General features: G+C 35.2%; 13 protein-coding genes, 1 long non-coding RNA gene and 2 pseudogenes across 30 annotated transcripts; 7 read left to right on the top strand and 9 right to left on the bottom strand.

Moving 5' to 3' along the window:
* The first annotated feature begins 3,710 nt into the window (after window positions 1-3,710).
* Window positions 3,711-7,437, top strand: LOC142546613 (protein DETOXIFICATION 14-like). The gene is made up of 7 exons (XM_075654430.1): window positions 3,711-4,092; window positions 5,244-5,788; window positions 5,892-5,978; window positions 6,065-6,121; window positions 6,205-6,443; window positions 6,830-7,035; window positions 7,136-7,437. Exons 1-7 carry the CDS (start codon window positions 3,841-3,843, stop codon window positions 7,238-7,240), a joined length of 1,491 nt encoding a protein of 496 aa, XP_075510545.1. The 5' UTR covers window positions 3,711-3,840; the 3' UTR covers window positions 7,241-7,437.
* Window positions 7,438-17,203: 9,766 nt separating this feature from the next.
* LOC142546612 (chloroplastic group IIA intron splicing facilitator CRS1, chloroplastic) lies at window positions 17,204-24,121 on the bottom strand. The gene is given in 10 exon segments (XM_075654429.1): window positions 17,204-17,653; window positions 19,407-19,869; window positions 20,005-20,064; window positions 20,167-20,456; window positions 20,918-21,074; window positions 21,152-21,502; window positions 21,592-21,722; window positions 22,214-22,694; window positions 23,070-23,569; window positions 23,572-24,121. Coding segments are annotated over 9 exon segments (2,439 nt in total). The 5' UTR covers window positions 23,987-24,121; the 3' UTR covers window positions 17,204-17,653; window positions 19,407-19,815.
* A 496-nt stretch (window positions 24,122-24,617) lies between these two features.
* On the bottom strand, window positions 24,618-27,543 carry LOC142546610 (chloroplastic group IIB intron splicing facilitator CRS2-B, chloroplastic-like). 3 transcript variants are annotated; one of them, XR_012820493.1, is made up of 10 exons: window positions 27,412-27,543; window positions 27,087-27,311; window positions 26,852-26,936; window positions 26,636-26,703; window positions 26,017-26,066; window positions 25,850-25,924; window positions 25,462-25,520; window positions 25,287-25,363; window positions 24,977-25,102; window positions 24,618-24,819 (listed from the first exon to the last, which is right to left on the bottom strand). XR_012820493.1 is itself a non-coding variant. In XM_075654425.1 (9 exons), exons 1-9 carry the CDS (start codon window positions 27,496-27,498, stop codon window positions 24,703-24,705), a joined length of 843 nt encoding a protein of 280 aa, XP_075510540.1. In that variant the 5' UTR covers window positions 27,499-27,539; the 3' UTR covers window positions 24,618-24,702. The 3 variants fall into 3 exon arrangements, 1 of the variants encoding a protein (XP_075510540.1); XR_012820494.1 differs by having other exon boundaries at window positions 24,797-24,819; window positions 24,977-25,189; window positions 27,412-27,542; XM_075654425.1 differs by lacking the exon at window positions 24,977-25,102 and having other exon boundaries at window positions 27,412-27,539.
* Window positions 27,544-27,833: 290 nt separating this feature from the next.
* On the top strand, window positions 27,834-31,254 carry LOC142546609 (elongator complex protein 5). 3 transcript variants are annotated; one of them, XM_075654422.1, is made up of 10 exons: window positions 27,834-27,939; window positions 28,294-28,556; window positions 28,638-28,730; window positions 28,823-28,989; window positions 29,090-29,136; window positions 29,461-29,530; window positions 29,785-30,011; window positions 30,136-30,225; window positions 30,426-30,501; window positions 30,612-31,254. In XM_075654422.1, exons 2-10 carry the CDS (start codon window positions 28,390-28,392, stop codon window positions 30,794-30,796), a joined length of 1,122 nt encoding a protein of 373 aa, XP_075510537.1. In that variant the 5' UTR covers window positions 27,834-27,939; window positions 28,294-28,389; the 3' UTR covers window positions 30,797-31,254. The 3 variants fall into 3 exon arrangements, with proteins under 3 accessions (XP_075510537.1, XP_075510539.1, XP_075510538.1); XM_075654424.1 differs by having other exon boundaries at window positions 27,885-27,997; window positions 28,303-28,556; XM_075654423.1 differs by lacking the exon at window positions 27,834-27,939 and adding an exon at window positions 27,974-27,997.
* Window positions 30,554-33,535, bottom strand: LOC142546611 (protein ABA DEFICIENT 4, chloroplastic-like). 2 transcript variants are annotated; one of them, XM_075654426.1, is made up of 6 exons: window positions 33,341-33,535; window positions 32,794-33,028; window positions 32,256-32,359; window positions 31,945-32,073; window positions 31,735-31,823; window positions 30,554-31,392 (listed from the first exon to the last, which is right to left on the bottom strand). In XM_075654426.1, the coding sequence occupies exons 1-6, from the start codon at window positions 33,389-33,391 to the stop codon at window positions 31,239-31,241; spliced, it is 762 nt and encodes a 253-aa protein (XP_075510541.1). In that variant the 5' UTR covers window positions 33,392-33,535; the 3' UTR covers window positions 30,554-31,238. The 2 variants fall into 2 exon arrangements, with proteins under 2 accessions (XP_075510541.1, XP_075510542.1); XM_075654427.1 differs by lacking the exon at window positions 31,735-31,823.
* A 1,641-nt stretch (window positions 33,536-35,176) lies between these two features.
* LOC142544779 (uncharacterized) lies at window positions 35,177-37,218 on the top strand. The gene is made up of 3 exons (XR_012820099.1): window positions 35,177-35,436; window positions 35,531-35,594; window positions 36,961-37,218. It is a non-coding gene; the product is annotated as an uncharacterized LOC142544779 (long non-coding RNA).
* Window positions 37,219-42,484: 5,266 nt separating this feature from the next.
* LOC142546608 (LOB domain-containing protein 41-like) lies at window positions 42,485-43,754 on the top strand. Its single transcript, XM_075654421.1, is given in 3 exon segments — window positions 42,485-42,823; window positions 42,910-43,397; window positions 43,400-43,754. Coding segments are annotated over 3 exon segments (819 nt in total). The 5' UTR covers window positions 42,485-42,633; the 3' UTR covers window positions 43,541-43,754.
* A 15,066-nt stretch (window positions 43,755-58,820) lies between these two features.
* LOC142546606 (small ribosomal subunit protein cS23 pseudogene) lies at window positions 58,821-60,186 on the bottom strand (annotated as a pseudogene).
* Window positions 60,187-60,340: 154 nt separating this feature from the next.
* Window positions 60,341-65,995, bottom strand: LOC142546605 (NADPH-dependent diflavin oxidoreductase 1). 6 transcript variants are annotated; one of them, XM_075654412.1, is made up of 12 exons: window positions 65,615-65,995; window positions 65,448-65,525; window positions 65,263-65,367; window positions 64,756-64,847; window positions 63,902-64,086; window positions 63,629-63,723; window positions 62,773-62,847; window positions 62,557-62,667; window positions 62,142-62,267; window positions 61,832-61,951; window positions 61,094-61,310; window positions 60,341-60,996 (listed from the first exon to the last, which is right to left on the bottom strand). In XM_075654412.1, exons 1-12 carry the CDS (start codon window positions 65,783-65,785, stop codon window positions 60,467-60,469), a joined length of 1,905 nt encoding a protein of 634 aa, XP_075510527.1. In that variant the 5' UTR covers window positions 65,786-65,995; the 3' UTR covers window positions 60,341-60,466. The 6 variants fall into 6 exon arrangements, with proteins under 6 accessions (XP_075510527.1, XP_075510529.1, XP_075510528.1 ...); XM_075654414.1 differs by having other exon boundaries at window positions 65,448-65,551; window positions 65,684-65,822; XM_075654413.1 differs by lacking the exon at window positions 65,263-65,367.
* Window positions 65,996-67,289: 1,294 nt separating this feature from the next.
* On the top strand, window positions 67,290-71,560 carry LOC142546603 (ultraviolet-B receptor UVR8-like). 2 transcript variants are annotated; one of them, XM_075654409.1, is made up of 11 exons: window positions 67,290-67,514; window positions 67,603-67,747; window positions 67,851-67,961; window positions 68,068-68,146; window positions 68,349-68,467; window positions 68,829-68,914; window positions 69,049-69,250; window positions 69,790-69,843; window positions 69,931-70,041; window positions 70,466-70,522; window positions 71,142-71,560. In XM_075654409.1, exons 1-11 carry the CDS (start codon window positions 67,486-67,488, stop codon window positions 71,361-71,363), a joined length of 1,215 nt encoding a protein of 404 aa, XP_075510524.1. In that variant the 5' UTR covers window positions 67,290-67,485; the 3' UTR covers window positions 71,364-71,560. The 2 variants fall into 2 exon arrangements, with proteins under 2 accessions (XP_075510524.1, XP_075510525.1); XM_075654410.1 differs by having other exon boundaries at window positions 67,291-67,514; window positions 68,068-68,128.
* A 114-nt stretch (window positions 71,561-71,674) lies between these two features.
* Window positions 71,675-73,038, bottom strand: LOC142546604 (membrane protein PM19L-like). Of its 2 annotated transcripts, XM_075654411.1 has the most exons (4): window positions 72,640-73,038; window positions 72,399-72,567; window positions 72,173-72,220; window positions 71,675-72,097 (listed from the first exon to the last, which is right to left on the bottom strand). In XM_075654411.1, exons 1-4 carry the CDS (start codon window positions 72,740-72,742, stop codon window positions 72,052-72,054), a joined length of 366 nt encoding a protein of 121 aa, XP_075510526.1. In that variant the 5' UTR covers window positions 72,743-73,038; the 3' UTR covers window positions 71,675-72,051. The 2 variants fall into 2 exon arrangements, 1 of the variants encoding a protein (XP_075510526.1); XR_012820490.1 differs by lacking the exon at window positions 72,173-72,220 and having other exon boundaries at window positions 72,399-73,038.
* A 622-nt stretch (window positions 73,039-73,660) lies between these two features.
* On the bottom strand, window positions 73,661-75,829 carry LOC142544778 (uncharacterized). Its single transcript, XM_075651815.1, has 5 exons — window positions 75,557-75,829; window positions 75,409-75,453; window positions 75,030-75,314; window positions 74,775-74,956; window positions 73,661-73,888 (listed from the first exon to the last, which is right to left on the bottom strand). The coding sequence occupies exons 1-5, from the start codon at window positions 75,777-75,779 to the stop codon at window positions 73,718-73,720; spliced, it is 906 nt and encodes a 301-aa protein (XP_075507930.1). The 5' UTR covers window positions 75,780-75,829; the 3' UTR covers window positions 73,661-73,717.
* Window positions 75,830-78,749: 2,920 nt separating this feature from the next.
* LOC142546602 (putative NAD(P)H dehydrogenase (quinone) FQR1-like 2) lies at window positions 78,750-81,907 on the bottom strand. Of its 2 annotated transcripts, none has more exons than XM_075654406.1 (2): window positions 81,195-81,907; window positions 78,750-79,292 (listed from the first exon to the last, which is right to left on the bottom strand). In XM_075654406.1, exons 1-2 carry the CDS (start codon window positions 81,743-81,745, stop codon window positions 79,055-79,057), a joined length of 789 nt encoding a protein of 262 aa, XP_075510521.1. In that variant the 5' UTR covers window positions 81,746-81,907; the 3' UTR covers window positions 78,750-79,054. The 2 variants fall into 2 exon arrangements, with proteins under 2 accessions (XP_075510521.1, XP_075510522.1); XM_075654407.1 differs by having other exon boundaries at window positions 78,750-79,283; window positions 81,195-81,905.
* A 936-nt stretch (window positions 81,908-82,843) lies between these two features.
* Window positions 82,844-84,858, top strand: LOC142546601 (homeobox-leucine zipper protein ATHB-40-like; annotated as a pseudogene).
* LOC142546599 (putative protein phosphatase 2C 80) lies at window positions 84,596-87,889 on the bottom strand. Of its 4 annotated transcripts, none has more exons than XM_075654402.1 (5): window positions 87,671-87,889; window positions 86,833-87,510; window positions 86,010-86,334; window positions 85,543-85,692; window positions 84,596-84,987 (listed from the first exon to the last, which is right to left on the bottom strand). In XM_075654402.1, the coding sequence occupies exons 2-5, from the start codon at window positions 87,384-87,386 to the stop codon at window positions 84,694-84,696; spliced, it is 1,323 nt and encodes a 440-aa protein (XP_075510517.1). In that variant the 5' UTR covers window positions 87,387-87,510; window positions 87,671-87,889; the 3' UTR covers window positions 84,596-84,693. The 4 variants fall into 4 exon arrangements, with proteins under 4 accessions (XP_075510517.1, XP_075510520.1, XP_075510519.1 ...); XM_075654405.1 differs by having other exon boundaries at window positions 86,010-86,331; XM_075654404.1 differs by having other exon boundaries at window positions 87,603-87,784.
* A 5,342-nt stretch (window positions 87,890-93,231) lies between these two features.
* LOC142544777 (zinc-finger homeodomain protein 6) lies at window positions 93,232-94,737 on the top strand. The gene has a single exon (XM_075651814.1). The coding sequence runs from the start codon at window positions 93,578-93,580 to the stop codon at window positions 94,493-94,495; it is 918 nt and encodes a 305-aa protein (XP_075507929.1). The 5' UTR covers window positions 93,232-93,577; the 3' UTR covers window positions 94,496-94,737.
* The last annotated feature ends 6,787 nt before the right edge of the window (window positions 94,738-101,524 follow it).

Here is a 101,524-nt window from a genome sequence, read left to right as displayed (position 1 = left end):
TTTGTGATGGGAGGTCGGCCACCTCTTTCTGATTGACAAGATTACAGGTGTTTGGGAGGTCGGCTTAGATGACCTATCACCAATTTCGTGTGAATGAGATGATCTTCTGACGAGCTCTGTCATAAAAATGACCTTCCGAAACTTTCTAAAAATATCTTTGTGGGTTTTATCTTTTTGAGCTTTCGAGAATGGACCGAGCCTATTCTCTGAAATATCAAATTCCAATATCATCGTATCAAATTGACAAAATATTAACGTGTAGATGATCATTTGAGTAATATCTAAAACCAACATGACATAACTAAAAGAACGTCAATGTCAAACAAAAAAATGTGGCAGGTGGGGAAAAATTGTGTTAAAAATAAATAAATAAAAAATTTCATTATCTTTGTCTCTTTCATTACGACTTGTGGTCCCCTTATGTTATTGGTTTTATGATTTGGCCGCTTGGAACTATTAATAGTGCCACTCATCGGGGAAAAAAAGTCATGTCATGTTAAATAAATATATAATTATATTATTAGTTAGCTTCGAAATAGTTCAATTACATTAATAATTTATTTATTAATTATTTCATCGTAACTTAGCATAACTACAATCCTAAAATTTTATGTTTTTACGTAAGTTTCAAAATTTTGTAACATGCATCATTATTTTGTTGGAACATTTTATGTTCACAATCTTGATTTTGATTGTAAGAAAATTTGTTATTGTATTTTTAACATATTTACTCACTGTGTGAAGTTGCAAATACAAGAAGCAAACTGAAACTGAATTTAGCCAAACTGAATTTCTGGTGAGTTTCGGTGTTTTGATGATATCTCTCAGCTGGATGATTCAAATGACAATCTGTCAACTTGACTGATCAGAAAACTCAATTTGGAATAAGTCGTACATCACGTCAGTCGGACAAAAATAGATGTTATCAAAGTCTAACTGATCGCTGAATTAACAAACTGATTGTACGAAAACAACAATCAATTGGGTATGAGCAGTTGCGGTATCATTGTCATATCTCTCAGCTCGTTTATTGGAATGAAGCGATTCAGTATGTGTTGAAAAGATAAGACAATGATCTACAAATAATACTCAGAAGTCAAAAACTGAATCGAAGCTTAAGATGATGATAAATTACGATGAAGCTATTGGTTCTGCACAAACTGAAATCAGCCTAGCTGATTTCAGCATACCAGCTGAAAAACTGAACCAGCTGAACTGAACCAAACCAGTTGAACTGAACCAGATCGGCCGAAGCTAAAATGAACTAGCTGAACTAAACAAAACCAGTTGAACTAAACCAGACCAGAACTGAACTGAATTGAACCGAACCAGCTGAAACTGAATCGAACCAGCTGAACTGAACCAGTTGATCAGAGTTGACCGCTCGGAAAAATGTCAAGCAAGACGAATTTGACCGTTGCAATTTCAGAAACAATACATAAACTTTCCAAACGGTCATATTCTTGTATCTAACGTATATATCATTGTTGGAGCCTATAAATACAACATCTTGAAGATCAGACTAAAGCTTTTGAAGATGATTCAAATCATGAGTAGTTAGCATGAAGAAATCAGCTAATTGAGAGCACAACCTCTTGTGCGAGGATACATTTGAGATGTACACTGTAAATGATAAATTCCTCACACACAATCACTCACACATATATAAGAGAGTTGAATTTCATATATTAGTTGAGTGGGTCTTCAAACAAAGAGGTAAAACAATGTGTTTATAGTATTTGTATATGAGATATTAAATAATATACTGATTGTGAGGTGATGTCTACAATCTTGAGTGCTAGGAGATGGTCATGTGTCTACTTGGAGAGGATATAGGAACAAATTTATAATTGGAGAATTCAGTGGATGTCAACAATTTGTGAACGGAACTAGTCCTTTATTTTTTATTTTTGAAGAACAAACAACTCCTTATTTTAATATTGCTGTGATTCGACAGCGGCAATGAGAATCGTATTGGGACGAGTGTGTTATCCTTTCGGTCAAATATCAATGGACATATTTGTATGGTTGCGATTATCAGCATAATATTGACAAAATTCTTCTCTCATTAAGTTGGAGAAAAGTAATAAAGCCCTTGTTGTGATGTGTTTCAGATCGACGAAACCCATTAATTAATCAAAATAATAGTAATAAATAAAAGCTTTGGTAAAATTAATTCAGATAATTAGATTTTTTTATCATGAAATTTTGTATTTTTACCAATTTTGGTCATGTTCACGAGGATTTTTATTTTAATTCATGTAATTTATATATTTTTTATTTTTAATCATGTTAATGATATACTTGTATTTTTCGTCATGTAACTTGCATGTTTTTTTTTTCATTTGTTGTTTTGTTTGCGGTTAAAGTGTATTTTTAGTTCTGTAACTATAATTATTTTTTTTATTGACGTGAACGTTGGTATGAATTTTTTAAAGGAAATTTGGATATATGACATGATTTTTTTAGAATATTATCATAAAGAAATACATACTCTAGTTAAAAAATGACAGAAAATGAGAAAAAAAACATACAAGTTACATGATCAAATATGTAATTTAGAAAATTTAATAAAATACAGTAAATGATTTTTTAATTTCACCCGAATTATATATATGTGTTGTAATCAATTTCTTTCAGATCTGGATCGTGGTCGAACTGATCTATCTTAAAGTAATTATTCAACTAGAAGGTCATATCAGAAGAATGTTATATTATATAAAATGATAGTACAATATAATATATAATATATTCTAGATTCTATAATCTTAAATTTGTAAAAAAAAACAATAATAAAATATATTTATCAAAATTTAAAATATAAACAACAACATACATGTAATCAAAAGATCAAATGTAATTATATATAATTTAAACAAAAAAATTACAAATAAAATAAACTATAACACTACTAAAATAACATTTTTAGCAAAGTTCAAATAGTTTTATATATAAAATAAAAAATAAAATGTAAGATTTTTTATACAAGAAATAATTAAGTTTGTTAAAAAAATTCTTACAAAAAAATTCTAAAAAAAAGTGAACTAGTTCGACCGATTTTGACCATTAAAACGAGATTTAAATATGATTGAGATCGGCTATTGGTTGTCAATCAAATCGATTGGTACAGTTCGATTTTGGAAACATGGATTGTAATGTAATGATGCTTGCAAAAAGTGTATGCAACGGGTGCTTGCCTTTTTTCTGGTCTCTTTCCGAGTGTTCAATTTGTTATTTTCTTTTCCCTATTTTTCCCAGTGTCTTGTATATTTATTTAGGCTGAACTGGTTAAATCTGTTATATGCCCTTCCAATTTTTTTTTTTAAAAATAATAATTAAAGCTTAAAATTTATATTGAGTTATTTTTTAAAAAATTTTATTGAGTTTCTCCAAAATTATTAATTACCGAATCCTTCAACTTTAAATCCCATCAGCTCCGTGAAATGTATTTGAATGCAACCCCCCAACTCCATTGTATTCAAAACGACAGTCCTCAAGTTTTGACTCAACCTCAGTCAACCAATAATGGTGTTCTACAAGCACATTCCTCATTCCCCAAGTAATCGATTTGAATATAATAAATTAAATATTTATCACAAAAAAAGAAATATAATATTATATATTTTTAGTAATCAAAACAAAATTGATTTATATAAAAAAAATGATAAAAATTTGTCAACTCATTTTTGTGTGATTAAAAAGACCAAATATTTTTCATCCTCACGCAAAGAAAAGCTTTACGATGTCTATATAAAAGCACGATTAATTGGCATTTTGTCATCTGGAAATTCCCCGAGGAACTTCCTCTGCACCCAAGAATAACTTGAGAAATCATTGGCAATGGCGGAAGAGGAAGAGCCTCTGCTCGTATCTGAAAACGGGGATCGAAAAGCCTACTTTACGGCAAGGGAGAAGTTCGATAGAGAACTGAAAAGGATGTGTTGGATAGCATTTCCAATGGTGGTAGTGTCTGTATCACAGTACATGTTGCGGGCTGTATCGATGATGATGCTGGGGCATCTCGGCGAGCTTGCTCTTTCCAGCGCCTCCATTGCTACCTCTCTCACTAACGTTACTGGATTCAGTGTCATTGTAAGCTATGTTTCTTTAGTTCTTTTTTATTTTTCAGATTCTTGGTTATTGTATAAAAGGGAGCTTGTGACTTGTGGGTAGTTCTCCATTCAAATCAATATGCTCTGAAGTTTGATACTGTTTGATTAGTTTGAGAAGAACACAAAGAACATGCTTTTTGCTTTTCAAGATTTCGTACATGTGTTATCTAACTCTTCGGGTTGGTTCTTTACGGATGAAGCAACAATATGATGCTTTCCTGTTGTTGTCTGACTTTGATTCCAGATGTCCAAAGAGCGCGGGTTTTAGACAAAAATTCGAGGGCTAACCTCATTTGGCTGTCAAATATTACTTATTCATCAATTGCTTTTGTCTGTTACCTTTATACCGAAATACCGAAATATCGTACCGAAAAAATACCGAAATTACCGAAAAAAATCGATATAACGAAAATTTCGGTATACCGACATTTTTTCGGTATACCGACAAAATTTTCGGTGTCGGTACGGTATCCGGTATGAACTTTTTTCATATCGAAAATTAGGCGGTATACCGAATTTCCGGTATCGGTATGGAAAATTCCATACCGATATTTACGGTACGGTACGGTACCGTACCCACCCCTGGCTTTAGTGAGATGTTCTGAGTTGATGTTCTTGTGACTTATTTAACCACCACGAGTAAATGAGATTGAGTTGCCACGAAAAAATCTGGATACATAGTTTATAATTAACTAAACTATTATGAATTCTAATAGAGATGATATCAAGATTTCGATGCATAATGCGAATAAGAAAAATTGGGGTTGGGGTGAGTTTATTTCTAAATACAGAGTCCATGCAAAGTTTTCATTGTTTGTTTTAAAAACTTATGATGTAAGATTGATTTATAGTTTCGATAAATCAAATACGAACGACGTCCTTTTGTTAGGTTTTCATTGCTGATTGTCCCGCTATGTATAAATCGTGTAAGTGATAAGTCAAGCAATTACACATATATCTTAACAAGTCAAGGATATAGGCACTAATTTCCAAATAGGTTACATAATGCGTTAGTTCGTTCTTTACATGGGATGATGCAAGATCATTTAATCATTAGAGAGTAGTATCATGTGCAATTGGTGAAGAAACCGGTCACAACATCATGACATTTAATCATTTATCTCGTAACAGCATGGAATGGCTTGCGCATTGGAGACACTCTGTGGACAAGCTTATGGTGCAGAGAACTATAAAAAAGTTGGAACTTATTGTTATGGAGCGATAATATGGCTCTGCTTGGCATGTTTACCCATTTGTGTTTTATGGGTTTATACCGACAAGCTTTTGATATTACTTGGCCAAGACCCTGAAATGTCTCTAGAAGCTGGCAACTTTTCGATTTGGCTCATCCCTACACTATTCCCCTATGCTATTCTCCAGTCTTTGGTTCGCTTTCTGCAGATTCAGAGTATAATTTTTCCTATGGTCTTTGGTTCGCTCGCAACACTATGTATTCATTTGCCTCTTTCTTGGGCTCTTATCTTCAAGCTAGAGTATGGAAATGCCGGGGCCGCACTTTGTATTGGTATATCGTATTGGTTGAATGTGATCTTTCTTGGACTTTATATATATTATTCTTCAGCCTGTGAAAAAACTCGACCTTCTTTCTCGAAGGATGTGTTTCAAACAATTGGCGAGTTCTTTCAATTTGCCATCCCGTCTTCTGTTATGATTTGGTAATTTACCGATTTGCTTTCAACTTGCACTTTCATTATTTGCATATATAGTTAACTGGTATTTGTGGTATAAATCTTATCCACAGTAAATTAATGTTTGTAGCTTGGAGTGGTGGACATTTGAGATAGTAATATTGCTAGGTGGACTTTTGTCGAATCCGAAGCTAGAGACATCCGTGTTATCCATATGGTAACTCTTACTATTTATGAGTTTACATGGTGAATTTTTAACTTTTTGTGTAAATCTAACTTAGTGATGACTTGTCTTTGGATCAGCTTGACAATTACTTCTTTGCACTATCTTGTACAATATTCTTTTGGTGCTGCTGCAAGGTCTGGGCTTAATCTTTTTGTACTCAATTACTTAATTTATAGTTTTGAGCTAAATGTAAAGCGTGACAATTATTTTCTTGTAGCACTCGGGTTTCTAACGAACTTGGAGCTGGGGAATCAGAGACAGCTCAACTAGCCGTCTCTGCTGTTCTGGTTCTGTCAATAGTAGAATTCGTTGTTGCGAGCATCACCCTCTTCCTTTGTCGTTATATCTTGGGATATTTGTTTAGTAATGAGAAGGATGTTGTCAATTATGTTAAAGATATGACCCCTTTTCTTTGTGTCTCCATTGTGATGGACAGCATACAAGCAGTCCTTTCAGGTGATTTTCTGAACTTAACATCCGGCCTGTCAATTGTTATCTTCTGCTTCGCTTGGTGCTATATTCCCGATTAGAATATTTGGATGTTTTCTACACGTCTAACTACATCACTCTTTCTGATAAGCATTTATTTGTAGAACATTTGAACACTGTACCACATACCAAGTGTTCCACAAGATTCGAAATGTGATTCAATGGTTCCTTATATGACAGTTTGGCCTATGTCCTCTCCTATATACCGTGTAACTGTCTAGATGTTCATTATGTCTGTCATGGTACTTATATGTTAAATGAGGAACGGACCGGATATTGTTGCAGAGCATTAAACACCAAGTTTAGCGGAAGGTTTGAAATCAATGGCTGTTGTTCGTTTTGTTTTGTTGCAGGAGTAGCTAGAGGCAGCGGATGGCAACACCTAGGAGCCTATGTTAATCTCGGGGCCTATTATCTTGTTGGAATTCCTGTTTCACTATTACTAGGATTCGTTTGCCATTTTAGAGGAAAGGGATTATGGAGCGGATTGATAGCAGGATCAACTGTACAAGCCTCTCTGCTGGTCTTGATTACATTCCGCAGTGATTGGAAGAAACAGGTGTGCCAGTAAAGTTGTTAGAAACACTTGGTTATTGCTCTGTCTCGTAAGGTTTAGTATCCAATAATCTGAAACATTGCGGACTTTGTTGATATTGTAGGCATTGACAGCAAGACAGAGGATATTCGAGGGGAAGATACCGGATCGTGATGGTAGAACAGTCGATGCAGAGGAAAGATTATCGAACACAGAGTCGTCGGCTTGATCTTTGCTTGATTTGAAAGATTATGGATTCTTGGATACGCGCATAAGAGCCAGATGCAAGCTCCGGGATCGTTGATCTAACTCTTGAACTCAGTTCAGTTCATAACTAAGTATGATTTTGATAATTCAAGAGGACGAGGAATATAGTAAGGGAAACGTTTCTATGTATAATAAAAGGCCACAAATTTTTGGTATTGATATTGGGAATTTGGGAGCGGAAGTTATATAGCTCTTAATAAGTTGAAAAGTTATTTGAGTTAATTATGAACGGTTTCAAGTGTAATTTATTTTAAATCTCTCCACCCAAATTTAAATTTGTATTCAATACTTTTCAAAAAATTTATGGGTTTGTTATTTCTTTATCCCACGAAAATATTTTTACACTCTCTTAACTTAAATATTTTTCTAAGATGAAAATCGATAGAAAATATTGGTATATAATATTTGAATATCTACTATTTTAGATCTGATATGTATTACAAATATTAATATTAACGACATATTTATATTTTTAGATAAAAATCGTAACAAACTATTAAAAATATGATAATATGATAATATTGTTCAATTGATCTAATTTTTACGCTTACCAATTAAAATCTTTTGATAAAAAGATGATATGAAAGAATGAATGTTTTCTCAACAAGAGGAAAAAAATAATATGATAACAATATATTTGATTTTTGAGTATTAATTATTTTAAATTGGATACTTGTATATTATTTTTTAATATCGTATCTAAAATAGTTAATACTACATTATATATTAATATTCATATTTTAATATTTTGCATTCAATTTCATATGTGAAAAAAAAAAAATGAGCTAGATGGTACAGAAATATTTTTTGTGGAACATTTTTTGCCGACAAGAACTCGATTGCAAGATTAAATGGATCGAATAGCCCTTTCCAAGAAAAATAATATTCTAAATTAAACCAATAATTTGAATTTGGGAACAGTAAATCAAGTATACACAATAATTTGTTGCAAAAAATTTAAAAGGTTCAGGTTCCATGCATGCACAATGAAGACCCATAATTCCAATGGATGTTTCGATTCGCCAATTCAAACCCCACTTAAAAATGAATATTTATCGTTTCCTGCAGCCACTGACTTAATACAGCTTTTGTTTGTTTGTTTGTATGTTGTTTTTTTTGCTTTTGAAATCATTGTGAATAAATAATCGGCAGTAATTGATGAAATATAGCTAATATATAATTATATTCATATTACATAAAAAATATATTAATCATATTATTGACATAAATTTACAGAGTTTCCAGACAACTTACGACCAACCGTAAAAAGAAAATGGAAATCGAACACATATACACGCCATGTCCGAAGATATACAACCCTGTTATATATATATGGTGTAAAACTGTAAATAAATACCGAGAATTCGACTCTTTAATATAGAGATGCGTTAAGGAGAAGCTTTAGTAAGCTGGTGGGGATCATGGTGGTGGTGATCAGCTGATGCTGGACGATCGGTGTAAACTAGCGGCGGCGGTCCTGGACGCCACACAAGGGTTCTGTAAGGCGGCGGTCCCGGCGGTAACGGGAGTGGAGTCGGAGGAGGAGGAGGTGGTGGTGGTGGTGATGGTGGCGGAGCCGCGTAATAATTAGGTGGTGGTGGATAGAGGGGTGGAGCTGATGGGGCTTGAACCCATGCTGCTAACGAATCTGGAAGTTGCGTCGGGGGAGGCGGTGGATTTCTCCGTAAACCCATATTTGTAAATTTTTAGCGAATTTTAATATGCGAAATGACTCCTAATAAGGCGTGGAGTTTGGTGTACACGATACGTATCAAATTAGCAAACTGCTTGCCGCCAACTCGAGTGAAACGTGTTCGTTTTTTAAGGCGATGGGATTCTTTTCTTTTGATTAAATTAAGAAACAAAACACAAAAGGTAAACTCTAACTACGATGGATATTTTCCATCGAGGTATTTAAGAATATCTTGTACGACTATTAAATCGATCCTATACGACCAGAGGTGATGGTTTAATAAAATCATACTACGAACGATGCAATTTTTGATGTTTCAATTGCTTTCTTGCACGTCACATGCTCCAAACCTGGAGTGGCATTGGACGCTAACTCAATTCAAGACTGACAAGTATAATCCTTCAAACCAATCTTAGCACAACATAAATTAATGTTCCTACGGTGTATATATCTTGCCATATTCCATTTTTACTCTATAACTTCACACATTATATCCTTTTTTTCGGATTTATCCCATAAATATTTAGTTCGACTTAAATTAAATCATGAATCATTTCCCGTGGAACAACCATCAAATAACATACCTAAGAAATCATGAAGTTCAATTGATGGTAATTAATAATGACATAAATCATGCAAAATGTGCGACATACCTCAGGTAGGATAGAAATCATGCATCAATCATATATGCCTATGAAGATGGTTTAAACGTGAAGACATCCCAAGAGCGACACGTGGATACGATAGTAAATCAAGCGTTGGAGTCGCTTGTAAGCAGATTTGGTTATTTTTCGATATATAAAATGTAAACAAATGAACTCGTGGAAGGGGAACTTAAAGGCCGGTGATGACAGAAGAATAGAGAGCACAAAGGAGTACTGAGATGCAAAGTTGATGCACTTTCATTATTTGTGCTCCCTATCTTCTGTCAACAACACTACTATTCCCTCTCCTAAAGTAAAGGTCGCCATTCTCTTCATATGTTTAGGCTACAACAAATAAATTGTTTAATGAGGAAGTGGATGGATTAGGGATGAGTAAATAGAAACAAGAGATTAAATTTCGCGAGCGGTGTTGCAAAAAATAAAAAATTTAGAGGGTGAACTCTTGTTTTTCTCATGTAGATTTAACCCGCGAGGCAGGATCCGATCAAGTGATCCTCTAGCTCCTAGATAGCTAGTGCTCTCAAGTAAATTGAATTACAAATTTGTATTCACTTTTTATAAATATAGGGTTTCTCTTCAAAGTACCCTCTCTCAACTAAATTCTTGAATTCAAACCATATACGGAGATGCTGAAAACTTGAATTCGACAGGGAATGATTGGGTGAAGGAGCTAGAAGAGGGTGGTGACAGAAGTATAGAGAGCACAAAGGATGAGATACAAACTGATCTTTGTATTCTCCTCATCTGTGCTCTCTATCTTCTGTCAACTCATCACCAATTCCACCTCACTCTATCAGCCCTCGAAGGTACAACCTTTGACAATCAAATTTACACACACTTCATGTGACCTGAAATTTTTTATAAAGCGACAGATATATCTATTTTTCACCCAAAATATTTACTATTTCTATGACAGTCGGGGGAACAAGGATGACTACCTTTGTCAGCTACCGTAACTTCGCCGTCCTGGTTGATGAGCAAGGGAGAACATGGATTCATGGGAGAGAAGGGGAAGAAGGTGAGCTAGAAAGATTTGAGGGTATGTTAGTATGGTATGAAGGTGACCCTAGTATGTATTTTTATAGGGCAAAACTGGATGTACTCAGGTCAAAATATTTATTAAGAATGAAACTTGGACCTAACTCAACCCCAAAAAGCTAGCTCAAGAGGGAAGGATTGTCCAAGCCCATATATACAACTCATATGTTATTTATCCAACCGATGTGGGACAAATAAAACACCCCTCTCACGCCCAGGAATGAACATCTGGAGCGTGGAGTTTACAAATGACCCAATTAGCGGCAGAACAGATGTCTTAATTATAGGCAGTCCAATACATAACGGTGGAACCTGGGCTCTGATACCATGTTAAGAATGGAACTTGGACCTAACTCAACCCCAAAAGCTAGCTCAAGGGAGAGGATTGTCCAAGTCCATATATACAACTCACAGGTTATTTATCCAACCGACATGAGACAATTAAAAATATTACTGGAAACAAAAGCTGAATAAGGAATGTTTGTAGCATTTAGAAAATCCAGTATTTATGCTTTAATCTTACTCTAAAGAGCCTATTGCGGGAACCAGAAAAAGATAGGGATAACTGGAAAAATTCGTATTTGCGTACATGAAAAGTTTAAAATTCCAGGCAGCAGTATAATCAAACAGAATCAAGAATATAAGAATACGACAAGTAATTTGTGCCCGAAAGAATCTATATCCTTGTGGTGCTGTAAGCTCGTAATTGAGCACAACTGACGTATGACCACATATTCCAGCGGTCCAAAGAAATGTAATTTGTCATGTAAATACTCATGTTATCAGCTTAATCTAGTGAAGAGAAATGCGAGCTAGGTCAGAAATGACGACGAGCAGCTGCCCTTTTCTTTCTTTTCTTTTTTAAATCGAATTTTATACATAAAAAAAAACCTTAATATAGAAGTTTGACCATATGATGCAGTGCAAGATGCTTTTGGCACATCGGATCGCCCCAAAGCCAATTAGCCAAATATTTCAAATTGGCAGGATTTTGAGTTTTTCTTTTCTTTTCTTTTCTTTTCTTTCCGTTTTTTATATCATTTTGTTTAGGCAACAAATAAGTTAGAAAGTCAGGATTCGATTCTAACTTGATTTTTCTTGGAATAATTATCTACTTTCTATTTTTTAAAATATTTTCTGGTTTTATTTATCGTTAGTCCGTTCTATAAATACATATATCATTAAATAAATTTATTGTGAGTGTTTTACAATGTTTTTTAGATATTTTCGTGGTTATTCTGCGTGAATCAACAAGACTATCTTAATGTTTTCATTATTTTCTAGATTTTCTGACATTTTGTATGAATGAATGCGCTTCTGCTACAACCATCAATCCATTTTCTTCAACGATGACTTACGGTGGCTATCGAACTATATATATAATTTCTCCAATTTGTCTATTCTCATCAATGATCCATTTTCTTCAACGGTATCGAACTAAAGAAATTGTTAAAGTAGGTCAAAAAACTACACACTCTTGTCCGATCAGTTAGCATCTCAAAATCTCAATGCATGAGTTAATATATACGCAGCCAAGTTCTCAAGCGGTACAAATAAATGTTTGGAAACAATAAGTGGTAGTTGTTATTTTTGTGTGTGTATATTGGATTGATATTTTTGGAAAGGTATGCGAAGTCATGACTAATATAAACGGTGGGACATTCAGATTTTGGCAAGAAAATGACTGGTATGACGAAAATATCTTCGTCTTGATCATTTGCACATTGGAGAGATACTACAATGAATAATATCTATTTCAAAGCATGCGTGATAGAATATCTAATAAATAAGAAAGTAGGAGGGAATAATATATCCCTAGCTCTTTTAGTGTAGAGATCGAAATTAAACACGATTTCATATATATCTCTAGATATAATAACGAAAGGCTGAAAATAGTTTTTTTGTTCCATTGGTTTGTCCAATCTTAAGTTTTGGTCAATTAAGTTTTCAAATTTGATTTTAGTATAGTGATTTTAAATTTTATAACTATTTTGGTTCAATTTCTGACGTGACACCAGAAAATATTGATGTAACCATCGAAAATTGATGATTTTTCTGATATCAACGATAAATATCGAATCCTAACAAAATATTTGGAAGAGAAGGAAGAATTGGTTAATTATTTCTTTAATCTACGGGTGGGGACATCAATTATAAAACGTCTATCTTACTGACACCCTTATGCTTAAGCTCATTCCTAGCATGTCTTCTCCCATAATCTCTTTTAGTCTTGCAGGGTGCATGAACCTCGATCGTAGTCCAACCTCTATCATAATCAAGGGCTGCCGATGCCAAGAAATGACGAATATGATGTCCTTACGCTATAAAGTCACTTTACTATTATCTTTGAGTCGATTCCAAGCACCATCTTTTTGTAACCGGACTCCATGTCATTTCCAAGCCTAGCTTTGTATGCAAACCATAGTTCTGATTAGGAGGAATTAGTAATTGATAATCAGTAAGGTGGATGCATGCATAAAGTGGATTAAAATGCAAGTGGTGTGGAAGCATATATGCAGACGAAGAATTCCTTATCATGTTCATGGATATGGATTTCTCTTTTTGGGTATTGTTTTTATCCACAATCGATCAGACCCACACAAATTGGGGCGGTGTGGCATCTGTCCTCCACTTGTCATCACCCTATGGCTTCACATTTTTATCCAACTTTTTTCTTTTTAGCTAAGTTTAGAATCTCTACGAGATTGCAAATTAGAATCTTTACATTGCATCTAGTCTGGTATGAATTGGATATATATATACTTTTTTTTGTTATAATTTCTCAAGAATATGTTACCATCTGATTTTTCATCTACCATTAATCATGAATTTCAATTGGACTCTTCAGAACTTTTACTTTAAAATTTGAAATGTCTTTTAAAATGTAAATTTTAGTATGTAAATTGGTCTGTTTTGGGTTTTAGTCATATAACTTGTTAAAATTTAGTTTTCATACAATAATTTGAATTTATTTTTGGTTTCTGTACTTTTTTTCTTTTTATGAAATCACTAAATCCATCGAATATGGTTTATTTGAAGCTGATTCTCTCTTATGTGACAAATATGACGCGAATAATCCTCGTATCGCTCTCAATATTAAAATTCATCTGACGAAGAGGGGAGAGAAAATTAAAGCAAAACCACCGTCCATACTCCAATATGACATGAAAAAGGTTTTGTTTCTCTTTATTTTTGTTTATGTATATTTTTAGTGTATGTAATATAAGTTTTGTTCATGTCACGCGAGCCACGTAGATGAATGTATATGTCAAATAAGTAATATCCGGTAGATTTAGTGGTTTCAGGCAAAAAAAAAAGACAAAAAAATCCAAGTTACTAAATTAAAATCAAACTTTGACAAGTTACAACTAAATTTAAATTACCTTTATAAACTAAAACAATCAAATATATATGAAATAATATTAATCAATAGTATAATGATTTAAATATAAAAATCATATTTTTTTATCATGTAATTTTCATGATTTCCATTTTTAATCATGTTATCAACCAATCTACAACCTTAGTCCGTTAAGTTACACTTTTTTATTTTAATTTATTTAATCGGAGTGTTAACATGATGTCGGAAAATCATTGACGTGTCATTGGGATACGGCGATGGACATTGCACATCAACACTCCGATGAAAAAAGATGAAAATCGAAAAAATAAAATAAAAAATAGAAGACTAAGACTGTAAATTGACGGTTTGACAATCCATCTACCAAATACATCAATATGACTCAAAAAAATGTATCGAAATAATAAACATATAAAAAATTTCAAACAGGGCATCCGTTGCACCTTCTATCCATGCAAGTCTTGGATACTTCGGTAGCATGAATCGACACAACTTTTTTCAAAAAATGAAATCAATTTGCAACAGACGGAGGAGTATATATATCCCAATTCAAGAGAAGCAGCGGTAGACTTATATATCTCAAAGAACAGCCTGTTCTCGAACTCAGTCCTGGAATTCGCCAATGAAGGACCATTTCGAGCTTCGGGGATCACCTTTTCCGAACCAAACAAGTTGTTCTTTATTCTGCGCCACAGTTTCCGCGGCGAGGGAGCTGGAAGACTCAAGCAAACTTCCGGTGATTGCGTGATTCTCACAGATTACTTGGTGTGGCCGCAAGTTTTGCGGTTCTCAGATTCCTTCTGTTTGTGGATGAAGAAGAGAGGTTGAAGCTAATTGTGATTGTAACCTGATCTGCTCCACTTTTCTTCATGCTCCCGTTAAATGGGACGATTTCCAGTTCTGAATTTATTCAGTTACTGAAATCAAGTACAGGGTTTGTATTGATATTTCTGCTTTTTTTTCCTCGTGTGCGTGACGAGAGCTAGGGATAATGGAGATGGCTGTAGTACGATCCAAAGTCTCCCCGATCTATAGGAAACAATGGTAGCTTTGGCAAGAAATAATAGAGCCATCTTTATATAATAATTTAATTAATTAAACTTGTATGAATGGACAGAATGTTGCAATAATTATTGGGAAAATTATTATTATTTAATCAAATTTATATAATTTCAGGTTTTGGGATCTTAAATTTAAAATTTTGATTTTGATATCCTAATTTTTATTTTTATTTTTGCTATTTTGTTCTTAACCAGGTTGACATGACATGAAATCGATAATCCGACAAAATGAGATTGAAAGTAAAAAATATTCAATTTGGCATAAAAACAATTATTTTCCCTTACTTATAGACTAAGTTAGCAGATAAAACAATTATTTTCCCTTAATTATAAATTATTACGATGATTCCTGATTAAGTTTATTTGCATTTAGTTATTTTTGCAATTTCCAGTCAGCAGGTCAACAAAGCCGGTATATATATTTATTTGAACAATATAATGTTTGAATAAAGGTATGCTGCATATGCTGCATATATGGTAGTGAAATTTCTAGGATACATCATAAAAAACGTCCAACTTAAATTTTTTTAAAATTTTAGGAATAACAAACTTTCAGCAGCAAATTTAAGGGAAAAAATAATCATGCCAATAGTTGAAAATATGGTAATCATGTTTACACAAAAATTCTTGTTAGATGGTCTCATGAGTCAATTTTGTGAGAGGTGCATTCTATTTGCATTACCAAAAAATATTATTTTTTATGTTAAAAAAGTTACTTTTTAATGTAAATATAGATATAGTTGATCCGTCCGTGAGATTGTCTTACAAGATATATACTCTCTTGTTTATTATTATAAAGTTCACAATGTATTAATATGTTGACACATTTCCGCGTGTGTGTATGCAGAGTTTTGATATAATGTACACTCACTATGCATACTTATGTGAGCTCCGATGAGCTATCACCCACTTGTTGAATATACAATTTTGATATGTTTCATTACATCTAATAGTTGAGTATCATCTCATCGATGCTCACATAAATATCATTTAAAAAAATTAAATTTGCTAAAATGGCCCAACTATTTTTTTAGGGGTTGTGAGTGGGAGGGGAAAATGATGGTCTTTATTAAAAATGTTTTATGAATTTTTTGTAATTGATAATATAAATTTTTATTAGTGAAACGAAATCCATTCCCCTCGTACTTTAAAACTTCAAATTTATGACGTAAAACTAAAGCTCGATTTAAAGCTTAAAAAAATCAAAATTTATTTGTTTTGAACGCCTATAAATAAAAAATTTTTAAAAAATTTATATAACTACGCAGGGAATAAAATATTAAAAAGAAAATGATCATATAATAATGTGAAAAAATTACAATTTTATTTATCAAAGTGGCAAGTTTTGAGTTTTAGTCATGTAAGTTATTGTTTAATTTGCACCCACTAACTTAGATTTTTTTTGTTATGATTTTTTTTATCGTCGGAAACTGTTAAATCTATTAAATATTACATATTTGTCATGATATTCTTGTATATGACTTATATCATGAGAATAAAATTTATATCATACACATAAAATTTAACTACGCAAAAATTTTAAAAAAAGAAGTTTTTTTCTCTTATTTTGAAATATTGAGTATTATTTTGATTTAATTTTCTCTTTTTTTGTTTATATTTATTTTAATGTGTAATATAATTTTATTCTCATTATAGAGACCATGTAAGATAACATTAGGATAATAGGATCAAACATATAATATTCAATGATGTTAGTAACTTTTGGAAAAAAAAATACTAAAACAAAAAATAAAATCCAAATTATTAGTTAAAATCAAACATTATCAAGTTACAGTAATAAAACCAGAACAGACTAACTGTAAGGCTAAAATCATAATTTTTCGTAATTATGTTTTGTTTTATGCATGTTTTGAATATTCTTTTTTTAGATGGGAATGATTTTATCTGTACTTACACTACTATATTATAAAGAATATATATTAAATTTTCTTTCCCTCGGTACCCATAATTTCCTATGAAACTCAAACATTAATTATACCCAAAAATTACTCTAACATCATTATATTTGATATTTCACAGAAGATTTCATTACATAAACAGTTATATGTTATAGTAATCCAAATTTAATCTACATTCACCCACGATGTGCCAAAGTTAACTAGTACTATATTGATACTAATTAATTTGAATACCAAATATACATTTATGTTATTTTTTTAAATATTGAAGGAAATATAGAAAACTATCTTAATCTTATTTAAATTTAAATGATCGCATAGTCCATAAATTATAATTACACTCTCACCCCCAATCTCAAGCCCAAATAGAAAAATAAAATATTATTGCAGGCCAAACACTATTTGGGCTTCCGAATATCCACTTCCAAGCCCAAAAAGCTCTCCCATCTCTAATACATAACTACACCTCCATTATCATCTATCCGATCCAGAGCCGTTACTCTACCAACCCAGTGAAATGAAACCAGAACCCAATTTACATCAACAAGACGGATTCAGCAACCCATTCTCTGGAAGTGGAAGGCCATCGATCTCCAGCAGAGAAAGCTCGAAATCAAGCTATCAACGGTGACTGAATTCTTCAGCGAAAGAGGGAGGAATCTCAACGACGTCGTATTGGGTCCCGGAGTCGGCCTCGGCCTGGGAGTAGTTGGTGGAGCAGGGTTGGGTGGTTCGGGTTGGAACCAACTGTAGTTCGGTGTTTGGGATTGGAATGGGATGCGGCGTGGGCGTGGGGCTGGGGTTTGGGCAGGGGTTCGGTGCAGGCTTCAGCTTGGAGTCCCTTAACTCTCATTTATCAAAGAGGAAGAGGAAATCGAAATGAAAGAGACGGATCTTTGTTTAAATCTGAAAGTTGAGTTCTGAGTGAGTGAAGTGGTTATAAATATATAATTGCTTTCGTTTTACGTGTATTGTTTTATTTTCTAAATTACATAATTGAATTTTTTTTGTTGTATATTATTTATTTAATAGATATTATGTATTTATATATATTCACTTCGTTTATCAATGATGATAACAATAAAAAATGGACGATTTATTGGTTTTTTAGGCAAAAATTTGTGTGAGACAGATATCTTATTCGGATCGTCCATGAAAAAATATTATTTTTTATGTTAAGAGTATTATTTTTTATTGTAAATATCGATTGGTTGATCCGTCTCACAGATAAAGATTCGTGAGACCGTCTTACAAGAAACTTACTCGGTTTTTTATTGCTGATAAGACACTAAATACATTAACGATACATAACTAATAATTTAAAACGAAAACAAAAAGTGTAAAAAAAAAAATCAATAATACAAAGAGAAAACTTTACAATAAAAATCATTTATACAAAGAGAAAACTACAATATTTTCAATGAAAACGAGTCCACAAAGCTCAAACCCAATACTATATGTGCAGTAACCAACCAATTCTATAAATTAATATCAAATTCACTACATTTTATTTTACTTAGTTAAACAAACACATCACGTACTACATACGATCCAATGATATCGTATTCGATTTAAATATTAAAAAAATTAACAACATGATTAATAATATTTTTTTTAAAAAAAATAATATCATTATCTACATAACTTGGCATAAATAAATCTTTACTTTTTGTGTAGCATAATTATGAAATTATAAACATTGTTATTATTTCAACATGAGATCGATCAAGAGTCGAGAATATCATGATTTGAAGAATATAATTCTTATTTGCGTGTATAATTCTTATTAGTTTCTTAAATGTATTTTTTAAAACAAATATATATATATATAATAAATTTTTTATATATTCATAATAGTTAAAGATATTATATATATAATATCTTTAAATATTATGAATATATAAAAAATTTATTATTATTATTATATAAACGAGCAAAGCGATCATTATGAACAGAACAAATAAAACATACGACTCACTTGTTCTAAAAAAATAATTTAGATAAACTCCTATCCAAGATGGAAAGTAGAAAATTAGAGAAAATATCTCTATATATCTCGCTTGCCTTAGTTACATGGTCTTGGATTGCTCAAGCTACTGATTAGTCCTTCATCACTCTATCCCTTCCTGGAAGTGAATCGCCCTGTTTTGAGTGTATATCAAGGCTTCAAGCTCGTACATGAGGGCCGCGGTGTCCCATTATCCTAAAAAAGCTCCACCGCCGCCATCTCGGAAGTGTTTCTTTGATAACTTTAGGTTGGAGGGCAAATTTTTGTTTTTAAATTTTAGAGGGGTAAGAGCAAATATTAGGAAGAAAAGTGAAAAAAAATATAATTATTTTTAGGCTACTAGTCAATAAAATTAAAAAATTGATGGGGGCTGCCGCACCCACCTGCACCCTCCATTGGCTCCGTCCCTGAGTAGATACCTGAAGGGCATCTTGTATGATCAGTTCAAAAAGGCCAGACGCTTTCTAGCAAACCATTTGATAAAGAATCTGAACATAGCATGTCTTCGTACCTTTATGCGAACCTGCTTGGTAGTACCAGAGAAGTGGTCATAGATTGAGTTCATGCCATTTCCATATCTTGGTTAAAAGATATGAAGCAAGTAGCTGGTGAGCATGAGATCATATTTTGATGGATGAAGTATATAGCGTTTTGGGAGTTTTAAATTACCTAAATATGCCTCTAAAATAAAATGGAAAGTTTTTTAGAAAAGTGCCGGTTTGAACCCTAAGTGTGTTCACAGATTATGTTTATACATAAATACGGTCAGACCTTGCCATGTTCTGCATGACATCACATTGAACCATCTATTTGCTCATGTAATCGAATTCTCTTCTGCAATTCATCCTGCGATGTTTGAAGGTTCATTTTAATCCCCGATCAAACAATGATAATGGAAACAAGCTTCATCAGAAGGAATTCAAGAAATTTAAGCCACAGTTGCAAAAGTACAAGTTTCATCCAATAGACAATATTATTTACCAGTTGGAGTTCTAGATCACAAATCTTCTGCTCTCTTTGCTTGGCAAATAACTTCAGCGACTGTTGCAGCGAAACAAACGAAGATTAAAAATTTGGACACAAGCACAACAGTAAAAGTACGTATATTTCAACTTGAATAGAAAATTAACCAAGTACACTTACTCCAATCCTTTGCATTTCAAGTGATCTTGAATATGCGTCACGATTAGTCAGCAAATTTTGAGGCATGGATCTTGGACGTTTATAGTTTTTCCCACGATAAACTATTATTGCATGCCCTATTTTAATTTTGACTACGGAGACCAGGATTCCTCCACTTTCTGTTTCGAGGAATTTTGCGGTATCAGTGACCTGTGAAAACTTTTTCTGCATCGTAATCACTTTCACAATTTCTTTATGCTTCCAGTGTTGATGCATGCCTTCTATGACGCCATCAAAAACTCCGCGTCTTCCTGAAACCAAAAAAATTAATACATAAATTCTGGAAAGCATATGTGAGTGTAAGATGAATTGCACCAGTACCATCACTATACTTTTTAGTGTAACATATAAAGCTCAATCTTACAATTATATCAAAGTCAAGATCTCGTGTTTGATTCACATTAATTACAAATTGGTAAAAACTATTGGAAGGAACATTCTTGGCGATAACAACTACCCTTGTGTCCTAAGTGTTTACCTACATGGTATAACAACTTGCACATTATACTTGTATCACCATAAGGTTCAAAATATTTCAATTACTTTGTTACCCTCAGTTATAAAATTGTCTTTCTATCAGCTTTATCTTTTGGTGCGACAAGCTCTTAGTCTGACAAATATACCATAATGACTAATTAAATAAATATGTACTCAACTACAAAAAAATCACAGCAAAGTAGAAATTCAAACAAAAGTACTTTTTTGTGTTTACCGAGGACTAAACTGCTATCCAATTTCAATCCCATCATACGCAGGCATTCTCGCTCCTCTTGGGATATAATTTCTTGGTCTGGATCTTTCTCGGAGCGTCTCCATGCATGGTTTAGTTTATCTAATGTGTAAGCTGATCTCTCTATCTTCTTCTTAAGCTGACATGTAGCAGTTAACATATAAATGCCGGCCTTTTAGTAGACAAACACTGTAGAAAAAAACAATATAACTTTACAATAAAATGCCTCCGCTGCTGATATCTGATTTCCCTTTCCAGGGTCTCTTGTTCTGCTTCCAGTTGAACTTCAATTTCACTCTTCCCCTTTGGCAGGTTCCTGCCTCCTGATTGAATATTATGGAACTCTGATAAAGTGCCAATGATGCCAGAATCAATTGCATGTTCATGGGTGATAGAAAAGGTTTCACTTGCTTTGAGCCTTGCAGTTTCTTCATGAACATGGCAACTCGTGAGCTCCATTTCTCGCTCAGCAACAAGGTTTGCAACTTTTGAGGGAAGAAAATCCTTCCCTCTATAAAAAATTATGAAGAACTTATTTCGCAATAAAAGAGTTCCTCCAGTGAGAATCTGTATCAGCGTCGACATGATTATAAATGCCAATATTATTTTGGATTCTGAAAGATACAAGTCACAAATCATGAACATGACGCACTTGCCTTGAGCTCATGTGCCATTTGCTCGTTGTCGGTGTTTGGAATCCCCCACTTTAGAGCAATCTTTGCTATATGGCATTTTTCCCACAATTTAAGAATGGCTGTAGCTAGTCCTTGCAGCTTCCTATTTCTTCCTAAAAACTCAAAACAGAAATTCAGTCAAAACTATAGGACTGTGCGTATATAATGTGACACACTAAAAGCTGTAAGTGATAATGATGATGAAACTCAAACCTATAAAACTATAGAACAGTTCAATATCATGCTTTCATTGTTGTGCCATATAGACAGCTACACTGAACAACAGGACAACTATTATTACACTCCTTTAAAACCACAGAGCAGTTCAAACATCATGTTTTGATCGTTGTGCCATATTGATAGAGGCAGCTACATTGAACAAGAGAACAGTTAATACTACACTCCAAGAACTATTCGCATAATTGTTTCCAAACACAGTTTTCCTGATGTCCGATTGTCCGTCCCACTGTGAAACAAAAACTCTAAAGACTGAAATGGAGCTTTCAACTGAAAAAACTGAGTTTGTGGTGCAGATTAACGATGAAATCTGACCAAAAAGTGATGGAATTCAAAGTGTACAACAGTACAGAGGAAACATGCGTACCAAGAACAAAATGAGTCGGTAAAGGGCGAGCAATCTTCCGCAAATATGTAAGTTCAGAGTCAGTCAGCTGTGATCTAGTATGAGGAGGACAAAGCCTAAACGGTAGCTTAAATCCAGGACTATGTTCCGGAAGCAAATCTGCATCCACTGGCAAAGGCTTTGGCATCCACCAATCGACAAACCGGGGTCCTAACTCATCCAATAACCTGTCGGATTCTCTTTCATAAAGTGGTGCGATACATTGAATTTCCCATTTACCATCTTTTCCATGGCTCATTTCACCTGGACTACTATCTACAAAATTTAATTGATCAATGGTTGTGCTCTTTTCATAATTCATAGACGAGGAAGAACGTTGCCGATCACAAGTAGGGTTTTGATAAATCTTCGGCTGATGCCTCGACCTTGAGACATAGTTGCAACCTCTATAAACCGCAAGAAAGTCTTTTTTACTCCATACTACAACACCTCCAGTCTTCAGCTGCTCAGCATTATTAAGAATACACATCAGCATTTCAAAGTAGAATGATATCGAAAATATGGCACTTTCGGAAAGGACACTCTCCCAATGATACTTGTAATATACTGATATGAGAAGTTAATACAAAAGTAATGCGTAAATTGCAAACCCATCCTAAAACTAGTAATGGTTGAATACTAAACTGTTATGAATAAATGTACATGAAAAATGTCCCAAACCCCCGGGGAAATTGCAGCGGCATCATATATTTTTGTCAGCACTTGCATATAATGAAGGCAAAACAACCAATTACTCGAAAAACCAGGAACAATTCAACAAACAATAGCATATACATTTCTTATAATAAAGGAACTTTGCACTTAATATGAAGCTGACCTCGACTATTTCTCGAGCTCTATCCAAGTTTCGACACAAAGGAAGATCAAATTTAAGCAAAGCAAGCTCATCACTTCTCCAAATAAGAATAACTCGATTAACAACAGCCTCACTAACCCCTGCCTTTTTAACCTTCACCCATGTTTTCATTATCGCTGCCTCACTTCTCAACCTTCTTAACAACTCTCCATCAAGGCTCGATTCAGCAGCTGTCGCCACTTTCTCCTTCTTTACCCTCGTAGTTACCATTCTTTCCTCTCTCTCCCAAGGTAATTTTTTCGATTTTTCTCCCTTCTCAACATCTTCCAGTGGAATGCCAAATTCAACAGTTTTGAATGGTTCCTGAACCACCACGAAAGTTCTCCCTACTTCAGCATCATTTTCATAACCCCCATCCCCCCAGAATTCATTTGGTGGAAATATGTACTTAACATTTTTTGGTTCCTTTTGAATTTCCTCTACCTCTTGCGATTCTTGGAGCTTCTCAATCCCTTTATAGATTTCTTCATTGCCACCTTGCCTCTCCCACCACCCACTTTTCCGGTCAAAGCTATGTCAGGATGATCCCCAAATCTGTCCAAGGTGTGATCTTTATTACTTTTTGGCCTTCTAAATCGCAAAATCTCCTCGGGTTTAACAAGGAGAGGTCCATTCATCCATGGCGCAGTGTGCGTTTTCATAGGTGAACCTGAATCCGAGATGGGTTCTGAAGATTTTGGATAAAATTTTTGGCTTCCACATTCAGCGCTTCTGCTTTCCAATTTTGTGCTGCTACTGGCATTAATCCGAGGGCCAGAAAAGGTGATTCCCGGAGATTTAGCTGGATTAAACAAGAGAAACGAATGTAAAACAAGCGTGGAATTATGGGGACAATAAGCGACTCTGTTAGAAGCAGAAAAGGGGAGAGGAGGAGACATGGGATGGGATACTCGAATGGTGGAAGAATTGTAGACTTGTCTGTGGAAATATTTTCTTCTTGATGTAGGAGTTGATATTTTTGTGGAAGCTGTGCAGCTAGACAGACAAGAGTCATTCACAATTTGGCAAAATGTGATATGGCTTGAATTCCGTCCACCAATTTTGCCCACTTTCGTGCTTAACTATGACATGACACTCTTGAGTCACATATCATGATTATATATATATGTATATATATATTCTAAAAAATTAAATTTAACTTAAAAACAATAATATATTATCTATAAAAAATAAAAACAAATAAAATTTTACAATATGTCTATTAACCAAAGGGTTTTCGTGATTGGATCTTTTTTTTGGTGATTGGATTTACAAAACTGTTCCGATATCATTTCACATCTTGAAGAAACCGCGCATAATTTTATCCCTTTAAATGAGAATAAAAAAATTCATACAAATGGGTTAGTATCATATATTCGTATCTGCTCACATTTTTTTAAAAAAAGATCGATTATAAAATTTATCTGGATTCTAATTTTACCCCAGATACCTAGTTAAAATTGGTAATCTATTTCATCAACTTACAAACTTTGATTAATCCTACAAATAAAGTGAAATAGAAATTTGAACTAGAGAAAGGAAAATGGTAGAAATTTCGACATTGATGATAGAAAAATTGTACATCTTGTCCTGTTTTACATTATCACAATCCGAGTCAAACTTTGTTGTACTTGAATTTCTGTCCCAAATTGAATCTGGTAATTCGATTGCTGAAGCCTTCCAACACTAGCGTCCTCACAGCCTCCGTCCCTTGTTCAAGAGCAGCATCAACCTATTTTAACAGAAAACGGAGTGTTTCACTAATCTCAAATTCCATTTGATTCAATCAACAATCTAACTAGTTGACTTCGGCATTCGTAAGTGTATAGTTTGCTAAACAAAATCCAAAATTTTGAAACTTCTTAAAAAAATCGAAATAACTCGAAGACCTGTAATTAAATAACATCGAGAAAAAACTAAACATGTGTGGCTCGAACTAGAGTAGCTCAACAAGCACTCGAACTCAAGACTGAAACATCCACGCCCGAGTTCAACTCTTATAGTCCTGTGACGAGCTGCTCCATAACATTTTGAGACCAGCATTGAACCCACATAACAATTCAATGATAATCATTAATCAATCACCGTGTTCACTAGGTACTCTGAGCAAAATAGAGAAAACATGTGTTCATTGCTAAGGCCTACAATAGCAATACCATGATGTACCATGTTGAAGTCACCTTGACCATTTTTACGTACCTGCCTTCTGTCTACGGGGCTGAATTTCTGAAGAAGATAAGCCCTCATGTCCATGGTACCTGGCGGATTACCGACACCTACAGAGTATATAATCACATTTCACTCAAGCTTTGCAAGTGAACTTGAATTTCATTATGGTAGAACTAGAACCAAGAACGGGTGTTAAGAGACAAACCTATGAAAAACCGAGGAAATTCACGGCGACCAGCTAAATGCTGCATGACACTCTTTACACTGTGTAGCAAATGAAGGACACAGGCTTTTTTAGTTTACTAAATGCAGAGAAGATAAGAATTCAAAAATCTGACTCGTGACAGCTAGAAATGATACAAATTCATTTATATTTATGAAAGAACACTTCAGAAGAATCAACGACTCAAATTGGTCACCGGAAAATAGTTGCTAGGCTAAAAACAATCCCATACTCTATATAGGTATGGTTTTTTGTTCGAAATGCTTTCATACACAAAAACATGAGTGATATTCCAAAATAATCAAATCTCATCAATTGTGAGGGCATTTGCTGCAACAATGTTATTCACATGTAAAAAGCTGGAATATACCCGTTATGATGAACATGTCCTCCTTTGGGCTGCAGCCTCAAAACTCCATTTGGTGAGGTCATTTCATCATAAACCTACAGGAATTGTTCAAAACATAGCCACAAGTAAAGAGAAAATATGATATAAAAGAATAATTCTACTATAACAAATTATAAGAATTGTTGTCCAGTAGGATGTGTCGCAAAGGAACTTGATAATAAGCAGCGAGGGGTCCAACCTGATAGCACGAGAAAGACAATGTTACATCATGTAATGGCTTTGTAATCAAAATTTCATGCTAATCCACATAAAGAAAATGGGAGTATGCATGCCATATATTCTGCTATGTACATGATATCCAAATAATAACGGATGGTAACCAAGGCTCTGCCATGGTAATTTGCTAACCACCTCAAATAGACAATTAACATCTGAAACTACCAGAAATATGGTGTACAGAAATCAAACTTGTAACTTGATTGACCCAATGAAATTTTCGAGCCACTGAGAACCCATGCATTGGGATCATAATCAGTATGGCATTCTCAAGCAAACTCATAATGACATTCTCCTTCAAAGTTACCAGGAAGCAAAGAGGCTTTCTACTGGTATTGTTAAAGAAGCTAATGTTAATATTAAAGAATTTTACAAAAATAAAAGACAGAATGCAACTGAGGTTTTGACCATATCAATGCAGAATTTCTTTTCCCTCCTAATATCTCCCTTCTTAAAATTGGATCTGACTAAATAACTAAGAAATACACAATTCATCAAAAGAAAGAAACCAGTAAGAACATAGTCACATACCGACTCGCCACTGAAATTCACATATGTCTGAGGCTTGTCCAATAAAATAGGAACCTCTCCTATGGAACCTGCACCAAATTTGCTATAAGACGAAATTTAATCAATAAAAATTGCAATGACAGAACAAGATCTACATAATATCACTTCAACTTTATTTGCTCTATGTTTTGGAGGAGGTAAAAGTTATAAAAACACATAAAATGGCTAAACAATCACCTATTCCAATCAATGCTTTGAACTGTATGGTGTTCATCAAAATTCCTTCGGCTTGAGAGATGCAATCAATCATTCCAAATCCAATCTATTTACACAGAGTCCGAGAATCAACATCAAATATAAATCAATTAAAACCAAAATGAAACTCAAAAAAAGGAAAAACAAAGAAGAAGAAGGAAACCAACACGATCCAAAAGCCAAGAAAAATGCAAGTTAATGAGCATAAGAAATTTACATTATGCCGGGTTCCATGATACTTGTTTCCAGGGTTCCCCAATCCAGCAATCAGCCATGGAGTATACTCGGTCTTTACTTCTTTGATCTCTGGCAATGAAGCAGAGACCCAAAGTCTAGTTGAAGTTGCATGTTTTCGAAAAAACTGGGGGAATTTCAATCCTCGAATAAGATACGTAACTCGAAGAATTATTTGGGGAAAACACAGCAGAAAGCATTGATCAACCTGAAAATAAAAATTTGATATCATGTCAGATTAGCGGCACATAGTTTCAAACGCCGAACGGGCAGAAAATCAACTAATCTAACGCATAAAGGATACAAACCAATGAAAACGAGCAAAATGGGAGAAAAATACACGAACTTTGACAATAGTTCGAAAGGTCAAAATATAAAATTAGGAAAAATTGCATGCTCGAGAATTCACCCAAACAAAAACAACACACGGGCAGGTGAAGAGGGTGGATTCTCACATAATTTTTCTAAAGAACAAAATTAAGCAGCACACCTCTACCTTGTTTATAATCCAAATTGAGTGGGGAGAAGAAATAAAACTACAGTCTACAGAAGAGCAGTGTACACGGATTTCCACTAGAGGCGCAGGCAGAAGGCGATAGAGAGGATTCGTAACGAAGTCTAATAATAATTTTTTTTTAAAAAAAAAAACCGAAATTCGGCTAAAACTCGAGTCTTTATGAGATCAGATTAGACTTTAGAGTACACTTGGTGGCTGGTGCCAAATCAAGGCCCATGAACCAATTTTTGATTTACCTCGTGGAAAGCCCATTAGACGTACGAAGCTTAATTGCTCTGTTTTGCTTCATTCTCCGGTTCCGGCAATTCAACTGCACGAGGTACTAAACTTTCACCCTCTCTCGCTATTCGATTTTAAGATTTTCTCCCGTCTCTCAGGTCAATCCAGTCCAAATATGAAGAGGGTGTTTTTTTTTTTGGATTAAATTCGTTTGCTATTCATTGCTGGGCTAAATTTTTATTTTAGAACCCTCGAGAACAATTTTTGTATTCATGAAGTTTGGTGTGATTATATTGGAGATTATGATGGTTTTTTGTTTACGGAAAACAGCTTCGGGGGCTCTTTTCATCATATTGAAAAGTGCTTTTTTCTTTTACCGTCGATAATTTTTGTCATGAAATTCTTAGCTTACATTTTTTTATAACAAAATCGGCCTGTAATCCTACTTCTACAGCATATCTAGAGCGGTGACTGTTAACAGTAGCATGACTCTGAACCCCGAGACCTGTGTTTAAGTTTGCGGCTAAAAGTGCGGCATCAGAAAAAGAAAATGGCAGAATCAATTTGCAGAACGCTTCGAGACGGTGGTTTGGAAGGAGAGCATGCACCAGCACTCACTATAAAGGATACGATTCGTTGTCCCCTAGGACTCTTTGTCTTAGATCATATCCTCTGCCAAGTCTGCTCCTTCGTTCTGTCCCATAGATCTCAATCTAAGTCAGGATGGTTGTTCAAATTGTAATCTTTAAGTTCTGAATTAAATTATAGTTTTAATTCAATTGTTTTCTTTGTTTGCAGAGGCATTGTGTTGGTTGCATTGTCCCGTAGTCCAATATACTATGAAGAGTTATTGAAGAGCCAAGGATATGATGTTGCCTCTTCCAGTACATGGTCTGAAGTCTGTGCTTTTTGTTTTCCAACTTTATGAAGATTGTTTGATAAATTAGGTTGAGATTATTGGTTCTATTTTGAAATTTTAACAGGATTAAGGTTGTGGACTGCTACTCAGATCCATTTGGTTGGAAAAGAAAGCTCGTAGAGAATGGGATTGTCAAAAACCTTACTGGTGGATCTTCAATTACGGTTAAATTGTGTGAAAATGTTGAGGACTTGGAGAAATTATCCTCGTACATTGTCGAACTGGGGAAAGGTTAGTACTTGAATACTCTGCTCCATCACTGTCCAGTGTTTGAATAATTGGTTTATTATAAAGAAAAATTCCATGCAATGTGGTGAATTTGTGATTGCAGAAATGATTGGAGATGGAAAAGGACATTTTATGGTTGCCATAGACTCGGTAATTTGGATTTTCTGTCAGAAGATTATTTCAAATTGTTTCGAAGTGAAGTGCATCTGTTTTTTGTTGACTTGTATTCACAGTATTGAAATTTAAAAATGGGGGTTGACAATTGAATTATTGAGTCTTTTTATTGAACTTTACTCTCCTACATGAACGTAAATTCATTTTTTAAATTGTGAATCGGGATTCGCTAGTAATATATTTAAGGCGTTTGAATAAATAAAATTTGAAGTTTATCCTTTTGGAACATTTGACCATTTGTTTCCACACTCATTTTTGCTTGCTGGCGTGCAACTCCGTGAGCTTCCATTTTTATTCCAGGTTAGTGAGATGCTAAGACTTAACTCTCTCACATCCGTTGCTGTGATTTTAAGCAACCTTCGGAGCCATGGTACGCAGATTTTTATAGGAATCTACCCAGATTTTTGTAGGAATCAGTAAAAAATGATGACAACAAAGTTCCACATGAATTTTTAATTTACTTGCATAAACTATAAATTTGAAGATGCAAAAGCAGCAAACAAGAATTTTTTCTACCAACTCTAAATAAAATTAAGGCGTTGGTTCTTAATCTTGATAGAAATGTTTCCCTTTATATCAATCTTGTAAAATCTGACATATATGATATTTTATTTCTGATTGCAGACAATGTATCTTGCTTGTTTTGGTTATTACATTCAGACCTGCACGACGATGGGATTACTGCTGCTCTGGAGTACATGTCGTCTATGCAGGCAAGTATAGAACCAATGGCTCGCCTTGTCGATGAACAGAGAGGAAATTCTGGGAATATTTCTTGGATGGAACAAAATTTAAGGAGAGGAAAGTTCTCTGTGCGTTTGAAACGCAGAAATGGACGTGTCAGAGTGATGGTATAACCTCCCCCAATGTGGCCCAAAGAAGTTGATATTCACATGTACCCCTCTGTCTCTTCAGTTTAGTTATTTTGTGATCTGAAACTAACTGATCATTTTATTTATTGATATTTCATATTAGCATGAAGAGCTTCGTGTTGAGAAATCTGGCATCAAATTTTCACCTGTTTCTTTTGAAGAAGATTTAATTTCTCAAAGTATCGTGCCTAGGGTCAGTGGACATTAATCTATGTTGAAACTTGGTTAATATATTAGTGTCTAACCATAAAGTTACTCACTTCGCCGGCTAATTGTGCAATAAAGCAAACAACAGTACACCTTATGTAGGGAGATACCACCATATAATTCTGACAATCACGTAAATGAGAAAAAATACCCAAATGGTTCACAGCTATTCTTTGTCCTTGGCAGGTCCAGTTCAATTTACAGTTGTCTGAGAAGGAGCGAAATGATCGGGCAAAAGTTGTCCTTCCGTTTGAGCACCAGGGTGTGTATACATCTTGAAGTGTAAATACTATGTTTCCTTGTTTTATCGAATCTATTTTTTTTTTTCTGTTTACCCTGAGTTTTATCGTTAACCTTTACATAAACATCAAGGAAACGGTAAAAACATTCAAATATATGATGGTCGGAAACCTCTCGATGCTGGTGAAGGGATGAAAAATGCTTCTGAGAGAGTGCAGGCAACTGATTCTTCAAAAGGCGAGATTATCTATTTCCGTGACTCGGATGATGAGATGCCAGATTCAGACGAGGATCCAGATGACGATTTGGACATATGACAACGAGGATGGACTCATATGAAGTTCTGATTACTATGATAAGGGTTGTGGGTCTACTGATGGAAGGTTCTGCGGTTTGGAGGTCATGTACCAGTACACTTACTGATGATATTCACGAGGCCATGCTCTAGGATATAGTTTATGCTGCTGAGATTGGAAAATTCATCAGATATAGGTTAAATGGATCCAAGATCACAAAGTTGATGTCTGTGTATGGCTCGTTTACCGTTACTTATTGTTCTCTTGGCATACCTGTTCGTTATATTTGTTTTCTCGAGGCTGCTCGCCTCTATCCGCGCAGATCCTTACTTATATAAAGAAATTTTGCAGTAATTTATATTGTAAAACCACCAATCCTAGTAAAGATAGTAAAGGTAAATAACCATTGAAATATTTTGTTTCATTACATGAAAACTGCTGCACATGATCAATGAAAATTCTGTTACTTGGTCACTGTATTTCCATGTTTTCTGTTTTGTCTGCTTATTGCTTTGGTAATAAAATGTACTAGGATTCCAATTGGGCAAAACAGCAGGCAAAGAGTGACAGAGTGCCTCGTCTCTACGTCGTTCAGCAGTCCATCGTGATAAACCTGCCTGTTTAATGAAAAACATACTCGTCAAAACCCTCTCACAAACAGAAGACACAAATTGGTAAATTACATCGATGCCTTCTGTATAAATGTTTGACTTGTAACAGTGGCGGAGTCGCGTAGCCTGAGGCATACAGGCCATTAAAGTTTTGAATTTTGATGCTAATGGAATTTTCGATATTGGGATCCTTGCTCCGTCTCTGCCACAGTTCAAGACATTTACCATGTGCCAACAAGTTTTCTTTAAAAAAAATGAATCAATGTCCAATCAGCGCGAGAAAAGTATAGCATGAGATTTGAAATAAGATTGCATTGATGTAATTTATTGATGTCTGGAAGATAGAACCTTGCTGCATAAAGATCTACACTCAATAAATGGATCCAAGCAGAAACCAATGTCATCTCACTGGAGAACATCTTAGCTATACCAGGCAACTGAACAAATCATAAGAATTTCAGTTCCAAGTTGATTACTGTTTTTCTTCTAAAAAATAATTAGAGTGAAAACCCAAAGAATAGAATGTAATAGAATAGACATTTACTAGTAAAACCGCACCTCTGGTAACCAGTATTTGCTACCAAATATCAATCGAATAGTCTCCGGCGTCCATGACAGATACAGGAGATAAGTATATAATATTCCAAGAACCATATACGGTATGCTGCTTGCCACTAGTTTCTTAGTCTGCATAACAGAATACAGAAAGAATCTAAGGCTTCACTTCACACAAAACGATTCAAATTTTTTTTTTCTGGAGCATCATCACTTGGTAACGAATGTCGAAATGATTGTCGTGCTCGTTAATTGAGTTCAATTATCAAATGCTGAAAAGTTAGGAAAGTCGGTTAAAAGGTTAGTGTGCTTACAATCTCTGCTCGAGGTGCTACAACCATACAGGTATAAAATGGAAGGACAGCTACTGTACCCATTGTAAAAGCCACATCAGCAAGAACCTCAGAACTTAGTAGCCCTGCGAATAGAAAAGATGGAAAAAGCTTTTTAATTTAAGTTCCATACGTTTTAAATCTTCTGCTGCATTGTATAAATGACATGCTTGGAAATTAGAAAGTTTCCGTAGACATGGTAAGTGTCATTGGACTATTATCCATCGGATATACTATACTACGCTGGAATGTTTCTCTCATTTAACTTTAATCATTGGCTGATCTGTTGTTGCCATACCGGTAGTATTTTCCCATTTTTTTAATCATAAACTAATAAAATATTTAATATCAAGTGTAGCAAAAGACAATCTCATTGACTCATGAAACAAATAAAAAAATCAATGGTTACATGTGCAAGTTCTTTAAAGTTGAGAAACTGGTTCCAGATAAATTAGGCGAATATGTACGTACTTCAAAACTATGTAAATGAATCAAAATGGTTCAGAAATGAAATATTTACATGCAGCGTTTACGGCTAAGCTCTTCTTCCCTGGATAAGTGATCCTTCCATGATTTGGTCTTCTGACGGTTTTTGATCCTCCAAGAAAACTCCAGCCGATACATGTCTTCACTTCCTTACCCATCAATTTTTGGCCAAATAGAACACTAACCATTTCTTCATCAGGAGCAGAATTTCTACTCCGGCCTATTCTCTTTCGACTCGAGATTCTTGAAGGCAATCTTGGGCAGTCGGCCTACAAATTTATGTTCCGAATTTTAAAATATAAACATAAGCTCGTGAAATAACATGGTTCCGGTATCGTTATGGGCTCGAAAATTTCGAATAGACGAGCAATTTGGTATATTGTTGTTATAGGTCTCAAGAAATTAACACGCTAGTGAAACTGCGAAATACCTTCCATGGTTTGACAGATAAAATATACATGGAAGAGAATCAACAATTCTCTGATTAAGAACTAACTAGAAAGCAAAAAAAAAAGTCTTCAGAGGGACATTTCATTAATACATAAACCACATAAGCACCAAATAACTGAAACCACATGTACCTTAAATGAAACGCAGATCTGAGAGCTAAAGAAGCATGGAGACAAAGCCATGTTGAGAATACAGTAGGCAAACTTTTCAAAAGCCCGATGAGTAAAAACAATCAAAACCTGTTCAATTCCCACGTCCAAGAAACAGTTCCATCCTGCGTTTTATATAGGAAGTGCACAAGAAGAAAGTTAAAACCTGACCCTTTTTTATAATAAAAAACATGACTTTTGATGAGAATGGAAGTTCAGGTGGAGTCGAGAAAGGTAGGTCTTGACGTTGAAAAGCAATGTTATTTTAAAACATTGATGCATGAAAGTTGGTGTAATTTAGCGCAATGAATGGTGTCATAATTAGGACCCAACTAATGGAGGTTAGCCAAATAGGAGGAGACAGCCAAATGGCCGATGGGCAAATTGGATGAAAAAGCTTGCATTTAGCTTTTTGGGTTATTTGATTTCATTGAGTTTTACATGTGGCGCACATGCAGGGCGTTTTGCAAGTGGGATTTATCCATTGGTTCACAAAAGATTCTTTTGTTAACAAAATATTTTCTCCAAATATTTATTGATCAAAACCGTCCACATTATCGATCAAATATCAACTGTTCAAATATATCACATTCACGATCAAGTATCTTTTCTTATTTTTTTCAATTAAATAAAACGATTTATAATTTTCTAATAAATTTTCTCTACTTTAATTATTTTCAATTTCATGCGTAAAATAAATATTATAATTTTATTCAAAAATTAAATTAGAAATAATTAGACTAACTCATAACGGATATATCAAAACGGCTTGTCTAAGTAAAAGATAAGTTAGGTACAACTAATTTGTAAAAATTACTCAAAATACACAAAATTGAAATACAACATAAATAACATTAATACTAGAAAAGTGGATTATACATATACTAAAACACATGTCATGAAAATAAAAATTACAAAGCACATGGATATTATAACAATTAACACATGTCATGAAAATAAAAATTACAAACCGCATCAAGTTAGTAAAAAACAAAAAAAACAAATCCACAACATGTTTAATCTTCTCTTTAGCTACTCACATATCATCTTATGATTATGAAGTTGTTCATTTGTCACTCCTCGGACGTAGACCTATATGAGATTCCATAATATGCTATTATTAAAACTACTTCGTATCTGTTCTCGCTTTACGAAAATAGTTAATCTGAGTTGTTATAGGCGTATATAGTAAGCCATTCTATCACGCTTCGAGGCCCAGAACCGTGTATGTGCGACTGCACAATAGACATTGTGACAGCACTTGTCCCACAGGCTACATTGGTTGAGAAATGAAAGTTCAAAATCTTTTATAAAGAGTTACACTGTACTCTTATATCAACTTGATTTAACCATTTTTCTAAGGCGAGAAAAATAATTTTATAAGGGTCTATCATGTTGCAAGCGTGGGCCTGACCCTGCCTGACCTTGAGGCGTGATACAACCGGTCCAAAGTACTCGAAATCTATTAATTGATATATATTTCTATTATATAAATAAAACATCAATACTAACGAACTATAGAAAAATGTAATTTGGTTTGAATTTATTTGATAATTTTTTGAACATATTTTAGTTCAATAAATTCAAAAACGAATCAGGTATTTGAACCAAATTGAAAAATTCGCAAATTGTTTACAGTTCTAATTGGAGAGTGATTAAGACCAAATAAAAATTTTCAACTAATTTATAATAATATTTTAAATATCTAAAGGATAAAAGTGAAATTCAACAAAAAAATTTAAAATGACAGAATCAATCAATAAATAAAATTAGGGATTATCTAAAAATAGCAATACGTTTTCATATTTTCTTACATTTTGCCTCTTAGTTGTATTTATTTTTAGAAATTTACATTTCTCTTTTCCAGAAATCAGACGACTGGCCGTAATTTTCTCCTCGAAACATACAAATTCTTCCAAATTTTCAGCTCATCAGATGTGAAAAACTACGGACATGAACAACTGTTGCGGAAGCCGTATGGCAATGGGTCGGGTTGTTTGCCCCACGCCCCGTCGGGTCGGTCCTTTCGATGCCGACAGCCGCCTGAGCCTGATAATGCCGTTAAGATTTCTCATACGGTGACGTTTTACGATGTTCCTTTTTTGCAAGAGATTTTTTCGGTTCGATTTTTGTGTTTAGGTTGTTGAGTTCTGTACCCTTTTAATGGAACAGTAATGATATTGGTGCGTTTGATACGAAACAAGGAGCTGAATCGATGGGCCTAATCTTTTATAAGGTAATTTGCTGGTTTCATGTTTTATTTTGCTAATTAGTGCTGTTTATTACGTGAATAAATTTCATCTGTAATTTGTAAATATATATATCTGATCGGATGTTATCGGATTCATGATTAACTTACTGATATCTAAAGTAGATTGAAATTGTGTGATTATGTGTTCTGTCGATTCACAATACTGAGAGTGGTAGTTTTGCAATTTGACTGTCATGTAGAATTTGATCCTCATCGCGTGATTTTGAGATGTTAATTGGTTTTTACATTGTGAGTTTTGCTAGTGCTTTACATGAATTATCTCTCTTCATTTCAATCAACGGATCGTACTGTTCTTCTTCTTCTTTTTTTTTTTTTGGGGGGGGGGGGGGGGGGGGTTACTATTTTACAAGTTTACTCTGAAAATTTGACGTCTCTGTTTGATGAAACAAAAAAACTAAACACTAAAAACAGATCAAAATCTCTGAGTGATGATAAAATGTTCGAAAAAGTATATAAAAATATCAAATTTTGATGAATATTTATTGTATAGAAGTAAGTCTGTCTTTGTGTCTGTTTAGTGTACTGAAACTTTCTTTTCTGCAAAAAAGAATGACGCATATAGCGTTCAGCATGGATTGATTTGTTCTTTTTCTTCAGAATTTTTTTTGCGCGTACGAGTCACTAACTAGCTAGATATCTTTTTAATAAATCTTATCTTTCTCTTGTGATTTGAAGTTAGTCGGGACTTTAGTTTATGACATGCCGAAACTTATCATAAACTAAAGTCCGGACTAACTTCAAATCACTATATGCTGAAACTTATCAAAAACTAAAGTTCGGACTAACTTCAAATCACAAGAGAAAGATAAGTTATATTAAAAAGATATCCATAGTTATGTTAAAAACTTTCTTCGCCTTCAAGATCGTTGGAACTGTTAGTTTGTGATTCATAAGCATTTTTCATACATTTGCATACCGAATACCTTGATATAAATTGCTATTTAAATTAATGTTTCTCTGTTACAAGTCTGATGTCGTTTGTACCATATCTCTTTCCATCAATCCCTACTGTTACATTTGCTTGTAACATCTACCATTTAATTTTGGTAGCGATATTTTTCCAAATTAATGCCAAAAATTTGAGAAACTAGCCAGTGGACTGTTTTTTTCTAGGACTGCGTAATTCGGTTTCAATAAGATCTGATTTGGTTTCTGTTTCTAGTGGAAAACAATCCACCTTTTGATTACTAACAAAATTATTATCGTAGTTCTGAGAAATAGGGTGTGGTGTGTCCACGAAATAGGTGGGGTGAGAGTCAACATACATCTAACTTGAATTTTTTTATCTAATGTCAATCCCATAAAATGTATCGATCTCTTGCTTTTACAGGAGGATCATGAGACAGAACAATGTACAACTTTAGCATCATCTCCACCATTTTTCTTTGGATCTCCGCCATGCAGAGCCCCAAATCCTTTAGTGCAAGATTCCCATTTTGTTCTTGAAAACCTAATCCCCAAATGTTCTTCCCAATCAAATTCAGCTTTGCCATCATCAGCTTATACCAGAGCAGAGTTTGGGACGAAACGAGCAACTGTAAGAGTGGAAGGTTTTGATTGGCAAACTTCTCATGTTACTATGGCATGAACTGTTCAGTTAATAAATGCATAAACAAAAGAAATTGATGTCTCCAAATACTACAAAAAAGGAAAAAAGAGAGGAAGTATGGAATGAGACCTCAAGACTAAGATCTTGAAAATTTTGATGGAGAGTGTAGAGGAAATCATAGTTAGTGGTGTACATAGATAGATACCCTTTTTTCTGTTTTAGCTATCGGCAGAAATTTACTGAATTTTGCATTTCAAGTGTAATAGACGAGTGCGGGTTTCTCCTAGTGATGATACTGCAAATGAGATCATCATAAAGAGTTACAACTCTCAATCTGTTCAAGCATTGTTTTTAAATAAAAGTTCGGATAATATATATTTTTCTCTCCTTTTAAATTGCCTGCAATCAATCTGTTTGTCTTCTGGATGTTTTACTCTCTCCTTAGCAGTAGATATGGCCAGAATGGTTTTTGTCTTGGAATTATTTTAGATCGAGATTGTTCAATCTATTGCTTACATTGATTTAAGCAGATCAAATTCGCACATATGCATGTCTTACTCAAAACCAAGACATATGTGCTGAAATAGGTGCGTGGATTTACGCTCTTTGATCCATTCATTGTGGCTATCTCGTTTATAATTTCTAGCTCATACTGTTGGCTAAGCGTGATGCAAGATTGTACAGTCGAAGTTGAAGCAAGACATATTGAGTTTGATGAAATGTGACTATCTCTTAGCTTATAGTTAAACGTAGTGCAGTTGGGGGAATGTAATGCGCTCTTTCATCTATTATATGATATGTTTTTCGTGTTTGCGTGAATTCGATAAACATTTATTTCATAATAAGTTTTTTTTCAATTGTGTTTATTTTTCATCGCCACCGACATGATTTTTTTTTAAAAAATTAAGGTATAAATATCTACTGTTAGAATACTCATGCAAAATGTGAATTTTATTTTTAGTAATTTTAAAAAAAATTGTAACGTATTTTTTTACGCATGGCTATACATATATATATAAATTCCAATTTCGATGAAACATTTAATCATTTGTATCCAAATTCCAAGTGGCAGCCCACGAGTTTGGTGGGTCTGATTATTTTTATTTTATTTCTTGGGCTTAAATCTTGATCGACACTTGGCTAATCCTTTTTTTGGGGGGATTAAACTTTATAATTGTTTTTTGTTCTTGACTATCATCTTTGAAAGTGAAGGGATTTGTCACTAATTTTGGATCAAACATGCGTTTGGGGGTTCTTTCTTCACTGGATTTATTACAAAATTTCACGAGGTTAAAAAAAACTTGAAATGTATACAAATTTGGTCAAGATCCGACATCTCTGATCGCAACAAATTATGAAATGAGTAATTTTGTCAATGATACAAAAATTGTGATAAAAATATATGATATGCTACAGCACACAAAGTTTGGAGTGATAACATAAAATTAAACTTTTTGGAGATAAAATTTAAAATTGTAAATATATAAATGTCTTATCGTAATTATTTTTTTATCGAGGTCAACTACTGTTACTTGCTCTGCTAGATGAAGTAGGTCTTTTGTGAAACAATCTCACGAATCTTTATCTATGAGACGGGACAACCCTACCGATATTCACAATAAAAAGTAATACTCTTAGTATAAAAAGTAATATTTTTTCATGAATGACCCAAATAAGATATTTGTCTTACAATATACGACCCGTGAGATCATCTCACACAAATTTTTGCCGACTGGATTAACCCTTAAAATAGCTCAAGTGTATTAATTGCTTCTGTTTATTGAAAAACATTTTTCACGTTTTTAAGAAATAAATAAAATGTATCTGTTTGGAAGTTTAATTATCTTTTATTAGACAGATAAGTGAATGACTGTCTGAAAAAAAATAGGTAAACCCAAAGTTTGAATGAAATATGATGAAATGAGAACAATAATAGTAAATGTTCAAATTGATAAAAATGTGTGCAACACACACTATAGTGGTAGGTCCGGTTATACGAAAATGACACAAATAATTTTGAGAGGAAAATTGATTAAAATAATAAAGACATAAAATTAAAGAAAATAAATAAGAATAATAAAGAAAAACGGTGTAATTCTACATGTAAATCATTAAATGAAAAAAGATGTTTAGCTTGTAAAAAAAAACAATATGTAGAAATAACCCAAAATAGAAATATAGCCTTTTGATTTACTTGGAATATTTGTATATGGTGCAGAGATATGTTCTTTCTCAGTACGTGCTGATGACCGAGAAAAACGAACCCGAGCTAGATAGCCTGTTTACTTGAGAATAAGGAACATTAGTAGGTGGCGAAAGAGTTTCCAACGTGACTATGCACGCAAAAGAAAGAAAGTGTGTTTGAGTAAATTTGTAAAGAGTGCTATTGCCAATGAAAAGAGTGAACTCCTTTATTTTGCCTCCGCGTGAAGATTTGTCTCATGTCTTGGCTTCAGCATTATATGAGAACGTAGATGAAAACGTTGTCGAAGATTTAATAAAATTAAATCTATAAATCATGTGATTGAATCCATATATCTCGCAACAAGCCATGAATTCATGTCGAATTATCAGAAAATATAAATAACATTAAACATGTATCAGAATTCATTGATTGATCTAGCGTTGGAGTTATGTATCTTCCAAGTCAACAGAGAATCGACCATCTTATTTTTGTCTCAGATGAGAGAAAGAGAGAGATCCAGAACATGCGTTTCATATATATTATGTGTTATTCTCTGTGTCTTGGATATTATAACCTTATATAACCTTAGCTGTGTTCGACTCATCATAGAAGACTTAATTAGGTTGTTTCTACACATAAAGTAGATCATATCAATTTATTTAATTTTTTGAAATCCATAATTAATTAGACCACCTTATTAGGTAATTTATTATATAATTTGTCATTATACAATTAATTAAATTATGTGAGTCCACAAAATAATTCCAACAATCTCTCATTTGAGCCACATAAGTTATCCGAATATTGTACATGGAAAACACTCTTGCTATCTAAACCAAAATATTCCTCAACAATCTGGTGTATCAATTATAACAATATTGAACCAAAACTGGATTTTAATTATTCATGATGCAATAAATTAACTTTTTCATATCTCAAATAATTCAAATTTCAACTATTAGTCAATAAACAAAATTTCTCATAATTCATCATGAACTAGCTCTGATACCACTTGTTGGAGTTTAATAAATTAAATCTATAAATTATGTAATTAAATCCATATATATCACAACATGCTATGAATTCATGTCGAATTATCAGAAAATATAAATAACAGTAAACACGTATTAGAATCTATTGATTGATCTAACGTTGGAGTTACGAATCTTCCAAAGCAGTAGAGAATCAGTCACCTTATTTTTGTCTCAGATGAGAGAAGGAAAGAAATCAAAAATATGTATGTCGTATATATTCTGCATCATTTTCTGTGTTATAACCTCAGCAGTCTTCGACTTATCATAGAAGAATTAATTGGTTTGGGTTCTACACATAAGGTGGACCATACAAATTTATGTAATATTTTAGAAACTTATAATTAATTAGATCATGTTATTGTGTCTTTTATTAGATAGATTATAAATTTACAATTAATTAAATTATATGAAATCACAAAATAATTCCAACAAACACGTTTCTTGATTATTGGTGGACATGGTCTATGATCAATTGACGAAATCTTTTTGTGCTGTTCGATTGAGGTTATGTACCCGATCTTGGTAATTGTTGACAAGTTCACCGGGTTGATGTATGCCTATGATGGCTTCTACCCGATCTTTTTTTTGGCTTTTCGGACCAACTCCGAGTTTTCGAAATTTTCTTTTCCCGTTTGAATCTAACAATGATCCAAGCTCTTTCCAAGGCATCCGTATAGTCATTAGTGGGTTGATTCACAATATTTTGTACATATTTGTATAGCAGAAAATTGGGCACACAGGGAAAAAATTATATTTACTTACATGTTTTGAAAAAATAATAATAATACAAGCGAAGATTGAATATTGGAGTCCAATGTTGTGGGATAAGGACGAGTGACGTGAGAAGCGGGTTTGTTGGACCCATTTTCGCCCACAGACCAAAATACCATACCAGAAACCAATTGCCTGTTTTACAAAAAAGCGGTGTTTGGTTGATGGAACACGCGACTTCCAGAAAACCAGGAGAAACGGGGGTGGGGCCCACCCCCACCTCCTAGATATGTGGCGATTCGACCGCAGCCCTGACACTCTCACATGAAGCTCACGCGCCGCCCACGTTGCCCCCGTGCCCTCTCACGTGCCAGCGGCGCCCCTATGCTTGACACATCGTATCCATGCAGCTCCCTTCTTTCCGGTTTTATTCATGGTATTCATATAGGTTACCTATTGATTACATGGTTTGTGTTCTTAATTGATAAATTATGACAGCTCATGCGATAATAAATATATAGATGAATAATCATGATTCATCATGTATTAAATGGACGACGACAATAACATTTTCTATATAACCAATCAACATATCGGAAATTTATCCATTTTAATATATAACTAAAATGGCATAAATGTCTATTATCGAAAGTTAAATACTTAAGGATAGCTTATGAAACAAAAAGGCTGTAATATTTAAGCTTAATAAATTAATTTATATTAATTTTAATGTTCGATACTTATAACATAAAAATAACTGTAAAAGTCAGTAAGAGGCAACTATATATTATTTTTGTGGTAATTGTGCTGTTATGAACAAAATACAAATTTACAATTGTAAAAAAAAGTCAATAATTAGGAATCATTAAAAATAACGTTGTTGTTTTCGTATGAATTAAAATAGTTAGAAAAGCATCAGACGGGGAAAGTGGACTGCTTCTAGACCCTAATCTTGTTGATAAGAATAAATTTTTTGAATCGGGAAAAGCATAAAGGACAAAATATTAGTAGATAAAGAAATCCACGACTCACAGTTTGCTCCTAATCCTTCAACCAATACTACACGAGTTATTTGCAAGCAAAGCTAAATGATTTAAAAACTAACGTTCCTCACCAAGCTTAGGTTATTCTTTGATCCTAATTAATTAAATACTCTGACGTTTCCCCTTCCGGAGAAAATTTAATCGCCATATAATTGATCCAATCACAGCGATTGGTTTCACGCGTTAGTGGTGAGATTTTGCATTAATAAATAATAGAATGGAAATGAAATGCAGCCCCCAATTCCATGAATGTGGAATTATTATTATTATATTTTAAACACCACTAAACTCTAAACTACTGCATGCCACCCCTTGTTTCTTTCTTCTTTCTTCTTCTTTCTTTAATTGGTTTGAAATTTCAACTTGTACAAGCTCCTTGCACTTATATATAAACCCATCCATTTTCGACCCTGTCCCAATTATCCATTTCTCATAAGCAAGATTTTTCGTGCTTCAAATCGTACAACACAGGAACGGAACAATGCGGCTGAGTTGTAATGGATGTCGAGTACTGCGCAAAGGCTGCAGCGATAACTGCAGCATAAGGCCTTGCCTTGAGTGGATCAAAACTTCAGACGCACAAGCACACGCCACCGTCTTCCTCGCCAAGTTCTATGGCCGCGCCGGACTCATGAACCTCATTAATGCCGGCCCCCAACACCTCCGCCCCGGTATCCGTTTTTCCTTCATTCATTCAAATTTTTAGCTTGCTTTTCTGTTCGATGGAAATGTTGACGGGTTAATATTCGTTTTGCAGCTATATTCAAGTCCTTGCTTTACGAAGCATGTGGGAGGATTGTGAATCCGATTTACGGATCGGTTGGGTTGATCTGGTCTGGGAGCTGGCAGCTGTGTGAGAACGCGGTTGCAGCGGTTCTGAACGGGGCTCCGATTACCCGAATGGCTACGGAAGCTGCCGAGACGAAAAGCGGGCCGCCGCTCAAGCTGTACGACATCAGGCACGTGAACAAGGAGGAAAACAGTATGTCCGGGTTCGGTGAGCTGCACCGGGTTCGGGCCCGTGGCAGGTTCAAGAGAGTTGGGAAGGGGAAGAAGATCCGGGTCTCGGTTGCGTCCGTAGACGAGTCGGTGAACAGGTCTCCGAGCCATGAGTCGTCTCTGAGCCACCAGTCTCAGGCTGCGGAGGCGAATGTGGAGAGGGGGAGCTTGGCTTCGGCTGAGACTACCGAGGCTGATCATATAACCGGAGCCGAGACGAAGATGTATTCCGGTGAAGGTGGGGCCTGAGAGTCGCCGAAGGTGAGATTAAGCTGGATCTGACTCTTGGTTTGGAGCCGTTTAAGTCGACGGAGTCGAAGCTGCGGTTTTCCATTGGCTCGGCTGAGGATGCAAGTGGGGTCTGTAAAATGGAGCTGGGTCTTGTTTAGAGATCAAGTCAATTTTGACGGCTGAGATCAACTCTCTTTATTTGTTCTTTTTTACCGTCTTTGTTTTTACATTCGTGTTTTTTTTACCTTAATACCCTTGAGAAGTCTGATGTAGAAAGTAGAAACTGTACTGTAGAGTAGCCGGAGGGGACGACAACGGACATTTTAGTCATATCGAACTTTTGGTTAAATTTATAAGATAGTTCCTTGTTCAGTTGTTCTACACATTATTTTTTTAAACTTTAAAATATATTATTGATCGAAAGTGGTTGATTGATAAGCAATCATTTCATCTTTTGATAATCTCTAATGAATCCAATTAAGATTTTTTAAGTATAGTTTTAAAAAACAAAAACAATTTATTTTGTCAGTGAAAAAAAAAAGGGCAGGCTGGACCAGCTTTGCTGGGTTGGGCCCATCTTAATAATGGACGACTCTGATTCGGACTGGCTTAGAATACCACGAATTAAGTCCACTTGAATATTAAGTTCGTTCGGTCCAAATTGAAAATGTGCCGAAACAGTCGGATGAAAGGGTAATTATACAAATTTATATTTATTTTGATACAATTGATCATAAAATTAAATCAGAAAATCATTTAGTTGAGAAGCCAAAATTCATATTGTAATTGAGTTCTTCTATCTTTGAAAGGAGACGTCTAACTTTTAATCCTATGTTCAAAATGCAAAATTACATAAATAAAATATAATTTTTCTACGTTAGGAAAAATTAACCAGTGAAACCTTTTATGAAACTGAAGTTGTCTGCATTTTGCCTAGTGATCTATTTATACTATAAATCGTACACACTTTACTCAAACAAGGACTTGAATACCGCCATGAGTGAATCCAAGGATAAGCATGCACTTGAAAGCCCACGTTCAAGACAAAAAATCCAATCCCTAACGAATAGCTAGTAGTTCTACTTGTTTCACTGAACCCGGATGACGTAAAACACAAGCTTTGCGCCCACCAAATCTCCTGAATGGTATCGAGTGCTCCAACGCTGCATAATTTCATATCCGAAGTAAGGCGTGCATCCACATCCACTCTTATCTGGCCCTGCCTCGGTGCATTCCATATCTGCAATGAATCACTCCCCATTGAAGGATCAAAGCAGCACTCACCCGACTAGTACCCCGGAAGATTTCCAAGTTTCAGTGATGCAAACCCCGTATTTGCTTTCTTATTATTTCGGATCCAATGCATGCGTTCAAAGCCCACAATCACATTATCCACAATCAATCTACCAGAAATAAATGCATTCTGATAGAGATCAATAGCCTGAGCAAAGATGGGCCAAAATTTGTCCGTAATAGTAAGAGCCGCAATTTTATAATAGCAAGTATTACAAAGAGTTGTTGGCATGAAATCTTTTAATGACATTTGGTTCTCGTACCTTAGGAATCAAAGTTATGAGAGTTGAATTCCAATATGACATATCACCTTGACCATTAAAAATTACGAGGGCTGCTGAAGTGATATCGGAACCAATCATCGGCCAGAGTTTCTGGTAAAAGAAAGTTGTGAACCTATCCGGACCCAGGGCTTTCAAAGGGTGCATACCAAACACTGCTTTGGAGTTAAAGAGCCCTTTAATGAAATTGTTCTGTCGTCGAGAAGATGCTGAAGAGTGAAAATATTTTGTAGTACGGTCCCGTTGATTCAACCAATTAACTCTAGCTTTTTTGTTTCCAATGAATTTCTTCTTGCTCTGAGAGTTTCTTGGTTTCACTTTCCAACTGTTGGATACTTAAATACCTGTCCCTTCCATTTTTTGGTATCATCAATCTATTTAATTCCTTGCTGAGGGTTTTAATTTTTTTCCCAGCTGATTAAAGCATTCACCTGCCCAAGTTTTCAAGTCTCCTCGGCAATGAGAGAGCTTGGATGGCATACTGTCTTCACATTCATACCTCCCCAGCTCTTACTAAAATACTCCGTAAAATCTTCTTCAAGTAACCATATAATCAATGACTGACTTGAGATATTTATATCATACACGTATATTTAGATTGAGACATTTAATCAAATATCTTGAAATATTTATATTATATAAATACATACAACTGGAATCATTAAATTTTGTTTTGGAAATTTTGTTTTATGATCTCAAGTCATTTAATCACTTGAGTAACATTTAATAATTCTTCCCATATTTCCAATGTGTGGTTTATGGAACTGTGAAGGAACCATACTTTGTCCAAAACTCTAAATTAATGTTGTTAAATGTTTCATACATAATTACTTAACATTTGACAAGATAGAGTTCCGGACCCAATATTTGTTTTAATGACAAAAAAAATTAAAAACTTACATTTTTAAATATAAATTAAATTTTTGTTATTTATTTTATCTTTCATTTACAAAAAAATGAAAGATATTAAACTTAGATATATATCAACTTTAATTTGTTTTTGGATCATCGGGTAAAACTATTTGTTGATCAAATGGAGTAATCGGAAATATGATAAGATATTATGATATCGTATATCGAGTAACAAAATAAAATAGATAGCCAAAGCCTAAATGAGCAAACGTTAAAACTTTCTCACGTGAAGGCTATTTCTATTATGTTTAAAAAAAATGAAATTCAACGTTGATAATTTTAATGGTTGAAATTAAAGGCACGAAAATAGTCCACCCTTTATATATTACTAGTTATCGTCACCTCAATTCTTGAGGTGTTTGCTCAGGTTTACAGCTAATCTAAAACAATCAGCATAGTAACTATCTTTAGTATTATTGATACGAGAGATAGATACGGATCACCCAATATAATCATACACACAGAAGGAGATTTCCCCAACAAAAACATTTTTTTGCCAAAAACTTTCACCAATAACAATACAGTTTTGCCTTCCTATCAGTCACACATAATCAAAACTTAGTGATAATTTCGAAACAAGAGCATTATCACAAACGTAGAACAGTGACAGAAAAAATATAAAAAAAAACAGCATCACAAACCCACAACAATCAATCAAATTAAACAAATAAAACATTCTAAAAATTCCGAAAAAACAAGTAGAAAGCACAACTTCAATCCCCAGCAAATCACAACCCATTCAACAACACCAAGCCTTACAAACGATTGAGTCGATCCAAAAAAACCACCACTATCACGTCGATCGCGTAAACAACCTTCTTCCTCCACGTTCTCCTATGATTTTTCTTTTTAAACATTTTTTTTCTATATTTTTTTAAAGAGAGGGAAATGCAAGAATAACCTTACATATCATGTTCTACAATCAAAGGAGCAAAAAATATTAAATTCATTTCACGATGAAATTGGATAGTTTTACATGTGATATATAAGGATTTTTTTAGGACCTGTTCCCTGACTGCGAGAAATAACATGAATATTTTCTATGGTTGTGCAAAGATGATCTTCGAAGAAAAAAGATACAAAACACAAAAAGAGAAGATTGTTTAAGTTGAAAACATATCTCTTTCTAGCGTCTCTAAAATCCAGAGCAAAGTCCAACTATTTCTCAACCATCCATAAACACCACAACTTTATAAATTTTCAAAAAGCCTAATTTATTCATCTTAATTTTGAAGAGTATCCCAATATACTTTAATAATCAAAATACCATTTGAATTCCAGCCTGATGGTCAATTCTGATCTTGTCATAGAACTTTATTTCAACTCACAATCACAGAGAAAATATGCTAGTTCATCAAGTTTCAATATCTTTACTTTGAGAAAATATCAACACATAACATAAAAATCAAAAGAGCTGATAAAGTAGCAAAACTTTCAGATTAATCCGAATTATAAATGACTCTAACCCCAAGAATTAGATTCAAAAATTGAAAAGAGTCCTAAAAAAATGTTACAAGAACCCATAGTTAAACATGTGGACCTTGACAAATATACTTATTAGATTTCATCTTCAAATTTGTAAAGGTAATGACCTAAGGATTGATCTATGTGCTTATAGTTACAACAACGCCATAAATAACTAAACATTCAATCTCAACACCACAATCTCAAATGGCCAAAAAAATTCAAAACAAATAAACAGGTCTGTAATTTAATTAAACAATACAGAAAAAAGATACAATTGCACAATTTCCTCCCATTCGTCAAACTATAAGCACACGAAGCAACCATCCATAAAAAAAAAGTCGAATAAAAATATAAAAATGAGCAGCCCAACGATTAAAAATGAAACAATTGGAACAAAAATCAAATTACAGCCGAATTATATATTAGTCTATCTTTATCTTAGTTCGATTACATTAACCTTGCTGGTGCATTGAGTTTTTAAAACTCCTATTAAATTTTAGCGTTTATATATTTGGGTCCGTAAATCAGCTAAAATATGAAAATTGAGGATGCTAAAACTCGGCCGACTATTTCACAAAACGTAAATATCTATTTTAGTAAAAAAAATGCATATAGAAAAGTTTTGAATAGTTTATATATATACGAAGAACTTTTAACCTCGTTTTGAAACAACAAAATCGTTGATGTCGTTTGAATATTACCTGTGCATCACTGTAACTATGTCAAGATCACTAATAAATATTATATTATTAGCATTGTTATTATGGTTATGGTTGCAGCTCCATGTAGTGTGTGTGTGGGTAAATGCTTGTCCCTGCGACCTCCGCTCAAAAGTTGTCTTCATGAAATAGTTGAGGTAAAACGTGGATGAGATAATATAATGATTTATTTTCGGATGAGAGTATTTGATTTGTGATCGAGTATATCTCGAATAATTTTTCTAACTTAATAAAGTGTGAATTTGAGGTTCGCCCTAAACAAATTAAGTCGGAAAATAGAGCAAAGATTTCAAATACTTTTGTAAATTATGCGAGGAAAATATATTTAAAGATTGAGATCGTGAATGAAAGTAGCTTTATTTCATTATTTGTGTTAGTAGATGACGAATGTTATAAAATACCATAATATGATACTTTATTTTAATTATTATTTATTAAATTATGATATGTAATTAACGTCTGAATATATTTTTTAAGCTCACACCCGTCTCCAAGTGTCATTACAAACATGTCAGTTAATATCATTTTTCCTATGCTGCTTTTTCAACTGAAATGGAGACTAAAAGCATATAGATTATGTATGATCTTTTGCAAATTGTTCTAATATATCATTTTTCCTAGCATATAGATTGGGGCACCCATATTGGTTGGTTAATGGGTGTTAATAACACCCATTAATTTTCGCCCACCAATGTGGGCGCAAGAATTAATAATCTTGGCTGACATGACAGCCAAGAAATTCATCAGAATGAACGGCGTTATTTCGAAATTTGCGACGGTTTTTCGTAAACCATCGCAACTTTGCGACGGTTTTTCGTAAACCCTCGCAAAGTGAAAAGCGTCTGTTTTTTTTAAAAAAAAGGCCGCTATTTGCGACGGTTTTTTAACACCCGTCGCTATGTGCGACGGTTTTTCAAAAACCGTCGCTAATTATCACCAACGGCTATTTTCAAACGGCAAAATTATGCACCAACGGCTATATTCGAAATTACTCACTATATATTTTTAGTAATATTTGTTGTAAAATTTTAAAAATATTAGAAAGATATTGAAATATTAAAAATAAAAAAAATGAGTAAGTGGACAGTGGGACCCATAAATAATGAAAGTTGAAATTAAATGAATGTGGGTGTGTGTTAATAATGTGAAAGTGTTAATGTAATAAATATGTGGCTCGTGGACCCCATCATTTTTTATGAGATGGAGAATTATTAACATGGATTAATTCCGACGGACGCGGATACCCTTATGTCCGCTCTTTTGCAAATTGTTCTAATATTTTATTTGCAGTGTAATTTGATTTGACTGATTTGGCTGAACACTATTTATAGAAAGAGAGATTAAGAAGAATGAAGTTATTTTATAGGTTTGGGTTAAATTTATGACATAAGCTTGATAAATTTTTAAACAAGATAAGCCTTTTAATAAATGTGAATTGTAGGCATAATGTATTAGTATTTGTTGGGGCCAAAATTTTACATATGACACTATATTACGTATTATTTTATATGTATACATATTTTGCTATAGATATTTATTTGAGTGATACCATTTTAAAATTTTATTTCACAATAAATTAATAATAACCAATAGTAAGTTACGGAAAAATCAGTAAGGGTATAAAGTCAAGTGTAAATAATATGCAATTTAATACCAAACAAAGAAAGCAAAACAGAATCATTAAAGAAGTAATGATTAGCAAAATGACACTTGATTTTTAATCTAAGCACAAGTTTAGTTGTTGCATTTTGACGGTGTTAAGAGCTTATTTAAGTAACATAATTTTGTTTGAGCATAGTTTGTCCATGTGTCCTCTACTTAGCTTATCCTTTTAAGTATATCGTGGTTTTGGCTTTTGTAAAATTCACTATTATTGTGTGTTGATATATTGAGATTGATGAAAACTCGTAAATAAGATATTTTTCAAATGAATGTAAGCATTATTTAAATATCGTAATTATGTTCTTTCATTAGTAGTCACTGATGCACATGAACACAGCCTGTAATCAGCAATCACCACTTTGACCATTTTTTGAGTGAATTGTATTTTATTTATGAAGGTAGGCAGAGGTTGTATGGGAGAAAAGCCTCTCCATTTTTGTTTTTTTTTGGAGAGAAGAAGAGGTTGTAGGGGAGAAAAGCCCTCTCCACTTTTTTTTTTGGAGAGAAGAACTAAGCTAAATCGAGGTGAACTGAAATGTTCATCCTAATATGTGTTGTGAAATAACTAAAAGTGTTGGCATCTTGTTTTATTCTGCACTTCTCTAGTTTGTTGCATGCGGTGGGATTTAGGCCACAATGGGTTCACATGGGATTTGGTGTTAAAAGTTGACAGCGGAGATTCGGAGACCATACCCGATGCGGCGATCCTGTTGACAACGACCTAACTACCTACTACCACTCTATGAGGTTTCACAGTACTAACAAGGAAGCTGTGGAATCCAAAACGAAGCAAATGTTAAACAATTGATAGCGGAGACTCGGCGGCTATACCCGATGCGACGAGCCTGTTGACTACAAACTAAACAGCTACTACCACTCTATGAGGTTTCACAGTACTATCAATACATATTCAATCATGGAAACTTGGAGAAGCAAGGACAATAAAAGGGAAGTATGTCAAGATATCAGAAATCCCAGACAAGAACAAGGTAAGATCAGACGGAAGGAAGTTAAAAAGTGCAAGAAAGCCGAGGGAAAAACAGAGCAAGGAAGCTAACAATCCAAAACGAATCAGCTGCGAAAGCCAGACACGTAGAAAAAGAACAAAAGAAGATCTTCTCCTCCTGCCTTGTGTGCATGGGTTTCAGAGGTGCTTCTTCTTCGGTTGGCCAGCGTCTGTGTGTGCAGCAGGACAAAGAGGCGTAAGAAGCCTACCGATTTGTAGAAGTAGAGAAGGAACGCAGCAGACTTAGAACCGAGAAACCGAAAGAAGAGACGAGACGACGGCAACGCACCGAACAAATATTTTTGTTGGGCTCTGCGCACTGCAAGGCCGGAGAGACCGAGACCAAGGCAACCTGAGGAGGAGAAGAAGTTTGTTAGAGAGAGCAAAATAAACAATGCTAAAGCAAGACAAATAAGATGGCCGATCAAAGAAGACTTAGCTGTAGAAGGCAGGTGCACAAGACAGAAGGAGAAAAGAGTAGCCTGAAGAGTCGTAAGAGTCGCACCGATTCGTAGAAGTCCAGAGGAGAAGCAGCAGAGGCGATACCGAGGTGTCGGAGAAAGGAGGAACCAAACAAAGAGCCTAGCGGGAAAAGGTTTTGGACGCTGCTATCTGAGATGGTGGAAAGCCAAAATCCAACTCAAGCGGAAAAAGGAGGAAGGGAAAAATGAGGAGATGCATAAAGCTACTACAACCGGGAGAGCAAGGGTGAGGTGGAGAGAAGAAAGCAGCACACGTGGTTTTGGGTCTATGAAGAAGCTATCTGTTGTAAGAGACACCTGTAAAGGGTGTTACCGGGAACCGGGAGGAAACTGGCCCATTTGAAATTATTGCGACTTTCATATAATAGATAGATATATTTGTTTCTATTGGAAAATAATATTTAAAATGTGTGTATTGAATATTTGAATGTTGAATATTTGAATGTTGAAAATAAGAGTTGTAAATATTGAAAATTAGTGTGTGATGATGTAGGTAATGATGTATTTTATTTTTGGATTATTTGTAAAGATTTCCTATAAATAGATCTCTCATTTGTCAAGAAAATCACAATTGAGTAGAGAGAAAAATATTATAAAGTGTGTAGTTTGGTAAATTTTGAGAGTTTGAGATTTTTACTTTTTACCATAAATTTTTACTTTTTCACAACACGTTATCAGCACGAAGCTCTAAAAGTCCTACATACTTTTCCAAGCTCCAAACAGAAGAAAAAGGTAACAAAAATAATTATATTTATTTTACTGTTATTTATTTATTGTGTATTTATTTAATATACAATATAATGTTATTATTAGAAATAATAAAAATAAATTTTTCATAAACTTGTTATAAATCCTGGGAGGATGTTAAGACGACATCCCACACTCCCGGTAAGGGATACGACAAGTATAAAAGCCTATAAGGTTTTTAAACAAAATAAATTATGACACTCATTATAATATTATGATATGATATACATAATTATTTAAACATGTCTAATATTATATATATCATATTATTATCATAAAATTATACAAATACATACCTTTATCTTTTTTGTACCCCAACGGTCATAAATGGTAAAAAACGGCTAGTTTTTGCCCTATAAATATGATCTCACAAACACATTCCATCACTCCAACTTTCTCTTCTTCTCTAAAAATTATTCATCATCAAATTTTTCGAAGAAAAAAGAAGATGGCTTTCTCAAGGTTATTTTTAATTATTTTGGTTATCATACTCACGAGTCTTTTATTTATCGGAGAATATCCTCCTCGTGTGTTTTCTTTATTTTTACAAATACTTGTACTTGTTGTTTATCCGTTACTTTGTATTGCAATAATTATTAACTAATAAAATGCATCGTAATTTTTTTTAGTACCACCATGTCAAATTTAACAAAGCTCGAATTTGTTGCGCTCGACATCACGGGAAAGAATTATATGCCATGGACTCTAGATGTAGAAATGCATCTTGAGTCATTGGGTCTAAGCGAGACCATTAAAGAAAATGGCATATGCACGTCACAAGAAAAGGCAAGAGCCATGATATTTTTGCGTCGACATCTCGACGATGGATTGAAATGTGAATATCTGACTGAAAAAAATCCCATGGCTTTGTGGAAGGGATTAAAAGAAAGATTCGAACATATAAGAGAAGTTATACTTCCGACCGCCCGGGATGAATGGAATACATTGAGATTCCAAGACTTTAAAAAAGTCAGTGATTACAATTCGGCGATGTATAGAATAATCTCGCAATTAAAATTTTGTGGACATGAGGTCACAGAATCTGAGATGCTTGAAAAAACATTTTCCACGTTTCATGCATCAAATATTACTCTACAGCAACAATATAGAGTACGTGGATTCGCGAGATATTCTGAACTCATCGTCTGTCTTCTTGTGGCGGAAAAAAACAACGAGCTATTAATGAGAAATCATCAGTCCCGACCCACTGGATCAACAGCATTTCCAGAAGTAAATGCTGTAAGTAAAAATGAATTTAAACCTGGAAACCAAAATCAAATTCAAAGACAAGGTTTTGGTCGAGGTCGAGGTCGTGGACGTGGACGTGGACGTGGAATTGGCCGTGGTCGTGGTCAAGGCCGTGGTTTTGAAAATAATCGAGATAGTTATTTTTATAACTCATCTCAAAAGAACGTCCCAAACCATCCACAGAAAAGGCATCATGAGAATACAAGTGTTAATGAGAAGCACTCAAAAAGATATGAAAGTTCTTGTTACAGATGTGGTACTCCAGGACATTGGTCCAAAGTTTGTCGAGCCCCTGAGCACCTTTGTAAACTTTATAAAGAATCATTAAAGGGGAAAGAAAAGGAGACCAACTTCACTGAACGCAGTGACCGTTTGAGTGATTCAACTCATTTTGATGCTGGTGATTTTATGAATGATTTCTCTGGAAATGATCAATATGTTGGTGGGATAGAAATGAACAATATTGATGCTGCAGATTTTCTCAACGATTTCTCTGAAAATGAACAATATAATGGTAGAATATAAATGTACAATAATCTATTTTTCATGTATTCATAGAATAATGTTTTATTGTATAATTATGATTTGTGTTATATTTAAATATATATTGCAAGTAATTTATTTCATTGCATATTTTTTTGAAGTTCAAATATGGAAAATGCTATGAGCAAAGCTGAAGTTTGCATACCCGATAGTGGTACAACGCACACTATCCTCCGAGATAAAAGATATTTCTTGGAACTAAAACCAACAAAAACAACGATGAATACAATATCAGGTCCTGTAGACTTGATTAAAGGATGTGGTAAAGCACAATTTTTGTTACCTAATGGTACAAAATTTTTGATCAATGATGCTTTATATTCACCACAATCGAAAAGAAATTTGTTGAGTTTTAATGATATATATTCCCATGGGTATGATACTCAAACAATGAATGAAGGGAGTGAGAAATATATGTGTCTTATCACATATAAATCAGGAAAGAAATATGTGATTGAAAAACTACCAATGCTCCATACTGGATTGCATTATACACATATAAGTCTCATTGAATCAAACATGGTAGTTGATAATTCTTCGATATTAACCAATTGGCATGATCGATTGGGACATCCTGGTTCAACAATGATGCGAAGAATTATAGAAAATACACATGGTCATCCACTGAAAGACCAGAAGATCTTTCAGAATAATAAGTTTCAATGTAAAGCATGTTCTCTTGGAAAACTTATTATAAGACCATCACCAGTCAAAATCCAAACTGAATCACCAATGTTTCTTGAACGTATTCAGGGTGATATTTGTGGACCAATCCATCCACCATGTGGACCATTCAGATACTTTATGGTATTGATTGATGCCTCCAGCAGATGGTCACATGTATGTTTATTATCAACTCGAAATGTTACATTTGCAAAATTACTTGCTCAAATAATAAAATTGAGGAATCAATTTCTCGATTATACAATCAAGAAAATTAGACTTGATAATGCTGGTGAATTTACTTCCCAAACTTTCAATGATTATTGTATGTCTATGGGAATCATTGTTGAGCATCCTGTTGCTCATGTATATACACAGAATGGGTTGGCTGAATCATTGATTAAACGTCTGCAAATGATTGCTAGACCAATGATTATGAAAACAAAGCTCCCTATTTCTATATGGGGACATGCAATTTTACACGCTACTTCATTAATTCGCATCAGACCAAGTGCATATCATAAATACTCCCCATTGCAGCTTGCATTTGGTAAAGAACCAAACATTTCTCATCTGAGAATTTTTGGATGTATGGTGTATGTGCCTATTGCACCACCGCAACGAAAGAAAATGGGACCTCAAAGAAATGTTGGAATTTATATCGGTTATGATAGTCCATCAATCATTCTATATCTTGAACCTCAGACAGACGACGTGTTCACAGCACGTTTTGCTGATTGTCATTTTAATGAGGAAATCTTCCCAATGTTAGGGGGAGAACAGAAACATACCGAAAAGGAAATTACATGGTATGTATCATCATTGTTACATCTGGATCCAAGAACAAAATAATGTGAAAAAGATGTACAACAAATTGTACACTTGCAAAGAATAGCAAATCAAATACCAGATGCATTTGCTGACACAAAAGGGGTAACTAAATCATATATACATGCTGCAAATGCCCCTGCTCGAATTGAAATTCCAAAGAAACAAATGGAAGATACTCATGATGTCATTAAACGCCTGAAGCGTGGAAGGCCAGTCGGTTCCAAGGATAAAAATCCTCGAAAAAGAAAATTCATAGAGAAACACGATGATCACAAAATAAAGAATGACGTTTCTGAAGAAACACATGATGATCACAAAATAGAGAATGGTGTTCCTGAAGAAACACATGATGATGAAAATGTTCTGTCAGAACCACAAACTGACGAGAATCATGAAATCTCTATCAATTATATTAATACTGGAAAAATATGGAACCGAAAAGATATAGATGAAATTGATGATATATTTTCTTATAATGTGGCAATCGACATCATAAATGATAACGAAGATCATGAACCAAAATCTTTTGGTGAATGTAAAAATCGGCAGGATTGGATAAAATGGAAAGATGCCATCCAGGTTGAATTAAATTCGCTAAATAAACGTAATGTTTTTGGACCTATAGTCCTTACACATGAAGGTGTAAAACCTGTTGGATACAAATGGGTTTTTATTCGAAAGCGAAATGAGAAAAATGAAATAGTAAGATATAAAGCTCGACTTGTTGCACAAGTTTTTTCTCAAAGGCCTGGAATTGATTATGAAGAAACGTATTCTCCTGTGATGGATGCAATTACGTTTCGGTATTTGATTAGCTTGGCGGTATCTGAAAATTTAGAAATGCGTCTTATGGATGTTGTTACAGCTTACTTATATGGATCACTTGATAGTAATATATATATGAAAATCCCTGAAGGATTTAAGATGCCTGAAGCACAAAGTTCAAAACCCAGGGAATGTTATTCTGTGAAATTACAAAGATCATTATATGGGTTAAAGCAATCAGGTCGAATGTGGTATAATCGACTAAGTGATCACTTGATGAAAAAGGGATATGTAAATAATTCAATATGCCCTTGTGTTTTCATTAAGAAAACAACATCCGGATGCGTAATTATTGCTGTATATGTTGATGATTTAAACATCATTGGAACGAATAAAGAAATTCAAGAAGTTGTGTCATACTTGAAGGAAGAATTTGAAATGAAGGATCTTGGAAAAACCAAGTATTGTCTGGGTTTACAAATTGAACAAAAAGAATGTGGAATGTTTGTTCACCAGACAAATTATACAGAAAAGATCCTTAAACGTTTTAATATGGATAAAACAAATCCTTTAAGTACTCCAATGGTTGTTAGATCATTAAACATAGAAAAGGATCCATTCCGTCCATGTGAAGATGATGAAGATATTCTTGGTCCAGAAGTACCATATCTAAGTGCCACTGGTGCCCTTATGTACCTTACAAATTGTACAAGGCCTGATATATCTTTTGCCGTGAATCTGTTGGCAAGATTTAGCACATATCCAACAAAGAGACACTAGAACGGAATTAAACATATATTCCGTTATCTACGAGGAACGACAGACTTGGGACTTTTGTATTCAAAAGATGCTAATCAAAGTATAATTGGTTATGCTGATGCTGGATACTTATCTGATCCACACAAGGCACGTTCCCAAACTGGATATGTATTTACTCGTGGAGGCACTGCAATATCTTGGCGTTCTCAGAAACAAACGCTCGTAACAACTTCATCAAATCATGCCGAGATTATTGCACTACATGAAGCAAGTCGTGAATGTGTGTGGTTAAAATCAATGACCCAACATATCCAAATTTCATGCGGATTATCATCTGATGAGAAGCCTGTGATACTATATGAAGATAATGCTGCATGTGTTGCTCAAATGAAAGAAGGATACATAAAAAGCGACAGAACTAAACATATTCCTCCTAAGTTCTTCGCATTCACCAAGGAGCTTGAGAAGAATAGATGTATTGATGTTCGTCACATTCAATCAAGTGAAAACTCATCAGATCTCTTCACAAAGGCACTTCCTACGTCAATATTCAGAAAGCACATATATAATATTGGGATGCGCAATCTACGAAATTTGTGAAGAATTGTTCATGTCAACATCAGGGAGAGTTTACGTGACTGCACTCTTTTTCCCTTACTATGGTTTTTATCCCAATGGGTTTTTCCAAGTAAGGTTTTTAACGAGGCAGTACAAAAACACGTAATGAAGACATCATCGTATCATGATCATCATCACAAGGGGGAGTATTGAAAAATAATATTTAAAATGTGTGTATTGAATATTTGAATGTTGAAAATAAGAGTTGTAAATATTGAAAATTAGTGTGTGATGATGTAGGTAATGATGTATTTTATTTTTGGATTATTTGTAAAGATTTCCTATAAATAGATCTCTCATTTGTGAAGAAAATCACAATTGAGTAGAGAGAAAAATATTATAAAGTGTGTAGTTTGGTAAATTTTGAGAGTTTGAGATTTTTACTTTTTACCATAAATTTTTACTTTTTCACAACAGTTTCCAATTAAACTTTTTTAAAATTTAAATATATTTTTAAAAAGTATATATAATTCGAAATAATTGTCTTTTATTTTACTGCAAATAACCGACAATATACTAGGTATCTATCAAGGATGACGTCTTTATACTAGCACTAAATTAAGAATATACCAAACCATATTTTTAAACTTCAATTTTTTGTATCCATTACGTATATTTTTCGTTTCCCTTATTTCTTGTTATGGAGTAAATATTATCGGGTCAAGTTGGTCAAAATGGATTCAAATAAACCATACAAATTGGATCTGAATGCTCTGAGGATTTAGTGGATATATTTTCAATGTAACGAAGGGAATATTGCTCATGTTATATTGTTACAACATAACAAATTGTATTCAATTCGTCACAATTTAATTGGTCTTAATATGTTATGTGGGGATTGTATTTTGTAAACCAACATATTTATATCATCGAATCGATTATATTTCTCCACAATTTCCCTTTCTTCTTATTGTTATGCCGATTGGAGAAGTGATCCCGGTGATTGGCGCTCGACTTCGGGATTTTCTTGGTTTTTTGGAGCTCTAAGAAACAATTTGTTTTCAGAATATAGGAGCTTAACAAATGCTTCTCCCGATTTGCTGTGAATTCAATCTCTAGTTTCATCTTAAACATCATGCTACTCTAGTTTTATGATGTGACAACACGAGGACAATTGCTCTTAGCGCCAACCAAGTTCTACACTCAAGGACCAAGCATCTTGAGCTCGTGAAAAGTGTTGTTCGAATTAGTCAGTGTGGAGTACATTCCATCCTATGATCAAACTGCAGTTGTTCTCACCAAGTCATCGTTTGCATACTCTTTCAATCGACTTCGAGACAAGCTCAGTGTGGTTTCAAAACCCCCATTGATCTTGATGGGGCAAGTTATGGAGTAAATATTATCAGGTGAAGTTGGTCAAAATGGATTCGAATAAACCATACAAATTGGATCCGAATGCCTTGAGGATTTAATGGATAAATTTTCAATCTAACAAAGGAACATTACAAGCCAATGTATTCATATTATGAAATTAATTAATTATCCCTACAATTTACGGTCTTTCTGTTTTTATAACTATTCTCGATCGTTCGACTTTTCTAGTTATGACAAAGTACTAAGCAATTATCACCACGTCTATTTTTAACTTCGAATCTCTATTTTCCTTTTTGTGGCGGAGTTATCAATTCTCTTCTTTCGAATTCATACCTGTTTAACATAAGCATGAAAACATCCTAAAAAAGTACTAGTAATGAAGTGAAAAAACGGAAACAGAAAACAAAGAACTTTAATTTGTCCAGAAATCATATTTAGTTGAATGTTCTTCGTTTGAAGCTATGGTCCAAGCCATTCCTTGCAGAAAGACACTTGATTATTAAAGACTTGGACATTGTTTTGTGCAGTGTTTACCGACTCGGCTCAGTTCCAACCAACTTCCTAATTCTTTTCAACATTTCCAACCATCTTGAAGTTATTTCATAGCGATATTTCAAAGTGATTCGAATTCTCTCAAACTGACACGAAACTAGCCCGAACATCGCACTGATAATAATAAGCAATTCAAGAAACAGAGCCAAAAAAAACTTAAACCACCATCTCCCACAAAACTTGAACGATGATACAAGAGGCAAACCCAAAAAATTTCTAGAAGACGCATGAAAATTTAAAAGTCTCTTCGTCCAGTTAAGAGGGTCTGCCTGGATCATACCAAAAAGGGGAACAATAACTCAGAAAATCTTACTAAGATAAGTTCCCTCCACTCTGCTGCCACAAATTAATGATATCAGTAGCTTGATTGAGCAGAACAACCATCTGTTTCTGGGAAATCCAAGTCTTACTCTCCAGCAAAACTTTAAGCTCTTCCCACGCATCTTTCCTCGGCCAAAAATAATATGGGCTCAAAGGAACAGTCCCATAACCTCCCGCAATCACTTGATCTAAAGCTATCCCTATGTTCTTTTCCATCCAAACGAATTTCAAAACCAGCCTCGGTCTCTCCATTGGCATCACCACAACTCCCAGTTTCTTCTTTGATTTTTTATTAATGTCAAGATCATGATTCTTATTATCCAAGATCGATGATTCATGAGTGGTAGAGGAAGATGAAGCACGGATTTTGAAGGGTTCGAGTTTGATTTTGCTGGGTTGGGGTTGATGATAAGAAAAAGGGGGAGTCTTCAAGGTAAAAAATATTGGATCTTTGGGGAGTTTTGATTTGAGAAAAAGGTCTGAGTGGATTCTCGTTGTGGGTTGAGAGCACACCGGTGCGAACATCCTGTCCGCTGGTAGAATTATACGAGGGAGGGGAATTCTGAGAAGAAAATGGCTCCGGGGACTGTGCTTGTTCAACTGCGCTCGTACTCTTATAAATAATAATTTTCATTTTTTAACTTTTACAAAAATACAGTTTTATTTTTTTCCTTCATAACTTATATGTATATATATGCATCTTTTCCTTCAACATTTCAAATACCGAAAAATAATAATGCATATATAAATGTAATTCCAAGATATCAATGTTACATAGAATATCGCAAGAATCAATTTCTCAGACCAATAATGTTCCTGATCTCTTTTCCAACCATTTTCTTGTATTTAAATGAGAGAATCAACTCTATTAAAAAAAATAAGAAGAGAAAATCAACTCTTTTCAAGACCAGGCTTCGACATAATACTTGCCGGCCTTCTCCAGTGCTCGAATCCACCTCGAAGCAACCTCTTTCGAAACCCCACTTTCAGCAGAAACTATATCTTCAAAGGCTGATAATACATCTGAAGGCATCTTATTTGACGATCCAGCAATGTACACAGAAGCACCTTGACTAAGCAAACTCCATATCTTAGTGCTTTGCTCCTTAATTTTGTGTTGCACATACACTTTCTGTGGCTGGTCCCTTGAAAACGCAGCATAGAATCCTCCACCCTTGTCTTCGGATAGTACCCCTCCGTTCTGTGAATGTTTCATCCAAAAATCTTGATAGAGAAAGTCATTGTCTTTGTTTCTGCATCCGAAGAAAAAAATCATCGGAGCAGTTGGGTCAGATTCATTTTGAAGTGCTCTTTCTTCCACAAATCCACGAAAAGGTGCACAGCCCGTTCCAGGACCAATGAGGATAAGAGGAAGGGATGGCGGTGGAGGAGGAAGAGAACCTTTCTTAAACCACACTGCTACTAGTACATCTGATGAAGATTAAATACAATTTGTGAAAGTATATAACAGGAAACTAAGATTTTCTTGGTATAATAGATAGAAGTCAGAATATGATAATGGACTCACTCTGCTGAGGATCAAGACTGGCTAGCCATGACGAGCAAAGACCTGAACGCTTCCTTTTGTATGGGGTCTTCCACGTCACCACACTTACCGTTAAGTGCACTTGATTTGGATGAGCTGAATGACAAGAAGAGATGGAGAAGGCCCTTGTTTTTAATGGAGGAACCAACTGTACCAACCATTCGAAGGGCATTTGCACAGAAGGGAAATCCTCCAATACCTACATTACATTACAGCTCCGGTGAAAAATGAGTAAGAATGCAGAGTAGAAAAGAGTTAATAAATTTTCCTCGTCCTTTTAACATAAATATGAAGCACTTGAACCTATCAAAGAGCACGTTATCTGAAAACATAAAAAAGATTATCTATTATATCTCTGATATGAAGCAATATTTAAAGACGATGCTCTTATTTTTCCTTTGTTCATCAATAGAAAGAAATCACAATTTATACATACAAAACAAAATTATTTCCTTGATGCAAATGGTTTAGTAGTATATTTTCCGAAATATAATAGGTCAGAAATAAAAGTTGCAAACCAAGGACACTATCATTTTCCCGGGACAAGATGAAACATCAAAGGAGAATATCAGACAAACGTCTTGCATTTTCCAGGGTTGATCGCATAGTGCATTTTACACGTAAAAAGACGTTGAAAAAGGTTTACATAAGAAATAAGAAAATCTAAAGGATAAATGAATGCAAAATATTACTTGTAGAAAATTAAAAATATCTTGTCACCTCTAGAACAGTCCTTCGCTCCTTCTGGTTGTATTGGTACAGATCATCTCTTCCTTCTGGCGAGGCAAAATATTGAAGCCTTTCCCTCTCATGTTCAGCACTGGCAAAAAAACTCATGACCTGAAGAAGCCCATAGATTAGAAACAGTACAACTGAATGTGTTATGGAGAACATCAGAAACAATTGTCTTGATAATAATGCAGATGTGCAAGATTAAGATATTGCGACACAGGATACACCAATCAATCATGTCTTCAATTCAGAATAAATTGACAAAGCAAAAGATACAAATCAATTGGCACAAGCTTACCTCAAAGAAGTAACGTCTAGGAGAAGCTGAAGCCACATCCATATTTAGCTCAACAAAAGTTTTTAGTTTCACAGGGAACAGAGAGGTATTTATCCCAGCTTTATTCCCTTTATCTCGTGGCTGAATCTAAAGACAAGTATTGTAATGAAAATAAAATTGGAGAACTAGTTAAACAAACCAAATCCACTTAGTTAAAGCACCAAGCAGCAATTTATCATGGTAACCAATGCAAGAGTCCAGTGGTCCGTGTGTAACATGTATGGACAACTGAAGATTAAACAAGACATAGAAAAAAGTATAAAAGGAACGATCAAGAGGGGATAGTATTACATTTGTGATATTTGCACACGGAAAACACTGAAAAAATCTTCAAGAAAAAGCACCGATAAAGAAATTCAAATGGAGAACTACATACAGTTATGTATGACTCAGGGTTCAAATTACAACGCTGTATGAAAGCATCTACTGCGGCAGAACTTTGACCTGGAAGAATCTCAAGAACATCGCCCACTTCATATTCTATTGACTGCAGACATGAACGCAACACATTAATAGAAAAGAACATATGTATGGTTTTAACCATAAAAGAAAACGGACAACTGCCTATTTGAGAATGTTTAGCATGACTTACAGATGAAACAGCATCGAACTCAAAGTGGTGAACATCTTTCCCACTGCCCTCTCTACTTAATCGAAGATTCTTGGTCTATAATTACAAACAAACTTGATCACTAGGGTGCAAATTCGATATACATGATAACTGTTCATATTTATCATTTTTTAAACAACTCAATACTCATGTTTACCAGTAGGAGCATGTGCAACCTATGGATACTTATATACCTTGCACATGAGTTTCAAATAGACAGATGAACTGAAAAAAACAAATCAACTCATCCGTCTGGTACCCAAGCATTTCTTAAGAAAATTAAATAGCTGGGAAAACTCAGTGCACATTAAACAAAATGCAAGTCAAAGGTTTCCAGATCAACCTGTAGCTAAAACACACTTCCATCAGCCCCTCAACCCAACCAACAACAAAAAGCATTTGAATGTTGTCAGCAAGAACAAACAGACAAGAGTTGTTTGATCAAGTGCTTTGTCATTATATTGTAGCCAATCAAATTCATGAACCAAAAGAAGTTGCTTTTGGAAGCACGTGTGGCCTCATAAAAACTTTGGTATCTATATATACATCATTACAAATTTACAATCAGTGTTCTTGTCAGTAGGTTGTGGGTAAATTATAGTCAAAACAGGCTTCCTGTGGATCGGAAACCTTTTCTATTTCTGTCAGAAAAACACACTTCCAAATATTCTCAAGTCAAGGATTTATCCCTAGGAAGAAAGATATGCTAACTGCTGAAATTTGACGGAATAGTTTTGAAAGACTCAAAACACTTGTAGATGAAGAAAGCACAACTGACAGGTAAACAGAATATTACGACAACTATTTTACTGCTAAAAACAAAATATGATGATAATACCATTTTCAGGAAGCACTCAGGCCTGTTCTTCCCAGAAGGTACTGCAGGAGTCATTGAACGGGTCCTCTCAACCTGCATCTCAAGATACTTCAAACCTGTACAGAGTTTTCACTTCAATACGATATTATAGTGGCAGAAACATTGACATATTTTTACTAAAATAAAAACTTCGGATATCATCAATGCAATATTATATCGAGGAATAATGAAACAATGAAATATGGAAGACTTGTTGGACTTTCATGTTCACCAAATATCTAAGAAACAAGTAACCTGTGGCAATTGAAACTGGTGGTACCCCTTCATTGGTGTCATGATATATAATTTGTGCTCTAGGTCGATCAATTAAAGCTGCATCTGGATTGACAAAAACTGGACCATTTGGAAGTAATTTGGGATTCATTTGATATAATATATTCCACAAGGAGGACATCCAGGGATCCAAAGCCCCTTCATACCTATGAATGAAATGCCAATCATAAACCTTTTATGAGAATGAATAATTTAACTCACATTAATTTGAGTAAATGAAAATTAAAAAGTAGAATATCTTAAAATATGCAGGAAACAACATAAGTACACAAATCATCTGAGAACCATTGTCACAGGAATAGCCAGATGAACAATTAGCATCATACTACAAGCATTTTGGCAAGTGAAAATTAGTACCAAATGACACAGCCATCAAAATACACCATCAAGACTAAAATTTCGTGTTCTACACATATATGGACTACACAAAACTAGAAGGTTATTCGAGCACACTAAACTTGACTTCATATATAAGAGGGAAATAATTAGGTAGGAGGAGTGGAATTCCTAATGTTAGATGCACACTCTATAATTGCTCTGATATCCATAAAATGTTTATAATGCAACGAAAATGTCCTATTGCAAACTGACACGTTTCCCCTTCCTTTCCATGTAAATTGATTACACGCGAACACCATTTGGACGTTGAATTTGCATCTCACCTGGAATCCAAACAACATGAAAGTGCTTTCATTTCTCATGTTTTATTGAATTAAACGGGGAAAGACAGTAAATTCCATATTGTAAATTTCATAAGAGCTAATGGTTAATTATCTAAAATTATGTGAATAAAATTTAATAATGACATATTGTACCCTGAAGGATGCTGGTCATCTCCCAGACCTCTTTCAATAATTGCCAATGCACCAAGATCTAACAGTCGTTTATCGAGCTTCTTCGCTACAAACTACGACCAGAAAATCCATTTATGTCATGGAATTAATAAGCAAGGAAAGATTATGGAAAAAACTTTTTGAAGATGCAATCTGTTAAAACATTTATGACGGAACATTCCATTATGAGAATTTAAAACCAAACATACGATCCTATCCAATAACAATACACACTGGTAATCTGAAAACAGGAGAAGCAAAAATTTCCTCTATTTATGGCAATTGAAAAAGAAGAAGATCAGGCCAATTATATTAAGAAAATCACTTTTTTTTCATCATTATATTTAGAATGTTCAACAAACAAATGCATGTTTACAGTGCGGAAGAAGGAATACCTTCCTTCAGAAATAAGTTCATGAATTGTAATAAGGTGTTGATCTAGAAATAAGTTCATAAGATGATTTAATAAAGTAAAAATAAACACTTTACATTATATTTTTGGTAACTTGAATCACCCAATCCAAAAACGGCATAACAAACTCCATTAAGCCACCCATGTGACAAATTTTTTTGCAGCAAAAACCTCCAAAACCCCTGCCAAATAATCTTGATTATGACGGATTAAAGCTAAGCACAAAAACAAAGAATTTATTATCATTAAACATAAATAAAACCTTCATAGAATCAGGGGCATCTCCTTGTCCTGTGGTTGACACCACAAAAATCACTGTCTCTTTTTTTGGTAAGTCACTCTGGCCAAGTAACCAATATAATCAGCCTATCAAACATTTAAAAAAAAACTGAAAGTTGGTATGTTCTGAAATAACGAGTAGAAGTATACCGGATGAAACTCATCCACAGAGAGGACAGAGACAGAAGGGCAACCGTGGCGCTCTGCCTCACGACCAACCTGCTCAGCAGCATCTATGGCATTTCCTGTTTCTGAAGCATACAATATCAGCAGATGTGTATTTAATTTCTCGTCCATTGTGCCAATCTGTTTTTGCGTCATCAGATCTTTTAGGCACAGGAGCTGATCGTTGTAACATTACTAAAATAACTAGCCAAAATACCTGCTTCTCGTAATCATCAATGAACCAAATAAAAACAAAGTAAGAAATTCAACACGTATATCATTGAGTAAATCACAGATAAAGGTCAGTGAGGTACAGCAAAACTACTGAATACACCCATAAAGAAAAGTAAATAATAAGACAAGACATTCAACATATCAATACTTTCTGACTGAAGAACTCTTTTCCATTTCTAAATGTCAATTCTTAGGCACCCAATTGTGCAGCCCATATTAACCTAAGAATCAGAAAAGTTTCCCGTAACCTTATTCTAACAACCAGATTTGGTAACCAATTCAAAATGGTGCTATTAACTAGATTATCATTACATACAAAATCAGTTTTTTTTTTAACATTTAATTGGCACTAAACTAAATGAAATCATAAGAAACTGAAGAATTCCCTTTCCCTCGCAGATTCCTAGCATTTTGCAAAAATATGAAATGGAAAAAACATAGACAAGCCCACGAAATGAGTTAGATCATACCTATAAAACTTCAAAGACTCTTATTCCACATCGCGAATAAAAAGTTAATACAATACATGAACTTCTTATTTGATAGATTCAAGACCATCATAAACTGCAATGCTTCTCTAACTAAACAACCAAAGCCTGTAGCCACAAAAAATCCTAGAGAATCGGAATAAAAAGCCATTATTCAACAAGAAACAAGTTTACCACGACTTTTGAAAGGGGAATTCCAACAAATACATACTGATCCAAAATTAAATTGCAAAATGCCCATATACCAATAAATGAAAGTGCCCAGAAAGAATCAGGAGCAGGATTTAGCAGAAACTCCGTTGCAATATAAAGTTCAATTCTTTTGCAAAATGCCCATATACCAATAAATGAAAGTGCCCAGAAAGAATCAGGAGCAGGATTTAGCAGAAACTCCGTTGCAATATAAAGTTCAATTCTTTACACTGGATTATAGCAAACTGTGAGCCAACTCAAAGAACGGGAGCAGGCATCCTAGAAATGTCGCAAGCAGTTTTGAGATGGTTCGCTTGGCTGAATAATATGTCAGTTTTATAATTCTCTTTTCAAAAGAATTAATTTATGTTATTTTTTAACAGTTTTAAATAATTTCATCATTCATCAATCTACATTAATATGTCATAAAAAAATAATGAATAAAATTTCGACATTTTTTCAAAATATTGCATATAATTAAAAAAATTAAGATCTTTTTTTGATAACAAAATTTAAGATATTTCAACTTATTGATAATTGTTTTAATATTTTTTTTGAAATATATCGCTATATTATATTTCATACGCATAAATCATAACATAAATATATTAACTTGATAGGTTTTTTCCCCTAAAAAATTATGATTTTTTAAAATACAGTTATTAGGTTTAAAATTTTAAATTAAATATTTATGTTTAAATTATATTTGTTATGATAATAAAATTTTATTGAAACTCCTAAAATATATTTGGAATTTGTTTCTGGTATCATCCATTCCATCGGAGGATGGTTTCCGAGTCTGATACGCACTTCAATTCAACTTGAAAGCACTGCTGAAACCTACCCAAAATTTGTAGCTGCGCAGCCACAGCCTTCATCGAAAGACACATTCTTTGAGAACTTGTCGTAGTAGCCCGCCGGTGCAGTGGCCTCCCACTAATTATGGCCTCCAAAACTGTTGTTATTGCATGGTTTTCCCCATTACCTCATCAAACTAGAGTCTACCCTACATGCTCTTTCTCAATTTTCACTCTTATCTAGGTTTCAATGGTTTTTTAGGGGTTCTGGAGAAGATGGACAGTTGGGAATTGGAAACAGTGAGGAGAAAGAATGGGTTTGTGCCATTTCTGCTCTGAGTTCTAGCAACGTTTGCTCTGTAGTGGCCGGTAGCCGTAACTCCCTTGCTATATGTGATGACGGAAAGGTTCTAATTTTGAACTCCTTTATCTTTGTTTTACTGTATTTGATGATATGTCTATACTGTGTTTGATAGTGTGTTTGTTTGCTTGATGCTTGTGATGATTTAGTTATTTACATGGGGCTGGAATCAAAGGGGAACACTGGGCCATCCACAGGAAACCAAAAATGAGAATGTTCCAAGCCAAGTTAAGGCACTTGCCAATGTCAAAATTATTCAGGTGTTTCATGGTTTCTTTTCTGTGACTTATTTATTTATTTGTTTTTTTGGCAATGGTGTAGACTTTGGCATTCTTTTAAAGTAAAGTGTTCTGGTTTTGATCATAGGCTGCTATTGGTGGCTGGCATTGCTTGGCCGTTGATGAACAAGGTCGAGCTTATGCATGGGGTACGTCTACTGTTTTTGCTCAGTACCTTTTTTTTAATGTGTAACATTTTACATAGGCCAAGTGAGAGTGGAAAATGTTGAAGTTTCAGCTTTCAAAGTTATTTGTGGTTGATAAGTGGAAATTTTGATCTCGTGCTTGGATAGTTTCGTGATTCAAATCTGGAATAAAAAATAGAGTCAGCTCCTTTTATTTCTGAAGGGTGAACCTTCTTCGGTGCAGGTGGGAATGAGTATGGACAGTGTGGTGAAGAACCTGAACGGAAAGAAGACATGGGCAAACCTGTCAGAAGAGATATAATCATTCCACAGCGATGTGTGCCAAGACTTTCTGTTCATCAGGTGGTTAAACTTCCCTTCCGTATCTCAGTTTTAAGCATTGAAAATAATCATTTTAATACTTCATTCCCCTCGGATGATTGGGTTAATTAATATCAAAAAAATTGTTGCAGTGAACTTGTACTGAATGAAACATTTTCAAAATCAGGCATATCGAATAATTATTCTTCTAGATGATCTATGATAACCATCGACATTTATTCATGTTTGCAAACCCCAAAGACTTGGATTTTTTTTATCAACCCAAGAAGCAGCATTTGACTGTTTTTGCCATGTGTTTGATTTTCTAATGTATATGCAATAAGCATGCGCCAAGCCACTAGTTAGATTCACCAGTGACAGTCCTAAATTTCTCACCTCACAGGTAGCTGCTGGTGGAACTCATTCTGTTGTTCTTACCCGAGAAGGACATGTATGGACATGGGGTCAACCATGGCCTCCTGGAGACATGTATGTTTGGTTTACTGAAGTCTGTGATAAATATATTATTTCTTTTCTGATTTATTCATATCTGTTACTGGCATTCATTGGATTGAGTAGCTTAGTTAGTTGCTTACACTTGTTTAACGTCTATCAATCTACAGAAAGCAAATTTCGACCCCAGTTCGAGTGCAAGGTCTTGATAGTGTTAGGTTAATTGCAGTAGGTGCATTTCACAATTTAGCTCTTCTTGATGATGGAACTTTGATGGCTTGGGGCAATAATGAGTATGGTCAGCTTGGAACTGGTGATACCCAGCCAAGATCACAACCTATTCCTGTCCAGGGCCTCTCTGATCTTACTTTGGTTTGTGTTACCATCCTCTATATATTCTCTGTTGGCCATTAGTTTCCTTTTTCCGTTGCATAGAATCTTGTGAGCATTTTATTTTTGCCTCCAGTCAGTGATTGTTTCATTATATCAACTTCAACTAACTGCTGTGGTTGATTTTTATAGTAATGATAATTTCTGATGATACATGACCTTTGATAATTGTTTTGTGTGAATCTTTAGACCGTTGCGAGAAAAGTGTGATGTTTCATTTGGAAGAGGCTAAATTTCTACTATAAAGAGATGGTAATGGGGGATTTATAAAAAGCTAAGAATCTGATGCTTTTGTGAATAGGAAGTTTAAGTGAATATCTTCTGAACAAAAGACAGTGAATAGAGATGGAATTTTGAAGGTTATACGTTATGAAATTACTGATATCATATGGCAATAACAATTTGGAGTCCTGTGGAAAAGAGTACAGTCTAGAACTTATCGTCATAATAAATTTTGAGAAAAGAACATCTTTGATTTTATTTATGGTTGGACTTAAGCGATTCTCTGCTTTGTTGTCCAGGTTGATATTGCTGCTGGAGGATGGCATTCTACCGCGTTGACTGATGATGGAGAGGTATATATTATGTCTCTTCATTCAGCTAAAAATTTCTGCATTTGAACACACTGTCGGTGCTTCTACCTAGTTCATGTTTTTCTTTAGGTGTATGGATGGGGCAGAGGGGAGCACGGAAGACTTGGATTTGGAGATGACAAGAGCAGCAAAATGGTTCCTCAAAGGGTTCAACTTTTAGTGGGCGAGGACATTGTTCAGGTTCGTACATGTATCAGCATCCTTATGTTTCTTATATTAAAAATTTGTCATGACTTAAATAAAAATGCAACAAACGAATCCATTTCGTTGCTTTCATAAAAATTGAGTTACATCAGTTCAGAACCAACAGTTTTGTGTGACTGCATGTGTGTCATGGTACTAAAAACACCTTGACACACATTCTTATAGTAGCATGAATTTGGGTATAGACTAAGCCAAATTCTAGCTTTTGCTCTTTAAGACTGTTGACATATCTATGCTTGTACGAATTTAATACATCTGTTAATGGCTTCTTTTCTTTTCTTCGTTTTGTGGTTTGTCCCTTTGAGTAATTAGGCAATTTTTTGATGTGAACATTTTGTTTTGTTATTTATAGCATGCTTCTTTGGAAAACCAAATATAAAAACTTTTGATTTTTTTGCAGGTTTCTTGTGGAGGTACTCACTCCGTTGCATTAACGAGGGATGGCTGCATGTATTCAGTAAGTGCTTTACACATCTTTTAATCTTTTTTATGCAAAAATGGACATACCATCAACCCACCAAGAGGTATATGTTCTTCAGAAAAATAAACAAGCAATATATGCATCTTTGTTATGCATCAAATGGACATACTATCAGCCCACCAAACGATGTATGCTCTTCAGAAAAATAAACAATCAATATATGCCCTTCAGGAATATAAAAAACAATGTTGATAGCCGCAAACAAAAAAAAATGTTTGGAACATCAACTCTTGTGTAATGTTATATATTTTCTACCACTGACCATTTGATATAGGTTTTATGTACATAGTCTTGAATAAAAATCGACGAACAAAATTCACCAAATCGACTTCATTCAGTTGAAATCGGAAAGTTCTGTTTTTCTGTTTTGGAACATCAGCTCCTGTGGTTATTACAAGGTATTTATTTAATGCATCTCTGTAACACTCAATAAATGCTTCGTTTTCTCTCTGCTGTACATTTTTCTAAGTGTTGAAACTCAATGAGGAACCCAAGATGGGCAAAACTTTCTATTTCCAATTCACGTTTAACTTGAATCCAAGTGGTTTTCAAGGCAGTCATGCAAAACACATCTGACTTATCTTGATGCTTGCAGTTTGGACGAGGGGACCATGGACGTTTGGGATATGGACGAAAGGTGACAACAGGGAATCCAGCTGAAGTTCCCATAACAATTCCACCTCCTAAAGGCATCAGCGGCAGTGCAGCTGAAGGCCGGTGGTGTGCTAAACTAGTTGCTTGTGGTGGCCGTCATACTCTGGCGATAGCGGAATGGCACTCTTCTGAGGCGGATAACGTACGTACTCTGAAGCGCTAAAAAGGTATAGTAATGGGTCTACGAGAAATGGCCTAGTTTGTTATTTTGTAGAAGAAAAGCTTGTATAAGAGATATGAGGTACTGTGAGATACCTTGGATATGCGTCTTTTACTCTTCCATCTGCCGTGTGACTTACTGACTCTAATATTTGTTTTACAAGATTAGTTTTCTTGGTGGAGAAAAAAATATCCTACTAATTCGCTTTTTGGTAAGTTGCATGGAATCGCCTTAAGAATCGATCTAATTGCCATAAATACCATCGCGGAGTTTTGGGGAACTATAATGTCCCCTGAAATATTGTCTAATAGCCTTAAATACTTACGAGGTTTAAAGAACTACAATGTGTTACAGAATGTTACGGAAAATTTCTATTCCGTCACCGATCTGTCACATCAAGATCACGAAGCTTTACTAGAATAAATAAATATTTTTTTCTTTGAAGCAACGAAACATCTCTAGTTATCAAAAGTCTTGCCATTTTCCACTTCTTACAACTCAGAAATGCCAATATTCTAATATTCACCGCATAATGATCACTTGGTTCAGACTTGCACGAACGTTAACCTTGTTGAAACCAGAAAGATAGTCAACTTGGAAATTGTGGTACTATTTTTTGGGGTTCCCTTAACCTTGGTGAGTCGCCCCTATCTGCTGTTAAACACGCCAGCATGCAGAAGAAGCAGGTAGACTAGTTGGCCGAGGCCCGATATCGCAACAAACGCTTCCAGTGTTTGCTGTGATTTGCAAGCTTAAAATCAAGAACCGGTGATGGATGCAATGGATATTCTATGTTAATTTAGACACCTTACCAAGCGTTTACCCTGTGTCCTCCCACTATGATTTGTTTGCAAACCAGACTGTTTCAATTAGCAAAAAGCATATTGTATGTTTAGAACACAAACAAGCTTGGGGCAGGCATGATATGATGTAGGCACGAAGCAATTGTTATGCATAATATTTTAGATTATCTTTTGACAACATTAATAAACAGATTTTATATGGTGGAGATTGAAGATTAATATATGTGATGCATACCCAAAAGCAAGAGCAGTAATCCCCCATGAGATAATAGCGGATGTTGCAGCACTTGCAAGTCCAATGTTGTTCCAGACACGAGCTTGCATGTATCCCTGAAACACCGAGTATAGCCCCGTCGTACCAGCGAGCAACGCAAATATCATCGTCGAAGGATTCCCACCCACGTCTGCACAATTAGCCCAGTTTGAGCTGCAGGGACTTTCGAGATATAAACTGGGAAGGAGGGTATAGTATTTACGGGGGTGATTCTGTTCTCCATCGATGTATTTGTCTAAAGACCAACAAACCAGCCCCACAACAATCAAATACACCACAAAATTCACTGTCAGCAGAGGCCTCATCAACCTTCTTCCGCCATTTCCACCGCCATCGATCTTCAAATTAATCTCAACCCACGAATTCGTTCGTTCCTCTGGTTTTAATGGGACGAAACTTGGTGAAATTCGGGATGGGTTTGTGGTAATAATTGGAATGATGACGATCCACGTAGTAGTTTTCTTTGTAAGAATTGAGCATCCAACTTGACTGAATCATATATAGTTGTCATCATCATCTTCTACTTTTTTTTCTCCTTTAAAAATCATCTTCTACTTTTCTCTTCTTGTAATAATATAATTGAATTTGCAAGCTAAATCATGCTTCTGGAATCCGATAAACCGATATTTGCATGCGTAGGTCATTTATAAAGAAATTTGTTTCTATTGGTTGGGTATTGACATAATAAAGAGAGGTGTGATATGTTTACTGACAAAAACTTGTGTGATACGGTTTCATATGTCGTATTTTGTGACATGAATATCTTATTTGGATCATCCATGAAAAAATATTATTTTTTATGCTAAGAGTATTATTTTTTATTGTAGATATCGATAGGATTGACATGTTTCATAGATAAAGATTCGTGAGACCGTCTCACAAGAGACCTACTCATGTTTATTTATATGGAGTTATTAAATATTTTTAGATGTAAAATTGATATGCAATGCAAAACAACGAAGTTTTCACTTAAAATTAAATTTTGTTCTTGATGAAATATTTCTTTTTAAACAAATCATGCATATCTGGATATCCAAAAACAATGAAGTTTTCACTCTTACGTTATTTTTGTCAAAGATTTAATTGAGGTCCACATTTGTTTAAAATATTTGCAGCATACATATATATTGTTAAAGAAATAAAGAAAAAAAATGGTACAAAAACAAAAAGAAATAGTACATACCACAAACTATATATATATATATATATATATATATATATATATATATTCGCCAATCTTTCCTATGGACAATTAATAAGTTGCCATATTCTAGCAAGCTTTAATGGGTGGTATTTTGTCTGGGTTTGCTTCTATTTGCTCTTCTTCTCTTTCTCGTAATTAAAGAGAGACAACTGCACGTACTCGCTTTCTTTCTTGCTTTACTCCTATCTTCTTCTCCTTCTTTTCTTTGTGTGAATTCTTCATCCTCCCTCGGTTTTTCCACTTCCACCTGTGGGAGATATATAACAATTCATGTCTCTCTCTCACACTCACACACACACACACATATCCATAGAATTAAGTAGATTTTGAAATTTTTAGTGGTTTTTTGGATGATGGGATATGATTGAAAATGAATCGATCGAGCTACATTCGAATTAATTTTTATGCTAGAATTTTAAATAAGTTTATTTATCCTATAACTTGCATGTTATCCCTGAATTTTAATATTTTAATTATTATCTTGTAAGGTAAATAATATTTTTATTCGATTTCAAAATAAAAGACAAGATTATCTGTGAAGTATGCACAAGGAAATCCAGAAATGTGACTACTTATGTAACACGTACTTTGGCACATGCACTAGGGGACCATTCTATGATTCAAAATCATAGGAGCTCCCCACACAATACAGCAGCACTGTGGGGCTTCTTTACTGAAGAATAGCCAGACCAGTTTTGTTACAATTTCACATAAATAATTAACTTTATTACAAATATATATATATATATATATATATATATATAATTAATTAGCCTCCATTTACTAAATCTCAGCACCACCACACCAAAATTCACGTACGTACGATATGAAAAGTTTTGTGGTTGCCGACAAGAGAGGTAACATGGCAGTGGGCACCATCTACGTACGATTTATTCGATCCTACACTTTCAATGATCAAGATTATAGAATGTTGACAAATTTATCGACTCAATATATTTTAAACAAAAATTTCATCGAATCGGCATAACGAAACTTAGCTTAATTTAAATTATTTTTATTTGGAAGACTGATACGTTCGATATATTTAAAGTGAAGGATTGAAATTGTTTACCATAATTTAGAATAAAAATATTTTAAAATTAAGTCATTAACTAGTTAAATTATTTTAATACCTCCTTGTCAGATGTAAATATTTTCCCACTGGAAACAGACGAGTCTCCGCCCTCATTTTCACTCTTCTTTATCGATCTTTCTTCAATGGAAGGAGTGTGAATCGGACTCGGGCTTCTCGAACTAACATCAACCGGCGTGCTCTGCGTCCCGATGTCTCTAGTCGTTATTGTCTTCAATCTTTCTGAAACGATTTTTAGCAAACTATAATGCTCCTTAAAGTATGACAGATATATTACATCAATTAAGAAATTAACCTTGGACAGTAATTTTCTTTTCATGCTCATTTACAAAGGAGCTGGGGCGAGGTTGCTGCAAACTCATGGAAGGATATATCAATGGAGCAGACATGGTGATTCGGCTCGTTAAGCTACGAGACGACCTTCCACTCAATGTTTTTGCAGATAAACATTCCATTGGAACTCTTCCTGATAAAGGGTTGGAAATGTATTTCTCAGCTTCACTCCATTTGGAGTTGAGAGTGTATCCTTCATCTGGTGGTGAAAGGTATCCCCATGTGTAAATCGTTTTTGCTTGTAGTGCTGCAAAGAAAATAGACCAAGTCATCGAAGTTTCTATGTATAAAAAAGGAAACCTTTTAAAATTTTCAAGAGTATTTTCTCGTTAAATTTTCACCTTTTAAGGCGGTGGTGAATGAATAAGTCGAAGGGTCAATTTCTTCTGCATAAAAGAGGGTAACATATTTGTAAGGATGATCAAGAAAATTGGATATTTTTTAATCATTTAAAGACAATGCTGATTTCTTGTAGGAAATGTCACGGACCTCGTGCTGTGTATCCTGGAGAAGAGAGAGTGCTACAAATGGTTACGTTTGATCTGAAAGATGTTGCATCTTCTCTGAAACTTGTAAGATTTGATGCCGAAAATCTTCTCGAATTCATGTTTTCGCGGCTGATTCGATCCTTGAGGCCCCATTCTTTCATGTCCAAATCGACCTCGTCATGTCGTCGTGAACCGTAAGGAGATTTTTCCATGGTTTTTGACATTAATGTAGATTTGTTCTTATCAAGAGTGAATATGAGAGAATGAAGGTACCCAATTTGATGTGTGTGTGTGTCTATATATATATATATATATATATATATATATGAAGTCAATTGATGCCACGAGAGCATGACAATATTTGCCGGGATGAAATCTTCTGTATTTGATGTTATAAACCATACTACAATTAGCTCAAATAAGTTTCGTTTACACAAATTATTAAAAAATAGATGTACTAAACACCGTGGATGAACAAAATATAATTAATTATTGATAAAATATTTTATTCTTCTATTTTTTAAAAAATCATCGATATATTGTTTTAAGAGTAGGTATCTTGTGAGACGATCTCACGAATCTTTATCTGTGAGACGGGTTTACCCTACCGATATTCACAATAAAAAGTAATACATTTAGCATAAAAAGTAATATTTTTTATGGATGACCCAAATACGATATATGTCTTATAAAATACGACCCGTGAGACCGTCTCACATAAGTTTTTGTCTTGTTTTAATCGTTTATCGTGCTTGAGACATTGATTTCTTTTTCAAAAAGAGATGAATCAAATGTTTTATTAATGATTAAGTGTATTTTGTTCATTCATGATGTTTAATGCGTTTATTTTTAATAATTTGTGTAAACAAGGTTTGGTTAACCAAAATGTATCACAATTTGAACTTTGGAACACCAAATATAGCATATAGTATTTTGTCTCATATTCGCCCTGGCGACAATGACCAAGACATGGCTCTAATCAAGAAACATACATAATTGAGAACACTTACCAATTAAAAGCTCGACTTGATTAGCTGAATGCTGAATAACCATTTCTAATTTAATGTATAACTCATAAATTTACGCCAAATTAAAAATAGAACGTACACATAAAACTGATCACAATTTGAGCAATAAGAATCTAAAAAAGTAGGACTGATTATATCATGAAACATAGATGACATATATTGCACGTGAAGGGTTTTAAGCTTTCGAAAAATGAATACGGTGTCTTGTCAGAATCCATATTTCACTAAATTCCAGCTAATGAGATACACGAGTCCATGACGGTAATGTCACTTATATAAATCTATATTTGTGAGATAGATCAATTCAATCCATGTTTATATTTAAAAAAATTCATGGACCTCGTCGGGTTAAATTTTTTTTTTACAAAATTGACTCATTATATGATTTCATAGTTTTTGTGTTTATTAAGATCTAGGAATTTGAAGAAAAGGATTCGATAGGCCATCTTTCCGTATTCTTTCATATGCCCCTAGTAAAAAAATAAAAAAAATAAATAATCTGAGTATAATATCATATAGCATAAACTCGTTAAATATTATATGTTTATTGTTAAGTAGTGGCCGAGAAATTAACAACCAGATTCAAAAATATAAACAAGACACTGATTTCTGGTGAATAACTTTTTTTTAAAAAAAAAATTTAAACTTGACCAAGCAATTCAAAATTCATAAATCTAATCTTTCAATGATTATTAACTTGTTTTTTGGGTACAGGGTCATATTCCATTTGGCGTGTACTCCTGAGAGGGAATCAGATAAATCTAGGATAATTTTGCCTGCGACAAAAAGATTTTTATATGAATCATATTCCTTTTACGGTGAATACAATGTTAGCTTGTAGCTAAGAAAAAGTAACTGTACGAGGCCTGAAGGTATTCATTACAGAGCATTGCTTTTTTGTTGTCGCATTTTCTTGATTTTGGGAATGAAATTTACAGTTTGGTCTGAAGGGATCCCAGAGTTTGATCGATGGTGGACTAGATTTTCAAGTCCCCGTGCCAAATAATGAAACATTAGCATGAAAGGAAGCTCAATCTCATTGACCCTCTGTTATTTGTAATATATTGACGTACAGAATAATAATAATAATTCAGGTAATTTCATTGATATAAATTATAATCAAGTATATATAGTTTATATAGCATCATTTTGCCGAAAATTCTTTTATATACAGTATGATCATTATTTATACAGAATTCTGTACATATTAAATTAATAATTCAGAATGATATGATTCTCTTCCATGTGGTCACTTTTTTGTCCTATTTTCAGCTCTTTTTGTTTGCAAATGTCACGCCCGGGCTAGGGTGGGTTGCTTCAAATTGAGTTTGTCTGGTTCGAAAATTATTTTATTTTATTTTTCTAAATGCCAGTTTTATATATAATATATATATAAATGTCAGATTTTCGATATATGGATGTGCGCTTAAAACTTTTCAAACCTCTCTCTTGTGTGGGTGAGACGTGAGTTCAATCTTCATGTTAATAAAAAATAATCTTCACCCCATCATTTAAAATTAAATACAACAAACACTAGGTATTAAAAAAAAAATCACCAACGAAACATTCAATTCATTTCGTTTAAAAAATAATAGCTTAAACAATATAAACAATTAAAACAATTTATTGTTGGAAAATTTATTGTTGATTTTCCAATGAAAAGAAACAAACAGAACGATTTGTCTATAATTTATTGTATTTTTTTTAAATACAATGTTTGATACATTTAATTTTTAATAATTAGTTCAAACGAAACTTGTTGAACAATTGAGCAAAAGATTCCGTGCAGTACTCGAGATGACATGCATCTCGTCAATGGATAGTGTGATATTTGGACCCAAATATAACTTTATGTTGCTAAAGGAAATGTAAATACTTTCATTCAAATATAAATATACCCAAGACTAAAACCAAGAATAAAACAAAAGAAGCACCAGTGCATTATCTCGTGAGCTAAAGAAGATGTGGTTAATGGCCATAAGTGACAAATTTGGAGATAAGTAGGCATCAGTGTCTGATTATTTTCAATAGGCAGGTTTGATGGGGAAATGTCTAAAAAAAATGAAAAAGTTTGGTTATGCATATGGGTGGGAAAGGAAGGTCATTATCATCACCACCGCAACATAGAATCCACGAACACCAAAATTTGCATTATAAAAAATGTAATACTAATAAAATGAAACTTATACTTTATAGAAACAGAATACATGAATTCAAACCTTATTATCCTCCACTCAACCTAAAAAAAATCGATACATTTACAACTTTGAAATAAATCAGAACAGCCAATATGTGGAGGGAAACCAAAGTTGAAATCAAAGAAACAAGAAAATTGTGCAAGATCCACGGAGTGTAAGCAAGAGATTAACCTTCAACGCCTATTGCCAGTGGGGACATGCAAAGGAATGCCATATACTCAATAAACAAAGATCAAATCACTCTACAGGGCATATTCACCAAAAGACGTTCCGTTAACTCTGAGCAAGCCGCTTAACAAAATCAGCCATGTATTTGCCTTGATGTTCTGCAATGGCCAATTCTGTTTCACTAGGTTCCCTCGTGCCATCACCTGCATAGACTCCAGCACCATATGGAGTACCTCCTTTGATGGAATCCATTTTGAACATACCACCACCGAAAGTGTATCCAATGGGAATGAACAGCATCCCATGATGAGCTAATTGTGTAATTGCTGTCCACCTGCAGCAGCTTATATGTGGACGGTGAAATTTATGTTCAAACAAGAAATGTCAAGTTTGAGCAACAGAATATACAAATACGACAATTGCTGAGACAAGTCTTTTAATAGGAGGTTCAGAAGATATATTTCAAATAAATTACATTCAAGAGCCTTGCAAATTATTATACCTCATTAATTATACAAATTTCTGATGCATGGTAATTCAGATGAAAAAGGGTGATACTATATCAGGCGATGATAATTCAGAGTTATTGCAAACTGAATATAAAAAAACACTTGATTCTACAAATTTAGCGACTGATATTAGTAATTTCGGTCTCAAATTAGAGACCACTTTCATATTTCTGTCTCAAATTAGCGACCGACATAATAAATCGGTCTCAACTTAGAGTCCTAAATATAAATTCGGTCTCCAATTTGTGAGTAGAATAAAAAATCGAGCAATAAAAATAATATTAAATCTGAAAATAAATGTAGCAACCGCTATTATTAATTCGCGGTCTCAAATTAGAGACCCAAATTACTGTCGGTCTCTGAGTCGGTTACAAATCTCGTTTCTTTTGTAGTGCATGATATACGTGTATCTCATGTCCCAAAACAAAGTACCAATGAAAGGAAGTAAAGCACGACTTTTAAGCACAGTGATCCTATGGTTTGGAATCAACACCCTATGAACTGATTTCATCATCGAGTTCTTTTAGTGCCTTGCTACGAAACTTATCCTTTCAATCAATATGAACCCTGCCTAGAGGGTAGCAGCAACAATCTCGATTAATCCACAGGCTTCTCTAAGAGGAGGCTCGAACTGCATAGAGGAAGGTGTAAAGGGCCTCAAGGAGGGAAACAAAAATGTGCTTTATCTTACCCAGAGCCTACAAGTTATATTAGCTTGCTGTATAATGATACTTAATATCTTAAAATAATCAATAGACTAAGGTTACATTAGTAGTTTAAGACTTTTCGCTTCACCTAGATTACCAGATAGGGCAGCAAAAGAAATATGTGGCATTTTTTTCACAGTACTCATCAACCCCTAGATCAGCCGCTCTTTCCCACACGCATGGAAATACAACCACACATACGTGCGTTCGCAGATAAGAGCAAATCTAAACTTTCCATACCATTCCTACCTATAAGATAAGTATCACCACTTTTCGTACCGCTCCATACCTATAAGATAAGTTTTTGCAAGAAACTTGCTTATTCCTAGTCTAAATCTCATGAACATGGAGAGATTAAGAATATAGAATTTGACGACAAATAGACAGCTTATTGTTAATATTAGGACTTAGGCCTAATTCCACTCAAACAACTAGCTCAAGGGGAGGGGAGAATATTGTCCAAGTCCATATATACAACTCCCAATAACATAATCAAACTGATGTGAGATATATCTATCACACTCTTATAACGTCCGTGAATAAACAACTAGAGTTTGAAGTTTACTAGACATTATCGGATGGTCCAACACATAGCGACGAGCTTAATCAAAACTTGTTTATCATGTTAAGATTAGGATTTGATTCTCACTCCTTCCCAAAAGTTAGCTCGGAAGAATTATCTAAGTATATATATGCATCTCCAAGAACTTAATCAAACCGACATGAGACATCTAACATTTATTAATTCACAGGATAAATTCAGTGATATTCGTGACCAAAGATTCTCGGCAAAGGCAATCACAAGAAACCATAACACAAAAAGGTAAAACATGCTAAGATAATGCTAGAGTGCATATTTCATTCATATTTTCAACATTTCCGAAGATCAACAATGAGGGGTGGACCAACAGTTGCTGAAAATGAATCAAATTTCTTTAAATATGAAATTGTCATCTACCAAATTCGTTCGGTGATTGTCACAGAACAAATACACGAATCCGTAGGAATATTCTATAGCAAGATGCTTACGCAGTAGTCTCTTGACCTCCACCTTGTGTTCCGGTGCTGACGAAGAAGCCAGCAGGCTTGCCAGCGAGCTTCTTCTGCTCTCTCCACAACTGTCCCGTAGAATCAAAAAAAGCCTTCATTTGCGCAACCATGCACCCGTAGCTCGTGGGAAAGCCGAATAAGAACCCATCAGCTGCCGTCAATTCATCGGGAGAGCCGATCACGTGGATCGAATCGTCTTTCGGCGGAGCCTGCATTTTACGAAGTACATCTTCGGGAAGCGTCTCGGGCACACGGTAGAGCACAGCATCTACCCCGGGAGTCATCTCAACCCCTCGTTTCATCCGCCGGGCAAGACCCTCCACGTGGCCATACATGGAGTAGAAAACTATGAAAAGCTTGAGATTCCGTGTGGGATCTGAAATGGTGGAGGTTATGGATTCGTTGCTGACGACATGGTTGGTGGCGGGAGGCGGCGTGGATTCCGGGATGCTATCATCATCGGAGGCGGCGACGGTTGTGGATTTTGGAAGTTTTTTCTTGCTGGGAACACAGCCTCCACCCTTTCCCATGAATTATTCAGAGAATCAAAATATATTGGTAAATGTGAGTGAAGATTGAGAGATGGTGGTGGCGAGAGTGAAGTGGATATTGTGTTCAGTCACAGTGTTGGAAGCTTCGCTCAGGTGTGGCGGCTCAGCCAATTGGGGAACAGGGAAAACGATGTCATTTCTTTTATGCTTTATTATTTATTTTTATTAAGCAAAAAATTGAAAAAAGAGAGCCGAGGTACCCGATCCCGGCTGCTAAAATAAAAAAATAAAATTTATTAAAGTGGGCCGGAGCCTCTGGCTTTTCATTATTTCTACTTGGACCGGCCCAAAGAAATAATGGGCTGAGTAAAAGCAATTAGTATATGTTTAACAAATAATGTTAAATTAACTATTTAATAATTATATTATAAGATTTAATCATACTTTTGCATTATATAATGATTATAGTAACCAAAAGTTTGGTCCTATTTTTAATTAATATAGTTTCAAACACAAAATATAAAGTTGATGTAATCTCGATAGTTAAATCAGCCATTTTAATTTGAATTTTGGTTTGTTTAATTTGATACACTGATTACTGATTTTTTAAAATATTTGTTAATTATTTTGATTTTTTTAACAAAATTTGAACATGCACTAAAAATACTTTTATACATAGTTCATTTTTTGGTTGTGATCATTTGAATTGTACTTTTGCTACAATAAACAAAGTTAATATTAATCTTATTATATTTTACTTAGTTAGCAATCGAATAATGTATTGTTTATTTAAACAAGATGAAAAAATATATATAATATTGGAAAATCCATAATTTATTTATTAGATGATTGGAACCAATTAGTAATAATTACACACTAGAATTTATCCAAATTGTTCGTACATGGAATGTCATAATCGCTAAAAAGCATCACATGCTGATTCCAAGACTCGTTCAAAGCATTTATGTTTGTTTAAAACTGAAAGCGATCATAGTTACTGAGTTCCAAAGTCCAAGTAAGTACGGCTCTCTCGTCTCAGTTCTATTCGTTCGACCATCTTGTTGGACAAGGTGAATGGAATCCACTATGTATTTACTCACATATGCATGCAGTTTAAAATAATATATATATTATTTAGGATGACATTTATGTTATTTAAAATTTGTATTAAACCGAAAATTTGTGTTATATTTGTTGGAGAATCGGCAATTTTTTATTTTTCTTTCTATAAACATATCTACATATAGGGGAATGAGAACATGAAGCCGCGGCGGAGGCGTCAGAAGTCAAAGGAGGGCGGTGGCGGGGGGTTGGTGGCGAGGAAGAGGAAGCTGAACGAAGAACAAGTGAGCATGTTGGAGCAGAATTTCGGGAGTGAGCAAAAGTTGGAGGCGGAGAAGAAGGACAGACTGGCGGCGGAGCTAGGGCTGGAACCGCGCCAGGTAGCGGTGTGGTTTCAGAATAAGAGGGCTCGCTGGAAGAGCAAGCAGCTTGAGGAGGAGTGCTCTAAGCTCAGGGCCGAACATGACACAGTCCTTCTCGAGAAATGCCGTCTTCAAAATGAGGTATTAATTTTCCACAGCTAGATATTTTACATTATATGGTCCCTTTCCCATGTTAGATTTCTTATTACATGTTTTTTTCTTTTTATGATATGTGACTCGGTCTCCGAACAAATCTTAAGATCTTCCAATTATTGAAATTTGAAGAACAAATTAAGGAGGAAACTCGGATTTTGACTTAGCTACATACAGAAGAACTTACATTCGTAGCGAGATATTACGTGGTGATCAGGGAAGGCATGAAATGAATTTGCTTGATTTCTCCGCGTGAGATTTTAGTCATAGTTTTTGTACGAACGGGAGTAATAGCTAAAAGTAATGTAAAAAAATTGTCTTCCAAAGTCAGTTTCCAATATTCCTCTAGCATGGCCCAAGAGTCTGCTTGGCCGGAGATAAGGGATAAGGTCTTTTTCAAGTAAAAAGTTTCAAATTTGCTCTCCGTTTATGATATTTCCAGTGTAGATTATCTACCTAGTGTATACGTAGTTTGCAAGTTATCACGCTAGTTTTGATATTTATTCAGTGCGTATCGAAAAGTAGTGGCTACGGTTCTATCATCATTAAACAAATGTTTCAAATGTTATGTATAATCCATTAATCTTAAAAAGTACTTACTCTTATAATCCGTGTATACAGACTAGACTTTCGCTTACGGGTCTCAAGCATGCTAAAAGCACGTAGAAAGTCCAACTTTCCTATTGTACATATTAATGTAAATTCTTATTGCCGTGCCCGTTATCATCGAGATAGAAAAATTAACATTTTGAATACTACACCATATATATAATCAACACTTTCATTAGTATTTTTCACGAAATGTCTCAATTAATGTGCAGCTCTCGAAGCTTCAAGAACAACTCAATGAAGCGGAGGAGGAGATAAGAAGGTTGTCGGGAGCGTTGGGACGACGGATTCGGGAGTAGTGGTCCAAGTTCGTTTTTGTGGATGGAAGCCATGAAACAACCTTTTCTTGGTGGATTGGGAATGGAAGGATTCGACCACATGTTTTACATGCCGCATTTCGAGTACTTTGAGGGGTTTGAATGAGATAATCTTCATTATATATAGTAGCCGCGGAATGTACAATCTTGTTGCCGTTAGCTGAGATGGTAATTAATTATGAACGACATAAGTGATTAATTATATTGCCTGTGATATATTGAAGTCATCATTTATCGACAAGAAGAAAAAGCGACTTTAAGTAATAAACCAAATAGGGGTACCATGTCAAAAGACTTTATTAGATGATATAACATTCTTGAGTTTATAGAATAATCTTTATTTGTTTTAATGTTTGGCGTGTGACATTCGAATATAAAACAGAGACTAGTACTAAAGAGGGAATCTTTCAACAAAATTTGAATAACGAGATGGTGAAACTTGTTCATAATAGACGGTTGAAATTAGGGGCTGATTCAGCAAGCATTAGTTCAATAATAAAGAGACATAAGAGACAACAACAGTTATGTCATCAAGTTTACCACCATAATAAGCATATCCGGCTTCTTGAGCTGCTGTAGAAAATGGAGTTTGCTGTTTCTTGTCTAAAGCTCGAACACGTGCAAATGAAGCGAGTTTCTTGGCCGATGCGTTGGGGCTAAGCCCTTCTTTGATGGCATCTGCCACAACCGCCTCTATCTCTTTGGTATACAAGTTGTCAAATAAACCATCGCTGCCTGCTACAACCACGTCTCCAGGTACAACCGGGATCTCAAAAACCTGTCATGTAGTATTCGCGGATCAATAAGTTGTGGCAGTGAGAATATGGCTAGCATTTATTGAGGTTAAACATATATTATAATAATTATCTGAAGATAGTTATAGAAGGATACAGAATAAAAGACGGTGACAGTGCTACCGTTCAAAATATAAAAGATCTGGGGCCACTGAGAGGATCCAACAGGAGGCCAAAGAATAGACAAAAAATAATAACAATAAATTTATTGAAGTTTTCTAAAAGTAATAGTTTCTATACAAATTTAATCTACCCACCTGATGCAGTGTTGCCCCCCAACTCAATTCCTAGGTCCTTCTGAAGGCTAAATTGGTTAACTTGCAATAACACGAGCGAAATGCAAATGCCGGCACTTGATCTGCTATTTTCAATGATTTTTCTACACCATAATTGGTCATACATATCGGGTGCATATATGATAATTGGATCACATGATCTCAAATTGGTCCCATGTAGCTCGTATATATCTAACGGTATCAGTGCACTAAGGAAATTTCACCGGGTGCAGCGTAAAGAGTGTATAGTTTCTTTCAACTGACCTGTCCAGAACTTGGTAGGTCACCTTTGCTGTCACTATCGAGTTGATACGTGAAATTGAAGCCGTGTTGCTGTATAGGCGATTCAAATATTGTGCAACCATCTCTAATCACAATAAACCCACTGTCTCCAAGGTTAATGGCATGAAGACCCTGTTCAAAAGAAGGAAATTACTTTAAAGATAAATAACAAATCTTTTTTCAAAGAACTGGAAGAAGCAAAAAATTAGCACCAAACAGTCGTTAAGTGAGGTAATAAAAAAAAAGTGAGGTAATAATAAAAATAATCATGTAGAAGACGGAGGGATAATCACACTATTTTTCAAGTTGGCACCCCAACCTTTAAATCAAGTTATTCCTGCAATTATAATTGTCATCTTGCATTTATTTTCTCGCATTTTCTCCTGCTCTTTAATTTTCATGGTGGAAGCTAACAAAAGATCAACATAACAAAATGCAATTGATGATACCTGGTTTTTGAGAGAAATAATGCACGCCGTGGATGAACCCATGGCTTTAGTCGCTGCATGAGCTTTTTCCAAAACCAACAACGGATCAATGCTGCCATTGGGAGTTTTTTGAATTGCTTGGACTGAATAAGACATGAGTTCACGGGCATACAATCCTGCATTAACACCAACATCTGCCCATCCACCAACTCCATCAGCAACGCCTATTGCCTGCTCTTCATCGCAAATAAAATGAGCATCTTCTCCACCAGTTTCCTCTTTAGCTGGATGGGGTAGATAACATGCTCCCGAAAGAAGCTTCAGAACACCATGATATGGGGTACTTCTACAGAGAAAAATGAGAAACCAATGCCACATGTATCATATAATCCATATTCATTTATCAAGTAAAATTATAAATCTCGTAAATATAATCCTGCATCAAATTAAGTGTGAATGGTATAATATTTCTCCAAAGAAAACAGTAACTTTCAAATGATACATGCAGTGAATATGGCAATTTATCACTAACATGATCTCTACATGAGAACTAAACACTTGTAGCAGATGTTATGACAACTCATCAAAATTTGAAAGATTTCTCCACATAATATCATTATGCAAATGTTACGCTTAAACAATAACCTCATACCAAGATATAGTTTACAAAAGTACATAATTAACCTAGACGCATGCAAAAAGTAAGAAAACAATGATAATAGTGGTTTCAGCTAATAGGGAAAACACAAATGTTGGCAGTGCAGTCACCATTTTGTAATGGAATTTCAGATTCAATTTACATTTTCAGCACAATAATACCAAACAAGGGCAAATTTAGACGTACGGTTCAGCTGAAAGCGCAAGACTTGAAAGAGGCTCGGCACTGAAAGATTCAATGGCCGATACATCTGGCACTACTCCATCAGAGTAACAAGATGATGAGAAAGCTCGACCATTGCTTGACCCTGTCAAGAAAGGAGGTTTGGAGTCTCGAGACCCCTGCTTAAAATCATAAACAACACATCCCTGAACTCCCCGATAACATTCTGCCTCTACAGTCCTCAAACTCACCCTAGCTTTTCGACAATTTCTATAACTTTTATCATCAAAATAAACACCAATAGGCTTCACAAAACTTGAGAAATTTCCACAACAAGATGATAAATTGTCTATCGCAAGATCACCTGAGGCAGCCAAAGAGCCAGAAGCTGCCATCACTTTTCTGTGGCACCGACTGCTAGAATATTTTAACACTTCACGAGTCAAACCAGTACCAGAAAATTTTCGAGATAAGCAAGATTCTATCAAATTAAGGGGTTGAACTTGATTCACTTTAACAGCCGTTTGGAAGCCAAAACCAAAAGCAACATTCAAATTGGAAACAAACCCAGATGGCATTGTTATAATAAAAACTCAATCAAACTCAATTAATTCCTCCATCCAGAGACACATAAAAAGTAGACTGCAAATATCATTGCAGCTCAAAATATACCCTTCAGTAAATCAACCTTAGCTCGGTCACCTGAAATATTATCCAAAAGGGGTACATAAGAATAACAATTCTTCGTGTCTAAATCAAACACAAGCAATTAAAGCGGAATAAACAAGAAAAACCAGAAGCTCGGAAGGACCGCGTGAACTGGATTACTCGTGAAGAAAAATCGCAAAGAAGAAAATTGAACCTGGGATAATTGATTCAGGGGGTAGAGTAATGTGACGCCTTATCTGCTTTGATGCAGATTACGGGGTATAAATTTTCTTCGACAAGGAAAATTAAGTAATAATCACACACCCAAAGATGAACTTCTCCCTCGATCTAATCTATGGAAAAACAATCTGTCAAATTAATGCCCCGCCCACTTACATTTTTTGGCAGGCCATTCCCTAATGGGCCGTGAATTTTGTAAAACCCTGGAACTCAAAGTTAGTGGGGTGAATTAATGGGCCGTGAATTGTTGCCTGTTGAATTTTTTTCTCGATTCCCAACACTTTCAAACCTAGATTGAGTGGTTTCCTTGTAAATTGAGATCCCAAAACTTAAGAAAATAAATGTCACACATGAATTGTACTTGTATTATTTAACTATAATAAAAAATTATTGGATTCATGACCAGAATGTTGCCTCCATGCAATGAATCTACTGAGTCATTTGATTCACACTACGATTCATGCACATTTTTAGTGTTAAGCGTGTGGCACTAACAATAATTTACGATCCCCAAAAATATTAACTACATTATAACCAATAAAGAATAAAAAAAATAAAAATAAAAGAACAAATAAAAGATTCTTGCCCACCAAATGTAAATCATTTTATGTTCAACACTATTTTAATCACGTCATTAATAAATTATAAATCGGTGACTAATTTAATTTATTTTCATTATCATTATCAAATATTCTTGTATCATGGATTTTAATCTTAAGTCATTGTCTTAATCTACACACATGATCATTTGGATATTACATGCTCTTGCTGTAGAAAATATTACACAAACACATATAAACAACAAAAATATAACAAACGTTGGTCTCAAAAAAAAATATAGTTGATGTTGAAATAAAAGATTTCATGCCCAAAAAAAATAATCTTGGGGATAGTGGAGAGATATGGTTGAGCTTTAACCACGTAGATTATAAATCATAAGCAAACAAAATACCTTTTTTGCCTCAATTAATTTAATCATTGGCTAGTAATATAAATACTATGATAAATTATTTATATATTACAATTTAGAATTAATTATTATATAATTTATTGGGGTTAAACCACAGTTCTTCCCTAGATCTCTCTTACAGAGTTTAGCCCTAGAAATTGGTTTTGACTAGAAAAGAATATTAGTAATCAAATTTTTTTTTAAAAAAATAGTATCGGATTGTTAAATGTTTTCGACTTTCTAATTAGCTTATAAAGGTAAAAAAATCTCGACAGGAAAGCTACTTTTCTTGCAAATCTACTTTTTTGCTCGATTTTTTATATTTTAGTTTTGTAATCCTGATTTTTATTTAGGATACAAGAAATCAAAGATAGAATTTCGATAGGTGTTTTAACTTAAACCAATTGTATACGGCCAATACTTGTTCTAAAAAGGGAAATTTCTATAATTGATTTCTCATTGTTGGGATCCGATCAAAGAACAAATACAAAATGCAAGAAATAAATGTGATTGTTCATAAAACAAACTTTATAACATTATAATATACTCAACAATATTAGGCACAATATGTTGAGTATCAAAATAAAGCAAAATAAACCGATAATAAGTTAAACAATCGAATTGACGAACATCACATTCTAAACAGAATTTGTATGTCAAAACCTGCTGTACCAAAATATATGCAAACAAAAGACCAACAATCATTGTTGCAATGTAAAATAGAATAATATTCCAACTAGCAACGTAAATATAAACAACAAAATAAATCTGTAACGAAATAATGAAGGAAAAAAAACCGGGACAATGTAACAAGTACATTTTCTTTAAAACATATTTTTCCCCTCCATTAAGTGTTTGAGGATCAACACTTCGAACATTTGTTTTTCATGATACAATGTTTGAACCGGTAGTAAATTAAGCACAAATTCACTATTCCGACGAACTCAAATTGTACCTTCACTTTATCATCAAAACTTAACAAGGGTCAAATGAAGAGCTAACAATGTAAAATACAAGAGAATGTTTGAATGATATCTTGACTGGATTTACAAAAAAAAAATATATGGATTGAAGAAATGAACACATTATTTATAAGCTTGAAAATAAACACAATTAATCTTGCAATTTACTCAATAATTTGAAGATTCAAAAGTTTCTAATAAACTAAAAAAATGTGGGAATTCAAAACACACTCACATGATCATGAACCACAATTAACTCAAAATTATGAAAAGTCAAAAGTCACTCTCACATTTATAATCATAATTTTCATTCAAATTTCCAACACTCGTATCCATCGAAAGAAAACTGGTTTTGCAAATCCTAAACTCAACTGCGAGCTTGTGGACTTGAATGAATGGATAAGAAACTAAATTTTCCCTTAAACAAAACTCACGTTCCTATCTTTATAATTCAACTTTATCTTTTTAAATAATGGATAAAACTCATCTCAGCTCGAAATTTGTTTTATGTCAATTGCAGTTTCAGAGCTGGAATGCTAGTCTTGAGAACCTCAAGCAATTCACTCTCTATAGCCAATGACTAGTCATATCTAACACAAATATCTCAAGTTTGAGACGAATCTATAATTTGAGTCTCATGTAAGAAATAAATTATAATTCAACTACAGTTGATAATTAAAGTGACACTCTACACTTCGTTTTGGCAAAAATACTACTATTCTTCTTGATTTTGCTACATTAATACTGAGTGTGTGTAATAATTTATCATATATGAATCTACTAATAATTATATGTTTGTCATTTGATCTCTCTTATAAAAGTCACTAACATTTAATATCAGAATGGGTAAGTTTCGAGACAGTACGTAAAGCCTAAAATTTAGCCACGAGACTCAAGAGAGCAAATGAGTGTCTCCAAAATATAAATTTGGTACGATAATTACCTAATTATTTGTCAGTGAAAAAATTCCAATTTGGTCAAAGAAAAACCCATAGCTCAAAGCCACCCCCTTCGTAGCCCTCGAGGTCTCTTATAACATATTTTAATCTTATAGAACAAACCTAGTGTGGGAAAATCGTACTTTACATCGGGACCAATGGCCTGCCAAATCCAGCTCTCATGTTACATTTATTTATTAATTAATATCGTTGAAAACGTTGGATCAGTGTATATAACCTAAATCAGCAGTAGAATATTGGTCAAAGATAACAAAGCTATAATTTTTGTGGAGCAAGTCTCCTGTGAGACGGTCTCACGAATCTTTAAATGTGAGACGGGTCAACCCTACTGATATTCACAATAAAAAATAATACTCTTAGCATAAAAAGTAATATTTTTTCATGGATGACCCAAATAAGAGATCCGTCTCATAAAATACGATCCGTGAGACCGTCTCACACAAGTTTTTGTCATTTTTATGTATATGTAAATATAGAAACTGATTTATAATTTTTCGCGAATTTAATCAAGTAGTTTATATATATATATAAAAAGCACATATAAAAATCGAATAATAATTTTAATTTGATCATAGACAGTTGTAACTCGAAGTCTTGAACCCCTATTAATTTATTATAATACCATGTTTGATATATAAAATATATGAACACAATGTCTTCGATTTATTTATTTTTATAGCTAATTAATATATTGTTTCAATGTACATAAATATGATATTTATAGTGCTACGATGCATATAAAATTATTGAAAAGGAAAAGGCGGTGCGAATCGGGTCGAATGCACTGAATGTCCTCGTCTGTGTAAACGAGGAAGTACTGTTGAGTAACTGTCATGGAATTTTCACCTCTCAAAACTCAATTTCTTGTAATAAAAAATATATATCCTCAAGTTCGTGTATTACTCCAATTTACTTATAAAGTAGGTATACTGCTTATACATTCAAAATGTTATGTCGTGGGTGGGAATCGAGAGAAAAGCACGGGTCATTTCATTGTCAATAATAATTAAGTTCAGATGTAATATTTACTCATGTAATAATTATAAAACTAATGACGTTTTTGGTAATTTATTAAATATCTATGTATACATTAATATCTCAATTTTCTTTCGATCATATTAAATTTCTGAACGTAACATTTTAACATAAGATCGATATGGTTATTAATTTTTATTTTAATAATAGTGTTAGTTATTCAATTTTTAGTTGTTCTCGCCGATTTTTGTTATACAATAATATTTATGTGAAAAACGATTAAAATGGAGGTGTGGATCATAGTTATATGATTAATATTGTTAATCCGATACATTAAGAATTTAAAATATCATATTTTATGTGATATTTTTTGTGAATATAATAAAAATTAAATATTTAAAATGAGCTACAAAGGACTTCTATAGCAACTTTGGTTATCATTTTCGTAAAGCGATGACGAATACGGAGTAGTTGTTATAGGAGACCATTGTGCAGTCCGCAAGCCCGGGCTCGGGGTGTGACAAAATGATATCGGAGCCGGTCACCGGCAAGAAATACCGGAAAATAAGAGCTATGCGGCGTAAAGTGCTACGTGCATGAGAACCACCTCTTGAATCTGCGGGGCAAAATGCTACATGACAGGAGCCACCTCTTGAACCTGTAGGAGCAACCTCTAGATTCTCGACGCTCGTGGAACAAGGGATCATGCCGCGACGAGAACGTTGCGTTCTGAAGGAAGGATGATTGTGGGACCTCTTGTCCCACATGGTAAAAATTAAATATTTAAAATGAATTTATAATTGGTTACAATAGACTATATAGCAACTTGAGTTAATCATTTTCGTAAAGCGATGATGAATGCGAAGTAGTTGCTATAAGAGTCCATTGTGCAGTCACGCAGAACTGAGCTCGAGGTGTGACACCCTCCTAGCTGATTACAAGACTAAAATTTTTATTCTATTTTACCAAAAACTAAATATGGTTGGAACTTAAAGGTCACAACATACCATACGCAAGTTATTGCTCGTATAAAAAAGCACCTATACATACGGATTTTGATTAGTTTGTCCACACGCGAGCCTTGATCTATTTTAAAACTAGAATAACACTATACAAATTGGTTTTTTTTCTTCTGTTTTGCAACAATTCACTGTGGTGTGGGGTGTTGGACCATTATTGTCACCTTTTGTTCGGCCGTCCACAACCAAGACTTTTTGGCTCTCTCTCGATCGATGATCATTTGAGCTTTTAAAGCATTGTTATTGGATCGATCTTACAAGATCTTGATTTAGATCTCAACTCAAGATTACTATATAAAAACAAAGTTTTTTACTAGACTAAATGAATAGCGGCGAAGCTAGGAATCGTGTTTTAATTAGGAGAAGGGAGAAGTCAATTTATGGGAAAAACATATATAGAATTATAATGATATTTTTATGTGGTTGTATAATCAATCATTCAACCTATGATTGTGATTCTGTCCTGTTACGTTATCATGTGTAATGTACTACTACATGTAAACTTAATGGTTAGAATGTTCTTGGACCATGGCTAGCTAGCTAGTAGGGGCCATCTAAGATTTTGGTTCACTTTCTTAAATTTAATGACTCTTGTTTTCTGAATCAATGTTGCCCTTTTATTATAATTTTTGAGTCAGCCATCCCCTACTCACTAGCTTAAAACTCTACGGTTTTTTTGCGCATTTTCTAACTAATTCTTTCTATTTCTTTAATATAGCCTAACTTAATTTCTTTGAATCCGTGCGAAAGAGTGTAGGTTTTGTACCCTTAGGTTTCATGTATTTGGTCGTGTACTGGCAATTAATACTCGCATTTATGAACAGGAATATTATACGTCAAACTACCCAATACACAGATAACTCAGCTGGTTTTCGATTTTGTTCATAATATTAAGCTGATTGAGTTGATTTCTTGATGTAGAATTACATAGAAGAAGAGAGGAAAACCCAAGATTTTCGTAATAAGGTCTGTTAGGAGTGATTAACAGGAGATTTATTACTTAAAAAGTTGGATTTCATGGAACACAGGGGGATGCCGAATTTCATAAGCTTCAATGCACCACAGATCAACAAAGAATCGACATTGAAGCTGCCTCTTGCTCCTATAGTTTCAGCTCCCCTTGAGAGAAGAGGAAATGCGGCGGTTTCTTCCCGCCGGGGGAGTGCCATTTTCAGCCCCACTCAAACCCTAGATCAGCCTCCGCAGCTGCTGTTTGCACAGAAGTACCCCACCCCAGATCCAGATCCAGCCACCATGAAAGCCGGTGGCGCGTCAAATCCTAATACACCTGTTCCAAGACGACCACAAGCAGTGCCGACGGCGACTTCCACAAGTGCTGATTCGTCAACTAAGTACATAGAATGCCTCAAGAATCATGCTGCAAGCATGGGTAATTATGTTGTCGATGGATGCGGAGAATTCATGCCAGCTGGTGGACAAGAGGGCACGTTCGAATCTATGAGATGTGCAGCCTGTAACTGCCACCGGAGTTTCCATCGGCGAGTGGATGCCGAAGTTGACCCCCACCATCCTCAGATATCTCAGAGCAGGCGAAACTCACCTGCAATAGAGATTTATCATCAACATCAACCCTTTCCTGCCTCCCATACGCATCCCATAATGATGAACTTCGGCGGAAACAGTGGTGGGGCCACTGCGGAGTCATCTAGCGAAGATTTCAGCATGTTCCAATCCAGTGGCGGCGGATATGCCATTGCATCGTCTACGGGAGGCTCCAAGAAGAGATTCCGAACGAAATTCAATCAAGAACAGAAGGATAAGATGCATGAATTTGCTGATAAGCTGGGTTGGAGGATTCAGAGGCAAGACGATGAACAAGTACAGCAGTTTTGCAATGAATTCGGAATGAAGAGACAAGTGTTCAAGGTATGGATGCACAATAAAAAACAAGCCATGAAGAAGAAACAAATCTAAGGCAAGATTTTGACCCCAATTTTTGTTGATTTTATCGATGAACTTTCTAGCTTGTCATGTATCTTTAGCCATTGTAGGGGGAAAACTGATAAATTAGGAGACTCATTAATCAGGATTCACAGCCAATATACCACTTAATTATGTTAACTATTAGTTAAATAAGACAAGCAACTGTCATTTAAGATAACATCTATGGAATTTATCATTATTCTTAGACTTTTCTGCTTAACCAATCTTAATTCAACGTCGAGGGCACAAAAAATTAATTTCTTTCAAGGGATATTAATCATGCCAATGTTGTCTTTTTCATCTTCCAGATGTATAATTTACGTGCTGATTATTCATATTCCATGTTAAAAGTTGATGAAAACTAAATCATCTACTTAAATTTTGGTGATGAAAAATGAATGTATAGGTTACACTTGTGGGCTAATTACGTAAAAGTTTAACTTGGCCATGAATTTGGCAAGTGTAGGTACTTTAGATCACTGTGAGAAAACATATTAAGTTGGGGATTAGAATGTTATTGAGGATATATATATATATATATATGATACCCCCATAAGGAGCCGGATCGTCTTTAACCCGGTTTATTAAATGGGAAGCCCGGATCATAGCCAACTTCCCGAGCATTCCATTTCTTCCCGGGCCATCATCATAGCCCGGGCTCTCATGCAAGCTCCCGGGAACTTTCTACTCGGGCTACCTCGAGAAGCGCACCATACTCGAGTGTATCGGTATGGGCATTCTTATCTGTCAGAACTACAGGGGTTTGGCGTGTCAGAGAAGCTATCAGAGGTAGGGTGGCTTGACAGAAAGTCAACATCAAAGGCTATGAGTGGTAGGTGTACACGAAAGTCGAAGTAATCATGATATTTCCTCCTATAAATAGCAGGTTTGTTTCTCGTTTAGGGGGGGGGGGGGGGGGGATCCTGAGCATTGGCACTCACATATATTCGCACATATATCGTCATTTTCTCTCATCTTCAACCTGCTGACTTAAGTATCGGAGTGGCCACGCCGGACACCCCTCCGGCGCCCATTCACGAGTTCCTTTTATTGTGTGCATGTCACGATCGAAGTCATCTACTTTGCTCATTTTCCTAAACAACACTATAAATTATTGATTTGGTCTGCTGGAGCCCCGTACCCGGCTCACCCATTTTAACGGGATCACATCATTGGCGCCGTCTGTGGGAACTTGAGCTCAAGACGTAGATATGGTTTCCATTCAAAAGTAAGTCCGACCAACTCGACACACAGATCTTATATGTGGATTTCATATGGGCTCAAAGCTCAGCAGCTATCCCTGATTGGCATGAAGATCATTTACTATGCACTCAGTAGCATACAACTATATTAGTCACCTAATTTAGCTCAACCAAGAGAAGTTTCACTCTACCGAAAATGAATTCGGATTCAATATTTTTAGGTTAGTGATTTGATTTTTAATAAAACTAGTATAGCAGGAGGAGCAAAAAGGTTGAAAGTCCGGGAGGTATAAGGCCCTGACACATTATCTTATGTCCGGGAGACACGAGGTCCCGGCACATTATCTAAGCCCAGGGCACTACACCCTGGCTCGGGGCTCCGCACCTCGACCACTCCCAAGTCCCGGGACATGCTCCCCGGCCCAAGGCTCCGCACCTTGGTTATTCATAAGCCCAGGGCACTACACCCTGGCTCGGGGCTCCGCACCTCGACCACTCCCAAGTCCCGGGACATGCTCCCCGGCCCAAGGCTCCGCACCTTGGTTATTCATAAGCCCAGGGCACTACACCCTGGCTCGGGGCTCCGCACCTCGACCACTCTCAAGTCCCGGGACATGCTCCCCGGCCCAAGGCTCCGCACCTTGGTTATTCATAAGCCCAGGGCACTACACCCTGGCTCGGGGCTCCGCACCTCGACCACTCTCAAGTCCCGGGACATGCTCCCCGGCTCAAGGCTCCGCACCTTGGTTATTCATAAGCCCAGGGCACTACACCCTGGCTCGGGGCTCCGCACCTCGACCATTCGCTAGTCCCGGGACATGCTCCCCGGCCCAAGGCTCCGCACCTTGGTTATTCAAAAGCCTAGAGCACTACACCCTGGCTCGGGGCTCCGCACCTCGACCATTCCCAAGTCCCGGGACATGCTCCCCGGCCCAAGGCTCCGCACCTTGGTTATTCATAAGCCCAGGGCACTACACCATGGCTCGGGGCTCCGCACCTCGACCACTCTCAAGTCCCGGGACATGCTCCCCGGCCCAAGGCTCCGCACCTTGGTTATTCATAAGCCCAGGGCACTACACCCTGGCTCGGGGCTCCGCACCTCGACCACTCTCAAGTCCCGGGACATGCTCCCCGGCCCAAGGCTCCGCACCTTGGTTATTCATAAGCCCAGGGCACTACACCCTGGCTCGGGGCTCCACACCTCGACCAATCTAAATCCCGGATCAAGATCACGGGTACTCATTTGAAGTTATCGGTTAAATCACAACACTTAGAAAATTTCCTAATTATTTTGTACACAAGAAATTATATTACTCGGGTCTTTGAAGATTTATCAGGATATGATTGCAAAAATGATAAAGGGAAAATGAAGATTTCATTAAAAAAAAGAAGGCCCGAAGGCCGAGGAATTACAAAAAAGAGCAGGAAAAAGAAGAGAAACGCAAGTACAAATCCTATTATATGTCCGGGTGCGCGGACCCTGGCTGATCTTCTTCGTCCTCAGAGTCTTCTTTCTCATCCTCCCCGGCCTTTGGAAGTGATGCAATGGCTAGCCTAAAGTTTGGGAAGTTAGACTTATCCTTAGGCAAGAGCCCGGCCTCTTCAAATTGTTTGCGACATTTGTTGAAACCAGTCTTGAAAAGAGGATAAGCCCGATCCTCAACTGCTGCCTTGAATTCTGGGGAGGTGAGGAAGGAGGTCTGAAGTTGCTCCCTCTTTCGCTCAGCCTCAGCCAGAGCCTCCTCCGCGGCATCAGCCCGGGACGTCTGCTCAGTCATACCCTCTGCCAGGGATTTATTCTTGCCTTCAAGAAACGAGACGTGTTCTTGAAGGGATTTCTCCCGGACAAGACTTTCTTGTAAATCATCCCGGGCTACATCCAGGGAGGCATGAAGGGCAGCCTTTTCTTCTTCATGGAGTCCTTTCAGCCGGGCAATCTCTCCCTGGAGGCGATCGTGGATCTCTCTGGAAGCCCGGACTTGGGGAGCCTGCCAAGTAGCTATGGCAGCTACCTCCTCGAAGGCTGATATTTGCATTTGCATGCCCTGTTTTGTAAGAAAGAGGTTAGAAACAAACAAAAAAAAAAGAGGAAAGAAGGGTAAGGAAACTTACTGATAGAAGCCTGTTTGAGCCCTCGAGGAACCGAGGACCCGGGGTGGAGCTCTTCAGAAAAGCCTCCTCGGCAGGGATCAACATCTGCCTAATAAGATTCACCCCGAGTGCCGTAGCCCCTGCTGTGAAGATGCTGGCCCGGGTAGGCTGCTCGGATAGGGAGGGCTCTTGGAGTGGCTCCTGAAGGGCCTGTTGGAGGGAAGGGGTGTTGGATTGGTTTGCCCGGGAAGAACCTTGGTCTCCTGCCTGATCATCTTCAACCAGAATCAACTCTAGGCTTGTGGTAGCCTTTCGTTTCCTCTGCCGAAGGGGGATATGATCTTCTTCATCCTCCGGGGAGCAAGGCACCTCCCGTTCTGGCTCAGTATTTGCCCGGGCTAATTCCTTCTCCCGGGCCGCCGCCTCCTCTGGTGCTTGTTTCCTCTTTTCAGCAGCAGCCTTCCGTGCTGCCAGTTTCTTCTCCTTGGCTAGCCGCTCAGCCTCCCACTTTTTTGCGAAAGCTTCTTGCATCTTGTCTGCATTTATGAAAAAACAAAGGGTATCACCTAAGAAACATAAATAAAGAATAGGAAAGACAAGACAAGGAAAAGAGAGTTACCGGGCTGAGAGCCCGAGCCAGCCGCCTCATCAATCGCCCGATCTATGGGGTCTTCAGCCCGGGCACTCAACCCATAGGCAACCAGATTCTCCTGGGAAATAAGGATAGAGGAGGAGTATCTTTTGCCCTCTACCAAGTCTTGGCTCCGGGTATAAAAATCCTCAAATTTGTAGGTCCGGGGAAGGGTGGGTTGTTGAGGAAGGGAAGTAAGAAACTCTGTTAAACAGGAGAGAGGACCCGGGAGTCGAATATGAAAGAATCTTCCTTTCCACCCCTTCTGGGAAGAAGGAATGTCATCAAGGAACCGGGCATTTAGCCGGGCAGTGAGGGAGAATGCATTATCTCCCAATCTACAAACGAAAAAATAGTGAAGAATAAGGGGAGTGATAAGGAGATTATTGATTTTGAAAAGAATATAGGCCGAGGCCATAATGCGGAAAGAATTCGGATGGAATTGGTTAATGGGCACGCCAAAGAATTCAGCAACCTCGATATAAAACGGAGGGAAGGGAAAACGAAGACCACTTCTGACTTGGTCCCGAAAGAAAGTGGTGTACCCGGGAGGAGGGTTATTGGCTCTATCGGAAGGACCGGGAATCAGAATGGAAAAAGCAGAAGGGATAGACCCCAGAACCCGGAGCTCCTCGTCCGCCCCTGAGCGCAAAGTGCTGCTCATTGAGGAACTCCCGGGGCCTCAATAGAAGGATGGTCAGAAGCACGGGCTTTGCCCTTACCCTTGTCCTTCTTCAGGACCCGTGAAGTGCCCGAAGAAGAAGGTTTAGTTTGGTGGGCTGCAGGCTTTTTAGAAGTTTGAGCAAAACGATGGCGAGAAGGAGAAGGGGGGGAATCGGAGCGCATCGCGATGGACTCATACCCAGATGAGCCTCGCGCATTGGCTCCTGAGGTGGAAGAAGTAGAATTAGACATGGATTATAGAAAAGTAACTTACGAGTTTTTGAAGGGACTAGTTGCAGTGGTACCAGATCGCCGGAGATAGAGGAGTTTACACGCCGGAAAGCTGAGAAGAAAATTTGCAAGAGCTTCGCCGCAAATTTGAATTTGAAATTAATTTTTGAAAATGAGGAGGGCTAATATATATGGGCGAGGGGAGATCTCTGTCGCTAATCTAGATACACGTGGACGATCAAGACGTCCCTCGTAAATTGTACCGGGCATATGAAAGGACGTGCACGAATGTCAATATGTCAGACTTATCGGATCCTCGGAATATGAAACGATTTTCGGCGGCATAAATGCTAAAGCATGGGTAAAAATGACACTCTTTGAACTACCCGATAATACTAAAGACACTATATTCAAAGCCCGGGAGATATGAGGCCCCGACACCATTTATTAAGCCCATGAAAAATAAGGTCCCGGCGCCTCATTCAAAACCCGGGTTGTATCAGACCCCGGTACCCTATTTCATCTATGGGACATTTGAAGCCTCCGATGCTCTTACACACTCTAAATTATGTTTCAACAAAAGTACAAAGTATAACTGATCGGGACAGCGAGTCAAGCTTTAGCCCGACTATTTTAGGGATGGGTGGTGATACCCCCATAAGGATCCGGGTCGTCTTTAACCCGATTTATTAAATGGGAAGCCCAGATCATAGCCAGCTTCCCGAGCATTCCATTTCTTCCCGGGCCATCATCATAGCCCGGGCTCTCATGCAAGCTTCCGGGAACTTTCTACTCGGGCTACCTCGAGAAGCGCACCATACTCGAGTGTATCGGTATGGGCATTCTTATCTGTCATAACTACAGGGGTTTGGCGTGTCAGAGAAGCTATCAGAGGTAGGGTGGCTTGACAGAAAGTCAACATCAAAGGCTATGAGTGGTAGGTGTACACGAAAGTCGAAGTAATCATGATATTTCCTCCTATAAATAGTAGGTATGTTTCTCATTTAAAGGGGGGGGGGAAAATCCTGAGCATTGGCACTCACATATATTCGCACATATATCGTCATTTTCTCTCATCTTCAACTTGCTGACTTAAGTATCGGAGTGGCCACGCCGGACATCCCTCCGGCGCCCATTCACGAGTTCCTTTTATTGTGTGCAGGTCACGATCGAAGTCATCTACTTTGCTCATTTTCCTAAACAACACTATAAATTATTGATTTGGTCCGTTGGAGCCCCTTACCCGGCTCACCCATTTTAACGGGATCACATCAATATATATATGTAATCTCTACTCCTCTCCGGCTCCCCAGATCATGAATTTGTGCTATTTTCATGGTTTTTCGATCATGAGTACTAATAATTATTCCCCATATCAATTTTATTCATTTTTACTCGAAACGTTGACGTGACATCAGACACGACAACAATTCATGCACGACACCACATCAGCAATTTGTGGGACCACGCCGTCATTTTTTAACTTCAACAGGCAAAAAGTAAAAAAAAAAGTGTAAATTCCAGTTTTAAAATATAATTTTCCAATTGTTTAATATAATGTTGAATTCATGCTCCATTAACTAATGAGAATGATGCATTTGGCTATACAAATATTTAAATTGTGGTTAATTTCATATAATTTTGGGTTTATATAATCTGTAATATATTTGGAATATGTTATTTCTAATCACACATTTTCGATATATTTTAGTTATTTGGAAATTAAGATAGTTTCGATATGTTATCATAAAGGATTTTAATTACACTTAATATTGACATCATTTAAAATTTATTTTCCAAATCTCTCAAAAAAATCAAATTCCTTCATCTAAATCAAGTCGGCGCAGCAAAACAAAACATCGTATTCTTGTTATTGTCAATGCCTGTTGTGCATGTCTCGTCATTTTTTTGAGTACCAGAGGATTAATTCTGGGAAAATTACGTGGAGTTCTCGATTATTTTAAATATATAAATTAGAAGAAATTAATGAGGTAATTAAAAATATCATAATTTCAGTTGATAGTTGGATCTTTCGCGTCCATAATTTTTCCTAGCACGCGAGTTTTTTTATATATATAAAAATTTATGCATAAAATTATTTCAAAATTTTATTTACTAAAGTAAACAATATCAATTCAAATATATAGGAAAACATTATTATATACGTTTCTTTCCTTTCTCAATTTACAACACACATTGAAA

The sequence above is a fragment of the Primulina tabacum genome, chromosome 5, assembly GCF_025594145.1.
Source record: "Primulina tabacum isolate GXHZ01 chromosome 5, ASM2559414v2, whole genome shotgun sequence".
NCBI lineage: Eukaryota > Viridiplantae > Streptophyta > Magnoliopsida > Lamiales > Gesneriaceae > Primulina > Primulina tabacum.
This window is presented reverse-complemented; position numbering and strand designations above follow the sequence as displayed.

What these genes read in the sequence shown, in the direction of transcription:
- LOC142546613 (XM_075654430.1), top strand. Translation starts at nt 3,841, where the DNA reads ATGGCGGAAGAGGAAGAGCCTCTGCTCGTATCTGAAAACGGGGATCGA. An exon ending in TTACTGGATTCAGTGTCATT is followed by an intron (nt 4,093 to 5,243) that starts GTAAGCTATGTT and finishes ATCTCGTAACAG; the next exon opens with CATGGAATGGCTTGCGCATT. An exon ending in CCGTCTTCTGTTATGATTTG is followed by an intron (nt 5,789 to 5,891) that starts GTAATTTACCGA and finishes TAATGTTTGTAG; the next exon opens with CTTGGAGTGGTGGACATTTG.
- LOC142546610 (XM_075654425.1), bottom strand. Translation starts at nt 27,498, where the DNA reads ATGCAATTTTTCCTAATTTTATATTTTGACCTTTCGAACTATTGTCAA. An exon ending in CCTTTGCGACACATCCTACT is followed by an intron (nt 25,925 to 26,016) that starts GGACAACAATTC and finishes ACAATTCCTGTA; the next exon opens with GGTTTATGATGAAATGACCT. An exon ending in GCCCCGTAGACAGAAGGCAG is followed by an intron (nt 24,820 to 25,286) that starts GTACGTAAAAAT and finishes CTGTTAAAATAG; the next exon opens with GTTGATGCTGCTCTTGAACA.
- LOC142546609 (XM_075654422.1), top strand. Translation starts at nt 28,390, where the DNA reads ATGGCAGAATCAATTTGCAGAACGCTTCGAGACGGTGGTTTGGAAGGA. An exon ending in TTATGGTTGCCATAGACTCG is followed by an intron (nt 29,137 to 29,460) that starts GTAATTTGGATT and finishes TTTTTATTCCAG; the next exon opens with GTTAGTGAGATGCTAAGACT. An exon ending in ATGGACGTGTCAGAGTGATG is followed by an intron (nt 30,012 to 30,135) that starts GTATAACCTCCC and finishes ATTTCATATTAG; the next exon opens with CATGAAGAGCTTCGTGTTGA.
- LOC142546611 (XM_075654426.1), bottom strand. Translation starts at nt 33,391, where the DNA reads ATGGCTTTGTCTCCATGCTTCTTTAGCTCTCAGATCTGCGTTTCATTT. An exon ending in TAGCACCTCGAGCAGAGATT is followed by an intron (nt 32,074 to 32,255) that starts GTAAGCACACTA and finishes TCTGTTATGCAG; the next exon opens with ACTAAGAAACTAGTGGCAAG. An exon ending in GTAGATCTTTATGCAGCAAG is followed by an intron (nt 31,393 to 31,734) that starts GTTCTATCTTCC and finishes TTCATTAAACAG; the next exon opens with GCAGGTTTATCACGATGGAC.
- LOC142546605 (XM_075654412.1), bottom strand. Translation starts at nt 65,785, where the DNA reads ATGACGCAAAAACAGATTGGCACAATGGACGAGAAATTAAATACACAT. An exon ending in CAAGTTACCAAAAATATAAT is followed by an intron (nt 64,848 to 65,262) that starts GTAAAGTGTTTA and finishes TTCTGGTCGTAG; the next exon opens with TTTGTAGCGAAGAAGCTCGA. An exon ending in CTGAGTGCTTCCTGAAAATG is followed by an intron (nt 62,848 to 63,628) that starts GTATTATCATCA and finishes TTGTAATTATAG; the next exon opens with ACCAAGAATCTTCGATTAAG.
- LOC142546603 (XM_075654409.1), top strand. Translation starts at nt 67,486, where the DNA reads ATGGCCTCCAAAACTGTTGTTATTGCATG. An exon ending in AAAACTGTTGTTATTGCATG is followed by an intron (nt 67,515 to 67,602) that starts GTTTTCCCCATT and finishes ATGGTTTTTTAG; the next exon opens with GGGTTCTGGAGAAGATGGAC. An exon ending in GCCTCTCTGATCTTACTTTG is followed by an intron (nt 69,251 to 69,789) that starts GTTTGTGTTACC and finishes TTTGTTGTCCAG; the next exon opens with GTTGATATTGCTGCTGGAGG.
- LOC142546604 (XM_075654411.1), bottom strand. Translation starts at nt 72,742, where the DNA reads ATGAGGCCTCTGCTGACAGTGAATTTTGTGGTGTATTTGATTGTTGTG. An exon ending in ATTACTGCTCTTGCTTTTGG is followed by an intron (nt 72,221 to 72,398) that starts GTATGCATCACA and finishes TAATTGAAACAG; the next exon opens with TCTGGTTTGCAAACAAATCA. An exon ending in GGACACAGGGTAAACGCTTG is followed by an intron (nt 72,098 to 72,172) that starts GTAAGGTGTCTA and finishes TGCAAATCACAG; the next exon opens with CAAACACTGGAAGCGTTTGT.
- LOC142544778 (XM_075651815.1), bottom strand. Translation starts at nt 75,779, where the DNA reads ATGTCAAAAACCATGGAAAAATCTCCTTACGGTTCACGACGACATGAC. An exon ending in ATTCACCACCGCCTTAAAAG is followed by an intron (nt 75,315 to 75,408) that starts GTGAAAATTTAA and finishes TTTTCTTTGCAG; the next exon opens with CACTACAAGCAAAAACGATT. An exon ending in TATTTACATCTGACAAGGAG is followed by an intron (nt 73,889 to 74,774) that starts GTATTAAAATAA and finishes TATCTCCCACAG; the next exon opens with GTGGAAGTGGAAAAACCGAG.
- LOC142546602 (XM_075654406.1), bottom strand. Translation starts at nt 81,745, where the DNA reads ATGGGAAAGGGTGGAGGCTGTGTTCCCAGCAAGAAAAAACTTCCAAAA. An exon ending in GGAGGTCAAGAGACTACTGC is followed by an intron (nt 79,293 to 81,194) that starts GTAAGCATCTTG and finishes TCCACATATAAG; the next exon opens with CTGCTGCAGGTGGACAGCAA.
- LOC142546599 (XM_075654402.1), bottom strand. Translation starts at nt 87,386, where the DNA reads ATGCCATCTGGGTTTGTTTCCAATTTGAATGTTGCTTTTGGTTTTGGC. An exon ending in CTTGCGCTTTCAGCTGAACC is followed by an intron (nt 86,335 to 86,832) that starts GTACGTCTAAAT and finishes TTTTCTCTGTAG; the next exon opens with AAGTACCCCATATCATGGTG. An exon ending in ACCTACCAAGTTCTGGACAG is followed by an intron (nt 84,988 to 85,542) that starts GTCAGTTGAAAG and finishes ACTACATGACAG; the next exon opens with GTTTTTGAGATCCCGGTTGT.
- LOC142544777 (XM_075651814.1), top strand. Translation starts at nt 93,578, where the DNA reads ATGGAACACAGGGGGATGCCGAATTTCATAAGCTTCAATGCACCACAG.